At 40.2% G+C, this 144,179-nt stretch overlaps 2 protein-coding genes and 1 long non-coding RNA gene across 3 annotated transcripts; 2 read left to right on the forward strand and 1 right to left on the reverse strand.

Annotated features, from left to right (window-relative positions):
• The first annotated feature begins 32,917 nt into the window (after positions 1–32,917).
• arl8b (ADP ribosylation factor like GTPase 8B) lies at positions 32,918–59,957 on the forward strand. Its single transcript, XM_003217785.4, has 7 exons — positions 32,918–33,181; positions 52,633–52,713; positions 53,615–53,688; positions 54,970–55,063; positions 56,069–56,136; positions 56,400–56,470; positions 57,573–59,957. Exons 1-7 carry the CDS (start codon positions 33,059–33,061, stop codon positions 57,620–57,622), a joined length of 561 nt encoding a protein of 186 aa, XP_003217833.1. The 5' UTR covers positions 32,918–33,058; the 3' UTR covers positions 57,623–59,957.
• On the reverse strand, positions 55,149–56,446 carry LOC134296005 (uncharacterized). The gene is made up of 2 exons (XR_010002555.1): positions 56,368–56,446; positions 55,149–55,599 (listed from the first exon to the last, which is right to left on the reverse strand). It is a non-coding gene; the product is annotated as an uncharacterized LOC134296005 (long non-coding RNA).
• Positions 59,958–67,192: 7,235 nt separating the features above from the next.
• edem1 (ER degradation enhancing alpha-mannosidase like protein 1) lies at positions 67,193–92,044 on the forward strand. The gene is made up of 12 exons (XM_003217810.3): positions 67,193–67,750; positions 77,720–77,792; positions 78,748–78,851; positions 81,086–81,257; positions 81,831–82,014; positions 82,841–83,015; positions 84,717–84,837; positions 85,534–85,704; positions 86,572–86,645; positions 86,994–87,090; positions 87,409–87,573; positions 88,795–92,044. The coding sequence occupies exons 1-12, from the start codon at positions 67,314–67,316 to the stop codon at positions 88,882–88,884; spliced, it is 1,863 nt and encodes a 620-aa protein (XP_003217858.1). The 5' UTR covers positions 67,193–67,313; the 3' UTR covers positions 88,885–92,044.
• Positions 92,045–144,179: the final 52,135 nt, after the last annotated feature.

Consider the following 144,179-nt stretch of genomic DNA (forward strand, 5'->3'; position numbering starts at 1 on the left):
GAGTCTTTGAGTCTTCAATTAATTACCTCTGGACTGTTAAACAAATAAACAGACAGTAGTGGAGAAACAGTTTTGTGGAGGGAATGAGAGTATAAACAGAAGTATAGGATTGTGTTTCATCAGGTTGGTCATAAGAAAATTGGGTTAGTTCAAAAAACTTGGGACAATCCAGACCTCCAAGTTACAAACGACTCATAATTAAGAATGGGGTGAGACAACAGGAAGGGAGAGAAATCTCCCCCTCAGAAGGGAAATTCACTCCTGGAAGGGTTATTATTATGGGGAAAAGGAGTCTCCACTGAAGCTGTCTGACCAATCCTTGTTTCCACCGCAAGCCGAATTTTTTAAAACTCCTATTATCACAGGGACAGAAAGTAAAGTGAAATCTTCTGAACAGAGGCACAGACAGCAGAAGAAACACCACAGGGCTGTTCACCCTTCCCTATGCTATCCAAAGCTTATATATGAACCAACCTAAAGAACCTATTTTGTTCAATACTGGAGGACTACCTGTACATGTAGAAAATTCCTACAAGTGCATCCTTTCTAGGAATTTTCTAGGTTCACCAGGTCAACTTTACAGTAACTTCCAGAATCATCTGGAGGATATAGAAAATTTCTAGAAAGAGTATATTTTGTGAGATGCAGGTAAGTGATATATATTTTATAGTGTTTCTCAGGGACTATAGGAAAAAAATGAAAAGGCAACAGATAATTATATGCTAAATGATATATGATAAAATGCATAATAGTATATAAGAAAATCATTCTAATAGTTATAAAATAAGGGAATTAAAAATACACATAGGCTGAAATATAATGTGCTTTCTTTATAATAAAGAGTATTTTGAGGCATGTCTCTGGTCCATCTTGACTCTCCACATCTGGACCTTTTCAAATCTACCATCATATTGCAAGATGAACTGTGTTGGAAAGCCACATGGTTTCTCAAAAGCTTCTTAAGGGTCTGGATGTACAAGTGAAGTGTCTAAATAATCCACTTTAACAGAAAGGCAAGGGCAGCCAATGGATTACAACTCAGAAACTGGAGTGTCTTGTCAAATATGGTTATTTCCATAAAGCTGTGGTGGTGCAATGGGTTAAAGCCTTGTGCTGGCTGGACTGCTGACCTGAAGGTTGCTGATTCAAATTTGCAAGATGGGGTGAGCTCCCGTCTGTCAGCTCTAGCTTGTGGGGACATGAGAGAAGCCTTCCAGCTAACACACCCAGGCGTTCCCTGGGCAATGTCTCTTTAGACAGCCAATTATTTCACACCAGAAGCGACTTGCAGTATGTTCTAAAGTTGCTTCTGACACGATAATTTTTCCTATTGAAGTTAATTGGGCTAAACAGGGATGACTTCTGAGAGAGAAGACACCGGTGGCAAAACCACAGAGCAGTGATGTGTTCCAGTGGTGAAACGGGCTGCCAAAGTTGCTGGTTGAGTGAGTTCATGTGTTATCTGGGGCAGGGGAAGAAAACCCAGGGGACCACATTGGTTTTATTTCCAAGTGTGGACCTACAGGGAAATCCCCCACGCAGGAAGTGGGACAGAAAGAAAACGGGTTTTTTCTCCTTTTACCCTCTTCACCCACTCTCAGTTCTGAATATGCTTATTCCCTCTCTCCCTCATAGTCCTTCTCCCCCAACACACACTCATTCCCTTTCTGAGACACCCACATGTTTTCAACTATCCAGAGTTCTTCTTCCTCTCCTTGCCTTACATTTGTGTCAAATAAAATGTTTAGTTGCACAAGTGTGTATGAGTGTGTGTGTATGTGTGTGTGAGAGAGAGAGGGAGAGAAAGGTTAGTAATTTTGGAATCATTTTGTAAGCATTTTAGAATATTACACTGCATTTCTAAAGTAATCCCTCAGTCAGTTGCAAATGGCTGCTCCTATGTCAGTTGGGCAATGAATCTACTCCAGGTTTAAATCCAATCTGGAGTAGATCAGAGGAACTATCCAGAGTGCTGAATCCTAATCTCCAGAGAGGTCCAGCATTGCAAATAGCAACGTGAAAGAGTGGACAACTACCCAGAATAGTCACTGGCCTAATGATAGCACAACATTATCAGGCTTATCCACAACACCTCAACTTTCCCCAAAATTGCTTTTTCATCACTATGATCAGACTTCTAAAAGACATTAAAATCTGAAAACTTACTGTAGGGAAGGTTTGTGTGAGCGTATATGTGAAAAAGAACATTTGTTTCGATGGATTTGGGATTACATATGTGAATGAGTGCATGAGTATGGCCAAGGTAATCATATTGAGGGGCCACATTTCCGTAGCCAGGTTCAAATTGTGTTCAAATTGACTCACTTTTTGTACCATATTAACAGTGTTTAGAAGTATGGTACCTAAGCCAAGAGATTTCAGTGATAGAGTCAGAAACCTAGGAACAACCCAATGTGATGTCACAGGAGGAGAACCTCTCTGTATAACATCTTTTTAAAGTCCTTACACTGTTATATATGTTATAACATGGAGTTATGCTGATGTAAGTCACAAACAGGGTTCTGTTTGAAATCTTTATGAGTTCTCTGAGACTGCAGATAAGTCTCCCAGACTTCTCGCTTTGATCCTCAAGAGCCCATTCCACTTTCAGGGCAAAAAGTTTCCTTATTCCAATAGATGTATTGTGTTGCTATTATTAGCAGGCCCTTTCACACTATGTGATTATAGCATTATAATTCCATTTTAATTGCCATGGTTGCATCTTATGGAATGCTGGAGTTTATTGCCTGGTGAAGTACTACATCTCTCTTGTTATAAACGGTAAGTACTCTTCTTGAAACTGCAAATCCCAGGAATCCCAATGGATTCATAGCACTATAATTTTGAAGTATGGGTTGTTGTGAATTTTCCGGGCTATATAGCCATGTTCCAGAAGCATTCTCTCCTAAAGTTTCGCCCACTGAGGTATCCTCAGAGGTTGTGAGGTATATCGGAAAAACTAAGCAAGGGAGGTTTATATATCTGTGGAAGGTCCAGCGTGGGAGAAAGAACTCTTGTCTGTTGTAGGCCAGTGTGAATGTTGTAATTAACCACCTTGATTAGCATTGAATGGCCTTGCAACTTTAAGGCCTGGCTTCTTCCTGCCTGGGGGGGGGGAATTCCTTTGTTCAGAGGTGTTCGCTGCCCCTGATTGATTCACGTCTGGAATTCCTCATTTTCAGAGTGTTTTTCTTTATTAACTGTTCTGATTTTAGAGTTTTTTAAAATACTGGTAGCCAGATTTTGTTCATTTTCATGGTTTCCTCCTTTCTGTTGAAATTGTCCACATGCTTGTGGATTTCAATGGCCAGTAATTCTGTCCATGAAAGTCTTCAACAACACATAATCACATGATACAATACAACAGTGACATAACATAAAAAAACATATGTTCTCATTGTATTTTCAGCCCTTTTATAAGCTGCCTTGAGCTTGTCTGGGATAAAAGGTGGCATCAATAAAGTAATAATTGTATGTCTATACATATGTATGTATGCCTATGTATGTATGTATGTATGTCTAAGCATACATATTATAATATATTGCAGAAACTGCTTTGTGGATAGATACAGCTTTTTCACCACACTTTGCTTACTTCTGATGTACCGTAAATACACAGATATAGATGGCACACTAATGGAGGAAGAGCACACACAGTCTTTCCAGGGTTCAAGGAATTGAGAGCAAGATATTTGTCCAGAAACAGCATTCTATAGTATCAGAGAGCAAGAAAGTTGCTGCAAGGAATTCTATCTCTGTGTTGTCAATTTTTACTTAAATCCAATGAATATGGATTAGTTACCCTATCACTCTCTTTACTCAAGTCAATCCACTGCTTGTAAACAAAGGAGATTTTTGTCAACTTTTCCCATTAATCCTTGGTTGTGGAAAGGAATGGTTTTATTTTCATTCCTATGAATAATTTAATTGCATTTTAATAACAACTTTGAATGTATTTTTATGTATGATTTTTAGGTTTTTTGGGATATGGCAAAATATACATGAATTAGCAATAATAGTAATAATGATAAATTTCAGTCTCTTTTTTGGTTATTGTTAGATGGCAGTTGTCCAAAATTAATTAATGCATACGTTGAGTTATCCTACACAAACAGCAAAAGTTTTGTTACATGTAAAACTGGGTGCTGGCTGGTTTGGTACAACAAACAGAAGATTCCCCGCAGAGATGTGGGCATTTTCCTTGGTGTGAGTCACAATGGAGGCAAGCTTTATCAGAACAACATGAAAGGAGGTGGGGAAGGGAGAATTTGTGATCTGTGCAAGATAAGGAGCAAGTCATCAGAACAACGATGACGCGGTTGCAATACTCTCTGTGACACACAACAGAAAAAGACTTTAATGGACCAGAGAGCTGTATATCTGTCTGGAGAATTTTTGGCTCTAGGCTTTTGGTCAAGACAATGAATAAACTGGCTTTTACTGTGGGGAAATGAAACATTTATGCCTCCCATGCCTTGAAAACATGACTGGATCTACAACATTTCTTTTTAATAAAGAAGGAAGCCTGTGGCTATCCATGTGTAGTTCAACTCCAATTCCCATCAGTTAAGCTGACCAGTTGAAAAGGTAGCAGGAATAGTGTGTTTATTGAAGAACAATGGGAAGATTGCAGGTTCCCCAGCCCTGAGGTAGGTGGCAACCAAGACTGCATCTACACTATCAAATTAATGCCAGACTTGTACTGGCAAAAGTATGGAAAGGGAAAAACACTCCAACTACAGAAGAATGGATATTCAAAGAAATAGATATTAAACAAATGGATATCTTAACTCAAAGGATAAGAAATGGGAAAAATAAAATGGATCGGACAAATTTCACAGAATTTATGAGGAAAAGAAAATTGGACTTTGACATAGATCTGTCTTATATATAAAGATTTTTTTTTTATAAAGGAGGAGGACTGAAAGGAATAAACAGGAAAAAAATAAGAAATCGAAGGATGAATCTCTAAAGAACAGATGGAAAGTCAACAATTTTTTTTATTTTTTCCCCTCCTCCCCACTCTCCTTTCCCCGCTCTTCCTATTACTTTTCAAGATTATTATTCTATCTTTCTATCGATTCACTCATTGTTCTAACACTTTCAATGTATTTATTTAACATTAATCAAATAAAAATATTATTTATTTATTATTATTTAAAATTAATGCAGTTTGACACCACTTTCACTGCTACAACTCAATGCTATGGATTCTTGGAAGTTGTAATTTCGCAAGATGTTTAGCCTTCTCTGCCAAAGAGTGCTGGTGCCTCATGAAATTACAACTGTCAGGATTCTATAGAACCGAACCACAGCAGTGAAAGCTGAATCAAACTGCATTAAGCCAACAGTGTAGATCAGTGGTTCCCAACCTTTTTTTGACCAGGACCCACTTGACAAGGGCCTATTTTGACCAGGGATCACTTTGACCAGGAACTACTCTCCAACATTAGGAGTTACGAATCAGTTTTTGGTCAACTTTAAATTCGGTTTGGTTTGGTTTGGTTATTTGGGGTGCTGATTCAGAAAATTGCATCGGATAGACCACATCATCCCTAGTTTCTGATATAGAACATATGCTATCCAGTAGTCGCTATCTGCTCGCCCACAGAAAACCATATTTAATAATCTAGAGTTGATGTGGTCTATCCAATGCAATGGTCGGCTCAGTGGAAAGGAGCAGAAATTAAATAAATAAATAAATAAAGAGGAAGGTAGTTTGCAAACCAAATTTTCCTTCTTGCGGGCCATAGGTTGATAACCACTGGTGTAGATGGACCCCTAGGTTGTTAGCTTCATTCTGCTTTTGTGTTGCATAATGTGTACAGTCCCAAGGCAGCTACTTTCTAGCACCCCGGCAGGTCAAAACAAAGCTATATAGCAGTAGATCTTGAAATGATAGGTAATAGGCATCCATCCCACTTCCCTCAATGAATTCACATGGTTTTTCCTCTCCTTCATCCATCTAACTGCCCTGCTAGGGAGGTTAGACCAAAGGAAAGTAATGGGGCAAGGCAAACATCATAGCTGGGTGAAGATTTGAACTTAGGTTTGTCTGGTGCAGCTCATGTAAAAGCAAATTTGCTCCTTCTGGAGGCTTCATGCTCTTTCTCTCTTTCTTTTAACCAAGACAAGAGATTTCAGTGCTAAAATCATAAACCTAGGAATACTATAGTGACACAGGAGGCGAGCCTTGGGGATGGCCTTAAGCATCAACACTTGTTGCACTGTATACATCATTTGAATAAACTTCCCCAGCAAGTCAAACTAATAAGAAAAATACAAGCTGCTTTGGGACCCCTTGGGGAGATGGGGTGGGATATAAATAAAGCTTATTATTATTGGGTTGCTGTGAGTCTTTGGGCTGTATGGCCATGTTCCAGAAGCTTTCTCTCCTGATGTTTCACCCACATCTGTGGCAGGCATCCTCAGAGGATATCTCACAACCTCTGAGGATGCCTGCCACAGATGTGGGCGAAACATCAGGAGAGAAAGCTTCTGGAACATGGCCATATAGCCTGAAAGACTCACAGCAACCCAGTGGTTCCGGCCATGAAATCAATATCAATGGGGGAATGATTCCAGGACCCCCTGTCAATACCAAAAAATGTGATTGCTCAAGTCTCCATTAAAAAAAAAGGTGTTAGGACAGCAATGGAAATGTTGGCATATCCTGATCACAGCCCCCCCCCCCATGTCCAAGGAGCCTGCCAATTGCCTGTTCCACTTTTGAGAAGAATGACTGAGCAGGAGCATTGCCATCTTCCCCACCAACCACCATGTCCCTGCAAAAGCTGCTCATCACAGCACACTTGTGAACAACTGAGCAGGAGTGCTGCCATCACCATCTTTGCTTCGTGGAAAGCAGGGACATGACGATCAGTGGCAGAAGCACTTGCAATTTTGGTACTGTGTACATTTGAATCTCTGGTGGGTTGAATCTGTGGCTCACAGATATGGCTGGCACAGTGAAGACAACATCTTTCAATGTAGTGCCCTCACCATATTCTTTTCCCTTGCCCTGGGGACTTGTGAAGAGGGGAAAGGTCATGACATCTGAGAAGCCTCCTACAGTCAGGAAGTTCTTCCTAATGTTCAGGTGGAATGTCCTCTCCTGTAATGTGAACCCACTACTCCCCTGAGTCTCCTTTGCAGCAGAAAACAAGCCTGCTCTCTCTTCCTTATGACATCCTTTTAGATATTTAAACATAGGGATCATGTCTCCTCTTCATCTTATTTTCTGCTTCTGCCTGAGAGGCATTCTTAGGTGCAAATGAAATGTGATGAACTAGCTGCTAGCTGAGCAAATGACTAGATGCTACTCTTCTCCACCCATCTCTGTTAACATTTTATGTAGAGAAATCAAGCAGATGAGCTGTTGAATCTTACTTCAGTGTCTATACTGGTGAAGTGAAATCCTCTGTACTTGTGACCAGCAGCCTAGTTGAAATGTATATGTCTGGGCAAACAACACACACATCATTTTCTGCTGCCCTACCCTTAGCATGTGTTGACTGAGGCAGGGCCTCCACTCTGCCTTGTGGTAGGGTCAGCTCTGGATGTCAAACATCACAGGAATGATAGTAAGGCATATGTTAAAGCTTGTCACCTCATCCATTTGTCTCTCAATGGGTTGGCCATTTTTAGGCTGGCTCTGGCAGATTGCGTTGAATGCGATTTTCCTGCTTCTTGGCATGGAGCTGTACTAAATGGCCCTCGAGGTCTCTTCCAGCTCTATGATTGGCAATGAACATTTCCCATTAATTCTGTCAGTCTGTCTGTATGTCTGTCTGTCTATCTTGAAATCCCACCTTTCCCCTGATACAGAAGCCACATAACCCATTGACTCACACTGCATCAATTCACTTCTGCTCCATAGAGCTTGCAATTTGACACAGATCATGCCACCTTGAATTCACCCCCCCCCCCTCAGATTCTTTGTTTGGCTCCTTAGGATCAGACTTACTGGAACTGCAGTTAAAGACCTACCAAATATTCTTAGAATGAATGACATACCAGTGTTTATACAGCTTCCACACTCCTTGAACTGAAATTCTCAGACCCAATGGACATGTTCTCTTAGGTGAAACCTTATGGAAATGAGTTTGTTTAAAGTTCATCACAACCATTATGGCAGCCTCACTCACCTGTGCTGGCTATGTTTAATTGGATTTTAATAGGTTACTTACGGGGAATACCATTGGTTTAACTATGCGGACCTTTGTTGCCAGTGTGATGTCTCTACTCTTCACTATTTTATCGAGATTGATCATTGCTCTCCTTCCAAGAAGTAAATGTCTTCTATTTTCCTAGCTGCAGTCTGTGTCTGCAGTAATCTTTTATCTTAGTTCAACACAAACGGAAAGCCTTAGGATGGGGAAGATATCATCAAGACATTTTCACAAATGGCATGGGAAAATCCAGGTTGTTGTTGCTGTTGTGTGCCTTCAAGTCATTTCTGATTCATGGTGACGCTAATATGGCCCTGTCATGGGGTTTTCCTGGCACAATTTTGTTCAGAAGGGGCTTGACGTTGCCTTTCTCTCAGGATGAAAGAGTGTGACTTGCATAAGGTTACCTAGTGGGTTTCTATGGCCAAGCAAGGGATTTGAACTCTGGTTTCCAAGTGTCTTGGTCCAAAGTTCAAATTATCTCTTAAGATCCAGGTTAGGATATCAGAAATATACTTCACCTTTTTGCTTCAGAACAAGAATGACCCCACAAAATGAAACAGAGGAAGCAAATTTGGGGCTAAAATTTCTTTCTTGCTTGCTGTCACCTTGCTCCTTTTCTGATCTAAATTGCATCCTCCCATCTCCTAAGGAAAAATATCCAGACATCATAAAGACATCTGCTTGTTAGGCAAATAAAATCTCTGGGAAGGAGTGATCTATGGTGGAGAGACTCAAGAATTTCCTGAAAAATTGGATAAAAGAAGATCAAGTAGGCTTCCTGCCAAATAGTTTCTAGCAATTGATGCTGAAAAAGCATTCAACAGGATTAATTGGGACTTTTAAATTACTGACATAGGAATGGGCCACTATTTTCAAAACACAATAGAAGCAATTTACCAAAACCAAAAAGCCAAAATTCTAATAAATGACCAGAACACTGAAGAAATAGAAATTAAGAAGGGAAGAAGACAGGGCTGTCCACTGTCCCCCCTTATATTTATTATAACTCTAGAAATTCTGTTAAACAATATTAGAGAGAACAAAGATTTACAAGGTGCCAATATTCAAGGCGTGAGCTACAAAGTGAGAGTTTACGCAGATGATATCATCTGCATAATTGATGATCCAATTAAAAAAGGGGGAAAATGGATGGAAGTTATTATGGAATACGGCGAATTGGCAGGACTAAAAATCAATACAAATAAAACAAAAGCTCTCACAAAAAACATCCCAAAGGGAAAACAAGTACAGAAAAACGTTTAGGAATCCAAACAGTAGCAAAAATTTAATACTTAGGAATAGTTATTTCAGCGAAGAACTCTCAACTATTAAAGAATAACTATGAAAACTCTTGGAAAGGATTAAAAAAGGAATTAGAGATTTGGAAGACTCAAAAATCATCATTATGGGGGAGAATATCAGCCATCAAAATGAGCATTTTACCGAAGATGCTGTTCCTCTTCCAAAGCTTACCAATTTTAAGAACCCACAGAAGTTTTAAAGAATGGAACAAGGATCTAAGCAACTTTATATGGTTAGGGGAAAACCCCCCAAAAATCTGACTGATGATAAGAGAAGGGGGGGAGATTCGCATTGCCCGATATAAGAACATATTACGAAGCCTCTAACTTAATTTGGATAAAGGACTGGATCCAACAAAAAAACAAAAAAATACTGAATCTAGAGGGGTACGGGTGGCACACATACTTATGATATGTGAAAACGAGGATAGAATTTTTTTTTAGTATCTACTTCTTTAGGTCTGCTTTCATTAAGACATGGAATAAATATAAAAACAGAATGTTTGATAAAACCCCGAGGTGGCTCTCCCCAATAGAAGCAACATAAAGGAGATTGTTGGGATGGACAGCTTGGCCAAAATATGGAGAAATAATTAGGAAAAGAGAATAGGACTATGAACTTATACCACAACAGGAACTAAAAGATCTATATAGAAACATGATGTGGCCACAATATAGGCAACTTAGAGAACACTTCAATAAAGACAAGAGATATGGATTTATGGAAAAAGATAAGTTATGGGATAGAATATTCTCTTCGGACGAGAAATTAATAACTAAAATATACAAAATTCTTTTGGAGTGGAACACAGAGATGAAATTAGTGAAAAATTGTATGGTCAAATGGGCCAAAAGTATTGGAAGACCAATTTTAATGGAAGAATGGGAAGCCTGTTGGAACAAGAAAATTAAATTTACATATGCATACGAATTAAAAGAAAATTGGATGAAAATGCTATACAGATGGCATTTTATCCCCCCAAAATTAGGAATGAAAAACAAAACCTGCGAATACCAAATGCTGGAAATGTGGAGAGGAAGAAGGGTCCTACCACCATATGTGGTGTTCATGCAAAAAAGCAAGGGAATTGTGGAATTCGATACATGAGAACACCCAAAAAATACTACAATTCAAAAAACTACCAGAAACATACTTATTAGGCATATCTAAAATCCCCCCTGACACAAATGAAGAAAAGATCCTTACATATATGACAACAGCAGTGAGAATAACATACGCAAGATACTGGAAAAAAGATAAAATCCTACTAATAGAAGAATGGCTAACCAAGGTAGCAGAAATAAAAAATATGGATAGACTGACTTATTTAATCGCCAAACAACTGGGAAAACCCAGGAAAGAAACTAAAGATTATTTTTCAAAAAAGAAAAGGAAAATAGCCTATTGCACATCAATCACTCTTAAGCTCCAGAGCACGGAAAAATTGACCGTAGCATCTAGGGGATTCTGGAAGTGGTCATTCATAAAGTTAACTTTTCCAATCTCTGTACTTTGATGATTTGATGTATGACTCCTGCTTTGAACTAAAATACATGCATAAAGAGAAAAACATAAGCAGTTCAATGGGAGGTCTCAGGATTGGTGTGGGTGAACAAAACTCAATTCAGCTTTGTCAAGGAAAAAAAAATATCCACAGACCCTCTCAGAGAATCAGCTCAATGAATACAGGAGCTGCAGAAATGCTCTTCCAGAGAAACATGATTGCAGGACAAAATAAGAACTAGCCCGAAGTTGCTAAGAATCTGTTGTTTAAAGTTGAGCCACAGAGGAAATGGGTTTCATAAGAAGCAGTGAATTCTCTGGAAATGATGGTGAAGCAAATACACTAACTTTCATAAACAGGACCCTAAAGTTCTCCCCCTGCCCCCACATTTTTCTTCAATCCCACAGAAGGTCAGGGCTCAAAAACATTTATTTTTAAATTACAATCCTCAGAAATATTTATTTATTTTACTCTACTACTCACAGGATTATGGATATTATAATACAATATAAATTCCTCAGGTTCTGCAAAAGGGAAATCTGCACGTATATGCATATCATATGGGAAAAAGTCAAGTCAAAAACAAAAGGCCTCAGTAAGAATCCAGTTGAGGACCTATCTCTTTGTAAGTGGACTTAATGTGAGAATTAGAATTATGCAGTTGCATAACATCCATATCAGGTAATGGGCTGCTGTTTCATTATTGCATAGCACCAGGTAAATTAGATGCATTATTACGTCAAGCGCTCATTGGTCCTGATGTGCACTGGACACCAAATGTGTTTAGGTCTCCTGTTATTCATCTTCACAATTAAGTTTTCTGAGTTTCTCTGCTATGCAACTAGCTATATATAAAGTTATGTAATATACCAAGTCATACAAAAAATTATGTATGAGGTTCTTAATTTTAGCCTGTGTTACATCCAGCTGGGCAAGGGAAAACAGTGATCAAAATTCTGGAGGTTGCTTGCCAGCCAGTGAAGCTACTACATGTAATTGCTTTTCACTGCTATTTCAAAGCTTCCAAGATATATATCCCCAGGACTAAAATGGAATAATGACAAGTTACATCTCAGATTGCAATTCACAGAATCAGCTAGCCATGGATTAATCCCAGCTTTATTCAAAATTACCAAATGATTTAGGACCTTCCCAGATAGAACTAATGTGTTGGGAGATGGTAGCATTTGTTGCTCTACACCAGGGGTCCCCAAACTAAGGCCCGCGGGCCACATGCGGCCCGCTGAAGCCATTTATCCGGCCCCCCGGGGGTTACTCGTTCTGGATGGGGGACGGGCAGCCAAGAGGAGGAAGGCTGCTGCTGCTGCTTCTGAAGGCTGTTGGCAGCGAGCGGGCAGGCAGGCGGGGGAGGGACTTCAGGAGCCCCCACGTGTACTTCTCTTTTTCCTTTCCTTCCTTCCTCTTTTCCGAAGTAGCAGGCAGGGAAAGGGCGTTAGGAGCCTGCGTGTCGTCCTTCTCCTCTTCCTCTCCTTCCCTCTCTTCCAAAGTGGTGGCGGCGGTAGCATGGCTGCAGGCTGGGTGGCATACTTTCCTCTCCTTCCTTCATTTCTTCCAAAGCAGTGCTTTCACCATGGCTTTGGATGAGGAAGAAGACGACGCACTGTCTCTTTTGCCAATTTGGAAGAGAAGGCAGGAGAGGAAAAACAAGAGACCGGTGATCGGGCTCCTAAATTCTCTCCCCCGTCCATGCTTTGGTAGAAGAGGAAGGAAGGAGAGGAAAAGGGCGAGCTGGGTCCTAAAGTCCCTCCCTCCGCGCTGCTTCTGTAATAAAGACATTGCTTTTGAAGGCTTTCATGCCTGGAATCACTGGGTTGCTGTGAGTTTTCCGGGCTGTATGGCTGTGCTCCAGAAGCATTCTCTCCTGACATTTCACCCACATCTGTGCCAGGCATCCTCAGAGGCTGTGAGGTCTGTTGGAAACTAGGCAAGTGAAAGCCTCTGGTGCCTGGGATTCCTTGGCAGACCTTTGGGGATTGATTGGGGAAGGGACTTTTTGGACTGCCATTCCCAAAATCCCCCAACCAGCTGTGCACCTTTTTGAGCAGTTCTAATCTGCAGCATTGAGGAAAAAGATCTGCATGCATGGACTTATGGCAGCCCTATATATTTCATAGGGTTCCTTAGGCTAGGAATCCCTTGTGTACAACGCAAACATTTCTCTTCTGAGTTGTGGAAGGCTTTCATGGCCAGAATCACTGGGTTGCTGTGAATTTTCCAGGCTGCATGGACATGTTCCAGAAGCATTCTCTCCTGACGTTCGCCCACATCTATGCCAGGCATCCTCAAAGGCTGTGAGGACTGTTGGAAACTAGGCAAGGGAGGTTTATATATCTGTAAAAGGTCCAGGGTGGGAGAAATAACTCTTCTCTGTTAGAGGCCAGTGAGAATGTTGCAATTAATCACCTTGATTAATATTGAAAAGCCTTGCAGCTTCAAGGCCTGGCTGCTTCCTCCCTGAGGGAACAAATATGGAACCAGACATTGAGCATCTTATTAGCCAAAAGCAGTGTCACAAGATATGTGCAGTGTGCATAGGAATTTATGTTTTTTTTAAAAAAACTATAGTCCGGCCCTCCAACGGTCTGAGGGACAGTGAACTGGCCCTCGGTTTAAAAAGTTTGGGGACCCCTGCTCTACACTCTCTCTCTTTTTTTTTTTGAGAAGAAAAATCTTAGATAATTTTGCCAGTGACATGATATTTTGGGCCATTTCCCCTCTTTTTCTACAGTATTTTGATGTATTTTGTTCTCTCTCTAAAGTTAAAAAGAAACAGTCTGGATACATTTGGACTTTTAGGTTGGAAACTTGTTGATGACCCGTGACAATGTATGCCTGTTATGGTTATTGCAATTATATGGTTCTCTATTTCCCTTGTTCAATTACCCTTATTCTTACAAGATTGACCTTTGTCTCATGGCCTACCAACAGCACCACATAGAGGCCACCAGGAACTGAGAAGTCTCTGAATGTGTCCTTATAGCCAGATGCACAATGACATCCTCTGGGACCTGCAGAGAACCCCTGGGAGTTCCTGGAGGGTTGTTGTTGTTGTTGTTGCTGTGCATCTAACTACAGGGACACAGCCAAACAGTTGTTGCACACTTAGCCATATGGTGGAGGGAATGCACAAAGAAGGAAGGCAAAGTTTTTATTTCATGTCAAAAGCATTGCATAATAAATAAATTTAAAAGTGATGAAATAAAGGAAATCACAAGCACCTAAATAGTTTTAGACTAAAAGCGGGCAACAGCGACCGCATTGTTCATAGCTTTTAACAACTCCTCCTCTGTAGTGCCATCTTGCCAAGTTGTCTTTTGATCTTCCCACTCTGTTTCTGAGTCTTAGGGACTTCCAAGTTGCCCATTCTTGGTTTGCACCTGGAGGAAGCCATCCAGTTAGAATTGCCTGGTTTAGCTGCCCAGAGGGACACTCTTGCTGTTGGGATGTTGTATGTCTTTCGGGCTGTGTGGCCATGTTCCAGAAGTATTCTCTCCTGACGTTTCGCCCATATCTATGGCAGGCATCCTCAGAGGTTGTGAGGTATGGAAGTACTCTTGCTGTTGTTGGAGGAACATCAAGAGGAGTGGTGGTTCTCATGAAGCCCTTCTTTGATATGAGTCTGGTGGGAGGAGGCTGATAGTCATGCAATGGGTGGCTTTCACAATGTTTGATCTTATTTCTCTCACCGTTAGCAGAAACTTCCCGTCGCATGTCAGGAGGGGCAATGCCAGCTAACTTGTAGAGTTTATCAACAGGTATAGGTTTAAGGCATCCTGTGATTATTCTGCCTGTTTCATTCAGTGCTATATCCACCTGCTTTGCATGGGCAGACTTGTGCCAGACAGGACTCAGCAGTTGAGTAAGACAAGGCCAGGGCTGATGTTCTTATTACTTGTGGGTCTGCACCCCATGCGCTGCCAGTCAGTTTCCGCAGGATGTTGTTGCATGCAGCTACTTTCTGATTGGTGTTCATGCAGTGTTTCCTATATGTTAGTGTTGGAAGGGAAAGTGGATTTCCATTAAGGCAGAAATTTGTGCTCTATGAAAACCAAAAAATTATTTCTTCATCTATTTCTTAATATTTCTTAATTGTTACCACCACCAGAGTCTTCTCGCACTGCTGAAAGCAAGCATATATTCTGTAGAGACAAGTGATGTCTTCTTTCCCCTTTATGAATCTAAGATATTAAGACCTTTAAAAGTAGTGATGAAGGATCTAGAGTCGAGATTTAAGCACACTCTTATCACCAGAGGACAAACACAAAGAATATTAAAGGGGGAAATTACATGAGGTACATGCACTGTCACACATACATTAGCAAAAGAATGAATTACACAAATTATTTTTCTCTACACTTTGGCTTTCTTGAATGACCAACTAGAGCTTAGAAATACCATAGATATGGTATAGAAAACAAAATGTATGTGCAGACCATCCATATTATGGAGCCAGAGTAGTCTGGGGACATTTTATTGCCTAAGGTAGAGCAGTAAATGACACCCACATTATCCACTCAATTCATGCTACCCAAAGCCAGTCAGGTTATTTTATCCCCTACAACAGAAAATCCCACAAACATACTTCACGGCAATAGAAACTGAATAATAAATAATAGTTTGGTGTCCTTTCTTGACACTCCTAATTTAATGGCAGAGCTAGTTCTGTGTTACAAAGCTTCCAAATCTATCTCTTTCACACACAAAAGGAAGAGCTTTTTCCAAGATAATTAATGCCTTTCAGAAATTTAACTTTAAAAAAAACCAACAACAAATTTTCCAAGTAGATCAAATCTTTATACTTCAGTTCCTTGAGCCAAAGCATTCATGACATCATACACTCAAGATGAGTGACCACATCTTGTTTCGGTAACAAGGACATTAAACCTTGTAATTGACTATCTGGGATGAGGGGAGAGGCTGGTCAGATAACATACACAAACTGACTTCCTACGTGGGCCTGGTCAGGGAAACGATGCGTCAGTGAGAACCAGACAAGAGACATGAGATAAAAAAGATAATACAAGAAACACATAGCTGGTTGGCTTGATAATTATCTTCATGAAAGATGGTGGTTTTAAAAATAGCAATCCTATCCAGAACTTGAAAAAGTTAGTTCTGGGAACTATGCCTTCCAGAAAGCCCAAAGCCAGTCTTAAGGACTTTTCCAAGCTCTGGTCTGTGAATAAATATAGGCAACTCTATAGTGTTTTGGGCCTAAATTTCATCAAGCAACCTGCAAACCTCAACAATGTGTGCCAAATATCATTAGTTTTTAACAAGGCACATAAAACTGCTTTTCTTAATTTTGTTCCCTAATAATTTGAATCTGAGGCTGGAAAATCCGAACAAGTATTTTCATTTAAATAGTCAATGCTTTGCACTTAGTGTTTTCTCTCTTTCTCTGTCTATACGTGCCTTCAAATTACCTGTTAACCCATGGTGACCCTATGAATTTTCATAATTTTTTCTTAGGCAAGGAATACTCAGAGGTGGTTTTCCCAATTCCTTCCTCTGAAATATAACCTACAGCACCTGGAATTCATTGGCGGTCTCTCAAACTACTGTCCACAACAATGGATAGCATTTTGCTATGCTTCCTCGACAGAGTCCCTGTTTTGCTCTGTCGATTCCCCACTCACTCATTGCTAGCTTTGACTTCCATTGTTTGCTTGAACCATTTCCCCAGAAGGAATGTTACTCTTGATTTTAAAAAAAACTTCCCTACTTTTGCATTGAGGAGTTCACCTGAGCAACCCTTTGAGTTAAAAAAAGTAAGAACTACACATTTCAAAGTCTTTTCTGAAGCAAAAATGAAAGTTGCAGCTTCCTCTATCTTCTGGCCAGCAGAAGCATCTACTGGATGTTTTCTATTTGCTTCTAGATTTGACAATGCTGTTCATATGACATAGATTTGGTAACATTAAATTCAGACAAGATGAAATTTGAGAGGGTGGCTTTGTCTAGGGCAAGTGAGTACAAATATAGGATATGTTACTCCTCCAATGTGCTTTCTTGACTTCAGGGACCTCCATTGTTTCATATCAAGAGTTAAAACTCACACAACATCATGGTGCGGGTTAATTACACATATTATGGCTGGTGTTTAAAGAACTTTTAATGGTAGTCCCTGACAATGTCTATTGTTATGAAAAATTCAGTGTCCTATTTCGATAATGCATGTAACACCAATGTCAATTCCATGTATCTTAGTACAGCACTTTATTGTACCAAAGTGGCATACTAGTATAGAAGCAGGGTCATCAACCTTTGAAGACAGTTCCTATTGTGTAAAGCCATGTGCAACTCATTGCTGGTCAGCCCTCTCTGTGATAAAACTGTTCCCGGCTATTGATGGGCAAACCCTACCAATAGCCCAACTGTGCCATGATGCTGTGACCTATGGAATCTTGTATGGTTGTCCTAATCTGCTTATGTGTTGGCATGCACAGAGAAGTGACATCAGCAGATGGGACTGTCCTCCTTCTCCCCTTTCCACCACCCTCCCAGAAAAGATTAAAAGGGTTTAAAAAAACAAATAAAACCTAAACTGTATAGGAACCGTGAAGCTATTTAAAAAAAAATTCTAAAAAAATTAGAATTGGAGTGGAAACATAACAAAGTTACATCCCTAACAGGAAGTACAGCCATGGGACTACAAATTGGATAATTGCCACTGTTGCAAAGAAATGCGATGCCAATTGCCAGGGGCTGATCGCCCTGGTACGTAGCCATTATTTGTGATTGTGCAAATGCCGTGAAATGGCAGCTTCATGAAGTCTACTTATTGATACGAATAAATCTTATTGATACGAATGGGACTGAGATCTGCTGTTTTTTTAATCTGCAAATAGTAGTTTTGGGATGCTAAATCTGTATAATGAGGTACCCTATTTGTGCAGTTTTCCAAAAGTCTCAAATCCAAAAAATGAAAAATGGGTTATAGGTGGCAGCACATTGTTGGCTAGCAGTAGAATATTATGCCCAGATCAAAACCATCTAAATGTATCAAATTTTCAATTCCTGTAAAATTTATTTAGATCGATTTGGTACCTTTTGGAAACAAGCTTCACATTTTGACTGTGATATGTAATGTAAAAGTGTGCAGGCTCTGAATGGTAGGGAAACTTGAGTTCCTGAGCGAGTGTTTTGACAAGTGACTTCAGGATTGATTTAATTCTCACCTCATCATCTCGGTCTCATCTGCTGGTTTCCATTGACATTGTTTACAAAGGAGGCTTCTCTCACTGTAAAGGTCACCACACTCCCAGCCAGTGTGGCAAGAGGATGTGCTCCCACACTTGCTTAACTTGAAAAGCATACTCTGAGTAATAATAGTATGGGATGACCCCGTCAGAAGAGGTGCAATGGGCCAGACCCAAGGCTATCTGGCTCAGTATCTGAGTATCTCAGTAGCCGACCAGTGGCCTAGAAATTAACAAGCAGCAAACGTGCACAATCTTGGCAACTGATATTAGCCCTTGGAAATGCTGTCTGTTTGGATTACAATGGCCAGAACACCAGGCCAGCGGGAACACAGGTCAGGCTAGCTGAAGGCCTCTGGGAATCTTTGCTTTAACTTGTACTGAGAGCCAAACTCCCTCTGATATGGTAATATATTGCCATAATAAATACCTGCCATGAATATATCTAATCCATCACCTGTAAAAACTGCCTAATGAAGCTAGGTTCACAGTGTGCTTGTGATACAAAATTCATTTATTTACAGGTCATGCACATACATGCCTCAATAGGGCACTCACCATTCTATATATTAAGCAAGTACTTAATGGTGTTAGACAGAAGTGTGTTAAAATGGATATGCAATTGTCTGCACAAAATGTTGACCACATCCACACAAATGTATTTTCAAAAGGCAATCCCACTCCGGCAAAATGGAAACAAGTACTGCCACATGATGGGAAGGATCAGGGGATGTACATGTGCCACGCACCCACCTGAAACCCTGTCTCTCACCCACCCAAAACCTTGTTATATGCAGGCACATGTAAAATAACCCTCATTGATCTCCTGGCTCAACATTAAGCTGACCTACACTGCAGACACATGTAAAATAACCCACATTTCCCAGAAGAATACAGGGTGAAAACTTCATCTTTGAAACTTGGATTTGGGTCTTCAGGGGGTGAAAAAGAACTGAATTCACTTCAAATCCTCAACAATAACAGCATGTATTATGCCAGCACTAGATATAAGTGAGCGTGAATCTTTTTCAGACTTCACCTCTGAATCTGATATACAGAGAAAAAACAGTCATGCTCCATGTCCTCCAATTCAGAAAGTTGGCTTTTTGCATTCAAACTAGCATTACAGTGATCAAATCACATCAACGTACAAGGAAGAAATTGAAGTGTTTTAAAATCACTTATCAAAATCCTTTTGAAGAGAAATCATATTCCACTGAAGCAGTGGAGTAAACATTATGTTTGTGTGTGTCCACTTTCCTTGTTTGTGTGTCCGCATGTGTGCATTTGGAGTCTTCGCTATCTCTCCTCCTGAGGCATCAGCTGAAAACAAATAAAAAACTGATTAAAGAAGTTGAAACTCAAGATGTCAACAAAGCTTCCCTGTTAAAGTCATTCCTCATTCCTGACCACCTGATTGACTGCAAGAGTCACCGGCTTTGGCTTTATTACGTGAGCACTGAGAGATAAGATTCGCTTTGCCTGCACATGCTGGCTGCGTGTCAAGGCAACAGCAGCACATATTGGACGGGCAACCCAGGAGGCCCCCAGATCACGAGGAAACCACGTTTCCTGCTGGAGGTGGCCTGATTTGCTTGCAAAATGCTGAGAGCGCATGGGATGCTTCCATGAGATCACACCTCCCTCTGCTGGAGGACTGCTGGGTTTTGGGATAAGAGAAGCCTTCAGACTCAAAATGCAATCTCTAGCAATGAAAGGGAAACCAAGCAAGCATGGGCATCTGCAGGACTTTTTCCACAGAAGACAGGGGAAAGCCATGCCACGGCATGTTATGCAAGGGTATAGCTACAGGAAGGAGGCACTTCTGTTGTTGTTGTTGTTGTGTGCCTTCAGATAGTTTTAATGGCCCTAAGGTGAACGATCATAGGGTTTTGTGGGCATGAAAGTGCATGATTCACCCAAGGTCACCCAAGGTTTCCATGGATGAGTGGGGAATCGACCTTGTTCTTTGGAATTGTAGTCCAACACTCAAACCAATATACCACTACATAGCATAACAATACTGACCTTCAAATATCATTTTCCATCTTTCCCCAAATTTCTAGCACCACAGAGGGTGAAATTCTGAAATGTCTCACACCAAGAACTTCTTATATATATGCCGTATTTGCATTATCTTGGGAATGTTGTCTGCTCCTCTGCTTTGGATGTTTAAACTGGATTTCTAAATGCTCTATTGATGTTATAAGTTGATGCCAAACTCTCATTTTGTTCCCTCACATAGCTAAACTCCTAGTGATATTAACTAGGGATGTCAGACTGAAAACTAGAGATAATGATTATGTGCTGACAAAGCCTAGGCTAGAACAAACACACTGTGTGGTACATCTTACTCCTGTTACTCACATGACATTGCACAGCCTCCACCAAATAGCGGGGGGGGGGGGGGGGGGGATGGGGATTTGACAGCACTAAACCTAAGAGATCCAGCTTGATAGAGTGGAAACCAGGGTTTGAATCCCCACTCGGTTCTACCCTTTGCGTATCCTTGGGCAAATCACATTCTCTCAGCTTCACAAGAAGAGAAAGGTAAATTCCCTCTGAGCAGAGTGCTACATGTCATATAAAAAGACTCTTCATTTTGGGAAGGTCTGCAACCTAAATCAATAGCATCTCAAGTAAAATCCATCTGCTCCAAGGAAATTGAGTAAACATCTTGAATGTAAGACCTTTTTTTATGGGATCATAGCTTCAGACAATAAAAGCACAGCTGTTCACTTGCGAAGACGTCTCATCTCTACAACAACAACAACAACAACACATCTAAATGCCCTGAAGGCACCAAATACTATTTGGTCTTGGAAGCTAAGCATGATCAGACCTGGTTAATACTTGAAACAGGCATCACCAAGGAATATCAAATGCTGAAGCCTGTATTTCAGAGGAATGCAATGTCAAAACCATGTCTGAGTATTCCTTGCCTAAGAAACTCCTGTGAAATTAATAGGTCTGCCGTAAGTCAATAGGTGACTGAGCTTGCGTTGAGCCTTCAAGCATTGTTACTCTAGTTTCTGTGTGGCTTGTTTCACCACCAGTAGCTCCCTCGTCAATCTATGGGCTTGCTTGGCATCACTCCATGACAGGGGAAACTCAGGGACAATTATGTCCATTGCCCCAGCCATTTCATTCAACAGGATCATTTGCCTTGGCAACAGGAGACCCCCTAAGAGTTCTCAGGAATTCATCTAATGCTAAACCCACACCTGAAAAATAATTCATCCTGACCTTGATTTCCTTTCTGTTGGAACATATTATGATCCCCACATTTTGAAAAGTAAGAAAGAGGACTTTCTTGATATCTAGAAACAGCAGGCAATGAGAAACATCTCCTGGGAGCAGAATCCTGGAAACACCTTTTCCACTCCCAACAGCACCAAAGTTTCCAGATTTCAAACAACTTTTTAAAAGAGCTCTTTCACCTTAATCAGTTTCCCTGTCTCTGTATGTAGCTACATACATGACATGACTATTATAGTTTGATGTCTCATGAATTGCCAAAGCTCCCTTGGACAGAATCTTGGAGATTTATAGTTTGATGAGGTACTTGGAATCCTCTCCTAGAGAAGTCTAGTCCATTCCCCTTGAATTATGGCACCAGTTTTAGAGCAGAGAATATCCAGTACATCTCCAGACAACATATTCTGTACTAGGATTTCCTAGGAGAGAGCCAAGACAGTTAAAGTATCATACTGCTATAAACTGTATTATATAGATGTTCTTATCTTCTAGCCTGACTTTAGGGAAAGCATTGTTTCTTCATTTGTCACCATACATTTTAGCTGTAGCTCATGCTTTATTATGATGGAAATATGCAAGACTTTGAGCCCTTCTTTCATCTTTCCATTTCTGCAGCAGTTATAGTAAAAAAAAGTCCTATTTTTAAAAAAGATTTCCTTTTTCATGTCAAATCCTCTTCTCTAATATTTGCCTGTAAGTTAGGATATTAAGCCATGATTATGTTGCATCCCTTTATATCATTTCTCACTTATGATAACCCTAGGGAGAACCTGCAACAGAGTTTTCTTGGCAAGATTTATTCAGAGATTGCTTGCCTTTGCCTTCCTCTGAGCTGAGAGAGTGTGGCTTGCCCAAGGTCATCGCCAGAGTTGAAATCCACTACACTATGCTGGTGCTAACAGTTCACCACCAGCTCTCTAAAACAGTGGTTCTCAACCTGTGGGCTGGTAAACTGGCTGGGATTTCTGAGAGTTGTAGGCCAAAACATCTGGGGACCCACAGGTTGAGAACCACTGCTCTAAAAATTTGGAGCCCCCTGCCCATCAAAAAAGGTCATGTTTCAAAGCTCAACAATAAAGTAAAGTTGGTATGCTAAGATAAGAGATATCATTAAGCAACCATCACATGCATCTCAGGCTTGAGCAGGGCATTGCTAAACACATGACTCTGCTTGTGCACCACTGCTTTTGGCAAAAAATGCGACAGGAGAAAAAAAAACCCCCCATATATTGACACATCCATGAGCTATACAATTTTAAGAAGAAATACATGAACCTTTGATCAAACCTGAGAGAAGGCTGCTATCTAGTGGTCAAGAGGGGAATAGCCTTATCTGATCCAAAGGGGAAGAACTCCTTTCCACTTTTAAGACCCTAAATACATCAGATTCTGTCTGATATTGGAAGCTAAGTACGGTTGGCCCTGGTTAGTGACTAATACCAGGTGCTGTGGGATATATTTCAGAGGAAAGGTCTGGCAAAAGCACTTCTGAGTATACCTTGCCTAAGAAAACCATATGAAATCCATTCGGTCACATAAATCAACAGGTGAGTGGAAGGCACATGGCCACACAATAACTGGAGGACATACAGCAATGGTAGACTTTATATTACAGAGATACACGAACTTAGAAAGTAATGCCAGGAGGACATTCCCTGCAAATCCATTTCCCATGGATCCTTGTCAGATGAAACTTCTTTTTGGAGCTAAGGCAGGTAGTTGTCTGATAACCTGGGCCGTTTGACAGCCAAGAAAGCATTCTGTAGTCACTCAGAGAAAGGAATTAGCAGAAATAAAAAGATGAACAAATATTTCTCATAGGAGCAAGGCATAGTGCACCGGCCACAGCACATCAGAGGGGATGGCCATATTTACGGACGTCACTGTAGATCCTGCCACACTACACAGTTATGGCACTGTGGTTCAACTTAGCAATGGTTCCCTATGGGAGGGCATGGCACAGTTCATGGATATTTGGATTTCTTAGCTGGAATGCTCTTGTGCCTTTGCAAACTACAAATCCCAAGGTTGTATGGGATGAAGCCATTAAAGCAGAGTAATTGCAGTATTTCTAGTAGTGTGTAATTGTCCTGGGGTCCCTGGCTGAGTTGCAGGGCACAGCTCCCTGTGCTGGGAAGTTGGAGGGAAAGAGTAGCATTCTTACCGGGAGCTTGTAAACATCTGTTGAGTCTTGAACGCAGGAGGAGAGCTAAACCCTTCCATTTCCACTTGGAGGAAGAATGGGAGAACTTGTTCCAACTCACCTCCCTGGCCCGTTTGACTACTAGGCTGATTTGCTCAGCATAGTGCCACATCTTCCCCTTTTTCCAACTGGCATTGCTTTCTCTCCTTTCTCAAGAGAGAAAATTACAGTCTAAGGGTGCATCTATACTGTAAAATTAGTTCAGTTTGACACCACTTTAACTGCCATGGTTCACTAGCTCACTAGGGCTCTCCCTACACAACCAGCTGGGCATCTAGTGCATCAGAACCAGTGCCTTGTCCTCCTCCTAGAGCCCACTGCCACCATTTTGCCAGCAAAAAGCAACTCCCTGCCAGAGTCTTGATGCTGACATTGCTTCTGGTGAAGCCATAACAGGGAACTTCGCAATGGGGTCAATAGAAGCAATGTCACCAGCAAGACTCTGATTCTGGCTGTTGAAACCGTAGTGAATTTTTCTGATATGTGCACATGGGATCCTCCCAGATCTAACCTGATCCCATTGTTAAAGACACCAGGGTCATGCTAGAGGTTTTTGGAAACTCTGACAACTTGTGGTTCTTCTTGTGCCAGATTAATAGCTAGAAGCAGTTATTCTGCTGCAGAACCAGCCATGCATTTTATGGATTGCTTGCAGCAGGTTTGAGGTAAATATCTTTTATTTGGCCATGTGGATACAGCTTAGATCTGTATATACATAGAAATAACAAGCAAGAGCTTTAAGCAAACAGAGTGATTTCTATATGGCCTGTTAAATTTCTGATCCTCTCGCCTTCAAATGCCAGTGCTACATGTCATATAAAAAAGACTCTTCCTTTTGGGAAGGTCTGCAGCCTAAATCAATAGCATCTCAAGTAAAATCCATCTGCTCCAAGGAAATTGAGTAAACATCTTGAATGTAAGACCTTTTTTTGATGGGATCATAGCTTCAGACAATAAAAGCACAGCTGTTCACTTGCAAAGACGTCTCATCTCTAGGTAATGTGTTGGTTATGGAAATTGCTATATTTTCTGGCAATCAATTAACAGAATTTTTATGCCATGAAAATGTAGATACTCTTTATTAAGTGATATCAAATGTATAACTCATGTACCTTCTCTGGAAAAAGATAGTTTAATGAAACAGATTAAAGAATGCAAAGCCATTTACTACATGTTATATTTCATCAGGAGAATAGAATGTAACTAACCACTTAAATAAAGTTGGTTTTTATTACAAACAATGCTGACATTAATATAAACATAAGAAAAATATCTCTATTATTGTTACCACCACCCCAATTTTTTATTGTGTCAGAAGTGACTTGAGAACATACTGCAAGTAGCTTCTGGTGTGAGAGAATTGGCTACAGAGACGTTGCCCAGATTGGTTACCATCCGGCTGGGAGGCTTCTCTCATGTCCTCGCAAGCTAGAGCTGACAGATGGGAGTTCACCCCATCTCGCAGATTCGAACTGGCAATCTTCAGGTCAGCAACCCAACCTTCAGGTCAGCAGTCCAGCTGGCTCAAGGTTTTAACCCACTGCGCCACCGCGGCTCATACTACCCTTATTAATAATAGCTTCTGAAAGATGGGAGACTGGGGCCCCATCTACATTGCCATATAATGCAGTTTGGTGGTAGCTCAGGGAGAATCCATCCCTTGCCCTGTGCTGATCAGTACAGAGAAGTGGCAGTGGTGCCCATCTGGACAGTGCATTGGGACAAAATGGGCCCAACCCAGCTGACCACATGTGCCCAGAATACTCTGGAGTTTCCTGGAAACTCTGCAATATATCTGCTTAAAGCAGAGCAAACTCAGGACAAAAAAAAAATCTGGATTCTTGTCACAAGTTGACATGTCACATTGAGGAGGGGGCAAGCTTGTTTTCTGCTGTTCCAAAGACCAGGATATGGAGCAATGGATTCAAGTGGAAGGAAAAGAGATTCCACCTAAACATTAGGAAGAACTTACTGATGGTAAGAACTGTTTGATGATGAATATGTTGCCTTGGAGTCAGTGGAGTCTCCTTCTCTGGAGGTTTTTAAGCACAGGCTGGATGGCCATCATTTGGGAATATTTCTGCATGGCGGGAGGATAGAGTAGTACTGGATGGTCCTTGGGGACTCTTCCAATGCTTTGATTCTATGTGACATGTAGTTTACTAGTACAGGATTTGAGATGAATCTAGGGTTTTTTGATTTGTGCAGAGAAATCCTTTGATTGTATGTATGTATGTATGTACTTTTCTATGTGTATTTTTATTTGAATATTAAACTCTGAGCAACCGTAGTTGCTGCTTAATACATAATGCTTAATGATATCATTAGGAGCCATCTCCATGGTATTTCAAAGAGGCCATCCTTAGCTCCTAGGCCTGCAAATCCCAGTGCCTAGGATGATCCTGACCTGGCAGGTCTATATTTAAAAAATAACAGTGGAGATAAGTTTCCACAGTTCATTACAAGATTCTTCTGCATTAACTTCCACGGGCTCTTTATATTGCAGGAGGAAGAAAAAAATGCCACATGCAATTCTGCAAGGCTGTTTTTGTGGACTTCCTTATGCACCCAAGAGGGATGTGGTGACTATTTGCATCACATTTGGAGGTTCCTATCCACACCAGTCAAAAACAATTTTTGCAATTTTTTTTTGTTCACAATTTGTCCCAAATGTCTACTAGGGATGTGGGGTGAATTTCCTTTACATTTTGTAACTTTGTTGTGCAATATCTGCCTGGTTTTTTTTAAATGCTGGTGCCTTGCCAAACTATAGATTATTATGCTTATTTATTATGGTTATTTATCTGTACCCCACTTTTTCTCTCCAGAAAAGAGACTCAAACCCCAGGATTACATAGTACTAAGCCAGTGGTTCTCAACCTGTGGGTCCCCAGGTGTTTTGGCCTACAACTCCCAGAAATCCCAGCCAGTTTACCAGCTGTAAGGATATCTGGGAGTTGAAGGCCAAAACATCTGGAGACCACAGGTTGAAAACCACTGCATTAAGCCATGGCAGTTCAAGTGGTGCCAAAATGCATTCATTCTACACTGTAGGTGCTATCTTAGCTATTCCAAGTGCCCCAAAGACAGAGAAGCAATTCTGCTTCTTAAAGCTTTATTTATTTCATGTCAAAAGCATTGCATAAAAATACATTTTAAAAATGATGAAAAAAAATAGAGGAAATCACAAACAACTAAATAGTTTTAGACCAAAAGCGGGCAACAGCAACCGCATTGTCCGTAGCTTTAAGCAACTCTTCCTCTGTACATGAGGTAGGACATTGTGGGCAAGCATACAAATGCGGAGTTGTTTGTTCTGCTCCACAGTCACACAAGGTGGAGGATTCCTCCAGGTATCTTCTTAAAGCTGAAGATCCAACTTAGGATCCCTTCGCCCTGCAGAAAGTGCTGCCTCTCTGACTTCCCCATTGTTGGAGCTATTTATGACACCAGGAGAAACAGGATGTGGTCCATTGCTTCTTTAGAAAACTGTAAAGTGAATTTTTTACAATAGTCAAAGGAAATAGAACAAGGGACCCTTTTTTAAAACAACAACAACGTGGGCCTAAACCCTATTGGTAGTATCAACATTTGAATCCATGGATATACCTATGTGATGACACACCATTCAGCAACTGATCAACTCTAGTTGGGATTTCATCTGTCATCTCATTTTTGTATTGTAATAAATCATCATGGTCAATAGAATCCAGATACTCAGGGTATATTTTGGAAGGATGTAAAATAACACTATGTAACAAAATTTGAAAAACAATTCTACTCCTAGTTTGAAAGTGTTATTTCCTGTTTAGTTGTACCTTGAAAGTAGTTGTTATACTCCAAAACTTCGTTTTTGTGGCTGCCACAAACTATGTTGAATTGGTTGAGACTCTACGAGATATTTACTGAAAAACTATAGCAAAATGTGTGGCAGGATTTCCCGCAAAAACAAAAGTTTTGCAGTTTAATAAACTTTGTCCATGTTTTTATGATAGAACCAATTAGGAAATGGCATAATACAGGAAAAGAAAGAAATCATTACATAGTGTATAATCAATCAATGATCAGGTGAAGCATTCCATACCAATGAGACAGAGTAGGAAGGAACTGATGGATGCAGTTTTCAGTATTCCTTGCCTAAGAAAACCCTATGAAATTCATGGGGATTGCCTTAAGTTAACGGGTGACCTGAAGGCAGACACAACTTTAACTGATCATGTTGATCAGTTAAGGAATATTGTTACACTATCATGCAATGTGGTGATATCACCTATCTCCAGGCCTTTAGCGAGCCGGGGGGCATGTTAGGGGTTCAAACCCCCTCCCCCGAAATTTTTCAGGTTATAAAAAAAACCTGGTTTATTCATGAATTTTAACTGGTTAACCAAATCCCCATGCTAAGTCTATGAGACGCAAAACATTAAGAGTCCCTCCAGGCACTATCTCAAGCAGATATTGACAGGTTTGTAGCGGGAGGGTGGTGGTGGTAGTGGTTCACCCCCCCCCGAAATTTTCAAAACCCCTCCCGATTTTTTTTCTGGCTACAGCCCTGCCTATCTATTTCCCTCCCTCCCTCCCTCCCTCCCTTCCTATCCCACTGGGTGCCATTAGGTGAGTCACACTCTCTCAGCCTCAGAGGAAGACAAAGGTAAATTCCCTCTGAATAATTTGTGATGAGAAAACTCTGTGAATGGGCCACCCTATATCTGAAATTACTTGAAGCCACACAACAACAAACCTAATTAATTATTAATTATACCTTACTTGAGATAAAAAAAGGTAAAGGTTTCCCTGACGTTAAGTCCAGTCATGTCTGACTCTGGAGGTTGGTGCTCATCTCCATTTCTAAGCCGAAGAGCCGGCGTTGTCCGTAGATACCTCCAAGGTCATGTGGCCGGCATGACTGCATGGAGCACCTTGAGATACAAGGTGGTAAAAACCTCTTTGCAGCCCCAAGAGGCTTAGACCTATCTAATTCCAGCATCTTTCTACAACAGCATTGAAAATTTACTTTATATAAAAACATACAGCTCTCAGAAAGACCCTGGTGTTCCCCATCCCAGATCTTGCACTGACTCAGTGTTTCTCCTTTCCTTCCACTTCATCACATTCATTAAATACTACTCAGCCACCCATTTAAGAAATGACAACCTACTGTGTTCATGACATGACATAGGTTTCAAGTGTAGGGTAGAGATATCATGGGGTTTAAAAAGCGTTGCAAAGGATTATCTTTTCAGATGCTTTCTAAGCTGGTTAGCAAGTGACTTTTTTTTTTTGCAAATTATCTGGATAGAGATAAGCAAAATTGTCAATTCTGTCATGTGATGGTATTTGTTGTTCTCTGCTTTAAAATGATATGGTTAGGCAATTTGTGGGAGGAGCCGAAATGGCCCTTTGAGAAAAGTCTCCACCATTACCTTTTGCTCACGGATAAGGGAAGATCAGCAGTATGTTGTGCTCCTTTCTATCTCATGCACTTTCTGGGGACCTCCTTCCCTTCCTTATTTCTGTGTGTTGTGTGTCCCATGTGTTACCTCCTCCACCACCTCTCCTTTCCCTCCTTCCTTTCTTCTTTCAACATTGGGATGGAGAGAGAGGGGATCACTGGAATGGTAACAAAGGGAGAGCCCCCAGATGCCTTCTTCCCTTCTCCTGCTCCAGTTGACCCCAAGGGCCATCTAGTCCAACTCCCTTCTGCCATGGGGCTGGGCTTTAGCACAGCTGATAAATCACCAGCAGTAATAAGATTTACAAACTGAAAGGTGGCCAATTTGAATCCTGGTCAGGGTGAGCACCCTACTGTCAAGCCCAGCTCACTGTTTACCTAAGCAGTTCGAAAACAACTTAGAACTGTAATTAGAGAAATTTGGTACCGCTAATAAGTAAGGGAAGTATTTTATGACACCATAAAAGAAAAAGACCAGAAATGCCTGTGACTAAAAGGAAGGAGGATGTCCTGATGGCTCTTCGTCATAGAGAATGGAGCAACAGCCCCCCTCTGTGGCTGAATCCGAGCACAACCTCCAAGGCACTTTCTGTAACCTACAATCAAAGAGCATTCTGAACTCCACCAACATAAATTGGCACACAGAACTCCCATTACCAACAGAAAATACTAGAAGTGTTTTGGAGTTGTAGTTCATCTACATCTGGAGAGCCCTGTGGACTCAAATGATGATGGATCTGGACCAAACTTGGCACAGATACTCAATATGCCCAAATGTGAACACTGGTGGAGTTTGGGGAAAATAGACCTTGACATTTGGGAGTTGTAGTTGCTGGATTTACAGTTCACCTACAATCAAAGAGACCCTTGAACCCCACCAATGATAGAATTGGGCCAAACTTCCCACACAGAACCCACATGACCAACAGAAAATAATGGAGGAATCTGGGAGGAGTTGACAGTGATTTAAGGGAGATGTAGTTTACCCACCTTCAGCGAGCACTGTGAATTAATATATTTTCTGATGGTCTTTGGCGACCCCTCTAGCACCCCTCACGACCCCCCCCAGGGGCCCTGACCCCCAGATTGAGAAACGCTGCTCTACAAGATATTCAATCATTGAGAAATTAGAGCCAAATATGACCCTCCTGCAAAGACAAAGGTTTTGCACTTTAATAAACATTTCCCATGTGTTTATGATAGAACCAATTAGGAAATGACATTTATAACCCAGGAACAAAAATCATAGTCGGGGGGAGGAGGTGTTTCTTTTCACATAGAAAACAGGGGAGGGACAGTGGGCAGGAAGAACTCTCTTCAGTATGACAGCAAATCAACTTTTTTTCCATGTCAGGAGCATCTTGAGAAATTGCAATTCGCCTCTGGTGTGAGAGAATTGGCTGTCTGCAAGGATGTTGCCCAGGGGACGCCCAGATGTTTGATGTTTTACCATCCTTATGGGAGGTTTCTCTCATGTCCCCCCATGGGAAGCTGGAGCTGATAGAAAGAACTCAGCCAGTCTCTCAGGATTTGGGCCGCCGACCTGCCAGTCAGTAGTCCTGTCGGCACAAATGTTTAACCCACTGCACCACCAGGGGCGCTGCCAAATCAAATGAGAACTCCCGAATAAAACAGATAGTTTGCTAGTGGCACAGCTGGTGAGCACCCACCTGCAATAAATCACTACTGAGAGGTCACGGGTTCGTGCCAGCCCAGGTCGGAGTAAGCTCCTGACCATTAACAGTCTAGTTTGCTGTTGACTTATGCAACCGAAAGGCAGTTGGATCTGTTGAATACGAAATTTAGGTACCACTTTATTTAACTAATTTCCAACACCATAAAATATCCAGCAGCATGCGGAAGAATGAGGAAGTACTCTATCAAGGACTCAGTGTCATAAGTGGACAGTGAAGTGACAGCTCCCCCTGTGGCCGGAATCAAGCATACCCTCATGAAGCCGGAAGCCAGAATATTAAATTGCCTCTGTGTCTGTCTATTAGGCACGGGCGAATTCCTCAGAATCATCGTTAATTGGAATAAAATCGTATCTATTTTGGGTTCCGAACAGGGTTCCAAGGTGGTTTGGCCCTTCGGAATTAACCTTCCAATTCGAAGTGTTGGAGCCCGTTTATTTAATGGCCTCAGAAAACTTTCAGATATACGAGAAAGCATTTTTTAATTCAACCAAACTGTTTGCAGGGAGGAGCAGCCTAGCCTGGGCTTGCTTCCTTGCTCAATCACTGCTGATTATTATAATACAGTACAGTCTTGGTAGAAAGGGAAGAGCGTTTTCTCTCCAATGACTGGTGGTTAGCAGCGGGCTTAATATCAGCCCCATAGGAAGAAACCCAGTCCTGAGCATTTTCCCTCCTGGTTAGCAGCATGCTTAATATTATCCCCATGGGGAAAAACCCATGGCAAAACTTTATTACACTGCCAAACTTTTTCTTTGTGCAAGGGACATTGTTCTATAAATAGCACATTATGGTTTGTTGAGTCTCTCTCCATAAATTTAACAAAGTTTCAGCCACAAAAACAAAGTGTCTGAAGCAGAACAATGACTTTCAAAGTAAAGACAACCCAATGAAACAGGAAATAACACTTTCAAACCAGGAACAGATTTTTTGTTATTATTAAAAAATGTTTTTTATAAAAACTTTGAAAATTCGCCAAAAAACTGAGGATAAGTCAGATGTTGTTAGATTTGGTGGGCTAATAGTGGTAAATGTGTTCTGCCACTGTAGCAAGTTTCATTAGGATAGTTCAAAAATTGAGGGAGAGAGAAGCCCCTCAATTTTCCCCATTGACAATGTTTTCCTTCATGCGCATGCGTATCCACCATTAACGAGGTACATATGAAGATTCAGAAGTTTCTGAAAGTTTTAAATTTTTTGCCCTCAAAATTCAGAAATGACTTTAGAAACGAAGCGCCAGCACACCCTACTTTCAAAGTGAGTATTGAACCATTTTTTCCCTGGATCCCACATGCCTACTGTCTATATGTGTCTGTCTATATATGTCATATGTGTAATGGCATTGAATGTTTGCCTTGTGCATTGTGATCCACCCTGAGTCCCCTTCGGGGTGAGAAGGGTGGAATATAAATACTGTAAATAAATAAATAGTGTGGAGTCCCCGGTGGTGCAGCAGATTAAACTGCTGAGCTGCTTAACTTGCTGACCTAAAGGTCAGTGGTTCGAATTAGGGCAGTGGGATGAGCTCCTGTTAGCCCCAGCTTCTGCCAACGTAGCAGTTTGAAAACATGCAAATGTGAGTAGGTCAATAGGTACTGCTCTGGCAGGAAGGTAATGGTGCTCCACGTAGTCATGCCAGCCACATGACCTTGGAGGTGTCTACAGACAACGCTGGCTCTTTGGCTTAGAAGTTGAGATGAGCACCAACCGCCAGAGTCGGACACGACTAGACTCAATGTCAAGGAAAAACCTTTACTTTGCTAGTGTGTGATTGAGGTAGGAAAATCATCCATTTAATTTCAAAACGGAGCACGCCTGAGCTGTTTGGTAAACCTACTCTTCCAAGCACTTGACATGTTGTTCAGTGGGGTTTCTTGTTTCCCCCATTGACAACTCTCTGTAACGCGGATTGCATTAAGCTCAATGCAACCAGGAAGCCCCGCCCCCCGTGACGTCACGAGGCCATCCTTCTGTCCATTGAACGGCCAGGATTCGACTTTTTAATAGTAAAGCCACTGGGAGCCAGGTCCTCCCCGCCTGCAGTGTACTCTGACCTCCGCCAGAGGCCGCTGTGAGCGCGGCGCTTCCGGCGGGACGAGGCCGCTCTGGTCCTCGGAGGCGTCATATGACCCACCAGGCGGGGAAGCGAGTAGGTGCTGCGCTCGCGGCCAAGGCGGGAGTGACGGAGTCCGGCGAGGGACAGGAGGCCTAGAGTCGCGACCGGGCTGCTGCCACCACAACTCGCACCATCATGCTGGCGTTGTTGTCTCGTCTGCTGGACTGGTTCCGGTCGCTGTTCTGGAAGGAGGAGATGGAGCTGACGCTGGTGGGGCTGCAGTACTCCGGGAAGACCACCTTCGTCAACGTCATCGCGGTGAGACGCGCCCCTTTCCTTCCCTTCCCCATAGAGGCCTCACGAGGAACCCCCAAGCCCTCCCCATTGAACTGCCCTGTCTGTTTTCTCTTTGGTGCCATTACATTAGGGCAGGCAAGGGCCCAGGTTTGCCCATACCTGCATTAGGGCATTTATTCACCATTAATACAGGCCCCCAACTACAATTCCCATGACCCCATAGGATTGATTGAGCCAGTTTAAGGGCAGCCAAAGTTACATTAATTTAATGTAGAAGTGTCCCCAGCAGGGTTTATTTGGACTTAGTGATTTTTCCTGTCATTCTCAATCAATGGGTATTTGTTTACTCCATAGAGTGGTGTCTTGTTCTGATTTACACAGCTGAATAAAATCCCACATTATCTTCTTTGACCTGGAATAAATGGCAGTGTGGCCTTAGATAACCCAGTTTAAAGCAGATATTGTGGGATTTTCTTCCTTGATATTCTGGGTTTTATGGCTGTGTGGAAGGGCCCCTAATCATGTTCTTCCTTAGGGATTCAGGCAGTCACTTAGGGATTCAGGCAGTTGTCCTATCACAATTCTGGATTAAGCAACTTTGCAGAATGGTAGTCCAATTCTTCTATCTTTGGCAGATCTCATGCTCTTTGTGTAACCACACCAATTTTTGGAAACAGTGTCTAGAGCTCTTAATTCATCCCATTTTCTTTGCAGCCTTCTTGAGCTTGATTTTTTGGGACTTTCTTCCTCATCCCAGTGAATCTAAATACTTAACATGCTTGTTTTGCCTTACTCAATTCTCCCTTGACTGGCTGATGAGTTTCTGAGCTTGTTCATCTTTGGAAGAACCCAGGACACCGTATGTTGATAAATGTTATCAGAGCTATATAATGTGAGATCTCTGTGCCATCGGAAAATGATCTAAAGCTACTTCATACAATCCAGGTTGTGAAATGAAATGCATACAGACAATACTCAGAAGCTATTCATTCACCTATGTAAGTCTGGGGTTTTCTTAGAAGGGTGAAAAGTAGCAGCTATTCTTGATAAACCAGTTATTGGTTATATGTTTGTCTCATTTCGAATCTTTGCTATCACCACCTTCTACATTTAGTGGGATGATAGGTACCTACTGACTTCATTGTCTATAAGAGAGTGTATGCTGTTATGCCTTAATATTGTTCTTCTATAGAGATCATGGCAGTCACTTAGCTCCGTCATCTGAATCGTCTTGCTCATGAGGAGCACCCATTGACTTCATGGGAATTAACTTCCAAACAATTCCATGCAATTATATCCATAATCTGGAAGTCCCACGTAATGTACATTATTACAGGTATTCACTATGGATATAGGTTACCATCAGTCATGTATAGACAAAACCAGTTTGAACAAGTGATGTTTTGGGACCACATCTCTCAGAATGCTGACTGTGAATTCGGAAGTTGTAGTCCAAAAATAACATTTTCAGTTTGTGAGTAAACATGTGTTATCCATCAAAAAAAATGCAGATCTCCGATTGTTTTAAGAACAGCTTAGAAAAATGCATTGTGATACAGCACTTTGGAGGCAACTTGTCACATAGTCTTTCATATTCATATATGAGGTGGGCTATCATTCCACAAGCCTTTTCACACATGCAGTTTAGTTCTACCACAAACATTTCCCTCTCATCACTATGTTGTGTATCTGTGGATATAGCAGCAATTCAAATTAGTCATTGGTGAATTAGGGCTCAGTTCTAATAAGACTCCTCACTGAGTATAAAGAGGTTTGGTGACGCCAATGCCCATTAAACAGACCAAGGCAAGGTGAGTTGTATTCAGCTCATTCTTCTGGTAGGTCAACATAGTCTTGTACTTAATGCAGCAACAATAGGAGAGTGTGGTATAGTTCCCACTGCAAATCTATTTAGGAATGGGGGGGAAAGTTCCTCCACGCTAGGCCCAGTTACAGAATGTGACCCTCTCAGTTAGGCCATTAACTTGCTTATAAAAAACTAATAAAAGACTTTGTTGGCATCTTTCTAAATTACCAGTTGTATCTCTATGATAAGCAGAAGATGCTATATTTTCCTGGTTACTATGGTGTGGCAGTATTGCAAGATGTAGGATTGTCACTAGTGTACAGATAAAATCATCAGATTGGGTAAACCAGCACCACCTTCTTAATATTATGAAATTTGGTACACCTACTGCTAATGCACTCACTGCTATAGTACCTTGAGGATACTTTCTGGATACATTTAGTCTTTAATATGCTGGTTTTCTGTAGTATCAATGTTAGGTCTTTGCAAGGATGGATAATATTTCTTGGTTTGTGCTGGCTTGGCAGGCTAGCATAGGGTGTAATGAATTTTGCCTGTTAATATTTCCTTCCTCCTTGCAATCGGGATGTGAAACTTAGGGGCTGTAAAGCTGTTGATATTTTACTGCCTCTGTATGGCAAAGGGTAAGGAAAAAGTCTACTGGATTAAGCAGTTAGTCATACTTGGCCCTAAAAATGATTGCATTTGTAAGTGCTTACATCCATCTTGGGTGATTTAAATATGAATGATTAGATAACTGTTTTGCTGACTGTGGCTAATTTAAATAAGCAAGTATGATATGTGAACTGTCTTACGATCAGATGAATAGCTGAACCAAAATAAATAGGCTATCAGGTTTAAATTGAGTGACTCAATTATATTGGTTGGAGCTTTTTGGGACTTTCACCAGTATAGCTCTGTTACATTGACTTAGGGCATTTTTGCGAGGAGGCAAATAAAGCTGTCCTGCCAGCCCACAATGAGATGCTTGCATAGAATACAGGGCCTTGGCCTGATCTAGAAAGATAACATTTTGAACAATAATATTCATCATAATGTTTAGGATAATACAGGTGCATTCTTAAGAAATTCTGATAGTACATTCTTGCTTTGTAATCTGAAACATGTGAAAGAAAGTGGGATGTGCATGTGAAGTAGACCAAATGAGGATGAAATAAAGTAATCCCTTGCTGAAGAGAGAAACAAATAAAGCCAAACAGTGTGAAATGTTTGTATGAATACAGCCAGTCTACAAGATATGAAGAAGATAGGTTCTGTAGGTTTGGAACTGTTCCCTTGTTCTTTCCCTATTTGCCCTGATTTTACCTATGGATCTTTCGGAGCTCTTGCACTAGTCACCCTCTGCTGAATGTAGCAATCAACGCTCAGGCTTTTAAAGTAACTGTTATGTTGTTTATACCTTTGTTATATTGTTTTAAATTACTGTTTTAATTACTGTTGTATGTAATGCTATGTTGTTTTTGGGCTAGTCCCTGTTTTTAACCACCCCAAGTCCCTTCGGGGAGATGGAGGTGGGATACGAGAATAAAGTTATTATTATTTGTTCTTAGGTTGCATTTGTTTGTAAGTCGGAACAGGTATCAGTGTTTTTGACTGTGCTGTGACCTGCCTTGAGGAGAGGCTGGTAAGAAATAAAATTATTATTATAGTAGCTTTTGATAGCATAGGGAAGAGTTAGCATGCCTATGGTGTTTGTTTTGCTGTCTGCGCCCCTGTTCTGAAGATTTCACTTTCGGTCCCTGTGAGAATTGGATTTGAAAAAATGTGGCTTGTTGTGGAAACAAGGATTCGTGAGAAAGCTGCAATTGAGATATCGTTTTCCTGTGACAACTCTTTCAGGAGTGAATTTCCCTTCCAGCGGGTAGATTTCTTTCATTTCCTGTTGTCTCACATTTGTTTGTAACTACGAGTCTTCTCGGGGACTGTCTGTAGATGGTTGTTTAGTTGGTGGGCATGGCTATATTTAGTGCTACTCTAGGGCAATATGTGCCAAAGAGCACACACATTTACAAAATGGGGGTAGAAGGGGAATGATAGGGCTAATTGCTCTGTTTGGTCTGAATGCTATATATGGCTTCTTCTTGGGATTAGTGAATACACTGACTATGTTACTGTGTAAATTCAGTATCACACTAGCTGACGTCCACTACCGTGATGTAACTTAATTTCCCTCATTTGCCAAATGCAATCTTCTGCATTTCCAAAACCTGCTGCAGAGGATTTCCCATCAATTCACATACAAAGACCTTTACTGTATAGTCATAATTCTTAAGACATAGATTGTGATAAGTAAACACATGAGGAAGAATCAACAACTATAAAGTTGTGTAGCTTCCCATCTCCCAGCTGCTTTAGAAATAAATGCATTTTGAATTTGTGCTTGAACATGCGTTTCCACATGATCAATGCATGAACAGGTGAGCAATCCCCAAGAAGGGTCTGCCATGCATGGTTGTCATGAGATCACATTAATCAAAGACACTGTAAACAGAGCTTCCCCAGCCAGTTTTAAATTCAGTTTGTACCAAGTAAGGCAGTCCTTAAAGTACTGGGGTGCTCAGCCACGCAGCATTTCCTTGATGGTACAATTCTTACCTCTTGATGAAGCTATCAGTGCACAGGCAGCAGCAGTTTGGATTGTTTTCAAGGAAGCTTTCTTTCGAGCTTGTTGCAGTTGTGGAGTAAAATACCAGGTTAGGGTATTGCTCTGTGATTATTTTTTGATATAATTATTTCTTGAAGAGAAAACTTCATGGGTTTAGCTTTCTTTCAGAGTTATATTTACAAACTATAACAAAATTACTTCTGTTTTTCAGGTTAATTACTGTCTCGGTTTAGCTTGTTATATATGGATTCCAAGTTAAATATGAGCCAACAATGTCATGCAGTGCCTAAAAAAGCCAATGGGATTTTGGCCTGCATAAATAAGAGCATAGTTCCTAGATCCAGGGAAGTCATGCTACCCCTCTGTTCTATCTTGATTAGATCACACCTGGAATATTGTGTCAAATTCTAGATACTGCAATTTAAGGGAGATGTTGACAAGCTGGAATGTGTCCAGAGGAGGGCAACTAAAATGATCAAGGGCTTGGAGAACAAGCCCTATGAGGAGTGACTTAAAAGGCTGGGCATGTTTAGCCTACAGAAGAGAAGGCTGAGAGGAGACATGATAGCCTTGTATAAATATGTGAGGGGAAGTCATAGGGAGGAGGGAGCAAGCTTATTTTCTGCCACCCTGAAGACTAGGATGCAGAACAATGGCTTCAAACTACAGGAAAGGAGATTCCACCTGAACATTAGGAAGAACTTCCTCACTGTGAGGTTTGTTCAGCAGTGGAACTCTCTGCCTTGGAGTGTGGTGGAGGCTCCTTTGGAGGCTTTTAAGCAGAGGCTAGAGGTTCTTTGACTGCAGTTTTCCTGCATTTTGGGAGGGGGTTGGAGACTGGATGGCCTACGAGGTCTCTTCGAACTCTATGATTCTATGTGTTACCATTGGAGGACAATTTCACTCTAAATAAAAGTATTTTGTTCTTACTGGAAAATAAAACTGGGGAGAACTTGACTGTGACAAAAACCGCTGCCTCAATGGGAAATTGTTATTGTTCTTTTTGAAAACTGAGTTTTAGTTAATGAAATTATTTCAACATCTTATAGAAAAAATGCATCCTCTCTCTCATTAGAGAAGTATTGGCATATTATAGCCTGATATAGGCTGACATAAAATAGAATGAAGTGCATTAAATATTAGAAACCTTTAACTGTTTTTAAGAGCAGTGTCCCAAGAGTCCTAAGAGCAGTGGTTAGCTATATAGGCATGTTAAAGCACTAGGCATCTTTCAAATCATGATTAAAACTTCCTGTGTGAGACATAATAAGCAGTGTATACCTCCATCTCATGAGTTATGTATATGTGTTCTTTACAGTGGGATACATGTAGCAAGGTGGGAAACAACTAGCCTTTATTTTTATGTTGACAAATCCATGAAAGGATAGTTTGTACAATTCTTGTTTGTATAATTGTGCTGGTCATACATTGGGCTACTTTTGATTTTTCCACATACTTATTTAATGCACAAAATGTATTCTTGCTTGTCTGAATGTTGCATCCATTCATACAGTGTTTTGCATGAACAATGTAATTAAAAGCTTAAGTCGTCCTTAGGGTAAGTACCATTTATGAAGATGCATTAGTTCTACTATTTGAAATTGTGTGACTTATTGTTAATTTTTTCATCCATCTCCACACCTATAGGTGTGAAAGTTGCTAATATGTATGACTGCAAGATTGTTTGTATCAACCACTAGTTCTCACCCTGTGGATCCCCAGATGTTTTGACCTTCAACTCCCAGAAATCCTAACAGCTGGTAAACTAGCTGGGATTTCTGGGAGTTGTGGGCCAAAACAGCTGGGGACCCATAGATTGAGAATCATTGTTTAAACAAAAGGGTTTTGTTAGTTTTAATGTTAAAGTTCAGTGGGTTCTCTATGTTGTTGTCACTTGGGCTATATTTTGGTGATGATATACAGTCCATCATGCAGAAGTTGCAATTGATCAATCTGCTTGTGTGCACATGCACTTTCAGGTTGTCTATTGACTTGTAGCAATCACATGAATTCTTAGATAAGGAAAATTCAGATGTGATTTTGCCAGTCTCTTCCTCTGAAATATAGTGTACAGCAAACAGAAACTTTTCACCTCTCCCAAACATATTTTTCCTCAGACTTTCAACTGAGTACCAACTTTTCCATCAGTAATCTTGTGGGTGTTGATTTGGATTTAACCACTGCTCTCTGTATTCTTTGAATTTAGCCCAGAAATGATGATGGCTGCAATCATATAAGTCTTCAAAGAATATGTTCATGTGAATACAGTGTTTCTGAATAGACATATATATGGCTGCCACCCAGGTACCTGAGATAGAGATGACTATGGTCCTGGCACCAATGCGACTTTCCCTGTTAATGGCTTGCTCTCAGTGTTCCTCTTTCAGAGCAAGGTATTTTGAGCTAGGTGTATATTGAGAAAAAAAGCACATATACCCCAAAAGCTTCTAGGATTGCCTCAGCCATAATGCTTTCCTCTTTGGAAGGAGCCCATCATGCCAAGATGTTTTGGGCTTGTGAACTCTCTGGACATTTTTGCTTGGACTTATTAGCATCAAGACAAGTATGCCACCCTTTATTTGCTCGGAGGGATCACTTGTGGACTTGTCTGAAGGAAGTGAGTAGTGGAAAGTGTGGTCCACTGGCTTTTGCCACCTCAGGATTTGCCACCTCAGATGAGACCCTCAACTTGAATCCCTGGCACTGGGGATTGCCCTGTAAAAGCTGTATGTGGGCTTGTCAAAGGTCTGCAATTTTTCTCAAGGACAAAATTAACTTCCCTCAAGTAATCATTGTGTGAGTTTGACAATGGTTTAATCATACCAAGTGCTCTTTTGATTGATATCAATGGAGCAAAGCTGGTTTAAATGCAGGCATGCTGAGGCTAAGTGCTTTGCACTGTGTTCCTAAGCCTTTCAGATGAGCTGTATTGCATAGAGGAGGCTATTATCCAATTATCTATCCAGCCAGATCATGACTTGTTTTCCAGACAGACGTAACAATAGCATGACTCATGAATGATGATCTAATGAAGCTGAAGTCTAGATTTCTCCCAAGATTCTGGTCAATAAATCAAAACTTGGGCTATTGAAGACTGCTTGGTTATGTTTTATTTCTAAGCAAAAACATGGATGTAACAAAGTAATAGATTATCATGTTCTTTGGGAGTGCCCAGATATGTCAATCCATTAAAACATTTTAATTGAAAACAAAATAAAGTGGAACATGGCATATCTTTACATATTGTTAGTGGTAATTGACTGGCAATGGGTGCTAATTTGTTGTTATATGCCTTGAGGTCATTTTTGATTTATGGCAACTCTAAGATGAACTTATTATGAAGCTTCCTTGGCACAATTTATTTAGAGGAGGCTTACCTTTGCCTTACTTTGGAGTTAAGAGAATGTGATTTTTCCCTCGATCACTCTGGAGTGGTCTAGTGCTTAAGCCACTACACATGCTGGCTCTCTGGATGTTACTTCACTTTTCACAAATGTACTAGTGCAGCAGCTTGGACTAGTCTAAACACTCAGACTCAAATTGAGAACCAGAGATGTGTTACGAATTAAAATAGGACTGTGAAACTTTTCCAAGAACAGTACATATCTACTGTGTAGCCTTAAGAGGCTTTGAACGGTTTGTGACTGACGCAATATATGAACAAGTTGTGGTTGGGATAAATATGCAAAAAGAAATAAGAGTGTGGCTTTGTAGGAGCAGCATGACAACTCTTTTGATCTTACAAAAAGTAGTTACAATGCTACATATTTGTATAAGTTCATTTCATTTGCAAATAAGCCAAAACTACTTCCTAATCTAAAGCTAAATATTTACAGTTCATAATATATACACAGTATATTATACATAAACACACAGAGAGAGACATACATACACACCCGTGTATATAAAATAAACAAATTTATATAAAATAAATATAATACTATATTTATAAAATTAATATTTACATATATGCAGAGTAAACTTTTGTTTGCCTGCATGAACATATGATTGGCATTGTGGCATCTTGGTTGTATTGGGGAAAAACAGCCCTCCTGGATGTGTCTATATGACTGGCCGCACACAGTCAGATGAAGGATTTTTTCCAAGCGTGAGATATCCTGATCTTGTATCTATTACTCATCTACACAGTTATTTATACCCAAGTGACTTTTTTATTTGTGTGCAAAAGGATACATGTGAGAAATTTATGTATGCAAAGGGATGCATCTGAGGAAGTAGATTTAGTCTACGAAAGCGTATTCTACCAACCTTGTTCCCTCATTCTTTACGGTGCTACAAGATGGTTTTGTATACTGATATTCCAGACTGACATGCCCATATCTTTAGTTTCTTATTTATGGTAAGAAAAACACCACTTGTTCTAGATATCTAGAAAGATTATATGGTGAGTTGCCTGTACTATATGGTAATGATGAGAAATCTTGAGGCAATTCTATTGAACTGCTGACTCAAAGGCTAAAGATTTTGGAGGAAGTTCTGAACAATTTGTAGTGGCTGGCTAACATTTCTTGACTTGTTTTTAGAGATGTCCTGCTAATATACACAAGAGTGAAGAATAGTTCTGCAACTTGAACTATGATGCTCCCTTTAGGTGTGACAAAGGGAATGTGTGGTAAACAGATTCCTTCCCCTGAATCCCCACCCGTATCATATTTGTACCTTGCACCAGAAAAACAAATAAAATTCACACAAAGTGCTCAAGATAAATGCTTTAATGCAGATGTAATTCCCCGTAATGATGGCCCATTGATCTGTAATTGGTTGCCAGTTTTGTGCATCTGTGTATCTAAGTATGCTGCCTCAAAATGTGGTGGAGTCTCCTCTGGAAGTTTTTAGGCAGAGGCTGGATGGTCATCTCTTGGGGGTGCTTTTATTGTGTTTTCTTGCATGGCAGGAGGTTGAACTGGATGGCCCTTGGGTTCTTTTCCAGCTCTGTGATTCTATGAAATTTGACCTCTGACAAGCACCTCAGTACTTAAGTTTGTGGATCCAGACTCAAAATTATCCACTGATTTCTCTGCATTGCTTTTATTTCCCATAATGATTTGCTTTGGGCCATTTATTGTTCAGGAGAATTCAAAAGGAAAAGCAAGATCCGGTTTTTCAGAATGGTAGGCCCATGGTGAAAGGTCACACAACTTGTTAGGAGGAAAGGCTGGAAGAGGATCGATGTCTCTGTGCTTCTATGAAGTGGAAGATGTTTATACGGTGTAGATTTCATTAGCTCTGAAAGCAAATGCTGGTATGTTTATGCTTCAGTCAATCAGCTGACATTGTTCATCAATGTCACTACAACTCCTTGAGCAGCATGTGTTGATCACCAGTCATGCCTTTTATGCTTGCTGAATTTGAAATACGTACAGAAGAGCATGATTGCACTAACAGTAACCAGAAAGGACAGCACTGACCTGCCTGGTTTTATCACTGTGGTTTGTGTGTGTAGTAATTTTAGGAATTCTGACACTTTTCTTCTTAAGAGTTGAAAGTCTTCAGCTTTCAGAGACCTACATCTGAGAAGATGTGGGAGTTAAATGGAACTGAGGTTCTATATTGATCTCCAAGTAGATCAGGCTATATCAGTCTAGTATGTGATCTGGGTCAGTCTAGGTAACCTGGAATTTTGGAATCTGTAGGCATGGAGGAACACATAATGATGGTTTGTGCAATGTTGAAATGGGATGGACAGCGTAACAATTACCCTATGAGAAAAGATTAAAATGTTTGGTTCTATGTAGCTTGGAAAAAGGTGAATAAGGGGGGAGCATGATAGTAACATTCAAAATTAAGTGTGGTATGGAATAAATACATGGGGGACGGTGTATCTTCCTAGATGCCAGAAGCTGAGGTTATCTATTTCACTAATTGATCTGATTTTTAAGACAGATAAAAGGAAATTCTTCCTACAGCAAGTGGTTAAAATTGGATTTCTCTGCCTCAAGGACCAGTTAAGAATAATAATAATAATAATAATAATAATAATAATAATAATAATAATAATAATAATAATAATACTTTATTCTTATATCCCACCCCATCTCCCCTAGGGGACTTGGGGCAGCTTACAAAGGGACCACACCCAACAGTATAATAAAATACAACAGTAAAAACAATTCATAGTTATGTCTATCCATTAAAAAATTCAAGTCATTTCCTAGCGGATTTTTTGGAAAGATTTTTTAGAGTAGATATGCTTTTGGCTCCCTCTGAGGCTGAAAGATTGTAATTTGCCTGAGGTCACTCAATATCCATGGTTGAGCCAGGATTTGAGCCCTGGTTTCCAGAGTTGCAGCCCAGTGCTCAAACCATTTTCAGCCCGTTGCTCAAACCATGAAGAGTAGGGTTATCTATGGCTTCTTGTCACGATAGCCCATATAACCTGTAGTAACAGAAGCATTGCACTTCTACATATTAGCTGTTGGGGAGTGTGAAAACTACAGTGCATTTGCTGTTATGGTTATATGGAGGACTTCCCATAAAGCAGTGGTTCCCAACCTTTGGACCTCAAAGATTTTTTGGACTTCAACTGCCAGAAATCCCAGTCAGTTTAACAGCTGTTAAGAACTGTGGGACTTGAAGTCCAAAAACACCTGGAGGCCCAAAGGTTGGGAACCACTGCTATAAAGTGATTGGGAACAGGGTGAACAAGTCAAAGGCCCAGGTAGGTCTTTGATCCATCAAAGAGTAGTCTATGATCCTCAAACATTGATCTTCCCGATATTTTGGGTTTAGGCCCAGAATTCCTGATCATTGAGCAAGCTGGCTAGGACTAGTGGGAGCTGAAATTCAAAACACCCGGAATAGATAATGTATAATAACTATTTTTAGGCTTTGTCTTGGGAGATACAAATGTGAATCCTCATTTTATGATGAAGCTCTCTAGATTATCTTGGGGCATTCACTATCCTTCAAACAACCTTCTAGATTGGTTATAAGAATAATAAATTCTCTTTAGTAGCAATCAGCGATCATAAAAGATGTATAAAACCATGTATATTTCCTTGAATTCCTTGGGGGAGTAAAGGATGTGAAATCTTGGTTTATTTAAGGAATTAACCTGTTATAATGATTTCTCTTCTTTACTTGTTTTGATGATAAACGAATGGCATTATTTATCTAAGGTAACTTTTGTGCAGATATACATATATGTAGGTACACTCCTACATTGTACAGTTTCACTCTTACTTGGGTGTATCTGCTTGTTACTTCAAGCATCATTCTCAACAAAATTTAGATATGACTACACTGCAATCTCACTCTTCTAACGCAGAGCTTAACTTCTGCGTACAATAACTACTTTTACATTAGATTGTGGACGCTTTGCTGTCCTTCACATCTGCTGAAAAATTGCCCTCATTAATTTACTTAGGTGTTGCCTAGCTTCTTTCAAGCCCATAAGAAATAGGGGAGTGGCTGGATCTCGATGCTTATAACCCTCATAGGCCTGTTAAGATCAGAATGCCCCACTGATGCAATAAGTATCATGTACAAGAGTTCAAACAGTAGTGATAGCATAATGAAATATTGCAAAAATAATGCTCTCTTTCTTGTACTGTAATTATTATCATTGAAAAAATTTGGTATGTTCTAGAGAGTAAAATCTCTAGATGTATGCCCCCAGAATTCTCAGGGGATAAAGTTTACCTGATTACACCAGCTGTAACCATCATCTGGAGTAGGGTAAGCTGGTGACTTTCAGTGAGACTCCTTGCAACCACTGTGTCTCCATTTGGATCTATTTTAGCACATTTGTAGGTACTGGATAGTTACATGAGTAGATGGTTGTATACAGGACTTTATTACATGGAGGAGACCAAGGTTCAAATTCCTTATCCAGCTCTATCCTTGGACAAAGTTTCTTTTCTTTGTTTACACTCTTACCTCATGGGAAGTTATCATGTTTGCCAGCCAGTACAAGTATCCTGCAGAACAGTCAATAAAGTTCTATGTAATAGTGAAGGATTTTAGAACTATGGCTTGTAAACAATATTATTCTCCTTTCAAGTAGCTACATGTACATAAAATGTCTCATCTGCTATTTAGGGGTTAAATCTTAAGATCATAGGTTTTTCCATTTTAATCTAGGTAGATGCTGCATAAATGCTCCATGTTTCCCAGATGTCCATCTCAGGTACATATCTGATGGTTATGTGATGAGATTTGAGTAGTGAAGCAATGGCAGAATTACATTGAATTATTTATTTATTTATTTATTATTTCAGCAATCCCATTTGCAGAGGTATATGCAACAGACAGGACACTTGCCTTCCAGAATAACCCTGCCTTCACTTTGACAGCTAGTTTTTTATTGTGTCAGGAGCGACTTGAGAACATACTGCAAGTCACTTCTTTTTTTTAATAATAATTTTATTGATATTTTCTTACAGTGGTAGTATTTAAAAACTAAGGGATAAGAAAGGATAAAAATTGGGGAGGGTAATGGGGGAAGGGTGTGATGGGTGGGTATGGGAAGTGGGTAGAGGGTGAAGAAAAGGAAAAAATTCAGGTTTTTTTGCGGGGGGGGGGTGTCAGTTGTTGACTTCCGTTCTCATGCTTCAAGGTCCTAAAAATCTTTTAGAAAATCTCTCTTGTTCATTTGGCATCTCCAGTTCATTCTTTCTGCATGTTAGTCCCTTATAAGTGCGTTTTCATTATTGTTAAGTAATAACATTCATTTTTTATTTTTTCATGAATTCTTTTACTGGTATCCAATCTGTTGCTTTTTTCAGAATTCCCTGCATATCTTTAGCTGATAGGTTAATCTATCCATATTCATAACTATCCACATTCACAACATCTAGATTTTTCACCATCCAGTCCTCTGTTGTTGGGGTTTCCTTGTTCTTCCATTTCTTGCGTATATAATTCTCGCTGCTTTCACCAAATAGTTAAATAAAATGTCTTTATTCTTTTCTGTTTCAAAGTATTATACATACTAGGCAAAATTCCAGTTTCATTTCTATTTTGATTGTTAGGATTGTCTCTATTTTTGGTGGATCATTCTCCAGTAGTTTGCAGCTGTCTTACATGTCCACCACATGTGGAAAAAGATCCCACATGTGAGCCACATTTCCAACACTTTTCTTTTACATTATTGAAACATTTAGCCAATTTTTGAGGAGTGATATACCACTGGTATATCATCTTATACCAGTTCTCCTTTAAGTTGAAAGAGTAGGTAAAGGTAAAGGTTTCCCCTGACGTTAAGTCCAGTCATGTCTGACTCTGGGGGTTGGTGCTCATCTCCATTTGTAACCTCCAAGGTCATGTGGCCGGCATGACTGCATGGAGCGCCATTACCTTCCCGCAGGAGCGGTACCTATTAATCTAGTCACATTGGCATGTTTTCAATCTGCTAGGTTGGCAGGAGCTGGGGCTAACAGCGGCCGCTCACGCCGCTCCCGGGGTTTGAACCTGGGACCTTTTGGTCTCCAGCTCAGTGCTTTAACACACTTCGCCACCGGGGCTCCATTGAAAGAGTACGTATATTTTAGTTTTTTGTTCCAGCATTTTTCCCAGTCTTCCATTTGGATCAGGTGTCCAATATTTCGGGCCCATTTTATCATACATTCTTTCACTGTTTCTGTTTCTGTGGACCACAGGAGCAACAACTTGTATATCTTTGTAATTTCCTTCTTGTCTAATTGCATTATTTTATCCCAGCTTGATTCTTTTGTCATGAAACCTAATTTCCTGTCCTTATTAAAGTATTCCTTTAATTGTCTGTATTGAAACCAGGAGACATTTGTGTACATCTTATATCACTGCAAGTCACTTCTGATGTGAGAGAATTGGCTGTGTACAGGGACATTGCCCAGGGGACGTCCAAATGTGTTACTGGGAGGCTTCTCTCATGTCCCTGCCAGCTAGAGCTGACAGATGGGAGCTCACTCCATCTCTTCGATTTGAACCTGCAACCTTCAGGTAAATAACCCAACCCAGATTAGCAGTTCACAAGGGTTTGATCCATTGTGCCTCTGTGGCTCCTAGCTCGGTGAAGCTTAACATTTTCTAACACTTTAGCTAGTGACTTTGCAGTCAGCAGCACCAAAAAAGTCCCCAACGTAGTGATTTTTTTCACAATTAATCAAGCAAACTTTATTTATTTTTATTGAATTTATGTCTCATCTTTCTTCCAAGATAGGATTCTTAACAACGGTCCCATGTATTTAAAATACTTTATATACAATTAAATAGCTTATTTTGTCATGATCGTATCATTTCATCACCACACAGCATTAGAAATCCAGTTAGCCTTCCATATTTGACATGTTTGGTGGCTCAAGACACCTTGTGACAGTGGGAAAACCATGAATATAGGCCCTCTTCTTGTAACTTGATAGAACATTTCTCTAGGTATTTGTAATTTCTCTGGCGTGATTCTCTGGTCAATTTCCTCCAGGAGTAATAATTATTACTTGGAGGGAAATCAGAATCATCAGCACCATCATTATCCCTGGAGGAGAATCAGAATCCTTCTGAATCACACTGGAGGACTTACAAATGCCTAGACAGAATATATTTTGTCAGTCCCATATAGGGCAACAGTGGAGGTGGTGGCAAATACAGCAGTCTGATTATTTAACCTGCAAATTTGGAAGGACAGCTGTACATATATTTATACACTACAGTATAGGATTTTCTTTCCAGTATTCATTGCCTGCAATGTAATAGGATCATATTTCTATTAAATGTTTCTATCTGCTTTGTATGTTTCAGTGTATTACAGAGGTGACTGACTATAAACTTAAGAACAACAGACTTCTTAATTGTGAATATGGGGTATGCTTTGTAATTGAGCTTCTTATTTGGTTGTACTTGTGGAAAAAGGTCATTGGGTAGTTGGATTGCTATTGAGTTGTTTGCTGTGTTGGTTGTGTATTTCCATACAGCTATTTGGGTTTTCTTTTTCTGTGGTAGGCAGAACATCAGTGTCCCCTGATAGACACATTAGTCACAACTGTGATGTCCATATATTTCAAGTACAGTTTCATATTCTTATTTCCCTCGTGGAATGCCTATACTTGTGTCAATAGATTTAGATTCTCAAACTATTGATTTTTTAAAATCTTAGTCAGATTGTGAAGTATGTCTAAAAAAAACCGTTCTGCTAAATTCAGAGGGAAACCAGATGGGGATATTACACTATAAATGCTGGCTGTATGTGATGCAGTAGGCATTTTTTTAAAAAAGCAATCCATATAACATATTACTTGTCCTTATTTTTTTGTCCTCATTTAGGCATGAAGATGTGTATCCTATTACAATAGAATGTGGATATTTATCCACTGAAAAATGGAATGGCACTATCACTTTCAGTCATCAAATCAAAATTTTTATCACTTCCAGTATTCTGCAGTATATCCCATATTTTACAAGTGATGCTGTTTGCTCTCATCACTTTTTTGCTTCTATTAAAAACTCTGTGATGAGGGGAATGCTATGAAGATAGTGGAAGGAGGACTTTTCTCTGAGAAGATTCGAAAAAGGCTTCTCCTTTCTCTCAGATTTAATTGTAAGGGGATTTTTACTGGCAGACCCCACGTCACTGAAGAAATTGTGGAAGTAGCTTTCCTTCAAAGCATCAGATTAGGAACAATTCTGTTATGATGTACAAAATTATGAAAAAGGAAGTATTCATGCAAAAATAAATTTCAAGCAGATAAATGTAAGCTTGTTTCTATTGTAGTACATAACACCTTCTTCCAGCTCTGAAGTGCTTTTTTCACCTTATGGCTAGGAGAAAATAAGCTTCTTCCAATTTCAAAATCTTTAGACTTGCTCTTTCTATACTCTTGAGTGTTTTGAAAAACCAGAACAACAACATTTTAGATTTTAATGTTTTTTACAAGAAAATATGCATGGTGATATCATTGCATAACCCCAAATGTTCTGGAGTTTGCTTTCATTCTCTCCTAAAAGTATGTCATGAAATTATGTCAGGTGTCTTACTGCATAGTGCATCAAGGATAGCAGGAACCCTTTAAAAAAGAAATCTGTGAGCAATCTCTGTCCTTGTCTCTGAAACCCAGGAAAGATTCCTCCTGGACAAAGTGGGAACAAACCATTTTTACTATATTCTCCTATAGTCATGTTGTTCCTGAGGGTTACTCCAACCTTTCAGACCATCTTCTCAGAAAAGTCAAAGGGTAGTTATGAATGACTCACACTTCCTCAACCTTTTTCAAACTGGCTTCAAAGCAAGATATGGAGTTGAATGGAGTAAAGAGTAATATTGTAATCCCAGCATCGGCTCTAGCTAAATATAAATTAATTGCTTTGTGTAATAATTATGTGAAGTATGAGCTTTAAAATACATATATGGATACGTATTTCAGAAATCAAATTACACTGTATAACAAATTTGAAAAGAAAATATCTTCCTGGTTTGTTTCCTGTTTAATTGTGTGGTACTTACTTTGAAAGTGGTTTTTACACTCCAAAAACTTCGTTTTTGTGGCTGCCACAAACTATGTTGAATTAGTTATATTCATTGAAAAACTAGCAAAATGTGCAATTTAGTAAACTTTTCCCATTATTTTATGATAAACCAGTTAGGAAATGACATTTGTAACCCAGGATCAAAAATTATGTTACATAGTGTTATAGGTCTCAAGCTGCTTGTTACTAACATCTTGGATATGTTTAAAATTTTATATAATGTGACTTTATTTTGTAATGGTATCTGCTTTTATATGAATTGTTGTTTTGTACACTATTTTTAGGCATTGAATTTTTTCCTATTTATTGTAAGTTGCCTTGATTCCCCCCCCCCCCCCCGGGAGAAAGGCGGGGTAAAAATGATGTATGTAAATAAATAAATAAATAAATAAACATGGTCATGAGGTGTCAGGGTCACAAGTGTAGATTTTTAACTCATGTCTTCTCAGACTTTTTGCATTGGTTAAACAGAAGTGATAATGCTGTAAAGCTGGCAAACCGCAGAATGAGGAATGGAAAGAAATGTCCACAGTCTCATTCCATGGCAGAATAGAGATGGATTCATTTTGTAAATTTAGCAACATATATGTATGGCTAATTCAATCCTTATTTCCATTAATTTAAATTTCTGAAAATATACCGTAGTTAATTTTTACGATTTGTAATGCTGATTCTTACTTTGTCCTGTGCCCTTTTCATGCTTGTGAATGAAATTTTTAGATAACTGAAATATGATACCTGTCCCAAAGGTAGCCTGAATTGAACTCTTCTTGCAAATACATGTTAATACACTGACAGGTGACTTCTACTGTGGCTAGAACCGACTTCTGGAGACTGCATCATGGCTTTGTGGAGGACCTGTGTTAGTTCTTGCTCTGATAAATTTTAGCCTGTAGCTCAGAGCTTTCCATACATTTCATATTGAAGTCGCACCTTTTAAACATGCATCATTTCGCAACACAGTAATTTAGTTTTACTGGCAAACCGGAGATTAAACCAACCCTTTATAAGAGAAATGGACACATACATAAATTGTAATAATGAAATGCATGGGGACACAACATAACACATGAAAACCTTTCATTTATATATTAAAAATATATGATTTTAAGGTAATAACATACATTTCTAAGATTTTTGTCATTTTTTATGTTTGCATGACAAGTCTACATGCTGTTACTGACACCTAAATGTACTGTGTCACACCATTTGGAAAGTTCTGCTGTAGCTTTTATGATAGCATCACAACAAATGCTATGGAGAGCATATAGTTATACAGCACCAAGAATGTTATCTTTCCCCAAGATTAAACATTTTTCCCTACTGAAATATTTGCCCTGTTTTAACAGCAAAAGTCTTTCTAGCTAGAAATGTTAGCTTTACAGAAATTTTGAAGCCACAGAAATCTATTTCCTACAACCATTTTATGTCAAACTGTCTGTCTGTCTGTCTGTCTACACACACACATACACACACACATACCTCCTAAAGTAACAGACATTTCTGTGTTTCTTTCAAAAAATGTGCAAGAATGGATTTGCTCTTAAAAGTTCCAAAAAGGGTTTTCAAAGGTGTTTTTTCCCACTCACATCCTCCCCTGCAGAGACCTTCATATTTGTTTGTGGCTGCAAATAGTCACCATCTCACTTTCCTAGATCAGCTAGAACTTAACCAGGTAGAGATTGGGGATCAGGTCTGACAGAATTCATAGCTACATGATTTTCTCTACAACTATCAGAAGCACAGTGACTGTGCTCTGTTTTCTTTAATCTAAATCAGCAGATGTCTTGGTTGACAAGTCAAATTGTGTATAAAGGACTACATCTAAGGCTTCCCTTATGCTCCATGTAGGTGGTGGAAAGGAGTGAATCAAACTGCAGCCTATGGGCTCTGAAGCCATTGCTTCATTTTATATTGAAGTGCCATGATACACATTATTTCCTGTGGCAGCATTACATTTGTTAAAACTTGCTTGACATTTCAGGTTTGTACACATCTTGAAGTAGACTTTCCAGTTTAATATCAGGAAATTTTGCAATTTGTTACCAGTGTGGCTTCCCATGGAGTGCAGAAGCAATACAGGTTCTTCAAGGTGCCATCCTGCTGCAACAGGGACTTTGGAGTATATTTTGAGCTGATAACCAATTTCCAGAATATGACATTTGGACCTAAGTCGGCTATTGAAAATGATTATTAGGTCTGTCATACTTGATTTCAAACCCTTCCCATGCTATTTTCATTAACCAATGATATTTCTGAGTCAATGCACATGATACAGTATTTTTCAAGCAAATCTTCTCTTCTCCCTCCCCTGCCTGCCTCCATTTTAAGAGTTTCATGGCCTTGCATGTGATACTTGCTCACTAGCTATTTGAACTGTATGCTTTGTCCCTCAGAAAAGGACCGTAGGAAGTAGCATGAAATCTTGCTTTAGCAGTGTACAACTTGGGTGTTCTCTGGCATTTTCAGTCATGCTTTCTTATATTGGAAGGAAAATAATATGTTGTTAAAAAGCTAATTGCATTGCTTGAGAGATCCTCTGTTGTCTTGCTAATGGCTGTCTCATTTTCCTCTCCCCAGTCAGGTCAGTTCAGTGAAGATATGATTCCTACAGTGGGCTTCAACATGCGGAAGGTTACCAAGGGTAACGTTACAATAAAGGTACGTATTTTCATTTTTGTGAAGGCTAATGCATTGAACTGTAACAAGCTCTTTAAGAACTGATGAAAGGAGCTCAAGCTAAGCCCAGAAAGAATAATGAGATTCCTCTTTCTGGTTTCAGTGACCTGCTCCTCATTCATTTATATTATCTGTTAGGCTTCAAGCACTTGTGAGAGCACTGCACACAATACATGGAGTGCAGGGAACATAAAAGGTATTGACCTTTGTCTTTACAAGTCATGACCCTTCAATTAGCATAAATAATTAGTCTATTTTTTTAACAAGACCTCATCTAAAAGCAAGTCTTTGGACATTATCACATGCGGATGATAATACAGGTTTTTAAGCTCCACAACTACAAGAGAATCACTTCCCATCACAAGATGTCATTCCACAAACACCTCAAACCGATCTGCAACTCATATTGAAAGAATAGTTTTCCAAAAAGGAGGAACTCTGTTTTTAGGTGGCCAAAAGGGCTTTTAATCTGTGTTAAAAGTATTTTCAGGTATGCAGTACATTCAAAAATGCTTCCCAAACATCCTATCCTGGACTTGGAGGTGGTGATGGGCTGGAGAGAAAGTCTTCCCCTGAAGATTGTAAGAGTCGGGCAGACTTGTATAGGGGGTGTGGGCTGATTTTGACCTAAGCTTTATAGGCCAGACCAAGCATTTTGAATATTACTGTTCATTGTGATTCATTTACATTGCTTAGAGAATTCAGAAACGAACAGTTGTTGATGTTTTTGGACAGGATCTGTCATCTTACAGTAGAAGTAATGACAACAGGAGAGCTGCTATGTTGTTCCTCTTCTCAGACATCTTCAGTTTCCAGATCTATTGAATTATCTTTATGATTTGATATTCAGCCTTCAAATAATCTCTCCTTCCTTTGTTTAAAGATCTGGGATATAGGAGGACAGCCAAGATTCCGAAGTATGTGGGAACGCTATTGCAGAGGAGTAAATGCTATTGTGTAAGTGTGAACATCTTGGGGTTACTTAGAGAATTTACTCTAAACTGTTGAGCAATGTCAAGGTTTGCTCAATACAAACCTGAAATTATGAAGTACTGTAGTGTACATTGCACCTGTGAGTCAAGAACAAGCTTTAGTCAGTTCTGATCTCCAATTTCAGGTTGAATTGTTTGAAACAAAGCACAGTATGTGCTAATCATGTTTCTTCTGGTTTGGACAAAATAACAAACTAAAATAAAACAAAATCTTTCAAATTTATGTTCACATGAAAGGAGGAGGAAGGACTCACTGCCACTTCTTTTTATTGTGCTGCATGTGACATCTGCACAAATCTAGTAGAGGTGTTTAAAAAAACTCAAACATCTATGGCCGTCTGCTTTACATGTAAACATTGTAGGCTGCATAACCACAGTATCTTAATATCTACAAATTCTTGACTGCTGTTTCTGGACTTGAAAGTAGCTCAAACAGTGTAGGCTTGGAAATAATCTTAATATTTTTACTGAGTACAAAACAGTCTATGATAAGAAAAGGGAAATACTAAATTTGTAAGTTGCAAAGCTACAGGAGCCCCGGTGGCGAAGTGTGTTACAACCTCTGAGGATGCCTGCCATAGATGTGGGCGACATGTCAGGAGATAATACTTCTGGAACATGGCCATACAGCCCAGAAAACATACAACAACCCTGTGATCCCAGCCATGAAAGCCTTCAACAACACATCTACACTACAGTTGTTCACCATCTATGAGACAGAATGCTGGCCAACAACAAAGAAACACGAACAAGCCCTTAGCACAATGGAAATGGAAATGCTGAGATGGACACTTGTCTTGACATTTTTGACCGTGTGCCAAATGATGACATAAAAGCGATCAGAAATAAAATGCAAAAAGCAAGTTTACGGTGGTATGGCCATGTCATGAAAAAGAGCCAACATCAGTAGCACAAACAGCACTACATTTGGAGATTACAAGCCGACAACCACGTGGACGGCCAAAGAAAAGATGGATGGACACCATTAATGGAGACATGTGTGCTGCCAGCCTGAGACCTGAGAATGCCCAAAACAAAGCACTGTGGAAACGATAGTCACAATGCTAATGCTTCCATTGGGAAAATAGCTTAGAAAGGAAGAGGAAGAAGAAGAAGTCATCCTCATCACTACAGAACCTCTAGTGATTGAGGGAAGATGTATATTTTACTTTGATTTGGAAAGAGTATATTGCATTAACATTTAATGTCTCCAAACCTGGTTACTAAAACACATTCTTTTTAATAGGTATATGGTAGATGCTGCAGATCGTGAAAAGATAGAAGCTTCTAGGAATGAGCTGCACAATCTACTAGACAAACCGCAATTACAAGGAATTCCTGTGAGTAGTATACCTCTGGTTCTGCATATAGTTATTATGGAGAAAAGAGCCAAAATATCTTTGAAAGAAGAAACTTGACCTTGTGTTATTTATTTATTTATTTATTTACAACATTTATGCCCCGCCCTTCTCACCCACACCTACTTTCCATTTCTTCTGGCTCTGTCTATTCCACATTGATAAACATGTCTTTGATGGGTAGTCAGTCTCATAAAGTTATTAAATTGTGCCTATTTACTTAAATGAAACTGATTTTTAATTAATTAATTCAATATTTCTACCTGTCCTGTCCCAACTATGGAAATACCTTTAAAAACAGGTATAACCAGTGAAGTGTCTTTGAAAACAGTATAAAATGCTTAATTTAAAGTCAAGACAAAAATGCAGTCCAGTTAGAAGCTTTTCTCTCTCCAAGGTACATAACAAATGCAGTATCCTTGGACTGTTGTAATATGAGATGTGGTTTGCTTATTGATGGTGCTGTAGTATGAGCTGGCCACGACATAATTAGATCTGTAGTCCAGGTTTGTCTTGTTCTACAAAAAAGGTTAAAAATATAAATAGTGTGAGGATGTGGGTTGCCTCTCAATATAGTGCAGCCTAGAGCAGCGTACTGATATTTTTCATTTATTAGTTCTCGACTAAGGTCTGGCCACTGCTGGTTTTAAGTTAATCATTTAGTTCAGGATGGACAACTATAGTGGAAATGGAGGCCAATTTTAGTCTCACAGACACATGGCGGGCAACACTTTTCCATTTTACTTGGCTGGGTGTGTGTGTGTGTGTGTATGTATGTTTGCAATAAAGGGCTTTGGGGCAGCCTGCAGTTTTCTCATCTCTTATCTAGATATGACATCATTACATTTTACTTCTTTCACGTGACTGCTTTGTTTGCTCTGTATGCGTGGTTTACAAGAAAATGGTTTATATTTTGTGTTACTTGATAGTTTTAACTGTTGCCTTCCAAAGATTAGCAGGATAAATGCATTATTTTGACTTTTTCAGGTTTTAGTACTTGGAAACAAGAGAGATCTCCCTAATGCTTTGGATGAGAAGCAACTTATTGAAAAAATGTAAGTGATTTTATTAAGAAAATATTTATTAAGATGCTCTGTGCCAAGTTTTCCTACTCCAAATGTAATTTTGCTAATCCATAAACCTATTGCAGTGGCCAGTTTCACATGGCCATGTGGCTCTTTAGAAGAAAGGGATGAGCGCTCTCATAGATTAGATGTAATTATTCTTATTAATTGTACTAAGGATTAGTATGCCTTCAGATTAAGCAGGATGCTGTCAGTTGTTACCAACTTGGCTTCTGTGTGTTTTTCTCTTCCAGGAATTTGGCTGCTATTCAAGACAGAGAAATCTGTTGCTACTCCATTTCCTGCAAGGAAAAGGACAATATAGGTAATTACATTTCAGAAAAGCCAGCTGACATGGATGGTGTGAAATTGGATTTGTACTAGGGTTCTGCTTTCAGTGATTTCGCTTTGCTTTCAGGCATTTAGCAGAATTTTGCTGGCATGTGCCCTAATAATACATTTTCTCAGAACTTGTTCTGGGTTTGTATATAGCACATTGTTTGTGGAACTAAAATTCACATGTGTTATTTGGGACTCACCCATGTTACTTTAAAAGACTTTCTTCTCTAGGAATTTATTAGGTCCTCTAAGGAGGGACTATGCTAACATCCAGCAAAAACATACCATAGAATTGTCCGGAGGTCCTAAAAAATTCATAGAGATACCTCAGCTATACCTCAGATGTGGGTTGATGAAACTACAGGTACGGTTCCTGCAGGTATGGAGGACGAACTGCATCTTGTTTGAATACCTCACATAAATCTCATAGTGGGAAAGATCTTACTTTCCTAATGCAGTTTCTAATGTGACAGAAGTATTCATCCTTGGAAACAAATACCATTGAATCCAGTGCAGCCTGTGCCCAGATAAATACACAGTCAGATGCACCCAATTACATAAGCTGATTACATTTTTCTTTATTGTTAGTAGCTTTGTTGCGAAAACAGCTTTTGGTCAAATGCGTTACATAGTTCGAAATGCTTCTATTAATTGAGAAAGTCCTCTACTATAGAAATGCAAGCTATTGCAAGTAGATGAAGGAGCTTGCTACAGAAAGCCCTGTGTAATGAAAGCAAGGCACCAGAGTATCAGAGTAACATCTACCTGTCCAGCAATATGAATTGGAACTTGGCTTCCCCTATTAACCAATCTGAGAACAGTCTTTCCATTTTATTTTTTTGCCTTGCTTTCTTGTGCAAGTAGTAATAGTTAAGGAACAAACACATATTGTGTGAGCTTTAACATCTAGAACCTATCCAGAATGTCTGCTGAGATGGTTAGAGGTATTTTCAGAACTGGATTATACTCAAATAACATCAGTCTGCCTCTAGATGTGTAGAGCTGAGTTTATGTTTTATTTTTATGTTTGATATTTTAGGCAGTGAAATAACTTGAAGATGAATGATCAATTTTTATTTTTTCCCTAGATATCACACTTCAGTGGCTTATTCAGCATTCAAAATCTAGAAGAAGCTGAAAAACTTACAGATAATTCCCCAGTTGGCCATATTCTCAATTGTCTACTCCCTCCATGATGAAATATTATCTAGGATAGTTCTCCTGTATCCAAGGAATTGCCTTTTTTCACAGTTCATGCCTCCATGTGCACTGCTGAATGACTTATATTCCTATTTCTGTCAAAAAAATGGATAGCGTTGTCATGAGTTGTGCAAATGTTTTTATTAAGTTCATCTCAAAACAGTGGCAGCGGGTGTCCCCTCTTCATGAAAGTTATTATTAAATCAAAGGTTGTCTGCTCTAACCTTCCTGAGCCAGGTTTTTATATTTGATTTTCAGAAAGCTAATTTAATTCTTGTATTTAGTGGCTCTTTGGAAGAGGCTTACACAGGGCAGCATGAGGGTATGGGCACTGTGTGTTGTACTTATATAAAGCTTTTCAAACACTTTAAATGGGATACTAACTTTTCTCTCAGATGCATGTGATGTGTATTGTTAAAAAATGGTTTGCAATGGAAAGTACCAGGCACTATAGATATTAAATCACTAAATTATCCTGATTTCTCATGTTATATTCACCCAGTGAATTAGAAAATGTCAGTTGTCAACTTTTTTGTATCTGTGCAGGCCATTGCTGAGGAGTTTATACATACTGATGTTCTTGAGGGGGAAGTAGGGAACAAGAGTACTTCAAAATATTGCTTTCAGTAATGTTAATTACACAAGCAGGGAAAAAGTGAAATAACCCAAGTCTAGACAAACAATCATGCCATGTTCCTTGAAATGCTTTGCAAAGTTTGTATGGCTGCATGACACTCCTGGTGTCACACTGGCCTCCGGCACAAAATATCACTCTCTGACTTGTCCTTCTGCTAATGGAATAGTTGTGCACAGTTGCATTTGGTGCTAGAAAACGCCTAGGCTATTGTGACAACTCTAGGCTTGCCTGCTTTTCTAAGTGTGATATCATGTAGAAAATCCACAGACTGTGAAATGTTAAAACAATGTCCTGGAGCACAAAATAATCAATGAACTGATTGTGTTTCTTGGTCAGCTTTTACAGCATAGTGGCGTGTGAACTATAAAAAAAGACAACCCTGTAACACTACTTTTGTAGCTCTACTTTCTTGGCAGTGCCAACATCTTAAAGGGACAGACTTGATGAGCCTGGTTTTGTTCATTCAAATAATGTTAACGTTGTCCACAGTACTCATACAAATATACTGAGTAGCTGCTTGTGTTGCCTCAAACTGGGTTGTTTTTTTTTAAGGCAAATCATTTGCATGCACTTTGAGGCTACATTTTTTAGTCTTTGTATCCATTGGGTACATTTTGGGGCTTGTTCATATACATACAATCTACTATGAAATTGTCTCTTGAAGATTAACATCTCTTACCACAGTAGGAATCATGAAATCCTGTAGATGTCATTGGACTGCAGCTCACAACATTCATCATCCTATTTACGCTTACTTAAGCCTGCTGGAAGTTACAGTCAAACATAATCTGGGGGCTGCTTCATTCTCATTCTTATACTAGACTTAACACTGCTGTACATTTTTGTTCCCTATCTAAGTATTCTTCTAGTCTTATGCAGAAATTCTGATGTTAATTTGAGGTTCTCTGCAAAACAAAGAGTCATGCCTTTACAAAACAGTGCACAGAATATTTTGTAAAAGTGTGAACCAGTTCTGTTTGGGAAAAGCAAAGCAGGATAATGCTGCAGCTGAAGGCCTTGCCCAGTGGAATGCATTTAAAGCATTGCAGAAATAATGTGTGAGACTTGTACAGTGAGCTATTGGACCAAGTTAACCAATGTGCCCTGGGACAGCCGATTTTGATTTATATACTGCCATGGCCTTACAGTTCCCCTATAAATTATTGCATTGTTGCACAGACATGAGCGTGGTCTCCATTTATACATTGAGCTTGCAATTTTAATTTATCATGTCTTGGTGCTGTAGAGACGGTTCAGTGACTTGCTGTAGTAGTTGTAGTTCACTTTGGACAGCTACACTTAACTAGAGCATTTCTGCCTGTGCCTCAAAAGGAATTGAAGGAAACTGATCTGGGATGTCTTTACTTTTCCTGTGGGAACCAAACTACGGTTTAGGTGACCGGCTTGTTGTGTAATTTAGTGTACTGAAGAGTTTTTGTGTATACTTCATCGCTTTCAGCATTTTGACATTCAAAAACCACTACCAACTTTTTAATCTGTGCATTAATCTTGGCATGTGAAAAACTTATACATTTACCAAACTTTGTAAATATGTGAATTTTTTTATTTAGGTGGATTGCATTTTGTTGGTTTACTGCTGGTTAGCTTATCCAATAAACTTAAGTTTTCAGGGTCATCTTGGCATCTTATATCTAGTTTGACTTTACATGGTTGGTGTATGACTTTAATGTGATAAGAATACAAGCTTAAACTGCGCATTTTACTGAAATACATTTACTGTTCATATATCTGCTGGAAATGAGTGTAATGGAGAATATTCTGTCTTTAGAAAAATCTAAACTGGGTGTATGAAACATGACCTTGCCAATTCTCTTGAACCAGGGATGGTAGAGGCTGTATTATCTTCATGTCTCCATTTCTAAAACATGTTGTAATGAATTAAAAAGTACACTCTAGGGGCAGTGGGAACAATTTTGACATGTTTTTGAACCTCTTTACATTGATTTTCAACTCTGGAAAGTTATTTTTTCAATGAGGAACAAAGTAAAGTAAACCTTATTTTGGGACAAGGGAAAGATTTAAATTTATATGGTCTGTCCCCCCCAAAAATGAGGTGGCCCAGGAGCCGCAAACATCTTTGAGGGCTGTGCATGGGCCCACATTCCCCATTCCTACTTTAAACATTTCTCTGGTATGTATAATAGGAACATGTGCCATTATTTGTCTAGCAGAATGCTCTCATTAAAAAAGTGTTGAGTATTTTAACACAGGGGTGGGCTCTGGACCTAATTTCAAAGGCCCTTCCCTAGCTGTATGTTCTTTATGAAGTGTGCAAGAAGTGGAAAAGAACAAACTTGCTGTGCAAGTTTGGAACAATGATAAACACAAGAAACGTGCATTTCTTGACTAATTGTGCTCAGTTGAAAAATATCCAGTGACTATTTATCTCTAATGTTAAAATATACCTTAGAGAATGCTTTGGGTTCAATATTATAATTATAATTGCTTAGAGCTGTTGAGGCTTGATGAATCCAAGGCTGAAGTTAAAATTGCTGGAAGAAACATTAACAGCCTTAGATATGCAGATGATACCACTCTGATGGCTGAAAGCGAGGAGGAACTGAGGAGCCTTATCACCAAGGTGAAAGAAGAAAGTGCCAAAGGCTGGGCTACAGTTAAACATAAAAAAACAATATTATGGCAACCAGACTGATTGATACCTGACAAATTTAGGGAGAAAACGTGGAGGCAGTGACAGATTTTGTATTTCTAGGTGGGAAAATTACTGCAGATGCAGAATGCAGCCAGGAAATCAGAAGACATTTACTTCTTGGGAGGAGAGCAATAACCAATCTTGATAAAATAGTTAAGAGACATCACACTGGCAATGAAGATCCACATAGTTAAAGCAATGGTATTCCCTGTAGTAACCTATGGATGTGAGAGCTGGACCATACGGAAGGCTGAGCGAAGGAAGATAGACACTTTTAAACTGTGGTGTTGGAGGAAAATTCTGAGAGTGCCTTGGACTGCAAGAAGATCCAACCAGTCCATACTCCAGGAAATAAAGCTTGACTGCTCAATGGAGGGAAGGATATTAGAATCAAAGATGAAGTACTTTGGCCACATAATGGGAAGATAGGAAAGTTTGGAGAATATAATGATGGGGAAAATGGAAGGGGAAAGAAAGAGGGGCCGACCAAGGGCAAGATGGATGGATGTTATCCTTGGCCTGACTTTGAAGGAGCTGGTGGTGGCGACGGCCGACAGGGAGCTCTGGTGTGGGCTGGTCCATGAGCCCATGAAGAGTTGGAAGTGACAGAACAAATAAACAACAAAAAGAACTGCAACAGGCAAAGATAATTGCCATGATGATGTCCAATATCCGGTAGGAGAAGGCATTTTTTAGGGGATCCGCACTGGCAAGCTCAATATTGAATCAGAAATTTAATAGTATAAAAGACTAAAGCATCACTTGATGTTGTGCTGGGATACAAAATGTCAGCCACTCTGTGGTCTATTTCTAACATCTAGTAATCTGCCACAGGGCAAACACATTTCACTAAATTGTGGCAGTGGAAGTAACCAGGCATTTTGAAATCTTTTAAAATGCATTTTTGCTTGAAAGAAAGTGGTTTGTTTTTGTGTGGCTGAAAGAAAACAATGTTTTCTAGAGTAAAATGGGGAAGAGTTACCACCACATTACCAAATCTGGTGAAGGCTTTATGCTTTTTGATCTCTGTTTACAGCAGTACTTTCCACACTATCTGATGATGTAAGGGAACAGCAGATTAGGTACCAATTCCACATTTCTGCCTATTAACAACTGTTTTTATATTTCCCAAATGGCACATGGACTGGCAGTGGTTTACAGAGTATCACTTTCAGTAGGTTTGATTTAGACAACTGTTGCATCGAAGGCAGGTACAGATCAGTGTTGTAAATAATGTCACTCTCTTAGTGGTACAGTAGAGTCTTGCTTATCTGAGCTAAATGGACCGGCAGAAGCTTGGATAAGCAAATATCTTGGATAATAAGGAGGGATTACAGAAAAGCCAGCCGAAGGAGCCAGCGTGCAAGCGGGTGAACGGGGAGGGCCGCAAAGGCTCTCCCTGTTCACCGCTGGCTAGCTCAGCTCCTTCATCAGGTGGGGCGCCGGTACTGCCGACGCCCGGCCTGCTGAAAGAGCCAGCGTGCGAGCGGGTGAACAGGGAGGGCCGCAAAGGCTCTCCCTGTTCACCCACTGGCTGGCTCGGCTCCTTTGTCAGGTGGAGCGCCAGTTCTGCCGGCGGCCAGCCTGCCAAAGGAGCCAGCGAGTGAGCGCGTGAACGGGGAGGGCCTTTGCGGCCCTCCTCCTTCACTCACCTGCCCTCCGTGACCCGGCTCCTTCCCCACACTGGTGCCGGCAGCACTGGCACCTGGCCTGGTGAAGGAGCCAGCCAGCGGGCCTGCCCTCCGTCCCTCACTCACTCACCTGGCTGGGTTCCAGTAGCACCGGCATCTGGCGGGGTGAGTGGGGGGGGGGGATTTGGCTCGGATAGCCCGGACGCTCGGGCTTTACTGTACTTTGAAGCTAAGCTGTTTGCTGGGTGGTGGAGTAGTGGGAAATGTCATCAGAAAAATGTGGACTAAATTAGTTCATGCTGTTTGCATGTGAAATTTGGGAAGAGAAGAATGATTAGGCTACAAGTTATATATGTCTGCTAACAAGAGAAAATAAAACAAGTAGAAACTGGGCACTATCCAATGAAATCTACAGAAGAAGCAAGACCTGTTTCAAGATAGTTTTTTTTTTTTTAAAAAAGTCAATACTCTTTGGACATCTTGAGATGCCTTTTGAGACTTTTTTTCAGTGTGACTAACTACAGAATGTCTTGAGCACACCAACCTAACTTGTCTTGTCAGCACATGATAAGGATCTTCAAAGTAGGTCTTAAGGCAGGAGTAGGCAACCCAGAACCCTGCACATAGTTTGGGGAAAGCTCCAAAAGATCTTACTATTGGCCATGCTGGTTGGAGTGATGGGATTTATAGTAAAAAAAATAGTAACATGCCAGCGCCTAAACTTGTTAGACATCCAAATTAAGTTGATTAGGTTAACTGAACTTCCATGAACACTTATTTCTCAACTTCTCATTGATGTAATGGATCTACTGGAGACTAACAACTGGATTTAGGCCAGGAATACCTGTGTCATCTCAGAATATGAATATACAGTAGAGTCTCATTTATCCAACATTCGCTTATCCAACGTTCTGGATTATCCAACACATTTTTGTAGTCAATGTTTTCAATACATCATGATATTTTGGTGCTAAATTCGTAAATACAGTAATTACAACATAACATTACTGCATACTGAATTACTTTTTCTGCCAAATTTGTTGTATAACATGATGTTTTGGTGCTTAATTTGTAAAATCATAACTTAATTTGGTGTTTAATAGGCTTCTTCTTAATCTCTCCTTGTTATCCAACATATTCGCTTATCCAACGTTCTGCCGGCCCGTTTATGTTGGATAAGTGAGACTCTACTGTATATGAATGAAGGCAGTCATTCAAATATATGGTTTTCCATACTTGCAAGTTTCACTTTTGCAAATTTGATTAATATAATCTCTGAGACAACCAATAATATTTCTATCTACTTAATCCCATGTAAAATAAAAGCATGCCTTCTTTTGCCATGTGATTATGAAAAATGAAAAGAAGGCATGGTTAAAACAAGTTTACCATCTAAAACGGTGGTTCTTAACTTGCGAGTCCCCAGGTGTTTTGGCCTACAACTCCCAGAAATCCCATCCAGTTTACCAGCTGTTAGGATTTCTGGGAGTTGAAGGTCAAAACATTTGGGGACCCACAGGTTGAGAACCACTGATCTAAAAGATTCCCCTCAATAAATAAATGGCATGGGTTTGAGAAATCTGTGAGGAACTAATCTGGGTTTCCCAGACTTTCTATGTTCGCATTCACATTCCTGAGTAGTATATTTTAAAAATATATTACAAAAGAAGTACCTGAATCTCTTATGTTTGACCAGGATAACATAAGTTACTGAAAATACAAAACACAAGAACTAGATTTGCCAGGTTAAAATAAACACATTCCATGTGCTAATATTTCCTCTTCTTTACAACTATTAAAAAAGACAGCAATTCTGTTCTGTTTTCCACCTGACCGCAATAGACTTAAAAACTTTTTTTTATCCTTGGATGAACTTCTAAAGATAAAAAAGTATGTAGTTTTTATTTTACTATGAACATGCAGAATAATTATTCCTATTTTTATCATAAGCTTGTGTTGCTTTAGCCTGTTGCACAAATACCAAATATTTCTGCACACATTTTATCTCAAATACAAGCCAGCACTAGTGTCCTTATGCCTAAAGGTTGCATAAAGTACAAACAAGAAAAAGAAACAACTCAGGGTTGGTGCGAACTAATGCTGGAAAGCGTTTGACCTTTTAAAGTACACCAAGGAAGTAACAAGCTAAACTGCCAACAGGATATGAGAAATCTTCATCTTTCATGTTTTCTTGTAGTTGTTGGCCCCAAGCTGGATAAAAATGGCATCTTGTTTGAGGATTCAGTTTTACAATCCAATGAATGATTACTGGAAGGTTCTGGTAATGGGGCCATTTAAATAAGTCATTCTATTTCAAGCTGTGGATGGTTGAATCCAAAGATACAAAGGGCGGTTTTTCATGCCAAAATGGAGACTGAGGCCCATGTACACTGAAGGGTTTAATGTGATTTGAAGCTAACTTAAAACTATGGTGGCCAGGCAACAAAACTGCCACGAAAGCATGCAAAAGGAACCCCATAATTTTCATTAGGGCTCTGGTTTGTGTAACCACCACCTGGGCCTCGGACTGGTTCTAGGATTGCCTATGTAATTCTGCACAGTGAAACTTCAGTGCCACTTTGAAACTGCATTAAATGATCAAGGATGACGAAATGTATGACTATTGGATTATGACTTGTTAGGATCATAATCTATTGGGCATATGTTATGATATGTTAGAATCATAACATATTGGGTAGCAGAGTTTCAGGAATGTTCCTTTAGTTTTTTGAGTAATAATGGAAGATCACTGGACTTGTAAATATCTTGTTTCTATTCGATACTCTCAGCAGAAAGATTAAAGTAGATTTATTTTAAAATGTTTGTTTTACTCATAACTTCATGTATTTCAATATACAGGTAAATTTCTTGTCAGGTTAAGCTTTAGAATGTTTCAGTTTGTATCTTTAACTCATAGTCTTAAAGAGAGCCCCTGATGGTGCAGTGGGTCAAACCCTTGTGCCGGCAGGACAGATGACTTGAAAGTTGGGGTGCTGACCTGAAGGTTGACAGTTCGAATCTAACCCGGGGAGAGTGTGGATGAGCTCCCTCTATCAGCTCTAGCTCCATGCGGGGACATGAGAGAAGCCTCCCACAAGGATGGTAAAACATCAAACATCTGGGCATCCCCTGGGGAACGTCCTTGCAGATGGCCAACTCTCTCACACCAGAAGCACCTTGCAGTTTCTCAAGTTGCTTCTGACTAAAAAAAACAAAAAAACTTAGTCTTTAACACTCTCTTTCAAACAATATTACTCTGTATAGCTCTCTTTCATAACAGTCTACTTCCAAGGAACTCAAGCCTCAAATGACTACCAACTTCTAATGCTGGCTTTTGTACTCAAGACAGACTCAAGCCTCAACAGACTTCTAACATTGGCTTCTGTCCTCAAAACAGACTCATGCCTTAACTGTCATTCCTCAACTGTCATTCTTTTAAAAACCGCATTCTAAACAAGTCACTGAACCAGCCACATGGTCTGCAGTCTCTCGCACTGCCTCAAGTACGTAGAACTAAGAAAACTGCAAACCAAAGAAGACATACGCTTCAGGAAATAAACCGACATATAATCAGGAGAAACATTAGATTGAGGAACCCTGAGAAGGTTGCTATTTCCAACAATATTATTGCGAATGAATGATACCTTTGAGAGGCACCTTTGAAGATTGGGGGAGAAAGCGAGGCCTTGAGATTCCAAACCTGCCCTTTAAAGCTGGATTCCTTACCTTTGTTTTAGAAAATGAATTATTTATTTTAAAAAAACCCTGCATTTTCCAGTTTAAAATAGACGCATTGTCAGTTTTTTTTGATTTCCCTGGACTTGCGGATATACATTTAATATCAGATCACTAAAATTCTGTTTGTGTCATGACTCTCAGCAACGTGTTTTCCTAGCCAGATTTGTCCAGATGGAGTTTGCCACGGCCTTCCCTTAAGGCAGAGAGAGGTAGCTTGTCTCCATGGCTGAGTCCTGGGGTACATCTCCACTGTAGAATTAATGCAGTTATACACCACTTTAAATGCCATGGCTCAAAGCTATGGCATATAGAGATCTGTAGTTTGTGGAGGCTCTAACACTCTTTGGCAGAGTGTAGAGAAGACATGGGCAAACTTGGGCCCTCTGGGTGTTTTGGACTTCGACTCGCTTAAGCGGCTGAGGGGGAAAAGGAAAGGGCCTGAGGCTGTTAGGAATGGTGAGAGTTGAAGTCCAAAACACTTAGAGGGCCCAAGTTTGCCCAGGCCTGGTGTAGAGAAACCCGAATCTCCTTCCCATTCCTGCCAATACAACCAGAAATAATAGATGCCCATCACTCCTTTAAGAAGCCCCGCCCTCACCACGCTTGTATCCAGGTGAGCGCTGGGCTGCGTGGATGGGCGTGTCCGTCGCGCTCTCTCTTGATTGGCTGCGCCCAACAAAGACCACAGCGCGACACGTCACCCCTTCTCTCGCTGTCTTCCTCAATGTGAGCGTGGGTGTGACGTCACTCCGGCGCCCGCCCAACAGCCACGCCCATCGCTCTTAAAGGCGACGCGTCCTTGTTTTGTTTCAGTTTAGAAAGCGGGCGGGCGGGGAGGAGGGCGGCCATTTTGCTTGTTGACGTTGCCGCCGTCGCCGCCCCTTCGGGCGGAGCCGTTGGGCGCGAGGCGCTTCCGCGTGAAGTATGCGCGTGAAGGGCTCTTCCGACCATGCAATGGCGCTCGCTGGTGCTGGCGCTGCTGGCCCTGAGGCTGGCGGGGCAGGCGCTGCTGTGGCTGGCGGGGCCCAGCCTGGGCTTCTACTACCAGCAGCAGCAACAACAGCGGCGACGGCTGCGGGGGTTTCCGTGCCAGGCCTCGAGCCCGCGTTGCCTCACAGCCGGCTTGGCGGCGGCGCCGCACTGGGCAGGCGGAATTGGAGGAGGAGGAGGTAGCCCTGGCGGCGCGCTCCGGCTGCCTCTGCTCGCCGAGGACGAGTACGAGCAGCGCTACAGCCGCGCCTTCCCGGCCCAGCTCCGGGCCCAGCTCCGCGACGCCGCCCGGGGCATGTTCGCCTTCGGCTACGACAACTACATGGAGCACGCCTTCCCACAGGACGAGCTCAACCCCATCGAGTGCCGCGGGAGGGGCCCCGACACAGCCGACCCGTGAGTCAGGGCGGGGGAAGAGGAAGGGGGGGGAGGCAGCCACGCACAATTTAAGCACCCCCGACAGAGGGCCTGCAAGTCCTTGCCTCCACAGCTCCAGGGAATGTGTTGTCGAAGGCTTTCATGGCCGGAACCATTGGGTTGCTGTGAGTTTCCCGGGCTGTACGTCCATGTACCAAAAGCAATATACAATATACGGTAATATACAATAATACGTATATAATAGCAGTTCGAAAACATGCAAATGTGAGTAGATAAATAGGTACCGCTCCGGAGGGAAGGTAATGGCGCTCCATGCAGTCATGCCGGCCACATGACCTTGGAGGTGTCTATGGACAACGCCGGCTCTTCGGCTTAGAAATGGAGATGAGCACCAACCCCCAGAGTCGGTCACGACTGGACTTAACGTCAGGGGAAAACCTTTACCTTTTTTTTACTATATACAGTAGAGTCTCACTTATCCAAGCTAAACGGGCCAGAAGAAGCTTGGATAAGCAAATATGTTGGATAATAAGGATACGTTAAGGAGAAGCCTATTAAACATCAAATTAGGTTATGATTTTACATATTAAGCACCAAAACATCATGTTATACAACAAATTTGACAGAAAAAGTAGTTCAGTAGGCAGTAATTCTACGTAGTTAATTACTGTATTTACGAACTTAGCACCAAAATATCACGATGTATTGAAAACATTGACTACAACAATGCGTTAGATAATCCAGAACATTGGATAAGTGAATGTTGGATAATTGACTCTACTGTATAATGTAATACAATATAATACTAATAATAATACAATAATATTAATTATATATATATATATATATATATATATATATATATTACATGTAATATTACTAATAATATTACAGTATAGTGGCATAGTTCAATATAGTAATATATAATGCTAATATTGTGCTATGCTAATAATATATTGTTTGTATATATAATTTGTAAGCCACTCTGAGTCCCCTTTGGAGTGAGAAGGGCGGGATATAAATGTAGTAAACAAATAAATAATTCTCTCCTGATGTTTCGCCCACATCTATGGCAGGCGTTCACAGAGGTTGTGCGGTCTGTTGGAAATTAAACAAGTTTTTTAAACTAGTATTTTTTAAAAAAACTCTAAACTCATGACAGTAAATAAAGAACAACATTCAGAAGACAGGGGAATTCCAGACATGAAACAATCAGGACCAGCTAACACCTCTCCAGAAAGGAGACCCCCAGGCAGGAAGAATCCAGACTTTGAAACTGCAAGGCCATTTGATGCTAATCAAGGTGGCCATTTTCACAATTCACACCTGCCTCAAACAGGCAAGAGCAGTGGTTCTCAACCTGGGGTCCCCAGATGTTTTTGGCATACTCCCTGCCAGTTTACCAGCTGTTATGATTTCTGGAAGTTGAAGGCCAAAAACATCTGGGGACCTCAGGTTAAGAACCATTGGACAAGAGTTCTTTCTCTCACCCTGGACTTCCCACAGATATATAAGCCCCACGTGCCTAGTTTCTAACAGACCTCACAACCTCTGAGGATGCCTGCCATAGATGTGGGCAAAATGTCAGGAGAGAATGCTTCTGGAACATGTCCATACAGCCCGGAAAAGTCACAGCAACCTTCAGGGAAGCCCTTCAGAATACCTTTGCCCTCAATACCTTGCGTACAGACAACTCCTGAGTTACAAGCACCCGACTTACATGCAACTCAGTTATGAACAAGGCTGAGACAACGGGAAGTGCGATAAATCTTCCCCTCTGAAGGGAAATTCACCCCTGCAATAATAATAATAATCGTTATTTCTATCCTGCTCCCTCTGCACAAGGACTCGGGGTGGTCCACAACAGAATCAATACATACATAAGCAGAAACTAAAGGACAAGCGAATTGCATATAACAGTAATCATAAAAAAATAATTTTTTAACAAACCAATGTCACAATAAATAAATACACAGGCTAAAAATCGTACTGGGTTTTAAAACATATTGCACCATGGAGGCAAAAACAAGTTAAAAACGAATTGGTATTGACAAGGATAAAATACCACTATTATAATGAAAAGTAATCAACCATTTTCAAAAGCTCTCTCACCAATCCTTGTTTCCACAACAAGCCAAACTTTTCAAAATCAATTTCTTACAGGGACAGAAAATGAGGGGAAATCTTCTGAACAGGGCACAGGCAGCAAAGCCAACAGCACAGGGAAGTTAACCCTTCCCTATGCTATCAAAGCTAATATAATAACAACAACAACAATAATAATTTTATTTCTTACCCGCCACTCCTTATGGCTCAATGCGGGTCACAGCACAGTAAAAAACACACAAATACCTGTTCCAACTTACAAACAAATCCAACTTAAGAACAAACCAAAGAAGAACCTATCTTCCTTGTATCTTGGGGACTTCCTGTATTCATACAAACATTTTACACTATTTGGCTTTATTTCTTCAGCAACAGATGACTTGATTTTATCGTCATTTGGTCTGCTTCACATGCACACGGGATGTTAACCCTTCCCAGTGCTATCCAAAGCACTCTCTCTCTCTCTCTGGCTGAAGTTACACTTTAAAATGCATCTATTCCAGTTTGCATACAAATTCAGCTTAAGAATAAACCCACAGAACCTATCTTGTTTCTAACTTGGGGGCTGCCTGTTTTTGTAAAACGTTCATTCCACTCTTTAGTATACATCTGCCTTCAGTACCTTATGTATTGAGAGAGTATCGATTACTCTCAACACAGGAGGGATTAGCTCTGCTGATAACATTTTCGAAATCAGATTTTTACTTCCCAGGTCAGTCTTTGGCTCAGGAGATCAGCAGCAAGGGAAGCCCACTCTCTCAACCACTGTGGGAAGCAAAGGCAAGCCTCCCCCTGAACAATTCTTGCCAAGAAACCTCTTTAGGATCGTCCAACTACTTTCTGGGCAAAGTAAAAAGCATTAAAACATTTAAAGCTCAACAAGGTTTATGTCCAGGTTACCTACAGGATTTTCTGCTCTGTAATCTACTCCAGCCTGCCAGAACCTGACTGGCAACCACCAGCCAGAGGACCTTTTCATTGGCTGCTCTATGACTGGAACTACCTGCCAGAAGAGCTCCAACAGCTAAATGAGCTGTTGAAATTTAAAACCCATCTAAAGATCTATCTCTTCCAGCAGGCCTACCCAGCCAGTTTTAACCTGTGAACTTTAACCTACATTTTATTGACATGGTCTTGTGTTATATGTATTTTAATGTTGTGTTTTATCATTCCGTTTTAATCCCCAAGTTGCTATTATTCCTAGAAGAGTTGGAAAAGACCCTGAGAGCCATCCAGTCCAACCCCGTACTGCTATACAAGAACAAAGTACTCCCGTCAGACGGGCATCTAGCCTTTGCTCAAAAACCTCCAGAGAAGGGGGATCCACCACAGAACCTGGGCCTATTCGCACTATTTATTTATTTAATTTATTTACTATACTTTTACCCCACTTCTCACCCCAGAAGGGGACTCAGGGGGCTTACAACATGGCAACAATTCAATGCCGTTTAAAACAATTACAAAGAATAATAGAAAAGTCATTTAAAATACACATTAATTTACAATAAAACACATTTAAACCATCAGCATCACGTGATCCAAGAGCAAGGTCCAGGTTGTTCCATTGGTCAAATTCTGAGTCTTTCATGTCTATTGCTTCACCAGGTTTTCAAAAGCTTGGTCGAAAAGCCATGTCTTCACTTTCTTGCGGAAGATCAAGAGGGAGGGGGCTTATCTGATCTCCTTGGGGGAGGGAGTTCCATAGCTGTGGGGCCACCACTGAAGCCTTGTCTCTCGTCCCTACCAGTCGTGCCTGTGAAGCAGGCGAGACTGAGAGCAGGGCCTCCCCAGACAATTTAAAACTCCGAGATGGTTGATAGGAGGAGATACGTTCTGACAGGTAAACTGGGCCAGAACCATTTAGGGCTTTATAGGCTAAAGCCAGCACTTTGAATTGTGCTCGGTAGCAAACTGGCAGCCAATGGTGCTGGCGCAACAGGCGGGTTGTGTGCTCCCTGTAGGCAGCTCCGGTGAGCAATCTGGCTGTGGTCTGTTGAACCAATTGCGGCTTCCGAACAGTCTTCAAAGGCAACCCCACGTAGAGCGCATTGCAGTAATTTATTTGGGATGTACCGTATATACTCGAGTACAAGCCGACCTGAGTATAAGCCGAGGCACCTAATTTTACCACAAAAAAACTGGGAAAACATTGACTCCAGTTTAAGCCGAGATACCAATAAAATTACATTAATTGAGGCATCAGTAGTTTAAATGTCTTTGAATCTTTACATCAAACTGTAATTTAAGATATGACTGTTCAACTCTGATTAAATCATTATTTTCATCTGCTTCAATGTAAATGTGCTTATGCATCCTTTTAATAATAATAGAGTGAAATAATAAAGATAATACTAATAAATGCTGTAAAATAATAAATGTAATAATAAGTAAAGTAAAATAATAAATGTATTATTAATAAAAATAGAGTAAAATAAATGTAAAAGTAACAAAAATAGAGTAAAATAATAAATGCAATAATAATAGTTAATAGAGTAAAATAATAAATGTAACAATCCCAATAATAATAGAGAAAAATAATAAATATACCATATATTCTTGAGTATAAGCCAACCTGAATATAAGCCCACTAGGACCCTCACCTGAGTATAAGCCGAGAAGGTTTTTCTTCAGTCCTAAAAAAGGGCTGAAAAACTAGGCTTATACTCAAGTATATACAGTAACCAGAGCATGGACTACTGTGGCCAAGTCAGACTTCCCAAGATACGGGCACAGCTGGCGCACAAGTTTTAATTGTGCAAAGGCTCCCCTGCTCACCGCCTAGATCTGGGGTTCCAGGCTCAGTGATGAATCCAGGAGAACACCCAAGCTGCGAACCTGCGTCTTTAGGGGGAGTGTGACCCTGTCCAACACAGGCTGTAACCCTATGCCCTGTTCGGCCTTGCGACTGACCAGGAGTACCTCTGTCTTGTCTGGATTCAATTTCAATTTGTTCGCCCTCATCCAGACTGTCACAACGGCCAAGAGCTATGTCATTATACCACTCCCATTCTGCTCTTAAGGACCCATCTGTCCTCAGTGTACCTCCTATGTCAGGTAGGGTTCTATTACACTGCATTATATTGTTGTTGTTATTGTTTACCGTCAAGTTGACTTTAAATTAGACATCTTGAATGGGAGACTTCCCACATCACCCTATCCTCAACAGGGCCTGCTCAGGTCTGCAGTTTGACATTCTTTTAACTACCATGGCTCAGTTCTGTGGAATCATGAAAGTTGTAATTCAGTGAGGCATTACCACTCTTTGGCAGAGAAAGGTAAAGGTAAGACCACATGATCCAGTAGTATTGAGCCATAGCAGTTATAGCGATTTCAAGTTGTTTTAATTCTGCAGTGTAGGTGCAGCCTGAAGCAAGACGTGGCCCTGAGTCTCCTGACACCTGAGTAGGGCTGTTGAGGGTAAAATGACTTGGAGGTCTGTCATTTATGAGATTGCCATATGTCGAAGTCAGCTTGATGGCAGTTAACAGAGGTAGTGTAGTGTGATAGAGCTGTACCTTCTGTGATTCTAGCCTATATGATCCTGGGATTTGCAGTTTGGCCAGGTGCATTGAGGAATTTCAGCAGGCGCAGCCTAGTGCAACTCTGGTAGTAAAATTGGAATCAGAGCCCTGTTGATGTCTGTGACTGGACCTCTGCTGTCCAGCCCTTCTCCCGGTTCCAAACTGCAGGTTCCTGCGGTTGTGTAGCAACTGGAGACCAGGGTTTGAATCCCCACTCAGCCTTGAAAAGAAGGCAAAGGTGAACAAATCTTGCTAATAAACCCCATGATGAGTCCCCCCTTTAGGGTTACAATAAGTCAGAAACAATTTGAGGTCCTATGACAACCAAGCAGAATAATAATGATAAATTTTATTTGTTACCTTATGGCCCAAGGTGGGATTCTGCATGGCTAAAACACACAGCTGGGTTTTACCATGTAAATAATCTGTGAGCATAAGTGGTCATTATTCGGCATAGTGGTTTTAGGATTCCTAACACACACACACACATTTATTATTTGGTTAGGTATGTTTGTAACTTTTTACATTGCAAAATATGAATGAAGATGTGCCATGTGTAACACAGATAAAATACAATATTAAAATATATAAAATAAAATGAATAGTTTTATCAGAACAAAGACTGATACCAATACTAATAAAATGTAAGGTTAGTCACTGAGGCTGAGAGAGTATGACCTGTTCAAGTGGGTTTCCATGAGCAGGTGTTTGAACCTGAGCTTCCAGAGCCAGACACTTAATTACTGAGGCAGAAATGTGATTTTGAAAACGTTATTAGCAGGATGACCCCTTGTGTATTGGGAGAGTGCTCTGTGCATATTTAATTTCCTGTGTCTGTTTCAAGTGCCATTGAAGACGAAATTGGACATTGAAAAGGAATGAAGTGAGATTGAGGTAGTATAGACACAATAGGTTGGTTTCTACAAGAAGTGGAGAAAGAAAATGACAGCAAGGTGGGTAAAGTGAAGTGTGAAAGGGCCTCATTGCGCTTAGATACGGGTATGTAGGGGAAAAGACAAAAGTCTCAGAATATCTGTTGCAACCTGAAGTAGCCTGAATTAAAGGCAAATTGAAAATTTGAAGGTGTATCAGCTACTGGATGTGACACTGATCTATAGGAAAAATTGTCTGCTTAAGAGGTAAGCTAGAGGGGAGTAAAGTTTGAAGTAAAAATAAATTCTGGCCAATGGACGTGTAGTTAAAATAATTGACATGCAGTCCCTGTTTTAGCTTACAAACAGAAGAAGTAAAAGCTATTGTCTGAATACTACATGGAAAGACAATATGCTGATTTAGCAGCCTGTAATAATAGCATTATCACTTTACTCAATTTAGCTTTAATTCCAAGTGCCTGTCTGAAAGATAACAAAAACTAATGGGAACCTGCACCAGACAGCAGGGTTTAGGTGGAAATGGGAAGCTTGATTTCAAATTGGCAAGAATTGAATATTAATTTAGGGAAAACGTTATGTTTCATGTTGTTTACACTCTTAAAAAACTGTTTTGAGCATTGCATAAGCATTGCTTCATTCTTCCCAGGAGGGGCTGCAACCCTTTCTGGGATACTATTTCTCTGGTGTAATGAGTAAGTATTCCACTAAAACTTTAGTTGCAGCTTAGAGAGTTACTAATAGGTGCTCCATGTACTCCATCCTGCATAGGTTTTTTTTTCTAACTCGTTTAACAAATCATCTAAAATTTTAGTTATTCCTATATTCTTTGTCAAAAGTTTTTAAAATTGAAAATACTTTCTTTTTTTTGGAAGAGATTATTTGTCTAATAATTGAACTACATTTATAGGGAGGACATACTATAAATCTTTATATTTTGCACTACATGCATCAGTGACACAACTATAAGGATGGCTTGTCCTCTAGAATAGGATGTGAAATGCAGTTAAATATTTGGAACATATAGAAAAATCAGTAAGTTTAAAACTAACACTTTATTTTAATTTTGCAAACTTGATATCAGTTTAGATCAGATGCCCATATATGAAATTTCTTGTGGAAAACTATTCATTGTTATGCAGAACCCAATGAGTGTGCTTTATGGAGGAAAAAGACTTTCTAATAATGTAAATACTGATTTTATGCTGGAAAAATTGCTTGTAGAGTTGTCTTTTGAGGGTAGTGAAACATCAAAGTGAATTATTTAACTCTAGATAGAAAACGAACAGTCTTTTGTCCTCAGCTTTCTTGCTCATTTTCTCATGGTAATTTGCACATAAGGACAATTGGAGAAAATATTTCTCTTCTAAGAAAACTAATTTTTTAATAATTTAATTGTATAGAACTAATTATACTCAGCACTTTTTCTTTATGTTAGTAATCTGCTTAAAACATCTAAATCTCTTGAAATTTTGGTTTTCAAAATTAGAACACGAATTTCAGAATATTTTTAATACTTTTATTACAGTTCATTAAAGAAAAGGCAAAGTTTAAATGTAGCCTTTTGTAACTATATTTTTGCATAGTTCTTTTCTTCAAAGCAGCTTTTAAGTCTTAGTAATTTTATTCAAAAAAGAAATAAAAATGACCAGATATCCCTGTTTCATTAAAGTTCACAGCTGTTCTTGCTTTTGCTCCTACATTTACTGCAAAGATTTTTGTATTCTTTGCCACCAGTTCCTTTTAGGCTCTTTTTCCTAGATTGGCACTAATATGTTTACAAATTCATAGAATCATAGAATAGTAGAGTTGGAAGAGACCTCATGGGCCATCCAATCCAACCCCCTGCCAAGAAGCAGGGGGGTACAAATTGATCTTGAGAATCACACAGCTATGAATTCTAGTACAGTAGAGTCTCACTTATCCAAGTTAAACGGGCCGGCAGAAGCTTGGATAAGCAAATATCTTGGATAATAAGGAGGGATTAAGGAAAAGCCTATTAAACATCAAATTAGGTTATGATTTTACAAATTAAGCACCAAAACATCATGTTATACAACAAATTGGACAGAAAAAGTAGTTCAATATGCAGTAATGTTATGTTGTAATTACTGTATTTACGAATTTAGCACCAAAATATCATGATATATTGAAAATATTGACTACAAAAATGGCTTGGATGATCCAGAAGCTTGGATAAGCGAGGCTTGGATAAGTGAGACTCTACTGTATTATATTTGAATTGAAATGTACTTCAGCTACTGTATCAAGTTATTTTTAAATGATTGTGTAGATCTGTCTTTTATTGTAAGCCTTAATAAAGCCGAGTACTAAGAGTCGAACCCTGAATGCAAGGAATAGCAGGAATAGCAAGATGTACCTTCTTTGTTTAAATGTCCATATTGAATGTACTTTGGAAAGAGAGAGGTCCCTTTCTTGTGGTTAAGGTGGTTGTTGATGAGGAATAGGGTGGTGTTATTTACTGATCCTGATATGTTGTTTAATCCGCAGTTGTGATATCAGAATGATCTGCAGAGAAATGTACTCCATTGTCTTACCTTGCTATTCAGAAGCCTTTTTAAGTTTACCATATTGATATTCCTCACCCCATGGGATGAAAATTCTCTTGGAAGATTTTTCCAATCTATCCATAGCTCAAAAGGAATTTGAATATGGCTTGACTAGCTCAAGGCCCAGTATCTTGCTAATCATGATACAGTAGAGTCTCGCTTATCCAACCTTCGCTTATCCAACATTCTGTATTATCCAAAGCAGTCTGCCTTTTAGTAGTCAGTGTTTTTGTAGTCAATGTTTTCAATACATTGCAATGTTTTGGTGCTAAATTTGTAAATACAGTAATTGTTACATAACGTTACCGCGTTTTGAACAGCATTTTCAATCAAATTGTTGTAAAACATGATGTTTTGGTGCTTAATTCGTAAAATCATAACATAATTTGACATTTAATAGGCTTTTTCTTAATCCCTCCTTATTATCCAATATTTTTGCTTATCCAACATTCTGCCGGCCCCTTTATGTTGGATAAGCGAGACTCTACTGTATATTACTGCAGAACTAAAGATGTCCATTTCAGTTCCAAGTATCAGATGTATCTAGTGTAGTTTGGAGCCAACATTTTTCACCCTGATTCATTAACTTACAGATTGTTTTTAAGTATGTTTATTATTTGTATGTGTGATATTTTTGCCCTTCTCGGGAAAAATTGCATGTAGCCGAGTTAAAAGTGCAAATGAGGAATAACCTGATGAAAAAAGTATTACGTTGTATCACCAAGAGAGCAATCCTGCATACTTAAAATTGGGAGATGATCTTGATAAAGTCTTAGAGACTTTCTGCCAAATAATATGCACAGAATATTGATTATATCGTCTTCAGACTAAATACTTGAAATAGTTTGTTTTTTGTTTACAAAAAGTGATAGAACTAACTTGTAATCAAATTTATTTCAGTTCAAATCTCAATATCAATGATGTCCTGGGAAACTACTCGCTTACTCTGATTGACGCATTGGATACCTTAGCAGTGAGTTAATTTTTTTTAATTACTGGAATTTAAAAAAGCTGTCATTGAAAATAACTTTTAAGTAAAAGACAAATTGTGATACAAGTATCTTAATTAAATCAATAACCCTAAACCTTAAAAATTGAGAAAAGTAATATGGGGAACTGTACATTCCTGCTTTCCCATCTTGTTTAAACGAATAAAAATGATTGTCCTTGACGGATGTCCCCACCATAAATTTAATTCTCATGTTTGTGTCTTCTTTGGATAAATTGGATACTTTGGATACTCTTCCACAATTTTGTACATATTACAGAGCTGCTGTGGGATAAAGATAATCAGTTTCAGTTGATGCTTGACTTTGGGGGTAGTCATAGGTAATAAGGGTAATGAGTCTCTTCTGCATGCTGGAAGACTCTAGAGCAGTGTTTCTCAAATTGTGCTCCTTCCAAGGTTCTAGCAAGGAAGCAGAATTATGTACCTCATACTTCTTATTGTACCATAATTTGTGGTGATTTACACTTTTTGTGTTAAATTCTGTATCATTTTCTTCCCAGTCGAATGCTTCTGACAGCACTGATTGCTGACTATTTCATCATTATTGATATTGATCCAAGATTCCTTCTTTCTCAGACAGAAAGCAACATCCTTTAAATAGAAGCTTTAATCAGCTACAAACTTAATCTTGGAAGTTGTGTCTTTATACTTGTTTTATTGTAATTTCTAGTTACAATACATTAACATTCTACTTAAAAAGCAGTCTTTGACTCTTCATATATTCTGTTCTACTCCAATAATTCATGGAAATGGTTGAATTGATTTAAAATACTACTGGATTTCACAATATGTCAATAAGAATACATTTCTAAAATATTTATCACTGACAATTAAGAGTTTTTAATTAATTCTATAATTAAAATAATTTTGATACAGAAATTACATTTTTGATGTGTTGCACATTTTCTGTTTTGTAAAGGTAATGGGAAATTCTTCAGAATTCCAGAAAGCAGTGAAGCTTGTGATAGACACAGTATCATTTGACACTGATTCCACTGTCCAGGTCTTTGAGGCAACAATTAGGTAGGTTGCTGCATTGTGGTTGTAACAATATCTAAAATGAGCCATTTAACAAAAAATAGAAGTTTAACTTTACATTTTGTTTGCTGTTTACATCATATGAGAAATGTGTATTAAAAGTATAATAACATGGACCTTTATAGAGTAATGAGGAGCCCTGGTGGCAAAGTGTGTTAAAGCACTGAGCTGCTGAACTTGCAGACCAAAAGGTCGCAGGTTCAAATCCCGGGAGCGGAGTGTGCGCCCGCTGTTAGCTCCAGCTTCTGCCAGCCTAGCAGTTCGAAAACATGCCAATGAGAGCAGATCAATAGGTACCGCTCCGTCGGGAAGGAAACAGTGCTCCATGCAGTCATGCCGGCCACATGTCCTTGGAGGTGTCTACGGACAACGCCGGCTCTTTGGCTTAGAAATGGAGATGAGCACCAACCCCCAGAGTCAGACATGACTGGACTTAACGTCAGGGGAAACCTTTACCTTTTACCTTTATAGAGTAATATAAAGTGTTAAAAGGGAATTATAATGGGAATGATTCGTGTTTTTTGGTAAAAGACCACCACATGGAAATTAAATTATAGATATAGGCTCTTGCTTGTCAAAATGAAAAGGTTCCTACTGTAACATTCATTTATGTTTTATATGTGCCCTATACACTGTCTGAAGATAATTTTATGTAATGTTTGTAATACTTTTGAATGTGAAACAAAGTTTGTGTACATTGCAATATCAGAAAACAAAGATGTCACCATCTTAGCCACACATGTGGACAGTTTCAGGATTTTAGGTAAGTATTGCCCAACCTGTACCATGTTCTGTGAGAGGAAATTTTAGTTACTCACTGCAGCTGCATAAAGCTCAGGTACAAGTAGTTGCTAAATTTCTGCAGTCTAAGGAGAATGTGCAGTAGTATTTTCTTCCCTTTTCTATATTTTTATACCTAAACATATTCTAACTTTGGTACAATTGAAAGACGCTTTGGGGAGGTTATATGGGCATGAAAAGCATGGGTTTTTCATTTTAATAGATGAAAGTCTGTTGATGGTACATATTTACCTTTTGGTTATACATGCCAACTTTACCCAACACAGAGACACTTGAATATTTTCCACTGAAATTCCAATTAGCCTCAGCAAGTATTGATATTATTATAAGGGATGATGAGGGCTGTAATCCTAAAAAGTTGGAGGGTGCCAGTTTGGGAAAGTCTAGCATACGTGGAGGTTCTGGGACTCTGCCTCAGATGCTACATAAATTTATTAGCACTCAGGTACTCTAAAAAAAAAACCCCAACAGAATTGTTTTATAGTTTGTGTTGGGTTTACATACCTTTAGTTAGTTCAGATAAAAATGGTTTTGATTATGGTATGTCTGCTTTTCCTTCCAGCATTTTTCTTTGAAAGTAGGATGCGACAGCAAAAGTTCATGCTTGGTTCTCATGAGAGGTTTAATGCAAGAGCTTTTGATTAATGGGGAGGCAAAAAGCCTTAGGGTGTCCACTTGAAGGCTAGAGGACAGTATATAAACTCATTATACTATCTGTTCTTGTCTCAATAAAAAGAGATGTGATCTGACTTCAAAGATTACTGTATATTAGCTGGCAATGTCTTAAGACTTTTAATGGTTAACTTGGCATGCTAAATTCCTTACAAACCTGGGGCTAGATGTGTTCAGCTGAATCCTGTACTTGAAACGATTACTACTATATCCAGGTAATATAAAATAACGAGTATTGATGAATCTTTCTTTCTAAGCAGATTGCTTGAGTAGGATTTATATATAGAAAAAGTATCTGAAAACATACTTTTAATTGTATTCAGAAATATACATATTAGTATTGAGACATTTTATTAATTTAAAACAGGCATGTATGCATATTGACTTCTAGTCTGTCCAGATTTGAAGGGAGTATGCAATCTCTTATAAGATAGACCCATAAAACTGTAGCTCAATTCCTTATAATGTATTAATATTGAAGATAAGTATGACAAACTAAAATATCTGGCTGAATTATTTAAGTTAGTGACTGTAGGAAACTTCGGAAGTAACAACAGATATGAGCTGCATTGGTAAACAAATCTGATGGGAAATAGCTTCAGGAAAACGGTTAAGATGCTCTGGTGCCTATGTCAACGAGAAGAATAATTTCATTCTTAAAGTTGAGCTAACATTAAGATCTTTTATGTTACTTATAGTAACAAATTTAATATATCTGTAAAACTATCTTACCTCTTTACTCACAGGGTCTTGGGAAGTTTGCTTTCAGCTCACATAATAATTACAGATGCCCGGCAGCCTTTTGGTGATATGAGTATTAAAGACTATGATAATGAGCTCTTACATATGGCTCATGACCTGGCAGTCAGGCTGCTACCTGCTTTTGAGAACACCAAAACTGGGATTCCTTATCCTCGGGTATGTATAGTATAATAGCACATTTTCAGGCTAGCCGTTCTCCTCCTTTCTGTAACAGCACAGTATTAATCTTTGGACATGTCTTACATATTAAATATTTGAGTATTAGAGTACAGTTTTTTTTGGGGGGGGGGGGGAATCCTCTATATAGCAGCCTGTGAAAGAAATAGCATTACTATAACAAGAATGTTTACAGGCCCTGGTTTTTTATGGGAATACATGCAATCTTGGAAGCTGAATGTGCCACTGCCATCACTTGAATTCATCTGAGAAGAAGCGGCTTTGAAAATATATGCTGAGTTAAATGGTAACTTGTCAATATGAGGTTGATGCAGGGTGTGGATTTGCAGTGCCTGACTTGATTTTCTGGTATCTGGATGTTTACACATCTAATTAAAATACTTCTGTTTAGGGAGTTTCCCTGTGGAATATGATGCAACTTCATGACAGAGCACTGATGAAACACAGAAGCCATTTTCTTTTATTTGTAATTATGAAGAGAGTAACGACTTTAAAAGAGGAGTATGATAGCTTGTTTTTCAAAAAATTGGCTTATAAACCTTATCTTTGCAGGTAAACCTAAGAACAGGAGTTCCTTCTGGCAGCAATAATGAGACTTGCACTGCAGGAGCTGGCTCTTTGTTGGTGGAATTTGGGATTCTGAGCCGACTTCTTGGGGATTCAACTTTTGAATGGGTTGCCCGCCGAGCTGTAAAAGCTCTCTGGAGTTTAAGGAGCAACGACACTGGTTTATTAGGTAGACATTTTGTTTGCAAATGTCTTACATAATTGAGACCAGAATGTGGAGTTTTCTTATAGCCTGATACTGGAAGCTTTTATATAGTGATAATAGTAGGAAATATACAATCCAGTTTAAAGTAGATAATCTGGGAACAGATCCTGGAATATAGCACTTTGTAGAAGGGGCCTTAGTCTGAGACAGTGTGATTATTACCCAATCTCAAATAGTGGGTTTTCATTGCTGGGTGACATTTAAAGCAAGCCTTAGTTTAATGCCCAGATCATGCTGGTTATCTGTCTCTGGTCTAAGCATATCTGAAATAACTATGTTTTGATATTCAGCAGAAGTGGAATGTCTTTTAAAAAAAAAAAAAAAAAAAGCAATAACTTCTAAAGAGTTGCACAATTACACCTCTTTTGAATCAAAATAATCCAATAAAATGAGGCTCAAATTCGCAAGTATGGTAATTGACCAGAGGCTCCAAATTAGTATGGTAATTAGTACTGTGGTAAAAATGCTTCAGTAAAATCTTCTATAGCTGTTTTTACCTCTTTGCTAATGGAATGCTCTGATGAAGTAAAGGGTCTTGTGAACAGAAATGGGACAATGTTTTACTGACTACTCTTCTGCAACTTCTTGTGCCTTCCGTAGAACTATTCCTCTAAGTGTGATGAATTGATTTTTTTATGCCAGTACCCTATGTGCATTTTTTTTAGTAAATCTCTCTGTGTTATTTTAGTGTACTTAAAATTGTTTTGGGATGATCTGTTGAACATTATCCTATGAAAACCATAAATATATGTAACTATCCTGGTCTTTAACTTCATGATTTTTATCATAGGCAATGTTGTAAATATTCAAACTGGCCAGTGGGTTGGAAAACAGAGTGGCCTGGGAGCAGGATTAGACTCCTTCTATGAATATCTTTTGAAATCTTACATCCTCTTTGGAGAAAAAGAAGATCTAGAGATGTTCAATGATGCATATCAGAGTATTCAGAACCATTTAAGGCGAGGGTAGGTCACTTTCATGTGTTGTTTTCAACTTGAACAAAATATAAATAAAAAGTAAGAGTTTTGTATTGCAGTAGTAATTCCTTTGTGACTTACAACCACACATTAAATTGTCTCTTTAAAATTTATTTGTTCAAATCTCTCCTCAGACCTTCTGTTTTTGTGAAACCTGGCACATTTGCTTTAGTCTTTTTATATAACCAAAATTAAATATGCAATGGGATGTTGTAGCAGTTTTGGGACTCATTTAGAGGAGTTGATAGTTTAAAACTTTATAAACATAAGTCTACTTTAATAGATTTTTTTTGTGTCAGGCATGACTTGAGAAACTGTAAGTTTTGTTCTGGTGTGAGAGAATTGGCCCGTCTGCAAGGACGTTGCCTGGGGAACACCCGAATGTTTTGATATTTTACCATCCTTGTGGGAGGCTTCTCTCATGTCCCTGTATGGGGAGCTGGAGCTGACAGAGGGAACTCATCGGCACTTTCCTCAGATTCGAACCAGCAACCTTCCGGTCAGCAACCCAACCTTCAAGTCAGCAATCCTGCTGGCACAAGGGTTTAACTCATTGGGCCACCAGGGGCTCCTTTACTTTACTAGATGTAAAGGGTGAAGTGCTGCTTCATGCATCTAATGAAGTAGACTTAAGTTCATGAAAAGGTGTGCTACCAACATTTGTCTCTTAGTCTCAAAGACGCTGCAACATCCCTTTTGCATACTGATCTAGACTAAAACAGCTATATTTTGGAATTCTATAATTAAATATGTATAACTGAATTAATATACAGTATATACTCTTTTACCCATTTTCTTGTTTCCTTTTTGTTATTCTGTGTCAAATTATTGAGATTGTAACTTTTTTGGAGAAAGATCGGTTTGCTTGTATTTCATGAAGTACAAGATGTAGCAATTAGTTGTAGAAGTAATAATTATACTACTAATAATAAATACAGCTGTTGATTTACTATTTTTATTGTAGTATCTGGAATGGGCTGACACTGTTTTTTTTTTAAGCCAAAGCATACCCTGATATCTTTGGTAAACCTTTAAAATGTATTTAGGCATATATTATCACCCCTCTTGTTCAGGATTTGTAATTATTATAGTCTTTAGAATGTGATATTTCTAACATGGAACTTCTCTTATATGATCGAAAAATCTTATAATGGTGAGACCTACTAGATATATACAGTGTTCCCTCACTTATCACGGGGGTTACGTTCCAGGAGCATCTGCAATAAGTGAAAATCTGCAAAGTAGGGAAGCTATATTTATTTTAATATTTATATCTTATATTTAGTAGTTAGGTGGCCTTTCTCTCCTTTGCAAGGCCATTTTGCACTGTAGTTGTTTTAGTTTTGTGAGGCGGGCAGCAATTTGACAGAGAAGGCTGTAAACCTGCAACTTCTAGGCCAGTGAAGCCTTTCCAGAAGAGGGGGCAGGATGAGAGCGCATGTGCAAAAGCCAGGCGCCGCCACGGCCTAGTCCTCCATGAGTTGCTTTATATTGTTTAATTGGTTAGTTTGATAGATAGATACCACTTTTGATTGGATAGCATTAAGTTTTATGGCATTCTGAGAGTGCCTTGGACCACAAAAAGACCCGTGAAACAGAGGGAGCGAAAAGTGAACTGCGAAGTAGCGAGGGAACACTGTATATGCCAAGGATAAATGGTTCTGAATCAAACCTTGCTTGCTGTTTTAGGAGAGAAGCTTGCAATGAAGGTGAAGGGGACCCACCACTTTATGTTAATGTGAATATGTTCAGTGGACAGTTAATGAACACTTGGATTGATTCTCTTCAAGCATTTTTTCCTGGACTTCAGGTATTTCACAGTGGCAGAGATAATAAAGAAAAGCTTGGGATATATGTATAGTCTATTTTACAAAACAGGACTTTCTTACTGGAAGCCAGGATATATCATCATTCATGTTTGATAATAGTGCACACAATATAAAGACAATCGTTCCTACAAAAAAAGAAAATGATGTATACTGAAGTAAAAGCTCAGAACTTTTTGCTTTTGTTATTGTTTATTTGTACTATGAGTAGGCTCATATTATACCTGGAAGAGATGAGGTGGATACCAAGGTTTTTTGGCATTGACCTTTCCAGTAATATTTCAGGTTTCCTGTCCTCACAGAAGGTTGTAAAAAAAGCTTATGTCACCTCTTCAAGCTATTTTTGTGTATTTTCATTTGCACAGTGCCTTTAATCCAAGGGACAGTTATAGTTAAGGTCGTTTTAGTGAGGAAAAAAATGTAACATTTACATGAACTTTGTGCAGTGCTGTCCTTGGCTTTGGGAGACTGACTTTTTGCCATCTGACTTGTTACAAGTGAGACTAATGTGGTCTGCAAATGATTTGTTCTGAATACTCATATTCATATTGACAAAGCTAATGTTAAATTACATCTCTCTCAAAAATGCTACTGCAACTTCCCACCACCCCATTTTCATTTTTTGTTTAAGTGGATTATTGTTTTATGCATGGAATTTTGCATTTGTTACATATTTTCAGGTTTTAAAAGGTGACGTCGAAGATGCTATTTGTCTCCATGCATTTTATTATGCAATATGGAAACGATACGGAGCTCTTCCAGAGAGGTACAACTGGCAGTTACAGGCACCTGATGTCCTCTTTTATCCTCTCAGGCCAGAGTTAGTAGAATCTACATACCTTCTTTATCAGGTATTTAATTGTTTTGGGAGGTGTGGGGACCTTGAGAAATAGTATTTGTGTCGTGTGAATTTTGTGAAATGCAGATGGAGGCACTTGGTGCAGACTATACAGAAGTTGCTTTAGATCTATTTTCTGGGCAGTTGTGGTTAGATCCTCAGTCAGTCTTGACAGGGCAAAAAAGGCATACATTGGTCAGCTTAGAACTCAGTTGTGCCAGCATGATGTATATAGAGTTCAGTGTGAATCTGTACCCCAAAGTCAGTTAGATTTGTGTATTATGGTCCATCCAGTTTTAGAGATGGGAGTGTCTAAGGTCCCATGCCCTGGAGTGTTGTCTAGTAGTAACCAGGAAGACCATGTGACTTTGAGGGACATTTCTCCCCTTTTGTTTTTGTTACTGCAATTTGCATCCACCTTCCATCATTATAATAACAAAGCTTGTGCTATTTCTTCTGAACAGCTGTTTTGTTCTTTCTGATTAACCACAAATGTGTTTTGGCAAAATTCTGAAATGGATCAGGCTTTCAGGAAATATACAGATTGCCTTTTTACTTATTAACACAGACTGCTTAATTAAAGGAGCATTTATTACTCTAGATTCAGAGTTGCCAAACAATTTGGCAATTAAATGTATCCTAGAGTGAGTATTGGGTGTGTTCCTTCACTTTCCTTCCTACAAGGTGACACACTTCTTAAATTAAAAGCACTTTTAAAACCCATGAGATTGCGAGGTACAAGTTGTAGTTTCAGATCATTGTTTGTTTTCTAACCAGAAACAACTCACTAGAATGGATTGTCCACTTTTCCATAGAGGTTCTGACTTGTATTTGTGTGTGCTATGGCTCAGTTCCTTATTTGCTTCTTTTCTTTCTGCAGGCCACAAAGAATCCTTTTTATCTTCATGTGGGAATGGATATTCTTCAAAGTCTGGAGAAATATACAAAAGCAAAGTTAGTTTTCAAACTCATATTGACATTGCTTATAGCTCACTAATTTCTAGTGAAATTCTTTTGTTGAATTGTAAAGAAACTTCATTTTGAATTGTGCTGCATGTGGTGGTATAGTTGAGAAATATACTTCAGCTTGAAAACTATGTTTCTACTATCTTCATTGCTTTGGTTTTCCTATCTAGTAACAGGGATACTATCTTCATGGGAAACTAAAGAAATTTCAAACAACAGCACATTTTACGATATCTCTGCATGAATATTAGCTTAATTTCTTGGTCTTAGTAGCAAAAATCATAGTGTATAAGGCTACAAATATGAACAATAAATGTGTCCAAACATGTCTTTCAGATGTGGTTATGCTACTCTTCACCATGTCATAGAGAAGTCCAAAGAAGATCGGATGGAAAGCTTTTTTCTCAGTGAGACGTGTAAATACTTGTTTTTGGTGTGTATCTTATAGTGCTGCTGCTTCCAGTTTTTTTTTGTTAAAATGGCTTATTTGCTAGAACCATAATTATTCACAAATTGTAGCCTCTCTGAAATGATTCAAGCTGCATTTTGTTGATACTTTGTAAAATGTAGCATTTACATTATACTGACAAACCCTTGTGTTCTAACAGTGCTATATTATGAAAATATTTTAAATGTCTTTTATTGTATTGTTTGCCACTAGATCTGTTTTAAAAAAGCATGTTGATACATCATTACTGTCATATCAGCGACATGGCACAATCAAGAATTAATATAGGTTTTCCTGTTTCAGCTGTTCGATGAAGAAAACCCAGTGCACAAATCAGGCAATAGATACATGTTTACTACAGAGGGCCACATCGTTTCGTTGGATAAGCGTCTTCGTGTTTCTCTGTGGCAAGATAAAACTGAAAAATTAAAGCCTAACGAACTAAGAGCAGTCAACTCCACTTCTAATGTAAGTACTGGTGTAATGTAAGCACCTCTGTTTTCTCTGGATTCAGTTTCAATTAATTTTTCCTCATCCAGCCCATTACCTTTTCCAGGCATTCATTCAGAGGAGATATGCTATCCTTAGCTGAGGCTATTTTTGAAGGCATGGAGAAATAATGACTTGTTTTCTGGAAATCCCTGAATTTTTAGAATTAAGAAAGAAAGTGAAACTACTGTATTATTTAAGTAACGAGTAATAGTTTGAGAGTATGTGTGTTTATCAGACTCTGTCAAAATCTCTGCTGTCTTGTACAGGAAATTCCACTTCTTATTAAACTATTTTGAAGTAAAATATTAGGAAAACAGTTTAAACCACCCTGAGTCCCCAATGGGCGAGAAAGGCGGGATATAAGTATTGTAATGAATAAATAAATAAATATTCTAGGTGCTAGCTATAGAGAACAAAAAAACATACTTCTAATATGAAAATGTTAGCACAAGCTGAAATGCAATCTGCTGCAAGATGATGTCCAAGACCTCTGTTATTCTTTCTGGTTGAGGATCAATATGTGTAAGTAGTTTAATAGCTTGTAATATTATAATGTTTTAACAATATGCTTGATCAATCAGCTGTATTGTGTTAGGTCTTCGAGTTTAATTCTTTTTCTAAAGATACATTACTGTATGAAGTGCTGCCATCAAGGTTATTGACAACAGCAAGATTATTTCAGCATCTACATTGTGATTATAGGTTTTCCTCAATGTATAGCCTCATTTTATGACCTCTTAGTGAATTGATTTTCTGCTTTTCTGCTTAACAGAAAAGATGGCTTCTCCTTATGTCAAGCACCTTCAGTGTTATAAAGTATGCTCTCCATACTTCTTCCTTTCCTGCTTTTTGATTAATGCTTGCACACTGTTATTTGTTTTATCTACAACTTTGCATTTTCTTAGAATTACTAGAGCAGAATATTGCATTATTCTATATGAGGCAAATTCCGAGAGCCTTTTCCGAGTCAGTCTTGCTATTTGCAGGTGTTACTGTCACAGTGAACCTGTCTCTTTCAAAATTACTTCTTATTTCAAAGTGTATCCCTCCATATGTTGTCGGTATACGTTTCCCAGCAGTCCTAGCCTGCAGAGCTAGTGGTGTGGGGTATTGAGAGTTGCAACCCACTATTTTGTTCTTCCCTGCTTTGACTACTCAGGATTTCAACTCTTAAGTAACGCCCTCTTCTCCTTACAGTGCAATAGAGTACCAGATGAGAGGAGATACCTACTACCTTTGAAGAGCATTTATATGAGACAGATTGATCAGATGGTGGGCTTGATCTGAATGGTGGGCTTTTCGTATGGAGGAATTCTTAAAACGCATGGCAACAACCTGTTCTGACAACAAGGACCATCTTGATCTTTCCTAGCCTATAGCAGGTACTGGGATTCAGTAGCCACTTACTCAGATCAAAGACTTAGTCTTGTTTTGCGAGGGGGACCCTATGGTAGACTACCAGTTCACATAACTGAAATAACAGTGTAAAGTGGCACATCATGTGAGTCAAATTCTCATGTGTGAAACTTCATGGTTTGTATTGCTGATAAAGACTTTGGTAGTCTAAAATTGCTTTTTAAGAACAAGAACAAGTGGCTTGCTCCAGGAATTCTGCTTTGCTACCACCTCTTGTATTGTGAATGAGAGTGTTTGGAGAGAACCGACAAGTTTAATTACATTTCTTGAAAAAAGGTATGTAGGAAGGAAAAGGGAATGTGCAATGTCTCTCACTAAGCTTAAATGCCTGTTTCACTAGCAATAAAACAATACAAATTATTGCTCAGGTAAGAAAAATATTCATAGGTTCTGGTTTACTTAAAATGTGCTGCTGGAAGTGTCATAATTGAAGAGCTTGTAATGCCATCCTAGGCATTGCATTGCTGTGTTCAGCACTAACATCAAGGCTGATTTTTGAAACAGTGTTTTTAATTTGAACTGCACATTCAAGGGTATATGGGGTTTAATAGTTTCTGCAACCAGTAATTTTTTTTAAAAAGTGCCTTCTAGTAGATGAAAATGCACAAATCCACTCATCTCGCTCAAGGTTGCATGGCTGATTTTGAAGACATCCACTTCATTCTTTTGTTATATTATCTTGTTTTTGGTGCCTCTCCAAGAGATCTACCTGAATAAAAGTATTTACATTCCTTGTAGTTCTCACATGCAAACTTTTGGAGTTAGTGCCTTTATACCTTTGTGAACCTGAACGGAGTCAAAGGTTCCAGTATCTTCCTTTTTTGGAAAGCATAGTTTAAAAAACTTTTATGCAGAAACATAAATAACTCACATCTCAAGTAGTGTTTAAGGGCTGCATATTCTTTGAGAATTGAGTGTTCTTGTAACTTGAAACCACTCCCATGGACAAGTATTTTTAGAGCATCTTTGGAGAGGAGCTGCTCTTCAAATATAGTCTATCCAGAATGTTCATGTATCTTGAGTGAATATTTGAGTGCATTATCTGAGGCCCTTGTATAAAACAACCCCAAATAGCTGTTTTAAATCATCCTCCTCCTAATTTCTCCCAGTAGCAGAGAGGATATGAAGTAGTATCTGCCTGGCTTCTTGATCGATCACAAAAGATTCGTTATCCAACAATAGATTATTTTAATTTTTGTTTTAAATCTTACAAACGCAAAGCATATTCTACTTTAGAAAAAGTAAGGCACAACTTAGTTGACATCTTAAACTGTAATGTGTAAATATCGATTTTATTACTACATTATCCAGTCTGATTGTTCATAATGCTGGTTTCATGGAGCACGTTTTAAGTTTACTACACCATATTTATCACTGAAACAATTAGGGCTTGCTTACTCTCTTTGGCAAACAAATAAAAAAATCTCAGGGATATCACCGTAGGATTCTGTTTGCCTGGCAGATTTTGTGTTTTGACTTTCAACTTTTCTATTTTCATACTGTTTTCATTTCTTTGAAAGTTAGCAGGTTAGAATTCCCGGAATATGAAATTCTGTTCAAACAAAACAGCCCCATTCTATCTCTGTATTGTTGCCCAGATTTTAATTGTCTTCTCCCATGCTACCCTCTAATTACTGATTTGGAAACCAAATAAAATGTGTGGAGTGGTACATCTCAAAGCCGTTGGAGCTATGCAGGTAATTAAAATTGTTGGAGTAAATTGATTGCTTCTGGATAAACATTCTACTAAAAGGTGAACATACTCATAGTAACTCAATTTCTTCAGGAGGGAAAACAAAGCAAAAGAACTCAATGCTTCAGAAGCACTTTGGATGGGTGTTTTGTCTTTTTAGCACAAACTTTTGCTGTGACCCATGATGAAGAATTAAAAATCCACTAGGCTAGTAAAGTTAATGTTCATTTGAAGTGCTTTACTAGCCTAGTGGATTTTTAATTCTTCATCATGACCTCATTGAGACTAATTTATTTTTGAAATAGAAGAATTTCAGGTACAATTTGCCATTTATATGTGGGGAAGCTCTTAATGCTTATGTAGGTTTGAAGAGTTCATTTCATAATTTTCTGGATCCTGGCCCCACTAAAGTTTCACTGTAAAAAGAAATGCAAACCAAAGCTGTTGAGTACACTATTTTTGTAATCATGTTGTCGAATGAGGCATGCTTCCGCAAGGTGTGTGTACCATAATGGGTTCTGATGGGTGTTTTCTTTTCCCAGCATATTGCCATATCAGTACTTCTGACAATGTCTCTCCATAGCAGATTGTATGTCTTGCTTCTTAGCAAGTTGTTTTCCTACCAACTGTTGAATGATCAAATGGTTTCTTCCAGCTCACTCCTTTTGCCAAGTGAAATATTGGAAATGTTGGTTTCCAAAAGAAGTAAATACCCTTTTGTTTAATCAGGATACTAGGGTTCTAAATTTTGTATTTTCTGTGCACCTGAATAAGTGTACTACCAGTAGATATAGCATAGCCCCTTCTATGTGATTTACCCATCATTTTACTTCTGCTTTGGTACAGATAAAAAAACACACACATTGTAGAGATTGTATTTTTCCGAGACTGGTGTCCAGGGTCACCCATGGGTGCTAAATCTGTGCTGTGATAACTCCATATTGACTTAATTTGCACTATTTGTGGTTTTATGAGTGGAGAAGATCAAATTATCAACTTGACATTTCCATTTCCATTTCTCTTACATGGATGTTTGTACCAATGCCAATCTGTAAAATACCCCTTTTAGTTTATTAAAGAGGACTAATCTGTTTTCTTGTGAAATTAAGTGTTAAGGCAAAGTCTAAAACATTGCTGGATACTTGCCAATATAAGCAGATTAAATTCTCATCATAATGTGCAATATGTATTTTCCTAGCCTAACACGGCATTGTTACAAAACATATTTAATAAAGTAATTGAGTTAAAGTTTATAAAAAACACAATGTTTTGAGCAATGTAAAGATTTAAAAATGAACAGATTTTACATATAATTTGTATTAAAGCACTATTTCTTAACACCTTTGTGTTTGTCTTCTCTGAACTCTTAAAACAAATTCAGCCTGTGTGGATTCCAGGGACAGTTCAGGCTGCGACAAATTTAGTAACTAAAATGTTATCCTTTACTTTAGCACTACTGAAAGTGTTGGTCCATGGACTGGCACGGGTCTCTAAACCAGGGGTCCTCAAACTTTTGAAGCCGAGGGCCGGTCCACAATCCTTCAGACTGTTGAGGGGCCGGATTATCATTTGAAAAAAATACAAACAAATTCCGATGCACACTGCACATGTCTTATTTGTAGTGCAAAAACAACAACGACAACAAGAACAATGAAAGATCAATACCATATTTAGAAATAAAAACAATTTTAACCAACATACATTGATCAGGATTTCAATGGGAAGTGTGGTCCTGCTTCTGGCCAATGAGATAGAGAGTTAATTAGGGTTGTTGTTGTTGTTGTTGTTGTTGTTGTTGTTGTTGTTGTGTGCCTTCAAGTCATTTCAGACTTTGGGTGAGCCTAAGTCTAAAATGTATTTATTATTTATTTACTGCATTTATTTACTACATTTGTATCACACCCTTCTCACCCCAAAGGGGATTCAGAGTGGCTTACAAATTATATGTACATACAATATATTATATTATTAGCATAGCACAATATTAGCATTATATATTACTCTATTGAACTATACCACTATACTGTAATATTATTAGTAATATTATATGTAATATAGAATATATAATTAATATTATTATATGGTATTATTATTAGTGTTATACTATATTACATTATAATATTATTATCAATATTATATGTATATACAATATATTATATTATAAAACTGAGGGCGGGGGCCAGGTAAATGACCTCGGAGGGCCGCATCCGGCCCCCGGGCCTTAGTTTGGGGACTCCTGCTCTAAACCTTTTGCTGCCACCCCTTGGTAAGTTTACAGACAAAAAACAAGTGTGCTCAATGAATACAAATTTTCCTGTGTTGAGCGAGGGACAGCCTGGCTGTGGATTCTGTCCAGCTCCTTCTTGGTTGGCAAGAACAATTTAAACCTTTTGGGATAGCCCCATAGGTGGAGGCACTCTTCCTATATGGCCAAGATATGCCTTATCTTTGCATGCATGTGTGTTTCCTTTGCTGTGCTCTGATCTTTGTCTTTTTTTCTATCTTAGTCTTGTCTTTTTCCTAATTTAAGAAACACACAAAACAATTCCTTTAAGACCTTGTTAGGATTTTATGCCTTACTCCAGAACTTTCTCCTTCCCTCCCTCCCTCCTTCCCTCCTCTCTTCCTTTGTTCTCCCCCACCCCCCTCTTGGCTGTATTCCACTTGGCCAGAGAGTGAGGGGGTGGGTGGGTAATGCAAGCTTGTACATCAGTCAGAGAGGCAAGCCCCAGAAGCACCAGGAAAATGGTGGGTGCTGCAAGATACTTGCTTGGTCAAGTAATGTTGAATGGAAGGAAGAAGGTAGGGGGGCATGTTAGAATTGGGCTTTTAGTGACTAAGGCAGTGCAATGACATATCTGGAAAATATGGAATGACTATGGAAAGGCCTGGACTATGACTGGATGGTGTGATTTCTAATGTAATGTTTTAAATATTTAATATATCAGATTTTAATCTAATTTAATGTTAATATCTGTATTGCCTCTATGTCAGCCGCCTTGACTCCCCTTCGGGGTAGAGAAAGGTGGGGCAGGAATAGAGCAAATAAATAAATAATAGAGTCCTCTTGTGAAGAGGCATCACTTCAAGCAGCGGAACCAGGTGTGGAAAGGGCTTGGACCAGGACCCAAAGACACCCAATCTATCTGGGAGGTGTATTGTGTATTGTGAACTCTGATAAAGCATGAATGCCTTCCCTGCAGATTTCATGGCATGACTGAAGGACATGGTTCCCCAGGAGGCCGCAACTTGCTTAGCTCTGTTACTTAAACCAGCCAGTGCTACGATCAGGTCTTGACAGAGCATGAACTTAGAGCAGTCATGGGAAAACCTTGGCCCTCCGGGTGTTTTGGAAATGCTAGCCAGTTTACTGGCTGTTAGGAACTGTGGGAGTTGCAAAACACCTGGAGGGATGAAGTTTTCCCATGCCTGCCTTGGAGGCTGTCAGAACCCCCGAGGGCAGGGGCGGGGGGGCGGACTAGCAGGGAATAGGGCAGTCAACCATCCTTTCCTTTTCCATGGCTCTTGAGACTTCTAAGGATTCCATTTCCTTCTCCAAGCTAATAAAGTGGCTGCTGGTGAACTTGGGACAGACTATACGGGGACTTTTGCATCTGTAGAACACCACGAGGTGGAATCTGAGGCCCACGGCCACATTGCTGGGGAAGCACTCAACAAGTGCAAAATATTAGCACTAGTGTCTGCAGACCTAGATCTAATAGAAGAGGAACTGGCACTGGACTTCCTATCATCCAAGAGGTTTAGTGGAGAAGCAGTGGAAGAAGAGGGGAACACCCACATAACTGACAGGAACTAGCGAGTGGAGGAGTTGGGGGACATCTATGATTCCGAGAAAGAAGAATTATCCTCTTATGAGGATATATAAGCTCATTCAACTGGAAACTTCCATATATTTTATTGAAAAGGAAATCAAGGCCTCAAGGATCAGTATATGTGGTCAGATTCCTGAACCCCAGGACTCTGACTTGCCTTAATGCAGTGGGGTTTTACTCCCTTGAGCTGACATCCCATTCCCAGCAGAATTTATGGCCAGAAAAACAGGAATGGAGCAAGCCTGTAGCCATCAGGCTTGTTCCCATGACCACAAAGATGCCCTGTATGTTGTCTAGCAATGACATTAACAGGTTTCAGGTCTCATTAGTCTTTCTGACCAGAGCATCAAGGTGTCACATAACTGACCTTATAAGGAGGATGGCCCTCTTGGGATAGACCCAAAAGGTTTAGTTGTTCCTTCCTACAGAGATGGTGTGGAGCATAATCCACAATTAGGATGTTCATCATCTCTAGATGGAAAATGACAGTCTCATGGGTGAGTATAAATTGTTCTTTTAGTGTGGATCCCTGGCATTTTGGAAAAATAATAATTGCCAGTCCACCACATCAGATAGCCTGAGAAGTATTGTTCTACAAACCATAATTAGTGGTCCTCATGTGTGTCTTCAGTAATAACAGAACTGCATGAATTGATTTAGCTTCATTTCATTGAGGTTTCTGTCGCCACTAGCAACACTAAAGGTGTGTTGTTCAGATGAGTTAATACAGTTGCTTCTGCTAGATGCTGAGGAACAAATGATAGGGAAAGCCCAACTATATAGCATTTGCCAGCAGAACTGTACCACTTAATGGAAGAAGTTACTCTCCTTTTGCAGCCCTTCTGTCCCATGTCTAGTCAGAGATTTAGGGGTTTCAAAAAACATTAAAAAGAGGAAGGTCCCATTGCATTAGCAGAAATCCACCTGTGTTAGAATTATCATTTTTCTTCGTGTACTCTGTGAATGCACACTAATGGAGAGGCTGCGCCTGCGCAGGTCCCAACGGAAACTCTTCCCAAGCTGAAGTTTAAATTTTGGCGGTAGCCACGCCCCTCCGTCCCCGGAGGGCATATAAGGCAGCCCTCGGCGTCTGCTCTCCAGTTCCTTTTTTTCCGCCGCAAGGTTCACTTCGGATTCTCATGTCTACGACTCGCTTCAAGCGCTGCACTCAGTGTGCCGCTAAAATTCCTGACTCCGACGGCCACGCCAAGTGCCTCTACTGCCTCGGAGAAGCACATGTCGTCGGTACCTGCCGTTTCTGCCTGGCCCTAACGGCCCAGGCTCGAAAAAATAGAGCCGCGAGGCTTAGAGCGGCGCTCTACGAAAAATCGCTCGCTCCTGAACCCGCTCCGTCGACTTCGGGCACGAAGTCGCCGCTTAACCCGGAATCGATGTCGTCTTCAGCGGCTAAAGCCCCTTCGGTCTCGTCTAAGGCGTCCAGAGCCTCCAGGTCGTCCAAGGCCGCTAAACCACCGTGCACTCTCACCACGGCCACGGTGTCGACACGTTCTGGTCGGGTCGGTCCTTCCTCGACGTCGAGCTCGGTAGCTTCCGTTTCCTCGGCTCGATCCCAGCTCGGGGCTCCTCCATCGACCTCCGCGATGAAGATCGCCTTTAAAAGGGCTCATGAGGAAGCTCGTCGGACCCAATCCGACTCAGCAATGATCCCTCCCACACCGGGTAAATCCCTGAGGGTTCCATCAAAACAACCGCTCGCTAAGAAGAGGGCAACCCAACGCTCTTCCTCTTCTGCCTCCTCCAAGATGGATGTCCCTTCTTCGGCAACTTCTTCTAGAAGGTCTTCTCCGATCGCTCCCGCTCAGCGACCTCGCCAGCCTTCTCCTCACCAACTCTCGGACGGCGAGTTGCAGGACTCACCCCACCACTCCACTCAGACAGTGGTCAGGGTCCCATCTCCTCGACCTGCTGCTTCTCATCGTTCATCTCGTCAGCAGCTTTTCCCCCCGACCTCGACACCGGAACGGGGTAGACAAACCACTCGCCTGGCTCGAGCGGTCCAGGCTTCGGCCTCCAAACAAACTCGGCTGCAGATAGCTCCTGCTCTTGAGGCGGTGCCGCCACCAGAGACTGTGTTGTCATCTCCCCCCCAGTCCCCTCAAGGGGCTGGGGACGATGAGATAGAGATTGATCGCCCGGATTCTGCTCTCTCGGCCTCGGTGGTATCCTTAGGCCTCGATCTCTCTCCTCCCCATGATGCCTATGAGGTGGATCCTCCTTCGCCTACCGACAACATTCGGGCTTTCTCCGAGCAAATGATTAGAATGGCTGATGCCCTGGGTTTAGAAATTAAACAGACTTCCAAAGCAGTAACTGACCCGGTTTTCAAACGGGTCCAAGCCCAGGCCCCTCCAGCCACGCTGTTGCCGTTCTTACCCTATCTCCTCGATGTTATCCAATCTTCGTGGAAAACCCCCTCCTCGATCCCTCCTACCTCGAAGAGAATCGAGTCTTGGTATCGTACGGATGACGACACCTTAGAATGGCTTAAACACCACCCCGACCCGAATTCCATGGTCGTGAAGGCCTCTCAGTCCTCCGGTCGTGAATCCACTACCCCTGCAGACAGAGAGGGTAAAAGATTCGACGCGGTCGGCAGAAAGCTCTACTCCGGAGCCCTTCTACTTTGTCGAATGGCGAACTATGGGGCCTGTATGGGGGCGTACCAGCAGATCCTCTGGGAAAAAGCTCAGCCCTTCTTCGCGAAGTTGTCCGACGAAGACCGGTCGGTCATGTCCACCCTCCAACAAGAGGCCGATTCGTTAGCGCATCATCAAATCCAGATGGCTAAGCATACGGGCGACACGGCCGGCAAGATGATCGCCCACGCCATTGCCATTCGCCGCCACGCCTGGCTGAGATCTTCCGGCTTATCTTCTTCCTCGAGGCAGGTCATCGAGGACCTCCCCTTCGACGCCATGGGCCTCTTTAATGCTGGCACCGATGACAAGCTTAAAACCAACCATGACTTTAAAGTTCTAGCCACTAAATGCGGCGATCAACCCCAGGCTCACCGCACCAAGTGGTTTCCTCAACGCTTTCGACGCTTCCCGCCTCCTTCTTACCGCCAGCAATCTTTCAGACGTCCCTCGGTATCGAACAACCAAAATCGCCAACAGCCCCGTCGGGCCGCACAACCTCAAAGACAGCGCGGCCGGGCCACCCCCACCGCTGGTCAACCTATCCGGCGTTCCTGATGCCATCTCTCCTTCCAAAGACTCTTTCTCCGGTACCGATGTCGTTCTCACTCCTCCGCACCCCTCTCCTCCACCAAATCAACCTCATGGTCTCTTTATAGACCGCCTGGCTCCCTTCTTTCACCGGTGGAAATCTATTACTTCAGATGCCTGGGTTCTAAAAATTGTCCAAGAAGGCTATGCCTTAGAATTCGAAGAACTCCCTCCCACCGGTCAGGTCCTTCTCTCCAACCCCTCTCAAGAAATTCTCGCAGAGGTCGACGCTCTCCTCGCCAAAGGGGCTATTCGGCCTTCTCCATCGGCACAGGACCCTCAAAGCTTCTTCTCCAGGTACTTTACGGTCCCGAAGAGGGGTGGGGGCCTCCGCCCAATTCTAGACTTGCGCATGCTCAATGTCTTCATACGCCCAACCAAGTTCAGGATGGTCTCCATCGCCTCCATCCTCCCGATGCTTCACCACGGAGACTACTTCGTGTCTATAGACCTCCGAGACGCCTATTTCCACGTGGCGATTCGAGAAAACCACAGGCGCTTCCTCTCTTTCAAGGTCCTCGACCAAACCTACCAGTTCACCGTTTTGCCCTTTGGCCTCGCTACCGCCCCAAGGGTCTTTACCAAAGTCGTCGCTGTCGTGGCTGCCCACCTCCGGCTCCAGGGGATCACAGTTTTTCCCTATCTAGACGACTGGCTTCTGGTCGGATCCGACCCTGTCCTACTCCGTCGACACGTCGACTACACCCTCTCTCTTCTAGATTCTCTCGGTCTCCAGCTAAACCACGAAAAATCTCACCTCAACCCGTCGAACAAGATCCGCTTCATCGGCGCCCTGTTCGACTCAATCGCTCAGACTGTCTCGCTCCCGCTCGACAGGTTTCTAGCTCTCCGTCATCAAATCATCTTCTGCGAGACCCACCGAAGAGTTCGGGCTCGATCCATTCAAATACTGCTGGGCCACATGGCCTCCACAGTCCTCACGACCCCGTTCGCCAGGCTCCGTCTCCGGTCCCTGCAGAGGTGGTTCATAGATGTTTTCAAGCCATTTCGCCACCCCAACTCGAGGTTTCTCTCGATCCCGCCTCATGTTCGTCGGTCGCTTCTCTGGTGGAAGTCCCTCTCCAACGTCTGCAGGGGTCTTCCGTTTCACTCGGTTCCTCCCTCGATCACCATAACCACAGACTCATCCAATTTCGGCTGGGGAGCCCACATGAAGGGCCTCACTGTTCGGGGCCTCTGGTCTCCCTCCGAGAAGGCCAATCACATAAACTTTCTCGAACTCCTTGCTATCTTCAAGGCTCTGAAAGCCTTCTCCCGCCTGATCTCCCAAAGATCTGTCCTCGTACAGTCAGACAACACAGTAGCAGTATTCTACATCAACAAACAGGGCGGCACGGGCTCAAGGAAGCTGATGCTTCTCTCCTCCCAACTGTGGCATTGGTGCATAGCCCACAACATCCAAATCTCGGCGACTCACCTTCCCGGGATCCACAACGACTTGGCAGATGCCCTCAGCAGAATGACGACTTCCTCCCACGAGTGGATGCTCGACCCCGAGACTCTTCTTTCTCTCTTTCTCAAATGGGGTTTCCCCACCCTAGACCTCTTCGCTTCTCCCCAGAACGCTCAGCTGCCTCGGTACGGGGCAAGACTTCTCCCGTCCTCCTCTCCAGGCTGCCTGGGAGACGCCTTCCTTCTGGACTGGTCGGCGGAACCAATCTATCTCTTTCCGCCTTTTCCTCTGATACCGAAGGTCCTCCAGAAGCTCCGATCGGTACCGATGTCGGCGATCCTGATAGCGCCAGCCTGGCCTCGTCAACCGTGGTTCCCGGCTCTTCTTCATCTTTCCAAGGCGACCTTCTTCACTCTGCCTCTCCTACCACACCTCTTATCCAGAGAAAACGGCCAGATTCTGCATCCGGATCTCCCCTCTCTACATCTCACTGCTTGGAGGATTCTCGCCTGACCTCCCTCCCGCAGAACTTACAAGAGGTCCTCCGCGCAGCTCACAAGCCGGCTACAACCAGGGCCTACACTTATAAAGTCTCTCGCTTTCGTTCCTTTCTTCGCTCCCGAGGGATCACTGCTTTCCCAACCTCGGTACCGATTGTGCTGGACTTCCTTATGTCTCTAGCAGAACAAAAGCTTTCTCTTGCCTCTATGAAATCTTACCTGGCCGCTCTATCATGGTGCTTTCAGCAACATGGTAGACCATCATTGTTTTCTGATCACCTCGTCAAGACCTTCTTAAAAGGATACAACAACATCTGCCCACCGGCCCAACCTCCTACCCCAGGCTGGAACCTCGAGCTTGTCCTTTCCCAGCTCACTGCTTCTCCCTTTGAACCTTTGGCCTCGACCGACCTACGTCTCCTTTCTTGGAAAGTTGCCTTCTTGGTGGCCATAACCTCAGCGCGCAGACCCTCGGAGCTGGCAGCCCTTCGGGTCGATGAACCCTACCTCCGCTTTCATCACGACCGCGCCGTTCTCCGTCCGGACATCACCTTCCTTCCCAAGGTGGTCTCTGCTTTTCACCTTAACCAGGACATTGTCCTTCCCGCTTTCTTCCCAGACCCCTCGTCTCCCCTTGAGCGGAGACTGCACCTCCTTGATGTGCGTAGAGCACTTCTGTTCTACCGAGACCGTACTAAGGACATTCGAAAGACCCCAAAACTTTTTGTGGCCCATGCCCCAGATAAACTGGGCAATCCTATTTCTTCTCAAAGACTCTCACACTGGATTGCTCAGGCCATTGAACTGGCCTATGAACTAGCCAAAAGACCTCCTCCCCCGTCGGTCCGCCCGCGTTCGACGAGAGGTCTCTCCACGTCGACTGCCTTCCTAAGGGGCATTTCCCTGGACTCCATCTGCAAGGCAGCGATCTGGTCTAACCCCCTTACATTTGTGTCTCACTACAGGTTAGACCAAAAGACTTTGAAGGATGCCGCCTTTGCTAGGGCGGTTTTATCCTCATGCTTGTCCTAACCTTCTGCATTTATGACTTCTATGTGGGTGCTTTTTCTCATGCGACCCTCTTGTTGTTTTTTCCTGTTTGGTACATGTTTGCACTACTCTCCTGATGATCCGTGCCTTATTGCTATTGCCTTCCCCCTTAGGGGAATGATGTTTTCCTGTTTTCACATGTGCTCTTAAAGGGTTATATCATGCCTGACCGTACTGCCTTCGGTGTTTGGCGTGTGTTTGATGCAATACCTTAATGGGTCCTTGGACCAGGGTTTTCTTTGATGTTTTCATGTTTAATAAACATATGTTTGGACAGTTTTCTCGTTGTCAGGGTTTGCTTAGCCCGCCTCCGAGACCTAAGCTTGCTAGTCTCCATTAGTGTGCATTCACAGAGTACACGAAGAAAAAGGACAGGTTGCTTACCTGTAACCATGTTTCTTCGAGTGTACTCTGTGAATTCACACAAGCCCGCCCTTCCTTCCCCTCTGGCAAACCCTCTTCCTTTCTCGTTGCCTTTGCGGCGTAGGAACTGGAGAGCAGACGCCGAGGGCTGCCTTATATGCCCTCCGGGGACGGAGGGGCGTGGCTACCGCCAAAATTTAAACTTCAGCTTGGGAAGAGTTTCCGTTGGGACCTGCGCAGGCGCAGCCTCTCCATTAGTGTGAATTCACAGAGTACACTCGAAGAAACATGGTTACAGGTAAGCAACCTGTCCTTTTGTTTTATACTGTTTTGAAGTTTTAATATCTTCCCAGAAGAGGGCACTGTGGGTACATTTATGTTTTTTAAAAATTATACTGAAAAGGGAGCAAAGTATATAATATTTTCTAATGTTTATTTTGTGTAAAATTCTTATTTTTTAAAGGCTTTTCTTTCAATTCAGTTGAGTTAGGAACATACGAAGAATATTGGAAGGTGGATGAACTACAGGCAGTCCTTGAGTTTCAAACATCTGACTTGCAAACAACTCAAAGTTAAAAATGGGTGAGACAACAGGAAGTGAAAGAAACCTACCTCTAGGAAGGGAAATTCACTTTTGAAAGAGTTATCATGGGGAAAAGGTCTCCACTGAAGTTTATCACAAATCCTTGTTTCCACAGCAAGTAAAATTTTTCAACTTCCAATGATCACAGAAAAAGAGCAAGGTGAAATCTTTTGAACAGCGGCACAGACAGCAAAAAATCCAAAACAAAACAAAACACCACAGGGGTGTTAACTCTTCCCTATGCTATCCAAAGCTTATATATATGGCTGGAGTTACACTTAAAATGTACCTGTTCCAACTTACATACAAATTCCACTTAAGAACAAACCTACAGAACCTATCTTTCTCATAACTTGCGGACTGCCTGTACTGCATTTCATCAATGCTAGGTTGCCATAGATTCTAAGATGCACCTTGATTTTTAACTTTAATTCTAAGAAAAAATACACTTAAAATTTCCTTTAGAACAGGGGTCCCCAAACTAAGGCCTGGGGGACAGATGCAGCCCTCCAAGGTCATTTACCTGGCCCCCACCCTCACTCTTAGACTTAGGTTTGCCCAAAGTCTGAAATGACTTGAAGGCACGCAACAGCAACAATCCTAATTAACTTGACTATCTCATTGGCCAGAAGAAGGCCTACACTTCCCATTGAAATCCTGATAGGTTTATGTTGGTTAAAATTGTTTTTATTTTTAAAGATTGTATTGTTCTTTCATTGTTGTTGTTCTTTTCTTTGCACTATAAGACATGTGCAGTGTGCAAAGAAATTTGTTCGTATTTTTAAAAAATGATAATTCGGCCCCTCAACAGTCTGAAAGACTGTGGACTGGTCCTTTGCTTAAAAAGTTTGAGGACCCCTGCTTTAGAATGGCTAAAGAGACTTCTGGTTAGAAGTGCTGCTGGGTGATGAGGGGGAACAAAGGGCTGTAGAAAGTGACTTATTCTAGCTCCCCACCATGTGCCTGTCCTCACCACACTTTACCATCATGGCCAGGAGGTCCTGGTGGCACAATGGGTTAGATCCTTGTTCCAGCAGGACTGCTGACCAAAAGGTCGGCAGTTCAAATCTGGGGCGTGGGGTGAGCGCCCGTCTGTCAGCTCCAGCTTCCCATACAGGGACACAAGAGAAGCCTCCCACAGGATGGTAAACATCCAGGTGTCACCTGGGCAACATCCTTGCAGATGGCCAATTCTCACACACCAAAAGTGACTTGCAGTTTCTCAAGCCGCTCCTGACACGAAAAAACCTATCTTGGCTTCGCAACACAAGACTTGCTGTCCTGGCCAGCCGTGGAAAGCCTCCTCAACCCCACACCCAATGTCTCTGCCCTGCCTCTGAGTGATTTCCTCTTTTTTAGCCTTTAAAAAGGAGCTACTGTTGCATTTCATGCTCCCACTTTTGGTTTGGCTGATGCATGTGGCTTCTTCTCTCCAGTTTGCTGCTCCTCACTGCTGCTGCCAGCTGCTCTCCTTTGCTGCTCCTGGCCACACGGCTTCTTCTCGTCTACAGGCTGCAGCAGATGCCCCTCATGTCTTTGCTGCCGCCGCCGCCTCCACTCTTGCTCTCCCCTCCCATAGCTTCGGCTCTTGTTTTCTCGACCTCCACCATTCCACCTCCTGCAATTCTAAGTGCATCCCATAGAATAAAATGTTTATATGGGAAAAAATTGTGTCTCAGAATAAAAAAAACCCACGGTGAATTCAAAATCTGAATGCTGAAATACTATTGATCGATCTATCTCATCTCCTTTCACCTTGTACCAGATTACGGACGGCTAAAAATTATTTGAATGGCCATCTGTCAGGAGTGCCTTGATTGGTTGTTCCCACATGGCAGGGGACTGGACTGTATGGCTCTTGGAATCTTGTACTTATGGAGAAAAAGCTATCATTGTCAAATCGCATCTCCCTGTATAGACCACCTCGGTCACTTTCGGTCCCACCCCCATCACAAGTGCAGCTGTTGGGAATGAGAGAGGGGGCCTTCTCTGTGATTGCTCCTATCAGGAAATGGTTAATTGAGACTAAATCACCTGTTGGTCTCAATTCCTCTCCTCCGATGTACTGGCAAAACTGCTCAGACACATGGAACAAAATCCAGATTTCTTAGTTGTCAGCTGAAACAGTGGCTTGAACTTTATTGCAGTTATTTATATAATATTTACACAATTTGCTGGACCTTAGCTGTTGTACCTCCGACTTCTTCACAAGCCCGCATGAGAAGCAACCTACCACATCCCAAAGCTATCTAAAAACTTAACGAATATCCTGTCACATTTCGGAAGCCTCAACTGCTCCGCTCTAGGAATACATTTCCATTCTATGCATTTAACTATTGCATTCCTGAATATCAAAACAATTTCATTAACAGCTCCCGCCTCTGGAACTCCCTCCCTAAAGAAATAAAAATGGCCCCCACCCTCCTCTCCTTTAAGAAACAGTTAAAGACGCATCTATGGTATGCACCTTAGTGTACAGAGAAGAGGAGAATTAACATAGTCGTCACCCCATAGCAGCTATGGTATAAGTGAAACTACAAAAAATATTGAACATTTTCTGCAGCTTGGTCATTAGTTCGGTCCAGGTATATGCTCACTCTGTGCAATAATGTTTTTACTGAGGGTTATGTTTTAATTTATTGTTTCTTATTTGGAATTTTTATTATAATAAGTATGTTATTGTCATTGTATACTTTTGATATTAAGTGAAGTACTTGTGGCATTGAATGTTTGCCATTAACTGCCCTGAGTCCCTCTGGGGAAAGAGGACAGCCTAGAAATAAAGTTTTATGGTTGTTGTTTTTGTATGTGAAAGCAACTCAGAGATAAATCAATGCAGGTTTCTGAAGGAAGTGTGCAATTTTTCTGTGTTTTCAGGTACAAGGCACCCCTTTTCCTAATTGCCAGTATATTTGGCTGCATGGAATGGAGCACAGCTTCTAATTAACAATGGACGCCTGTTGAACTCAAGTGGGCTCCATCATGCTATTCTATCAAGCCTTTGTCACATTCAGCAAATGCTGAATCCTTTGCTGAATAGGGTTAGCACAGACAAAAGGGCAAACCATTTCACAACATTAATGCAGCAAATTAGCTTTCACAAGAAGAATAAATTAATCTTAGGGCTTTTCTGTCCTTAACATTGCATATAGTTTATATTGCCCCTCGTGGCCTCTTTACAGCTTTTGTTCTTTTGCCAGCTCCTATGCCTCAGCTCTGTTCTTCAACGTGGTTTCCTTATCCTCTTTTTCAGTCTTCTATATGTTCTGCTCTTAGACTCCTGTGTCTTTGATCTTCTCCTTCTTTGCTGCCTTCAACTATATTGCTTCAGTTTGCTTCTGTAAAACCTGAACTGTAATGCCCTAAACCAAAACCGAACCTGAACCATTATCTGAACACCTTTATCGAATCTGAACTAGAATAGAGAAGGGAATGAAAAATGAATTTACTGTTTCAAGATAAGAATTCAACCAAATGGCAAAATGCTTACTGAGGGGAGTATGTTCACTTGTTCAGCATATAAAATATGTTCTTCCCTCTTCTGAAACTGTGTTTGAGGAATATTAAATAGGAATTAGACCTGAGGTCTTTTTGGAATGGGCTGCAATAAAAATGCTGCAATAAAAATTTGAAACATTAAGGCAAGGTGGGCAAAATGTGAGTCTGGGGATGTTGAACTGTAACTCCCATCAGCCCACTAAAGGAATGCAGGAAGTTGCAGTCTGGGAACATCTAGAGTGCCATATTTTGCCCGCTCCTGTTTTAATATGTCACAGGATTGCTTTTTGTTCCTAAACCTGATGCCACACTGAACATCCTCTATTCACCTAACATTCACAATCTGGATGAGTAACTTTTTAAAATTAAGGCATTCAACAAACCATAATGATTTTTGTGTGTGTGTCAGGAGCGACTTGAGAAAATGCAAGTCGTTTCTGGTGTGTGAGAACTGGACCGTCCGCAAGGATGTTGCCCAGGGGACACCCGGATGTTTTGATGTTTTTACCATCCTTGTGGGAGGCTTCTTTCATGTCCTCACATGGAGCTGGAGCTGATAGAGAGAGCTCATTCACGCTCTCCCTGGGTTGGATTCGAACCAGCAACCTTCAGGTCAGCAACCCAACCTTCAAGTCAGCAGTCCTTGCCAGCACAAGGGCTTAACCCACAGCGCCACCGGACCCCCACTATAATGATAAAGAATATGCATTATACTTTAAACACATTCCAGTCATAAGAGCCAGCATCAAAAGAAATAGGAAGCCAGGTAGAATAAAAGTATTTTGAAAGGTTAATTAAAAGATGGAAAAGAAGGGACATGCTGGATTTCCTCAAGAAGAGTACTTCAGTTACATCACTGTTACTTTGAAGATGTTATCTGTCTATGCCGTCTGAAGGACAGTGTTGATCTCAAACTGAAGAATTATTTTAGATCACTTGGGACCTGTACACTGCCATTGTACTCAGCATGTACCTGCTTTGATCTTGTCATACAACGTGCAGCCCTTTTAGCAGTGAAAGCACTTCTTTGAGACTCTAATGTGATACCAAAACTCACTTCTTGTTCTGCAGTTTCCAGGAAAATCTAGTCTGTTGCTTCACTTTGCTACAAACACTCAGCCTTTCCCAATAGCTTCTGTACAAGATTCCTGTAAAAGTGAAAAACTGTGAATAAAAGAATTGATAATTTTTAACCTGGGAGAACACTTATCTAGGATTTTCTAACTTTTCCAGAAAGTTTATGGTCAACCTCTGCTGGAAGCTGAACATATAATTGCTTTGTAGGACATAAAGGTTCTTAGAGATTTCTTCTCCAGCATGACTGAAGGAAGCTGACCATAGGGAAACATGAGAGGACCTAGAGACACATAAAACACTTGTAATCAAATTTAGGAATAATCACATCTGCAAATTGCAAAAGCAGAAATGTGGAGGGATGACAATGTGTACAATCTAGGTCAGGCTTTGGAGCAAAGGGGCAGGACTTGTTGGGTGGCAAGCATTTTGTTGTCCCGATACTCTCCTCCCTTGTCAGATGCACCAACCCTTAACTTCAATTTAGACCTTCCACAACCACATTTCAAAGCCCAGTTAAACTCTTGGCTCCACTGTTTCTGTGCCTTCAATTCCATCTGAATCTTCTCCTGCCAGCAGCACCAAACCTGGACTCCCATTCCATCTGCCATAGTCACATTTTCAAGCTTGATCCAGCTCACTGCTCCATGATTTCTGTGTTGGAGGAAGGGATAACAAAGTGTTGCTGATCCAAATTTGGAGCGTGGGGACAGCAATATGAATTCAGTGCTGAGTATCACAGGCATGTGAGGTGCTAGTGGGGTGAATCTGGGGCATCTGCGGGACTGATTAATCTGTATTGTAACTAGATTATTTTTGTGGTGTAGCCAGACTCTTATTTGTAAGCAATGAATGTCAATACTCACTTTGAATTTGAACTCCAAAGAAATAATAAGAAATGCAATTAATATAACATTGGATTAATATTCATCTTGCTTTATCTTGGTCATCTTGCTTTTATCTTGAAAACTACATTTTGACCCAGTTTTGTTTTATCATATTGTTTTTAAAAGCACTCTAAACACGTGTTTAGACTGCTTCTACCAAATCATAGAATGACATCATATCAGCATGTGGCATTGATAATTTTCTTGTTAAGTGGGATTTATTGCCTGTCCCAATGAATATGTGTGTTTCTGTGGGGAGGTGAAGGGAAGGAATTTAAAAATAGAAGCCATTATGTGACAATGGAAATTAGCTGAAAAATACAAATCTTCTCTGACGATGGAGATGTGCAGAGCTTCGCTCTACTTCTGGAGAGTAACTGCGTGAATGACAGATCTGATGCCTGACAGGCAGCAAAGGGAAGACAAATTAGGAATCTTAGCTCCGAAGCATATTACTTCAAGAGATAAGGTGTGTAATATTTCTGTCTGCCTGATGGATTGTTATGTTTCAGTTCAAGGGATTTTATCCTTGCCTGGAGCAAGATTGATCACCTGGACTTTTTTATTATTCCCTGTAAAAGGTGTCACTGCCTTTCTCTCACACACCTTTCTGAATACCCAGGTTAGACTAACCAACAGTAGATTGTAACATAGGAAGGGGAAATTATTTTTATTAACAGTTTTCTTTTTTAACAGATCATTCCTTCTTCGTGCTTAAAGCCTTGTTAAATAACTGGTGCTTCTTATGCAAGGATTTCTTTTGAATAATGATGTGTATCCCTTGAGATACCGCAAGGGGGCTCAAAGGGAAGAATGGAAATTAACATGTCAGCAAAAGCTGATTTGCAGAGATGCAGGCAAAGCCAGGTGAAATTGACAGCAGGAGATTCTCTTAGACATAGATAAATGGAACACTATGAAATGAATAAAAAGATAGTACTTTTGGTTTCCATTTATGTACACCGTAATATAGCAAATGCTTTTGTAGTACTTTAAGTATGAATCAATTAAGGATGCCATAAGCTCCATAGGATAAAATACATTTTTATCAGATGTAGGTTTTTGATACATTAGAATCTTTTCTGCAAGGGCCATCCAGTTCAATCCCCTGCCATGCAGGAAAATGCAATCAAAGCACTCCTGACAGATGACTATCTAGCTCAGTGGTTCTCAACCTGTGGGTCCCCAGGTGTTTTGGCCTAGAGCTCCCAGAAATCCCAACCAGTTTACCAGCTGTAAGGATTTCTGGGAGTTGAAGGCCAAAACATCTGGGGACCCACAGGTTGAGAACCACTGATCTAGCTTCAGACACAGAGACTCCACCCACCCTCCAAGGTGAACAGTTCTTACCATTAGAAAGGTCTTCCTAATATTCAAGTAGAATCTCTTGTCCTTCAATTTGAATACATTGATCTGTGTCCTAACCTCTGGAGAAGGTAAAACGCTTGCCCCATCTTTACTATGATATCCTTTCAAATATTTAAACATAGTTCTCATGTCCCTTCTCAGCCTTCTCTTTTCCAAGCTAAACATACTTAGCTCCCTAAGCTACTCGTTTGGCTTCCACATCCTTGCCATTTTGATCACTCTTCTGGACACTTTCCACATTGAATTGTGGTGTCCAAACTGGACATAGTATGCCAGGACTTGACCAAAGCAGAATACTATGCTAGCCCCCAAACACACCATAGTCACTATATTCATGGTACTGGATTTTCTTCACCATTCCTGCCTTACCATCTTGTCTTTAAACTGTAATTATACTTCAGCCAATATTCCTATGCTAAAATCTCATTTGTGGGATTATATTATGCTTGTTTAATTTTGTATTTTCTATCTTTAATATGTTTTGGATTAGTTGCCTATGTACTAATTAATTTCCTACTAGAATCTGTAATACTAATTCTCAAACAATAATTACTCTCTGTATAGATTTTTTATTCTGATGTGTTCAGCAACCTCATACCAATAAAAATATATTTTGAATTAAATTTATCTGGATAAATCTGTGTGATGAGGTGTGACTGTTAAGATGCAAAGATCCCACATATTATGTCATTTCAGAATGTGGGTGACTTCATATCCAGAGGAGGGTGATTAAAATGATCAAGGGTCTGGAGAACAAGCCCTATGAGGAGCAGCTTAAAAAACTGGGTATGTTTAGCCTGCAGAAGAGAAGGCTGAGAGGAGACATGATGGCCATGTATAAATATGTGAGGGAGAAGCTTGTTTTCTGCTGCCCTGGAGACTAGGACGTGGAACAATGGCTTTAAACTACAGGAAAGAAGATTCCACCTGAACATTAGGAAGAACTTCTTGACAGTGAGAATTATTCAGCAGTGGAACCTTCTGCTCCAAAGTGTGCTGGAAACTCCTCCTTTGGAGGCTTTTAAGCAGAGGCTGGATGGTCATCTTTCAGGGGTGCTTTGAATGTGATTTTCCTGCTTCTTGGCAGGGGGTTGGACTGGATGGCTCACAAGGTCTCTTCCAACTCTATGATTCTATATACTAGGCTTGAGCGATCCATGAAAAAATTGATTCTAAACTCGTTTCAAAAGTAGGGGGCGCCAGCGTTTCGTTTCTGATGTCATTTCCGAATTTTGCCCCCCAAAAAATTCGAAATTAACGAAAAATCATTATTTTCTAAATTAATTCGTTAATGGAGGACGTGCATGCGCAGTGGCCAAAAAAAAACAGCACGAGGGAAGATTTTACAGGACTCTCCCGCCCTCATTTTTTGAGTGATCTTCTTCAAACTTGGTACAGTGGTAGAACACATTTAACACTGATAGCTCACCAAAATTTGGAACGTTTCCCTTATCCTCTGATTTTTGGCGAATTTTCATAGCTTTTATAATAAACCATTTTTTAATAATTGCAGAAATCTGTTCCTGGTTTGAAAGTCTTATTTCCTGTTTCATTGGGTTGTCTTTACTGTGAAAGTCATTGTTCTACTTCAGAAACTTTGTTTTTGTGGCTGAAACTTTGTTAAATTGGTGGACCAAACCATAATATGTTCCATCCATGTCGCTTGCACAAAGTTCAGGCAGTGTCATAGATTTTGCCATGTTTCTATGACAGAACCAATTAGGAAATGACATTTATCACCCAGGAACAGAAATCATAGTACACCATCAAATCCTTCCTGACAGATGGCCATCAGCCTCTGAATAAGGAAATTAGTTCCTGGTTTGAAAGTGCTATTTCCTGTTTCATTGGCTTTTCTGGGCTGAGAGTATGTGACTTGCCCAAGTGGGTGGCAGAGTGGGGAATCAAGCCACAATTGGAGTCCAAAATTCAAACCTCATCCTCCCTCCTTCTCTCTAAACTTCTCATACCTTCCAAGAATTCACATACTGTATGAAAGTTTGGTCAAGATGGTCAGAGGAGGGCAACTAAAATGATCTAGGGTCTGGAGAACAAGCCCTATGAGGAGTGGCTTGAAGAACTGGGCATGTTTAGCCTGCAGAAAAGAAGGCTGAGAGGAGACATGATGTATAATATGTGAGGGGAAGTCCTAGAGAGGAGGGAGCAAGCTTGTTTTCTGCTGCCCTGCAGACTAGGACACTGAACAATGGCTTTAAACTACAGGAAAGGAGATTTCACCTGAACATTAGGAAGAACTTCCTCACTGTGAGCTGTTCAGCTGTGGAACTCTCTCCCCGGGCTGTGGTGGAGGTTTCTTCTTTGGAGGCTTTTAAGCAGAGGCTGGATGGCCATCTGTTGGGAGGGATTGGATGGTGTCTTCCTGCCTGGCAGAAGAGGTTGGGCTGGATGGCCCACGAGGTCTCTTCCAACTCTACTGTTCAATGACGCTATGATTCTAAGTGAGGACAAAAGGGGGTGGGGAATGTTAAGAGGAGAGAGGGCCTGGAACACCTGGGAATTGTAGTTTGCAAGTGGGCATAGTACTATTGGAGAAACGTTTGCTTCAGCCCAATGCTTTTATAAATGGTCAATATTCAGAGGCTTCGTTCTCCTGCATTTTGAAAGCTATTATGATGAAATTTGCCAGAATGGAAGCAAAAATTAAGTACTCTTAGCCTATCAAGTTTCATAATGTTTGACCCATCCACTGATTTTTGGGGATTTCTGAGGCAACATTTTTTAAAAATGTTAGCAGATCGATGGCCACGCCTCCCTGTCCTTCTTCCTTCCACTTTGATTGGCTTGCTAAGGCTTCTGGGAAATGGAGTTTTTTCTCTCGTTATGGCGAATTGCTTCATTTCCACTTAAAAGAATGGTCAATATTCAGAGGCTTCGTTCTCCTGCATTATGAAAGCTATTATAATGAAATTTGCCAGAATGGAAGCAAAAATTAAGTACTCTTAGCCTATCAAGTTTCATAATGTTTGACCCATCCACTGATTTTTGGAGATTTCTGAAGCAACATTTTTTTAAAATGTTAGCAGATCGATAGCCACGCCTCCCTGTCCTTCTTCCTTCCACTTTGATTGGCTTGCTAAGGCTTCTGGGAAATGGAGTTTTTTCTCTCGTTATGGCGAATTGCTTCATTAATGGTCAATATTCAGAGGCTTCGTTCTGCATTTTGAAAGCTATTATGATGAAATTTGCCAGAATGGAAGCAAAAATTAAGTACTCTTTGCCTATCAAGTTTCATAATGTTTGACCCATCCACTGATTTTTGGGGATTTTTGAAGCAACATTTTTTTTAAAATGCTAGCAGATCGATGCCCATGCCTCTCCCTCCCTCCCTCTTCCGCTCTGATTGGCTGAGAGGCATGCCAACATGGCTTCTCCTCTCAGAGGGGCTACAGCTTCATCCGAAGACATCAGAAACAAACGGAAAAAGGTACTTTTATTATTCAAATTCGTAATATTTGTAAGGGCAGTGAGCAGATGGTTCAATATTAATTCAAAACTGCTTACGAAACGAATTTTTAACGAATTTAACGAAATAACGAAAAATTTGCTCTAGCCTACTATATACTGTAGAGCCTCACTTATCCAATGTTCTGTATTATCCAACACAGTCTTTCTCCCGCCCGGATACACAGTTGTTTCTCTAGGCAGGCAAGGATCACAGATTTTTAAAAAATCTTCACAGTACTGAACTTTTTACGAATTTAACTTCTGACAATTTTGTTACTGTAAGTTCATTTTATACAATTCTACTTCCAGGAGGGATTCCTTTTGATAAACCTATTGTTTCATTGTACTTCTGCAAAGGTGGAGGTTGCATTACACTAAGGAAGGGATTTTTGATCAATTTTTGGTTTTTGCTAGAGTTTTAACAATGCTACAAACAGTTTCTGAGAAAAACAGTTTCAGACCAGCATCCTGAAAGAGAAACAAGCTATTTACAGGATTATAAACCTTATGTCTGGTTTCAAAACACCAGGTGTTTGCTTGTTTATAGTATAACCATCACTGCCATCTACAGGCAATAAAATCACTGCCATTATACCTGTGTATTATTGATTAGTGTTTGGATGGGAAACCAGAAATGAGCTTGTCTAAGAAAATCCTATGAAATTCATGGGGTCACTGTAAGTCATCAGGCAACTTAAGGCACAAACACATTACGAAAGTGATTTTTTTGTTGATTCAGGTGACATTGTCAAAACCACATAACTGATTATGAAATTTGGAAATGTAAATCAGCTGAACAAAAATCAAAACCATTTGTAATAATGTTCTGCATTGTTTCTGTATCCTATAATGCAACAATTGTGTACAATATCTAAAACTTTTGCTCCTTTTGAGAATTTGCCACATCAAAAAGTTTCCAAAAGGAATATAACAAATACACATATGTGTGGATGGACGGACGGATGAACAAATGCTCATATGTGTCCAAGATATCTCTTTCTCTGTTTTATGGCTGCTTTTAAATCAAGAATGGGAATCGTGGAACCATTTAAATGTTGGACTGAAACTCCAAACTCCCAGAATACCTCACCATTAACCATATTGGGCAAAGCCATGGAAAGTGCAGTCCAACAACAGGTAAATATAAAGGAGGTAGGTAAATATAAAGGAAATTATTTTAAATGTTGATGAGAAAAATCTGTGGGACAACCAACTTTAAGTACACTAAAATAGACATGGGCAAACATTGGCCCCTCCAGGTGTTTTGGACTTCATTCAACTCCTACTGGCTGTTAGGAATTGTGAGAGTTAAAGTCCAAAACACCTGGAGGGCCAAAGCTTGTCCATGCCTGTTCTAAAGGCACCAGATCCCCTCTGACATTGGGACCATGGTTGGGTCAGCCCTGGTTAATACTTGGATGAGAGAACACTAATGAATACCATGTGCTATAAGCTATATTTCAGACGAAGAATCTGAAAGCACATCTGAGGATACTTTGCCAAACAAAACCCTATGAAATTCATAAGCCAACAGGCAAAGGCACAGACCCACATGGAATAAAAGAGAGAAAATAGTATGCAGTGTCCTGTTTCATCACCTTGCAGTAAAATAAGAAAATCATTAGAAAGCCTTGTACAATTAAACATCAAGAAGTACCCCCGATCATATAATTACATTAGATCAATGATTCTCAACCTGGGGTCCCCAGATGTTTTTGTCCTACAACTCCCAGAAATCCTAACCAGTTTACCAGCTGTTAGGATTTCTGGGAGTTGAAGGCCAAAAATGTCTGCTGACCCCAGGTTGAGAACCACTGCCTAGATGAAACCGTTGATCCCTTATACTTCTATAAGTGTATCAATGATCAAAAGAATTTCCCATTAGATGAGTGAAATGTATGTTGCTATCAACAAGAGGGAGGCCGTGGTGATGCAGTGTGTTGAACTGCTGAACTGTGGAGCTTGCTGACTGAAAGGTCGGTGGTTAGAATTCATGGAGTGGGGTGAGCTCACATCATTAGCCCCAGCTTCTGCCAACGTAGCACTTCAAAAACATGCAAATGTGAGTAGATCAATAGGTACTGCTCTGGCTCTCCATGCAGTCATGCTGGCCACATGTTGCCTACTGACAACATCAGCTCTTCAGCTTAGAAATGGAGATGAGCACCACATCCCTGAATCGATTTGACTAGATTTAATGTCAAGGGGAAAGCTTTACCTTTTTATCGACAATAGATGCTGGAATTGTGAATAATTGAAAACATATTGAGCAGATCTCCCCCAAGATCCAGTGTTTTTTGGCATAATATGATACTGCTGAGCACAACTGACTGCATCTCATTTCCTCTAATAATCTTATTTGGTTCTTTAGAACAATTTCCTTCAAACTGAGAGCATTAGTTTGAAATTTACTAACCTACTGCAAGAATTTCAGTGGCTCATCAACTGAAAAGCACATACATTTATGGGATCATTGAAGAAAGTTTAGCAAATTAGCAGAAATGAAAAAAGTATGCTAATGTGGTTTAAAGTCCATAAAGATAAATGTCAAAGTTTAAATTAATGAAAAATTTGGATACTGATAATTGTAAAGCCTTTCTTGTAATTATTATTGGAATTCTGTATATTTACATTATGACATATTACACATAGCTATATAAAACGTTAACGGTTTTCTTTAGATGCCACAAATATTGCAATATCCATATAAATATATCAATAAAATATGACAGAACATGATGACTGAATAAAGTTCTTGCAGATCCACAAAATACATGATTCACATAATATACAATCCATCAATCCACCTGACAACTAAGCAAAATAATATATTGCAGTGCGATCCTTAACTAATATAAGTTGGCATAAAGTTTTGGCAATTTCTTTCTGTTTAAAGAACAAGAGCAGAATATTCACAATTTACAAAAACTATCATAATTAATTTTCCAGAGTTCTGCCCTTCTTCTTCTGGGTGACAGTGAATGATAATACCACAGCTGTCATTTTTTAAAAACAAGGTGGCAGTTTTATTACAACTGTAAGAATTCATCCTTAATAGCACAACAGGATTTGTCAGAATAATACTTTATTGTTATAGATATGCCGTTAATAAAACCCCTGAGAAAACTTTGTATAAATTCATAACTGAATGCATAAAAAATCTCCCACAAGAAAACTGACTCAGGCTTCACAAGTTTGTTTTTTTTTTGCGGGGGTGATGGTGGTAGTTAATATTATGGGATTGATATTTGGGAAGTGTCTAATCTTTGGGAAGGGTTCCTATACTGGGAGAAAGGCATAAAAATAATTTAAAATAAAATAAAAAAAACGAGTAAGATTTGTATTAGTTTTGCAAAGTTAAAAACATCCAGTAAATAACTTTTAATAAAGGTATTACAGCTTTATCATTTTGTTTCACATGTTGGCATGTTGTTACAATAATCTTGCTCTGCACTCGTGAAATTAAATAAAAATAACAGATAATCTGGTGATACCAAGCAATTATGCAGCTGCATCAGTGTCCCAGAAGTCTTGGCAGATTGTACCACCCACTTCTGGAAAAAAATTCAATTTCCCCCTCAAAGGCAGAAGTTGCTCCCTGTTTCAAAGAAGTGATCGCCTGGGCATGAATTGACTGAGCCCTGCCCCAGAGATGGTGGAAATGCCCCATAGCTTTCGAGGACATTTTAGGGCATATTATTTTATGGAGTCCACCACTCTCCCCGCTAAAAAAAACCTTTTTTTCAACTTTTGGGGGACCAAGGTGGTCCACAAATGTGGTTTAAATGGCATTCACATGTCTCTTAGAGGTCAATTTGATGCATGTGATGCCCCCCCCCCCAGAGCCTTTAGTGTCTGGCTTTACTCAGGGGCTATCTATATACCTTCTGTTAAGATCAAGACCCTTAACATACAGAAGCACTTTAGGCAAGATGAAAGTTAACCAAAACGAGTTTATTGAAAACAAGATAAATAAAGGATTAACTCCACCCGGGGCTATTGAAAGATAGCTTAAAACAATACATTATAAAATACATCAGGCAGGACACACGCTAGACTTGATCTTCAGCGCAGGAATTCAAGTGACCCAAGCCTCTATTTTAGAGGTTCCATGGTCGGATCACTGTGCCCTGAGAGTCAGGCTGGAGCATGCCTACCCACCTGGCAAGGGCGCTGAGCCGATTTGGGCTCGCCCAAGAAGACTTATGGAACATAGTAGGTTCCAGAATGCTCTGGAGCCTGTCAGCGACTCAATCGATCTGCAGGTGGACACGTGGAACATCAGGCTGTCCAATGCACTCGACGAGATCGCCCCTAGACGCCCTCTCCAACCCCGCCGAAATCGGTCTCCTTGGTTCACCGAGGAACTTCGATCGATGAAGCGGGAAAAGAAACGGCTAGAGGGCGTGTGGCGAGAACTTCATGAGAGACCTTCGAGATCAGCTTACAGGGCATTTATGGAGTCCTATGAGCATGCTACCATCGAAGCAAAGCGAGTATACTATGCCTCTTTGATAGCGTCTGCCAGCTCACGCCCGGCAAAATTGTTCAAAATAATTAGACCTTTAACGACGGTTCCTACCAACCCAAAAAGTGATGATCAGGCCCCTTCAGCCGAGGCTTTTCAAAGCTATTTTGTTGACAAGATCTCACTACTACGCCGGGACCTCCCCGCCACAATTGATACAATGAGAGAACTTGAGACTCCGTGACCACTTGCTGGGCCCACTTTCAACCAGTTCATCCCACTGGACGCAGAGGTTGTCGATAGGCTCATAGCTGCAGCTAGACCGACCACTTGCTCCCTCGATCCGTGTCCCTCTTGGTTGGTTAAATCCTGCTTGGAGGGATTACGTGACCCACTGCTGAAGATAATAAACAGCTCCCTTGAGCAAGGAGTCTTTCCAGAGGGATTAAAAGAGGCGGTGGTCTCTCCTCTGCTGAAAAAAACAGATTTAGATCGTTTGGTTCCCTCCAGCTACCACCCAGTTTCAAATCTTTCATTTCTGGGCAAGGTGATTGAGAGGGCAGTAGCGGTGCAGCTGCAGCAGTTCCTAGATGACACAGCCGGACTGGATCCTTTCCAGTCCGGCTTCCGTGTGGGGCATGGGACAGAGACTGTATTGGTTTCCATCACAGATCATCTCCGATGCCAGCTCGACCAGGGCGGGTCGGTGCTGTTTGTGTTATTGGATCTCACAGCAGCATTTGACACAGTTGATTACAATCTTCTGACCCACCGCCTTGCCGTTGCTGGAGTTAGGGGGACAGCTTTGAATTGGCTGGCCTCCTTTCTTCACAACCGTGGACAGCGAGTGGAGAGGGGAGGCCTGGTTTCTGAGAGGTCCCCTCTACATTGTGGGGTTCCTCAGGGGGCCATTCTCTCTCCTCTGTTGTTTAACATCTATATGCGACCACTTGCTCAGCTGGTCCGAGATTTCGGGCTCGAGTGTTATCAATATGCTGACGACACTCAGCTTGTGTTAAAGATGGAGGGCCGACCGGAGTCTGTACCCGACAGTTTTCATCAGTGCCTCGAGGCCATTATTGGATGGTTGTGTTCCAGTAGGTTGAGGGTAAATCCAGCAAAGACGGAGATCCTATGGCTGGGCCGACCGGGCAGTGGGGATATCCAGTTGCCAACCCTGGATGGCGAAGTGCTACGCCCGTCTCTACTGGTAAAGAGTCTGGGAGTCCTCTTGGACCCTTCATTGACGATGGAGGCACAGGTCTCCGCCGTTACCAAAACTGCCTTTTTTCATCTTCGGCAGGCTAGACGGCTAGCCCCCTATCTGTCTAGGGACAACCTGGCTAGGGTGATCCAGGCTACAGTCATCTCGAGACTGGATTACTGTAATGCCCTTTACATTGGCCTTCCTGTGTCAGTGATCCGGAAGCTCAAATTGGTGCAAAATGCAGCTGCCCGGCTCCTTGCGGGAGTCCCGAAAGATGCCACATAACACCAATCTTACGGCAGCTGCACTGGTTAGCAGTTGAGCACCGGATCACTTTCAAAGTGATGGTGCTTACCTTCAAGGCCTTACATGGTCTAGGGCCGATGTACCTGAGGGACCGCCTCACTCCCTACAAACCCCAGAGATCCCTCCGTTCTGAGGACCAAGACCTACTGGAAGTCCCCAGTTTTAAGACTTTGCATCTAATTGCAACTAGACGCAGAGCCTTTTCAGTAGTGGCGCCATCTCTCTGGAACACCTTGCCGCCTGAAGTTTGTGCCTTGCAGGACTTGTTGGCCTTCTGCAGGGCATGTAAGACACACCTGTTTCGACAAGCTTTTGAGTTCTGTTGTTGATGTTTTAAAAGGTGCTTTTAGGATGTTTTAAAGATGTTTTTAAAGATGTTTTTAAGATGTTTTTTAAATTGTTGATTTTAGCCGGTTCTTGTAAGCCGTTCCGAGCCCTAGGGGAGTGGCGGCATATAAGTTTGAAAAATAAATAAATAAATAAAAGGGGATTTTGCTGGTTGCAGTCATTTCTCTGGAATCCTTGAAAATCTTTTGCCTCTGATGTAAAACGGTGGACTTGGTCTTCTACTTTGTGAAACTTGGGCTGACCACAAGCTTCTGTTGTCACTGGCACTGATGGTATATGAAGAGTTTAGTGCTAAGGATGCCTGTGTGGATTGCTAGGTCCTAGGATTTCCAGACAATATCCAGGCCTATAGCTTTATTGCAGAAAGAAAAGAGGATCTGCTAAGAAAACTCTTTGCAGACAAATGGACTAAACTAAGGCTAAGGCTGGCCTCTAGGGGGATTTTTATGCTCCACTCAAACACTAATACAAATGGAGGCATCTACATTATTGGGAAACCTAAGCACAGAAGAGAAAAAAGGCAGAACCAAGACTTCACCATGCATTTTGGATTTCTGGGGAGGGCACACTTTGCCCACCTCTCCCTTAAAGACTAAAAGAAATAATCATGTCATATATAGGACTGCAATCCTATTGATCATATGCATGAAATGCAAGATGCACAAAGTCCAGTCTGTGGAGCTCCCGTCTTGTAGAGGTTAGGCTGGCAGTTTCCTTGCTATCCCTTCATTGGGCAGGTGAAGCCCCATTTGTTTTGGCAGACTTTTGGAAGTTGACTGCTCAAGGGGAAAGAGCCTTTCGTGTGTTGTATTGTTTCCATTTCTTATTCTTTTTAGTGACATATCAATGTGATCTGCTTTTAATGGTTTGAATAAGAGAGGAGTCAGAATAGGAGAGGAGTCAGAATAATGCAAAAGTGGTAGTGGTGGCTAATGCTTCTGGCCATCTTGACCTGACTCTGATATTACTTGACCATGTGTATCCCAGGCTAGATCTACACTGCCAAATAATTCAGATTATCAAAGTTGATATTCCACATTATCTGGTTTGAACTGGATTATAGGAGTCTACATTGTCATATAATCCAGTTCAAAGCAGATAACTGGATTTTATATGGCAGTGTAGAAGGGGACTATGTTGACGTTCCGATCCCTAACAAAAGATTTTGACCTCTAGAAGCAAGTTAGTTTCCACACTTTTAATCAGCCCTTGATCCCACTGACACCAAATAAGAATGACAAAGTCAAGTAGAAATAGAATGGTCAAACAGATTTCAAGATTTGTTGAGTTTGGGAAGTCAAAGAAAAGAAAGGACACAATGGTATTGAAGATGTTTTATTCATACAGAGAAAACAGCAGTTTTACTTTTCTGTTGACACATGATTATTAATTTTCTTTACCTATGCATCTTTAGCTAGTGACACAACATAAATGGTATCAGAACTTTCTGAGCCATCAAAGCAATTTAGAAATTCAATACCAACCATGAAAAAAAACCAGAATTTTTCCTTTAGCATACAATGGCCCTTTTAAAATAATGCAGCTGCAATTTCATGGTTGACCTAAACCGTAATTTGATACCAGTGCTTTCTCTAACTGAATGCACATTTATTATTCTAGATTCCTGGCTGTTAGTAAAACTTGTTCTAATAGTCATATCCTTGTTGGATGGACTGATCAGAAGTGGTTAAGATGAACCCATAAGATATCTTCCTACTGTGCTCATAATACTACTTATTTCCTTATTAATTAAAAGTTCCAAGGAACATAACAGCTATAATGATTGTTTTGCTTGAGGTCTATACTACATATCTTTATGGGTTAAAAACGTTTTATGTAATTACTACCTCAGTTTTCAGTTCAAGTAAAACATTATCTCTTGTCTAAATACCCTCAAGGCACCAAATCCTTTCTGATTTTGAAACCTAAGCAGTGTCAGCCTTGGGTAGCACTTGGATAGGATTCAGTACCATGCACTGGAGGCTATATTTCAGAGAAAGGAAATAGCGGAATCAGCTTTGAATATTCCTTGCTGAAAAAAAAAACCTCATGAAATTCATGGGATCACCGTAAGTTGGCAACTTGAAGATACATGTACACATATATAAAATCCTGTGTTTGGGTAATATAGGGGCTGAGAATGAATACTGTGCAGCATTTCAAAGATGAAAACGAGGATACATGCAGTACCAGTATGGTCAAGAGAACAAAAATTATTAAGAACAAAAAAGACACAAGTCAGGAGCGGCTATAGCAGCTTATTTATTGCCAAAGCAGTCTGAATTACATTGTATGGTCAGTGTAGACCAGGCATGGGCAAACTAAGGCCCGGGGGCCGGATGCGGCCCCCTGGGTGCTTACATCAGGCCCCCCTCATTTTCCTTGTCTTCTTGGAGGACATGGCAGCTTGCCATATCCTTCTGCCAAAAAGATGTGGAAGAAAGGCACATAGCAACTTAGAGAGCCCTCTGGAGCACTCTCAGCCACTGTATGTCTCGGCCTTCTCCCAGCATAAGGATGGTGTGAGCGACTCGAACAGCTCAAAGAAGGTACACGGTGGCTGAGGGCCCTTTGGAGCACTCTCAACCACCGCCTGTCTCGCTCTCCTCCCAGCATAATGCCAAGAGGACAGCCCGTGGATAAGGGAAAGAGGATGGGGAGGAGGGTTGGGGCAGTCACTGCATCTCCCACCTTCCTCTCGGCATAAGGATAGGGTGAGCAGCACCATCCTTATGCTAGGAGTACAACCTGAGGATGACCCAGGCCCTGCTCCCTCCTGGCCCCACCCTCTCCCAGACCCTTCTCCTCTCAGGCCCAGCCCACCCAGCATGAGCCTGGCCCTCCTCTGTCTTGGCCTGGCCTTCCCAAGACAAAAAAAATTGCCCATGCGTGGTGTAGACCAATACACTACAATTCAGACTGTGTTATATAGCAGTGTAGATCAAGTCTGCTGAGAAGAGCAACATTCTACTTCATGTCCACTTGCTCCTGCTGAATCTATTGAGGTTGAGTTCTGTTTACAATACCCAAAATGAGCGCATGACGAAGGAGAATAGTGGAAAGAGAAAGAAATATTTCAGAAGAGGCTGAAAAAAATGGGAGGTCAGAGAATTAATAAGGATACTCATTGCCAAGTCAGGACAGTTGGAGGTATGAGAATACAATTATGTATGGATTCTGTCCAATACTTTTAAATAGTTTTGTGATGAGAGGGTCGTGTTTTAGATGCGTTTTTTTCTTTTGGCCTGTGTTTGTTGTGTGCTTTCAAGTTGTTTCCAATGTACAGTGACTTTATGGCAATCCTATAATGGGATTTTCTCGGCAAGAATTGTTCAGATGGGGTTTGCCTTTGTTTTTACCTGAAGCTGAGAGAATGTGATTTGCCCAAGGTTACCCAGTGGGTTTTCATAGTTAAGTGAGGATTTGAACCCTGGGTCCCATCTACATTGCCATATAATCCAGTTTCTGAATCCAGATTATCTGCTTTGAACTAGATTATAGGGCAGTTTAGACTCATATAATCCAGTTCAAAGCACATTATCTGGATTTAGGAACCAGATCAAATTGCAGTGTAGATTCAGCCCTGGTCTCCAGTCATGGTCCAGTTCTTAACTTCACCACCCTTGGTCTCCAACTTTATCTTAAATAAAACTTGAAAATGGGTCTATAGAAATTTTCAGGTTCCTTTGTTGTGATTTCTGGCAGAAGTTGCTCACTTCAATATCACGTTGAAGAGTATTATACATGGTTTCCTGTTTTCTAAGTATGTTCACGAGTATATTCCTCATAGATATTGGGGTAGTACTGTTAAGGAAAAAATTGACGAAGCTGCCTGTGTGTGTCTGTATACTATTGCACTTCCCGAATATGAAATAACCTCACCATAATTTTCTCAGGCCCCTTCTACACTGCCATAAAATCCAGATTATCAAAGCAGATAGCCACATTATCTGAGTCTACACTGTCATATAATCCAGTTCAAAGCAGATAATCTAGATTTTATGTGGCAGTGTAGAATGGGCCTCACACAGTCCATTCAATATATTGGGAAGAGACACATGGAATACAGACCTATGACTACCGACAGACCGAAGGACATTCCATTTAATACATTTAACATAGTATTTGCTAGGGTTCCAAGATCTTTCATGGATATGAAATTCATGGATGTGCAAGTTCCATTATATGCAATGGCATAGTATAAAATGATGGCCATTATATAAAATTGTAAAATCAAGGGTTTTGGATTTTAAAAAGTATTTTCAAGCAATGGATAGTTGAGTCTATGGATAAATAATCCATGGATATGGAGATCTGACTAATTCTAAGAATTATTATGACTTGTTGGTTTTCCCTTTACTCTTTCTTTATAAGCCTTGGCTTAGTAGTCTTCCTGTTGTAGTGAGTGAGAAATGTTTCAATTATAGGGTTAATTAGTATTGCCATTTAAAACGAGAGCAAAATCTTGTTAAGTGAACGTATCTTGTTGGTAATGTTTCAATTAATGGGGTAATAAAACCGTTGTACCAACACATACACACATAGCACTTTGTTCAGGTTAATGAAGGCCATGGATCTCTACTCATTTGCCCATGTTTGAAATCTCCCCCTCCCTTTTGCATCATTACATTTTCTTCATTTTGTTTTGTATGTTTCCTCCCACCCCTAATGAGATGGTTTTTTTTCTGAATTGTATTATGGGAACCAAGGGCTCTAATGATGCCTAATTAAATTTGGCTTTTTCTTTATGGCAACACGAAAAGAATGGCTGTAAAATCTGTATTTGGTTTTCTGCCACTGTCTAAAAATCCAACTAGACTAGCACTCTTAAAGTATATTTCATATCTTCTATTCTGCTATGGCCAGATCTCACATGGAATACTATGTCCAGTTTTCAGCATCACATTTCCTGAAGGATATTGGCAAGTTGGAATGATTCTAGACAAGGATGACCAAAATGGTCAAAGGTCTGGAAGTCAAGTCCTATGAAGAGTGGCTCAGGGAGCTGCATATGTTTAGTCTGGAGAAGAAAAGGTTAAGAAGTTACATTATAGCCATTTTTAAATATTTGGAAGGATGTCATCTTGAAGTTGGAGCAAGCTTATTTTCTGCTGCTCCAAAAATGAAGATGCAGATGTTTAAATTGAATCTCTTTTCTTAATGTTTAAATGGAATCTTTTATCCTGTAGTTTGAATCCAAAAGGGAAGAGATTCCACCTAAACATTAGGAAGAACCTCCTGGTGGGAAGAGTTGTTTGACAGTGGAATACACTACCTTGGAGAGTCCTTTGGTGAAGATTTCAAAGCAGAGGCTGGGTGACCATATGTTTTGAGGCTTTGATTGGGTATTCCTGTATAACAGAAGTAGGACTGGGTGGCCTTATGGTTTCTTCCAATTCTATGATTCCTGGCAGTGAGAGCAGTTCAGCAATGGAACTGATTGCCAAGAGAGGTGATGGGGTCTCAGTCTTTGGATATCTTCAAAAAAAGGTCTGGACAGCTACATGCTGGGGATGCTCTAGCAGAAGATCCCGCACTGAGCAGAGGTTGGACATGATGCCACATGCTACCTCTTTGAACTCTATGACTCTATGTTGATATAAACCTCAATCATAGGTAAGAGGGCTGCATTCAAACATCTTATATTAATTATAGGGGGAATTCAGTCATTATTACTGTGCTGGTCTTAGAGTGTCAATTTGTTGAAAAAGGTCTACACAACCAACGTATGTGGAAGGTGAAATCTAGTACCAAAGTCTAGGGATGCTAAAATAGCTTTTTTACCCAAAAAGATTGCCCACACCAATCTAGACTAATTCCAGCCAGATTTCTGGTGCAGTTATAAAAGAGAGACATGCTTCTAGCTAGGGTGACAGGGACCAGTTCTGAATCTCTGGTTTTCATGGGTTTTCAATTAGAGTGCAAGAAGGTCCAAAAAAGTCCATACTCCGGAAGTAAATCCCAACTGCTCACTGGAGGGAAGGATATTAGAGGCAAAGATGAAGTACTTTGGCTACATAATGAGAAGACAGAAAAGCTTGGCGAAGATAATAATGTTGGGGATAAAAGAAGGAAAAAGGAAGAGGGGCTGACCAATGGCAAGACGGATGGATGGCATCCTTGAAGTAACTGGCTTGACCTTGAAGGAGTTGGATTGGCCATGGTCAACAAGGAGCGCTGGCATGGGCTGGTCCATGAGGTCACAAAGAATCGGAAGCAACTGAACGAATAAACAACAAAATGGAAAACCAGGAGTGTGTTAGTACAGCTAAGACCTATAAAACTCTACATCAGTTGTACTCTTTTATGACTTGAATAAGACAATGTGTCAAGTTGTGTGCCTGTAATAATGAGGGAATGACCCTGTTTATTCTTTTTGTATATTTTGTTGCTCAGTTAGATCAATAAAATCTGGTTTTACTTTGTACTGGCCTTTATGAAGAATAAGAAAATGCTTGAAGTATTGGCAGCAAAGGATTAGCTTTGTTTGTCCTGATGTCTTTCCTTAGGGCTGGAAATTATCATTTTGGGTGACAGAGACCTGAACAAGTAGACCTGTTGGATCAATGACAATGCGGCAAGTCAACACTTATTCAGGTTCTACTGGCTCATTGAGTCTACTCAAACTAACAGTGGAGTTCATGCTGGAGAACACATTCCACTGTAAATTATAATCACACAGCTACATTTGAAGTCAGCGTCTGTAACGAAAAGACCCAGGAGGAAAATAATGCCAGCAAATGAAGCAGTTACTAATGTACTCAGTAGACACAGAGCCCAATTTTCTCTGAGGCTTCTACAAATGTACACATTGTAGCTTTTGTTTTCCATCCCTAATCATACATCTCCATAGTCCCGGAGGTCATTTTGTGAATCTCGTATCAACTGCCTATTATTGAATTTTTGTTCCGTCAGGAGGCAACTTACATCTACTTGCTTAGGGAGGTGATAACACCATGCCTTTGTTTTTTTGATTAATTTGTTTAATTATTTTCGCATTCCTTTTCAAAGACTGTGGATTACCTTGGTTTCTCAATAGCTTTTTAATTTTTAAAAAACATTCTCTATGTTTACTTCTAAATTTTAAGTATAGAAGAAATTGCATCATCTAGAGGTTTTATAACATTAACATACACATACATTCATATAAAGATATATTTATCCATTTGTGTTGCAAGTTTTTTAAAATAGCAAGAAGGGACAGTTAAAATTCACGACGTGTAGGACTGACGATCAGGAGATAGTTGTTAAGTTTGTCTTCTAGCTAAACACCAAATAAAACTTACTATTGAATTAAACTAACCTAACTAACATATTTATCACATTAATAAATTATATGATGTAAATATGTCTGTTTTTATGAACCCGTCATATGGGGGACTTTTTGGCATCTTGTTTACTCTGAATGAAAGGACACACTTTCCACCCACAAATAGCGGACACCTACCAACCTTATAAGAGAAATCTTTATAGAAAGGGATACCTGAAATCCCTAATACACATATAATATATATACTGCTTCATATCTCAGGACAGTGTACAGTAAATCATGTTTAAAAAGATCATTTCAACAATCAAAGAAGGTATTAAACAATTTAAAATAGTTGAAACAGCTTAAGACCATGTGTTTGTATGAAGTGGATTAGACATTAGATCCCATAAATGCTTTAATGAAAAGCAATGTTTCTGAATTGGTACCAGAATGAAGCCCATATTGGCACCAATTGGGCCTCCAAGGAGAGGACATTCTATGGCTATGGCCCCACAGCAGAGAAGGCCCTCTCCCATGTTCCCCCACAGTGTACTCCACCATTGGTGGGAAACAGAGGAAAGCCCCATCAGCAGATATAGTTAATCAGGGGTATTTTTTTCCATTTATACACATATCTACCCATTTACATGCATGTTGTATATATGACCCAGTATGATGCAGTGGTTTGAATGCTGGGCTACAACTTTGAAGACCAGATTCTGAATCCTGCTTGACCATGGAAACTCATTGAATGACCTTGGCCAAGTGACAGAGTTTCAGCCACAGAGGAAAGCAATGGCAAAATTTCCTCTGAACTAATCTTGCCAAGAAAATCCCTATATAGATTTGACTTAGGACCTCCATAAGTCGGAAATAACTTGAAGGCAAACAACAGCATTCTTTCTCTCCCTAGATGTACATCTTCCATCCGTAGAACTATGAAATGTAATTAAGAATTTACAGTGGATGGAAGTGCTACATGTTTGTAATCCTTCAATATTGTCTTAACGATGCTTCTCTTTTCTCTCTCTGAGGAAAATTCTACACAGCCACTTAAACCTAGTTAGGAAGTGGATTTAAAGGAACTGGTTCCACTGCACAATTGCTCCAGGAACTGGTTCGAGGCTGGGCTAGTGGCCATAGTAACCACAGGGGCATTTCTTTTCTTATCCAGTCCAGTGGGATATGCCGATGTAAATCACCATGATTATTGGGGATCAGTGCTAGAACATGGCAGGATAATGGAAATGGAGGCAGAGGGGCAGAAAGTAAGCATTCCCAAGAGAAAAAAGTGGCTTCCTTTCTCAGAGGTGCTTGTTTACCTTCTGGCTCTAATGAGTGCTCTGCATTTTCCAGTCCGGTTTCCAGCTCTGAACGGGATATACTCTGATGTACGTTTTGTAGACACGTCACCATGAAGATGCATTAAGTGCCTGTGTCGAGCTGCATTGAGAAAGCCCATCTTTTAAAAGAAAGGTGGAGAGTATGCAATTTTCAGATGTGTAGACACCCTCAGTGTTTCTATTCTTTTTTTTAAAAAAAAAGAACGATGTTTTGATATCAATGGCACTCTATTGGGCAGCTGATAACACAGCCACATAGCATTTGTTTTTCATTACACATTAATGTCTTTTTAGGTAGAACTAAAACACTTGTTGAGTTATATTTTTCTAAACAATATCTTAAGACAGTGAAAAACTATTTAAATAAAAGGGTAGTAATCTGCTATATCTCTATCTTTAATAATAAATTGATGTGTCTTATGCTTCTGTCTATCTTTCTATCTGTGGCAGCCATAACACATCAGGATATTGTGCCGGATGCCTCAAAATATGACTGAATATATTTTATTGTTGTTTACATTTCTAAATGCTGCCTCTTAGGGTGAACTTTCAAACATGGAGATAGGCTGCCGGAAGGAAAATTGAAGTCGTCAGGAAATCATGACAGATGTTTCAAAATTTGACAGTGTTTTTGCTTTAAGCATAATGGTGTTTTTACAGAAACCAAGCACACCTTTGGTGAAGTTATTTGGTAAAGTCTTTATAAATTCAGTCAATATCTAAGCATTTGACATAAACCACAATTGGAATGAAAAGTAAAGAATACTCACAAATCTTCTATGTTAGTATATGAGATCTCTCTTTCTTTGTCTTTCTGGCTGAAGAAACATTTTGGAAGTCCAAGCATGTTGTCTTGAAGAAGTACAAGTAACTTTGCATGCTTGTATTCCTGGAAGCACTCCAAAGAAAATTGATTCTAAAGACTTCCTCCTCAAGCAAAGAATGTTTCATGTTCATTCAGAAACATACCTAGTTGGATGGAAAACATAGGCACCCTGTTCACTGATAATGCTTATTTTATATCCTTGACCGTTCTGCAAGATATGCCCACTAAAGAGGCACACATTTTTAGAATGTAATCTCCTTGTCTTATAATCAAGCCTTCTATAATGCCTTTCCTGGCCTACCAAATCATTTAATATAGTTTTCATGCTCCACATTCCAAAATCATCCAAACAAAGACACCTTTGCTTCAATGGTTCAATGTGCAAATATTGTGTATAAAATTAACTTCAGGCTACACATGAAAGAAATGAATATTGAATTTAGATTTGGGTCCCCTCTTGAAGATACCCTATTATGCATGCACAAATATTCCTAAATCTGAAAAAATCCTTCACACTTGTGGTCAAAAACATTTTGTTTATATTTTAAATCTATATCTATGAATCTCATCTCAAACAAGTGATTTCCAAAGTTAGAAATGAAAAGTTATTAATTTCATCTGGCGGAGAAGAGCCTATTGTGTTGGTTTATTATAAAAGGCAGCTGTGGTATGTTTTCTTCTCAAGGATAGCAGCAGGGATTCAAAGTATTGCTGTGAACCTTCTTGTTCTTGAAGTATAAGAGAAACACCTACTGTACCATTTTCTCTGACAAAGAGCTGGTTTTCTATTATGTATCTATATTAAAAGCAACATTGGGAGGATCACACGATTCCCACCCCTGGGACCACTAATTCTTATGGAGGAGGGGAGTTAATTCGGCCTTGAAACCTTAGCTCCTGTTTTACTCAAGGGAGGTCATTTCTACCTCTCCCTTCTGTGGTCACATACCACACACTTTCCTCAGGAGATGACTTTTCAGGGTGAGATTGCAGAGGAAAGGGGGAAAGAGTGGATGGGTTCCTGTCACCCATTTTGTTAAGTTTTGCCCTCAAAATCATCCCTAGATGGGCACTGAGGCCCCTTCCACACAGCTGTATAAAATCCACATTGAACAGGATTATATGGCAATGTGGACTCAGATAGTCCTGTTCAAAGCAGATATTGTGGATTGTCTGCCTTGATATTCTGGGTTATATGGCTGTGTGGAAGGGCCCTGAGTCCTCAAGGTGATCCCTAAGTGGAGCAGTGGATGTGTTGTTCTGTGGGTTCATTGTGATAAGCTCTCAAAATTTAACAGAAACAGCAAGACACAGTTGTAAAAAAAGAACAAACAAGCAGATGTTTATTAACACACTGTGAGATCACACATTAATTTGTAAACTATTTAGGACCCTTCCACACAGCCATATAACCCAGATGTGGTCTATCCAATGTAATTTTCTGAATCAGCTCTCCAAATAGCCCCATGAACAGATTTAAAAACCAAGACACTAAGATTTTTTTTGGTATGTGTTATTATAGCATGGGCTTCTGTGGATGATGCTACATCAGATGCATGAAATCTAGAATTTCGTGTCTCAGTTTGTCTCTATTATATTTGATAGACAGTGAGGTCAGAGCATTTAATCCCCCCTAATGTGCAGCTATTCAATTTGATCATCTGTCTTTTTGTCCTTCCAATTCCATTTTCAACCATGTGACCTTTACACACACAGTACCTTAAATTCTCATAATATTTCATTTATTTGATGAAGGACACACAATCTCAAGGTGTATTTAAATTGCAAGCTTTCAAGGTGCCACAGGACTCTTATGTTATTGTTGTTTTAAACTGAGATGGCGCTGAAGCTTCCCCCAGGATGGAAGATGGGTGGTAACTGTATCTCATTGCCTACCTTCCAGATGTTTTGCAGTTCTGTTCTCTTTCATAATTAAAAGCAACAGCTTTCAGAACCAAGGTCGCTTTTCTAAGCATTAAACTGATTATCCTTTAGCAACATAATAACCTTGGTAGAAGGGGTTTGTGAAGCTGCAGGGCTCAATAAAACCTTCTAACTGAAACACAGAAAGGCACTTTTCTATTCTCATTATTAATTTTTGCTAGGTTCCTCATTAGAATGGGGAAAAAAGGATTAAGGACCAGGTCAGTTAAGAGCATGTGCTCCTATTTTGGCAAGATTGTGCCAGATCTCCCACAGAATGTAATTTATTCCTAATATTTACAGCTCCATTCATCCTCTTCCAAAATAACTCCATTATCAGGACCAGCCCTACCATTAGAGAGAGTGAGGCAGTCACCTCAGGCTGGATCTACATTGCCAGGATCTGATCCCAGATTATTTGCTTTAAAATGTGTCTACACTGCCATGTAATCCAGTTCAAAGCAGATAATCTGGGATCAGTTACTGGGTTATATGGCATCTTGGAAGGGAGCTTAGGCTGGATCTACACTGCCCTATGTCCCAGGACTGGATCTCATATTATCTGTTTATCTCAAATTATATGGCAGTGTAGACTCATATAAAAGTTTGGGTCTGCATCTTTTAGAGATGTTCACATCTATACATTCTGTGTTTGCAAACATAATTCCTTTGCATTTCCATATTCTGTTTCTGTCTCGATTTCTCGATTTCTTTTTTATTAACAGCAACATTAATTTACAGATGGGACACAGTAACTAGGGCAATCAGTTGGGATGAAAAATGAGAAAAATAATGAAAAAAATTATTTCTTAGGGTGTATTTACACTGTAGAATTAATACTGCTTGACACCACTTTCATTGTCATGGCTTAATGCTATGCAATAATGAGAGTTGGTGAGGCACTAGCAACTTGCATGATGCCTTTGCATTGAGCCATTGCAATTAAAGCGGTGTCAAAGTATATTAATTCTACAGTGTAGATACACTCTTAGATTGAGTCCGAGGTCATATCATCCCCTCTTATTTAAAAAGTTGACATCTATCCTTTACTTATTTTCCCCCAAATGTAAGATGCATATTTATGTGAGTGGCTAACCTGTGTTTGAGGGGTGCTTTGTCCTTTTTTTCTCACACTTATCTTTTTTTATGCGGACACCTGACAGTGTCTGGGTTGCAGAGAGCAATTGTGAAATGGACAGTTAGTGTCCTGCATAGTGACCCTGTGGACAGTCTGAAGAAGGATCTGTAAGAAGCCTATTGGACATCAAACAGACATTAGATTCCTCAGCCATCCTTAGTTTCTTCCCCTTCTTGCTTGCCACCCAAAACTTGACAGGGAGTCTCAGCCTGCGAGCAGTGCTTCTTCTGTGACCTCTTCAACTAGAAACTTTGAAAACTTGTTCCTTGAAGAAAAGACAGCAAGAAACAAGACTTTCAATCCAGACATGAGGGAACGCCACCGATACAAGAAAATAAAGGCTCACTTACATGGAAATTAAGGAGTAAATTGAACTGAAGCCGAGTAGAAAAATGTCACGCCTGCAGAGTAATGGCTCAGCCCTTTTGTAATGTAACAGGCGCAATAAATTAGAGGTACCTTGAAATTAAAATTTTGTATTCAGAAAACTTGGTGCTTGAGCTGTTGAAAACAGGTCATGAAGCAATTACATGGTGATAAAGCTTGTGGGCTTTTAATCAATACTGGAGGCTGCACCAGACTTGCCCTTTTAATTTGGGGGTTATGATTTTTTGAAAACCAGTCTGAACTTGTTTGATTAAAGATGCTTTTCTTTTCTTTCCCCTTTTTCTCTAAGCGCTGTAGCCGCAGGCAGCGTGCCTCTTTTAAATGAATACTTTCCAAATGAGATATATTTAATCGGTTCTTGTTCATCATATCTGTTCATCAGGCATTGGTGAGGAATTTATTATTTTTTTCAGAGATGCCGAGCTCTCTTTAAACCCAAGGCTTCTTGCATATCTTGCTATCAGCGAGGATATTATTTGTAAAAGGCAGCTCTGTCTGACCAGTATAGCCTTAAACCATATATTGATTGGGATGAAATCTCGAGCATGTACGAGGGAGTAAGCACACTGAACACAATCAAATTTATTTTTATGTAAAACCAATATTTCTTAGAAGAAATTTATCTCTGAATCGACAAAATCTCAAAATCTGTTGCTTTTGGCAATTTAAATAAATGACTATCAACTGGATGCAGATTACGTTAGTCTCACTAAAGTCATTCTGAAAAGTAAGCCATGAGTAACTTTAAAAGATCCTAAGGACAGATTTATGTGGCCTATTTCCCATTGAAATGATACACTATACACTTAAAGGATACACTATAAATGTGGATCAGCAATACGTACATAGATGTTAGTTTCTCGCAGATCCAGGACACCAAGAATTCTAAATGTAATGCAGCTTTTCAACTAAATCTATGTTGTGCTATCGTACATTACATTTTCTTAAGTATATAGTTGGGCAAAAATCCATCATGCGAACACACTAATAGTTTTGGACGCAACAATGTAGGTTGTCAATCTCGGAGAAACTGCCTCCAGAGGGTGCTGTTGCAACAATAAAAGGTATAACGGACTCAATTCTATGTCCCATAAGACCAGGGGAAAGACCCCTCTGTTCCAGAATCTATGATCATAAAGTCAATTTGCTATGATGAATTTCTCTAGCAGGTAGCTTAAAAAAACAACAAAAGAAACTTAGTGTGTTGTCATCTAAAAGAATGGAAGCATATATTTACAACATCACAAACCAGCAGTTTGATATCCCATTTGGTGAAATGTGGACCAAGCACCTCCCTTAATAATAATAATAATAGTTAATAACCAGTATATGTGTTTATTTATAGTGACCCCACACATTTCATAGGGTTTTCATAGACAAGGAACACTCATCACAGTTAACTTCCCTCCCCCCATATAGCTGGGGGTGGGAGGTGCTTTGTCACCTCCGCTGAAGACAGACCAGAAAGAATAGCTTTGTCTGGAGCTATTTTCTGGGGCAGAGCTTCATAGTTCAGCAGCCCACCCCTCAAGCTCATTCTAGTGCTTGACGCTGATCCACCCTCCAACACGTTAAAAATATAAATTATTGGTTGCCTTTGGGGCCAGGTAGGAATCCCCCCTCCATATTTTAGGGAGTTTTTTGCCTACTGTTTTAAAGAGGCAAATTGGAATGGTGTGGTTTTAAATAGGCCATCATGTGGAAAACAGCAAGGGATTTACATGCTGGTGTACATCTAAGGCACCCATTTTGTGTTGTAGGCCAGGAACGGAAACCCTCACCTATGGTTCAAAGAACCGAGGTGAGGGCAAATGGAAATGGCCTCAATAAATCCTTGGGGCAGAATTCTCTGTTATGTTTCCCTTAGTGGTCGCCCAGGATTATTACAGTCAGGGACCCAGGTGTTTCACCCATATGAGCCAAGGAGTAGGTCCTGAATGGCCACTACCTTGGTTTTATCCACACTTTAAAATTATCTGCAAGTCATAAAGTTTAATTAGGAAACATTAATAAAAGTTGTCCATAGTTTAACCCATATTTGTTGTGTGGTCTCATTTTGGGGGTTTGGATGGCAAGTGGTTTTGCCAGTGCCTTCTTATGAAATATAGCCTATGGCATATGGTATTTGTTAACGGTCGTCCAGCCAAATACTAACCAGGTACAACAACAACAACAAGTCCACAATCAGCATATAGTTTTAGTCAATAAAACTTGCAAATTGAAGGGCCATGTTTAGAAGGGAGAAGTGGTGGTGTTAAGATAGGAAAAACCCTAAATTTAATTCTTTTCTCTGCTGAACACATTATATCTATTTTATTGTGTATCAGGAATGCTATGAGGTTTTTTTGAATTTGATATATTGAAGTCAGTGGTGAGCTAGCATTCATAGAGAGTGTGTACCGCACTTGACAAATGTCAATGTGTAGACAAATCCAACTTCCAATTTGCCTACAACACATTTTGTATTGTTGATAGAAGCTATCTGTCACATGGCAGTCCCTAGAATGAAGAAGCAGCTTAGGGCCCTTCCACACAGCTGTATAAAATCCACATTGAACTGGATTATATGGCAGTGTAGACTCAGATAAACCAATTCAAAGAAGATATTGTGGTTTGTCTGCCTTGATATGTTATATGGCTGTGTGAAAGGGTTCCTGGAGTCTTCCTGAGAATGCCTGGCTTTTGCAGTGCAAATATTCAAATTTGAACACATGGCCAGAGAGCTGTATGAAGCAACTGTAGAATCCGTGTGTTACAATTTTGTTTGTAGCCATGGTTTCTACTATTTGACATTACTACTACCACAGCAGAGTTGGCAGGGGAATGAATTCACCAGCACGGTCCATTTTGCTGGTAGATGGATTTACAGAATATAAGGCTGCATCTACACTGCCAAATAATGTAGTTTCATAATGCAGTTTTACTGCATTGAACTGCATTATATGACTCTACACTGCTATATAATGCAGATAAATGCATTATGAAACTGCATTATATGGCAGTATAGATTGTGCCTATGCCAAAAACATTGGTGAATAGTATCCTAGCATTATTTGAAAGAGAGCTGTGTCAGGTTAGAGCCTGAAACAACACAAAATAGATGGAAAATCCTATTGCTTGCTTCCTTCATTTTATTTATTGAACATATATTCCACTTTTCTCTCAAAATGAGATCCATTGGGTTGCATCCGCAGTGTCATCTTCTCACCTCCTTCCTCACAGATACAAATACTTAGCATGAGTCTAGTATTGCTACTTGTATATAAATACAATCTTTGTCATTAAGGTTTAACTGGAATGTCAATGCATTATGCAAATTAACTGCACACAGGTTTCCCACAGGAAGCAAGGGCATAATTGACTCTTCCCAGATCAGTTTTAATGGCTTAAAATATAAATAAAACCCATTAATTTTTATTTCCCCCTCTTAAGTGATTGTCCCTTGGCTTTTCCTTTCCCTTCTTGCAGTAATAATGTTAAATTATTGTCTGTTTGTACACAGCTGTGTGCCTTCCTCTGTGTTGCCCATCGCTACTGCAGTATCTCAAAAGCTGTGAAGATACAGGAAAAAGAAACAATGGCTGAGATACTAAATTGTGGGCTGTGATGTAAAACTTTATGAAAATTGAGTTATCTTGCTGATATGATATCTAATTGTGTTAAAAGAGTAGCAATAATGTGCAATGGGGCATCATGCAATAAGATGTATTGTTATGGAATGGGGCTGTCACTACATAACAGTGTACTGCACAACTTGATCCATTGTGTAACTTGGTTCCTTGTGCCAAATGTTGTTATTGTGTGCCTTCAAGTCATTTCAGAATCATGGTGAGCCTAAAGTGAACCTATCATTTGGTTATCTGGAACTACACTTGTGTGATTTGCTCAAGGTTACGCTATGGGTTTCCAATGTCTGAGCAGGAAATCAGACCTTGATCTCTAGTGTTATGGTCCAATGTTCAAACCATTACACCATATGGCACAATGAGGCAGCATAAAAAGAGGGGAAAACATTTTTTCCTGCTAGGTTCAGGGCATCCATGACTTTCCATTGCTCTTAATTTTTTCATTACCATTTCCCCATGGCTCTGTTGATGATCGTTGGCCTCCTCTTTTCACTGTACCTGCACAGAGGTAAATAGTGCCATACTGTTTCGCATTGCGGCTGTTTGTGCACCACTTTACACTGCTCACTCAGCTTGTGCTGTGATCCCAGTGGTGCAGCTACAATAACTAGAATAATTAAATTTTATTTTTAACCCATCTGATCTCCTCAAAGGGACTCAGGGCAGTTTCCAGTAAAAAACACAGTGGCAAACATTCAGTGCCAGAAACCAAAAACAACTTATAGCAAATCAAAAACAAACTCAATAGAATTAGTTTAACAACATAAATTAACATAGCATAGTAGAATACACACTTTAAAACATAATAGATTCTTGAAAAACACTTAAAAGGTTAGATGAAAATTATTATTAGAGCTGCGGTGGTATAAGCTAATAGGCAAAGGTAAATATTCACATTTTGGCAAGGGTATATATTGAAGTGTAGCAACATTCCTCTTGGGAATATGACCAGGGTCTAATACTGCAGTTCTAAACTGCACTATTTCAAATTGGTTTTAACATTGTAAATTCCCAAAATAATGTCATTTCTTTTAGTTCAGATCTTTGTTTTGTAGTAGGACATGTATGTGTTTTAGGGAAACTAATTATTTTTCAATGTCATTGATCAATTGGTTTAAATATACTGATTGAGCAAACATGAGTATCAGTAAAGGTAAAGGTTTCCCCCTGACATTAAGTCCAGTCATGTCTGACTCTGGGGGATGATGCTCATCTCCATTTCTAAGCCAAAGAGCCATTGTTGTCCATAGACACCTCCAAGGTCATGTGACTGGCATGACTGCATGGGGCACCATTACTTTCCCACCGGAGCGGTACCTATTGATCTACTCACCTTTGCATGTTTTTGAACTGCTAGGTTGGCAGAAACTTGGGCTAACAGTGGGAGCTCACCCTGCTGATCTTTTAGTCAGCAAGTTCAGCAGCTCAGTGGTTTAACCTGCTGTGCCACTGGAGACTCCAAAATATGAGTATATAGATTAAAAAACCACCAAAGGTTTTCTAATTAGTCAAAATCACCATGAATATTAAATGCAAAATATCTTTGAATGGTATTTTTGAGACCAGTCTATGTTTGGAATATCACATGTAGAGAGATGCCAGCATTCTGGAGTATGCTTTGCAATTTAATGATAGGTTTGTAGGCGCAAGCGATAATATGAGGCCAGTGGAAAGAACAGGATGTCACACAGGAGTCATTTCAATGTAGATATTAATTCATATAAGGCATTTTAATGCCTAAAACTATTTGCAAGTCTGATATGGAAGTGTGAAGCAGGCTTCACATTATGTAGCTGAAATGATATTATGGATATCTTTCTGTATAAAATATTCTGTTTTGCCAGCTATCCCAAAACTTGTATGCATATTCAATGAGTTCTAATATGAATGTATATGGAAAGATAGCTTCTTCCAATTTCCAATCCACGCATATCAGAAGCATAAGCATTCATTTTATAACACACATATGCACGTACCGTTCTGATAACCTGGTTTGGCACCTCCAGTTCGTTGATGAAAAAGCCTTTAGTTGTAGGCTTCCGGTCCTTCTTCTCTGTTTCTGATGCAGATAATGCAAAGACAGTAAAAGTGAATTGCAGTGACCCAGATCTGGGTGCCTTTACAGAGAGTATTGCTGGCTTCTGGGAGCCCTTCCATACAGCCATATAAACCAGAATACCAAGGCAGAAAATCCCACACTAGATGCTTTGAATTGGGTTATCTGAGTCCACACTGCCGTATATTCCAGTTCAAAGCAGATAATGTGGGTTTTTATTCAGTAGAAGGGGCCGGGGATGCTGCCATTAGCCCTCCTAAAGTAGTCAGCTGTGAAAACTGGGAGGATGAGAGAGGTGTACCACTGTGACAAAAAGTAGAAAGAATCACAGAATCATAGAATTGGAAGAGACCTCACGGGCCATCCAGTCCAACCCCCTGCCAAGAAGCAGGAGAAGAAGGAGGCAAGAAGAAGAAGAGAGCAAGGAGGCGGGTGGGCAGGTCAGACAGTGAGGTGCCATCTATGGTTAATCAGCAAATGAGAGGAACTGGATTAAGAGTGGCAAACCAAAAAGTATAGATAGTTAAGTTTTATGGCACTTTAACTGCTAGGGCTTCATCCTACAGAATACTGGAATTTTTAGTTTGGTGTGCTAAAGAGCTCTAATACTATAAGCCTCTGACTTTAGTCCTCTAGATGTTTGGGACTTTAACTCCCAGAATTTTTAGCTATTGGCCATGCTTGATGGGACCTCTGGAAATTGAAGTCCAAAACACCTGGAGGAGTAATGGGTAAGAAGTACTGAAGTCCACTCCACTCTGTTGAACTACTGCATTGGAATTCTCTGGTAAAGAATGTTAAGTACTTCAACAAGGACAAATTCCATAGGATGGAGCCATGATGGTTAAAACAGTTTAGAAACTGAAACTAAATGGAATCACATAGAAAAAAGAGCAAGCGGTTGGCTCTCTGGCAGCTGCAATGTGAAAGATAGTAGTGTATCTCATCGGCAGATTGTATTTACAAAGAGAAGGTAAGCAACTACCAGCCCCATAGGCTCTAGCAGAGCAATAAAGCAGGCTTAATCTTATTTGTAAAACATTCATGAAGCAGATTTACTTGAAGATTTTATATCACCTCATGGCAAGAGAGTCTGTCATGTGTGGATTTGCTGTAGGATTGGAGGGGGGTTGTCTCTTTCAATAGTGATCAGGCATTTTATTCTTCTGAACTTCTAGAGGACCACAGGAACATTTTCTTTTACTTCTTAGGCACAGAAAGTAAGCATTTTCCCTTCTCCCTCTCAATCTCAGATAGAGCCTGTTATTTGCTTCAATACTGAATATCAGAGTAATTTTTTGTTTCCATACAGTTCAGACCAGAATATATTTCATTAAGTACTTCAATTTTATTAGCAAAATGCCTGGTACTCTCTGGAGTTTTTGGATGCTGCTGCTTTTTCAGTGTGGGGTATATTATAGGTTAATGGTAAGGAGCCCTGGTAGTGTAGCGGATTAAACTGCTAAGCTACTGAACTTGCTGACCAAAAGTTCGGTGGTTCAAATCTGGGAAGTAGGGGAGTTCCCGTTGTTAGCCCCAGTTTCTGCCTAGCAGTTTGAAAACATGCAAATGTGAGTAGATCAATAGGTACCACTCCAGTGGGAAGGTAACAGCGCTCATGCTGTCATGCCGGCCATATGACCTTAAAGGTGTCTATGGACAATGCTGGCTCTTAGGCTTAAAAATGGAAATGAACACCAACCCCCAGTGTCGGACACAACTAGACTTAATTTCAGTGGAAAGCCTTTACCTTTACCTATAGGTTGAAAGCATTGGTCCTGGACATTGTAAAAATCCTTTTGCTTCTTCAGTTTTTTTAAGAGGTTATTTCTTAAGCAACTTCTTGCTTTGCTGCATAGTCCAAGGGCAGTCTATGAACTCTGGATGTTTATTCCCCAGTCCAGCTTTGTAGGAGAAATGTTCTCAAGTATTTCCAGGCCCTCTGCAGCCCTCAGCTACGTCTCTCCAGCTATCCCAAATCCAAAGCTGGAGCTTCAAAGGGGATTTAAATAGTAACTGATGCAGTAAAAAGAACCCTAGGGATAAGGCTTTCTACTACCTTTGCAGCATTTATATAAAGGAGGGAGGATAGGACTCTACCATTCTCTGTCAGTGATCTTAATAACTTAGAGACTTCACTAGATAACACAAAGGGGTTTCCAGTAATAACATATGTTGAGTTACTACCCATATATCTGCATTGTTTTAAATACTATAAGAATACTGCTATCCGTGGTTTCATTTATCCATGTCTGACAAAACATATCCTCTCTAGGCTTTTTCTATGTCCTCCAGCATGACTATTTATTTATTTATTTATTTATTTATTTATTTACAGTATTTATATTCCGCCCTTCTCACCCCGAAGGGGACTCAGGGCGGATCACATTATAACACACATAGGGCAAACATTCAATGCCCATAAACACATCAAATAGAGACTGAGAGACACACGCAGAGGCAAGTTAACCTTCTTCTGAGGGGATGTTTGATTCTGGCCACAGGGGGGAGCAGCTGCTTCATCATCCACACTGACGGCACTTCCTCATTCCAGGTCGTAAATTAGTTAATCTTGCCTCTCCACTTTATAAGTGGTACCTTATCTCCTACTTGATAGATGCAACTATCTTTCGGGTTGCTAGGTCAGCAACGAGCAGGGGCTATTTTTTATTTTTAATTGACGGGTGCTCACCCCGCCACGGGCTGGCCTCGAACTCATGACCTCATGGTCAGAGTGATTTAAGGCAGCTGCTCAACAGCTGCGCCACAGCCCGGCCCCTATATGCTATTCTAAGGCCAGAAGTCTTTCATTACAGTAGGCAGGGCTATAATCTGGTTTTGCATATTCACATGAAGCCCAGAGACATATCCCTAATGGATATGGTAGTCCATAAAGCTGCCTTGAATCCCAGAATAGCATGGTATGAATGAATCCCATCACTATCATTGTACAGTATTATTAAAGAAATATAATTGAACTTCATTTAGAAAACATGACATGAATTTTAGATTCAACATCTCAATTGAAAATGTACTGCAGCATCAATGCCCATGAGGAAACTAAGTTTACCTTTGGTAGAAGGAAGAGCTATAGCAACAGATTCAATGCCAAAAGAGTCTAATACCTGCCAGCCTGACAGAGCTTATTGAATAACAATGTTGTATAATAATGATGTGGTCTTGGTTGTTAGCAATTTTTCAGGCTAATTGCAGTCCAGGCTGTTCCAGTGTTATAAACATCCGACTTACAAACGACTCATAGCTAAAAACTGGGGTGCTAAAGAGTTATCATGGGGAAAAGGGGTCGCCACTGAAGCTTTATCACCAATCCTTGTTTCCACAACAAGCCAATTTTTCAAAATTATCACAGGGACAGAAAGTGAAGTGAAACCTTCTGAACAGGGGAACAGACAGCAAAACAAACACCACAGGGGTGTTAGCCCTTCACTATGCTATCCAAAGCTCCATATCTCTATCCCTATCCCAGTGGTGCAGTGGGTTAAATCGCTGAGTTGCTGAACTTGCTGACTGAAAAGTCGGTGATTCGAATCTGGGGAGTGGAGTGAGCTCCTGCTGTTAACCCCAGCTTCTGCCAACCTAGCAGTTTGAAAACATGTAAATGTGAGTAGATCAATAGTTACCACTTTGGTGGGAAGGTAAAGGTGCTCCATGAAGTCATGCTAGCCACATGACCTTGGAGGTGTCTACGGACAATGTGGGTCTTCGGCTTAGAAATCAAGATGAGCACCAACCTCCAGAGTCAGACATGACCAGACTTCATGTCAGGGGAAAGCCTTTACCCTTACCTTTACCTTTACCTATCTCTATCAACTTATATCAGGAGCACACAACATTCTCCACGGTTCCAGCATTTTCATTTTGGATGTTGCTTGGTAAACTAGATAAGTCATTTAATGTTCTAAAAATCACACAATTCTGAAATGTCAAAACTGCCTCCTAAGTTATATTTCCATTACTGAAATAGTTCTGTTACCTGAGCCAGTTTCAGAACTTTGACAATATCTGCTGATCACGCATTCTTGCAGCTATCCTAAATAAGTGAGCTGATGATCTATTTCAATTTGATGTGCGAATGAATGGTTTTTTTTTTATAAAAAAAATAGAATTCTTTGACTATTCTTGATTGTAACTTCTTTGCACATTTAATCTGAATGTTTTGCTTCTGGTAATAATAAATCTACTGCTGAATATTTAGACTGAATGGAGTTGAATGCCTTGCTCCTAAAGCGAAATTCTAAGTTTTACAGCCAGAAAGATAAATCCACCTGGAGGGGTTGGTTACTGACAAATGGAATATTTTCCTTTTAAGTGATAGTTTCCAGCTACACGATACCTAGGGTCTGATTTTACTTATACATTAAATAATATCTTATGGTCACAACTTTTCCTCCTACCATTACTATTCTGAAGGAATATTGAAGCTAAAATGCTATAGATACTTGCCTAAGAGTCAGCCTTATTGAGCTCAGTGACACTTCTAGGGAGCCATGTATTTGGGTGAATTTTTTGGTGTTGGCTTGTGCTTTTTTGGCATTGGCTTGTGCTTTCAAGCTGATTCTGAATTATGGAGAAACTGATGCTGAGTGAGTCTCACTTGCCCAAGGTGACCTGGTAGGTTTCCAATCCATGGCTAGGGGGAATATGAATCTGGGTCTCTGAGAGATCTAGGCTGGCTCTACATTATAAGATTAATGCAGTTTGACATAGTTTTAACTGCCATCTCCTATTGCTATGGAATCCTGGGATTTGCAGTTTACAAAGCCTTTAGCACAGGACTCCATTTTGGCTGATAGGCAGAGGGATCTTGAAGGTGGATCCCAACATCTTGAGAACATATACAATGTTCCTTTCTCTGTGGAAACTGAATCTATGCGGGCATGGGAAGAAGTGTGCTATGGTATTGTTTCATGTGATCCCAGATCTCTGACAGAATGTGGAAAGGAGCCACAGTAAAATAACTGTCACATTATTAAAACTGGAGGAGGCTTTGGAAGCAGCCACATGGAAGTACTCCCTTGCTGTTAATGATACATTTCACAAAGCTTGTCAACAGTCTTGTGCTTGGCTGCTACTGACACTAATGTGGGCACTGCAGCAAAGATAGTCTCCTTTGGCTTGTATATAAATACAATTGTTTTTTAAAAGGGAGATAGTCCAAATCTTGCCCTCTTGTGTTATATCTTAAAATTGAGTATTGAAGGAAGAAAGGGGGGAAAAACCCCAGGAATAATATGAAAGTATTCTTCAAATGAGATGTAATTATGCCAGGAATGAAAACACCGGCTTCTTGGTCTTGCCCTCCTTATGGCTATATTAATATGAAACATTAATCATTAAGGAGAAGAAAATTAGTTCACCTGAACTGATCCTGAAGCTGAGCAGAGAAGTTAGGCAAAATAATGATTGCACAAAATTTCTTGCAAAGCAATCATTCTCCTTGACTAATTTTGCTAAAGGGCACTAGTTAGCAACCTCATGAGACATAAGGAAGTTGGCTCCTGCTTTCACAGATTTGCTGCTTTTTGTGTGAAGAAAGATGAAAGAACTTTATGTTCTCAGGCAGTGAGGTTTAGGCATGGAGGATTCTTGAATGCCTAAAACAGGGGTCCCCAAACTAAGGCCCGGGGGCCGGATGCGGCCCTCCAAGGTCATTTACCTGGCCCCCGCCCTCAGTTTTATAATATAATATTTTTATATCAGTTTTAATAATATAATATATTGTATATACATATAATATTGATAATAATATTATGTTATACAATATAATACTAATAGTAATACCATATAATAATATTAATTATATGTTATATATTACATATTATATAATAGTATAGTGGTATAGTTCAATATAGTAATATATAATGCTAATATTGTGTTATGCTAATAATATAATATATTGTATGTACATACAGCTGCTCTGAGTCCCCTTCAGGATGAGAAGGGTGGGATATAAATGTAGTAAATAAATGCAGTAAATAAATAATTAATTTTAGACTTGGGCTCGGACAAAGTCTGAAATGACTTGAAGGCACACAACAACAACAATCCTAATTGACTATCTCATTGGCCAGTAGCAGGCCCACACTTTCCATTGAAATCCTGATAGGCTGATGTTGGTTAAAATTGTTTTCATTTTTAAATATTGTATTGTTTTTTCATTGTTGTTGTTGTTGCACTACAAATAAGACATGTGCAGTATGCATAGGAATTGGTTTTGTTTTTTTCAAATGATAATTTGGCCCCTCAACAGTCTGAAGGATTGTGGACCAGCCCTCTGCTTCAAAAGTTTGGGGACCCCTGATCTAGATGGTCTTTGAGGGTCCCTTTACTTACCTATGGTCTTATGAAACCATCTAGATGGTCTTTGGAGGTCTCTTTGCTTACCTATGGTCTTAGAAGATTGTCTAGATCAGGGGTCCCTAAACTAAGGCCCATGGGCCGGATGTGGCCCTCCAAGGTAACTGACCTGGCCTCTGTCCTAAACTTTAGACTTCAGGTTGACCTAAGTCTGAAATGACCTGAAGGCACACAACAACAACAATCTTAATTTTGGACTATTTCATCCTAGTCCGGCCCCCTAACAGTCTGAGGGACTGTGAATTGGCCCTCCACTTAAAAAGTTTGAGGACCCCTGGCCTAAAAGCTTGATGCAGGCACCTAGACATTTTAAAATGTTTTCCCAGCACTGGTTGTTTTATCTTCTTCTCCTCAGAAGTATTTCACAGTACCAGTTAGTACTTCTATAGTTTTGCACAAGGATTTGGGAAACAACACCTGCTGTCAGTTGTATCAAACAGGATTATATTATTTCCTGAATTTTGTTAACTATTCCATGATTCTTTCAACATTCATGCCCATTCAATAGCAGTTTTTTTTTCGTGTCAGGAGCAACTTGAGTTGCTTCTGGAGTGAGAGAATTGGCCGTCTGCAAGGACGTTGCCAATTCAATAGCAGTAAGTGGCTGCCATGTCGATGGGGTTGTGAATGCATGCCATGTTTTACTCTAGACTTTCAAGGAGTTTTCCAAGGTGCTGAACCCTACTAATAACTGGATTAAGCATTTTAGAATCATAGAGTTGGAAGAGACCTCACAGGTCATCCAGTCCAACACCCTTCCAAGAAGCAGAAAAATCTCATTCAAAGCACTCCTGACAGATGGCCATCCAGCTTCTGCTTAAAAGCCTCCAAAGAAGGAGCCTCCACCACAGTCCGGGGCAGAGAGTTCCACTGCTGAACAGCTCTCACAGTGAGGAAGTTCTTCCTAATGTTCAGGTGGAATCTCCTTTCCT

Source organism: Anolis carolinensis, chromosome 2 (assembly GCF_035594765.1).
Source record: "Anolis carolinensis isolate JA03-04 chromosome 2, rAnoCar3.1.pri, whole genome shotgun sequence".
NCBI lineage: Eukaryota > Metazoa > Chordata > Lepidosauria > Squamata > Dactyloidae > Anolis > Anolis carolinensis.

Bases quoted from the DNA above. Each gene is read 5' to 3' on its own strand.
- arl8b (XM_003217785.4), top strand. From the start codon at position 33,059: ATGCTGGCGTTGTTGTCTCGTCTGCTGGACTGGTTCCGGTCGCTGTTC. The intron at 55,064-56,068 runs GTGAGTAGTATA...TGACTTTTTCAG, and splicing joins CGCAATTACAAGGAATTCCT to GTTTTAGTACTTGGAAACAA. The intron at 56,471-57,572 runs GTAATTACATTT...TTTTTTCCCTAG, and splicing joins CAAGGAAAAGGACAATATAG to ATATCACACTTCAGTGGCTT.
- edem1 (XM_003217810.3), top strand. From the start codon at position 67,314: ATGCAATGGCGCTCGCTGGTGCTGGCGCTGCTGGCCCTGAGGCTGGCG. The intron at 67,751-77,719 runs GTGAGTCAGGGC...AATTTATTTCAG, and splicing joins GGCCCCGACACAGCCGACCC to TTCAAATCTCAATATCAATG. The intron at 81,258-81,830 runs GTATGTATAGTA...TTATCTTTGCAG, and splicing joins CTGGGATTCCTTATCCTCGG to GTAAACCTAAGAACAGGAGT.